The following is a 144,179-nucleotide window of genomic DNA, read 5'->3' on the forward strand; positions in this document are numbered from 1 at the left end:
AGATCAGTTGATGCAGATAAACCAGGGATTCTGCAGGAGAAGGGCCAACTGACAAACTGGGGTTCGGTACACAGTAGGTCAGTTGATGCAGATAAGCCAGGGATAGATGGTATGGCCTTGTCTTTGGAGTGATGATGACACTCCTTTGTACAATAATTTCCCACTGTCTTCACAAGTTTTTAGATGTTTTATAATTGTGGACAAATAATTGTGTGGGAGGAAAGACACAGAGCTGATCTAACGTGCAGCCTTCTCCAACTGCCGCCCGCATGCAATATTACAAAGTAAGGGGTGCAAATTAGTATTCTGTTTTGCACATAAGTTAAATACTGCCTGTTTTTTCATGTAGCACACAAATATCAACTTTAAATTTCAGTGTATAAATAAGCTATCAAGTATTTGTGTGCTACATGAAAAAACAGGCAGTATTTAACTTATGTGCAAAACAGAATACTAATTTGCACCCCTTGCATTGTAACATGGTTTTGTCCAGGAGACTGAAATAAGAAGTTTCTCAAGTTAAGATCCTTAATGAATCAGGCCCCAGAAGAGGATTAGGTTCAGTTAGTATAAATGGTGAAGGATAGTCATGGATGCCAACACCTAGCTTAAGATCTCTACAATGAAATGACTATTTAATGTTGTCTCCACCTTGCACTGTACCACACCACTGGTAGATGCAAAGACATGTCAGTCCTCAATGGCTCCTTTGCTATTGTTGGCTGATTATACTTCTGCCTTACAATAGTCACCTGCACTTTCCTCACTAGCATCTACAATTATTATTATGCTACTTTATGCTTCCAGTGTTCCTCAGACCTCACGCTCATTTGCTTCCTTCTAAAATCACCTCCATGTACAGCACTGCGTAATATTGTCAGTGGTTTTATTAATAAAGCATAATAATAATAATGTATACATTAAATAAATCTGTTTACCTATACTCTGGTGCTTTTTTAAACAAAACCCTCTTTCAATAAGGTAAGGATAAGTGAAAATGTTCCTTATGTTGCTGAAAAATTGGTGAACATATATGAAAAAAGGATCACACTGGTTTCACAATTCCACAATTGGGTTTATGGATTTCTCAAACAAGTCAATTTCGCAGTCCAGTGGAAGTCAATTACAATTTCAAATTACAACCCCAAAAAATTAACTACTTAAGTATTTAAATAAAATAGCTTTATATGCTAATGATATGCTCCCAATTGTAAAGCACTATGGAATTTGCTGGTGCTATATAAATAAATGTTTACGACGATGATGATGATGATATACTGCTTACATGAAGTAGTCCACTTACTTCCTTAACAAATCTTTCAAGATAAATTAAACAATAAAGTGCCTTGCCAGGCTCTAAAATTAATACTTAAAAGACTCTTTTAGATATGAATATTACCTTCACTATGAAAAATCTCCTTGAACTACATTAACATTTCAAAAGAAAACCTTACAGCATTTTAAAAACTAGGTATATACAGACATTGTCATCAATTGCATCTCTCCTATACGATTAGCTATTAAAAAAAAAATGTAGCCTCCTGAAATAGCTTGAATAGACTGAATTACTCAGTTAAAATGAAAGAATATCTTGACGAAGCAGCTTTATAAATTTCAGACAGAATTAGAAAGTGTTTATTACAAAAATCATATTGCAGGGATGGAGAGGACTGGATCTAACCTTAAGAAACATTAGTTTGCATTACAGCTTGCCCAGTGTGTCAAGTGGCACGCTGCTTCCAACTCCAAGGTCTGGAATCTGAAGCAGAGATTTTGCCAAGCCATACTTCTCTCTAAGCTTCACCATTGCCCTTAATTCCTATTTCGAGTAATTCCCCCCCCCCCCTCAGGAAACAACCATCATCCTTCGGTCCTTGATTGACAGGTAGTTGGCAATCTCTAAACTACCTGACCCCTCTCCAGTTGCTCCTCTCTTTTTCTGGCATGCTGAATAAATTAGCTATTCCCACCAAGGGTTTATATCAATTTCTACAGATAAGACTCTTCTTTAAAACTCTGGTTACTATATGAACTAGAAGACCCTGGCTTGGGTTGCTCTTCTGCAGGCTACTTTTTACATATTGTTATGATTCCTAGTATGAATTCCAAGGAAAATGGAAATGTTTGAAAAAAAACGAAGCACGTTTCTAAAGGCATGGAAAGCCAATTGGTGCAGAGAACCTATGAACAGCAACACAGAAGAAGCAATGCGGTGTTTCAAATATATATAAAAATAACAAGGTTATTCCATAGCACAACAGTTCCAGGATATGAAGGGTTAACCGCAGTTCAAGGTAGCAGGACAACCAGGTTTGAGCCATAGATGCAGGAAATGATTAACAGTTTAGTCTATAGCAACACAGATTCAAGGATGGGTGTAATGCCAGTAGTGGTCTGTATGGAAATAGCGCTGGACAGCAACAGAGTAAAAGCAAAGGCCAAAGCTGCAAATCTGGATGGTGGAACACAGTGAGCATGGGTAAGTCCCAAGGAGAAGACAACAGACACCATGAACTCAAAGCTAGGAAATTACATCACAGACGAAGGGCAGAGTCAAATACCAGGCAAATGGTCAGTTCAGGCAGCTATATGCATAGTCTGGGTCACAGGCAAAGGGTCAATCCAGGCAGCCATCAGGGAGGGTCAGGACACAGGCGGAGGTCAAACCAAAGTAACAAACTGGAGCACGTTATTCACAAGGATAACAGACAAATAACAGCAGCCAGGAACAAATGATGAACTGCAAGAGACACTGACTGAGGCAGGTATATAAAGCAGTGGAACAGGTGCGGGTACTAATCAGGGAAGAAGATTAACTCCTGCAGGCGATGTGTAATGTTCAAGGGCAAAACAGCAGCACCTCTGGTGGTGTTGAGGTACTGCAGCCACATACAAGATAAAGGCAGAGTGATAACACATATTTGGTGGGATTTTACTAAATTAACATAAATTGGAGAGCAGTTAGGAGGCTAATTTTATAGATTATGCATGTTGACATTCCTTTCTCTCTGTAATAGTTCCTGCATCCTTTTTCTCTCCGCTACCTGACATCAAGATAAATTAATTACACATACTATTTCTATTGCCATCAGTCAGCTTTCTGCCGACTAGAAGGTTCCCTTTCCTTCCTCTTTCCATGCAGTTCTGAATAAAGTATAGTATGTTTAACAGATGATGTGTCCCATTCCTCATTTTGTTTCTGAACGGTGGGCCATTCGTTTTATTGTAAGGCTCCTATTTTTTTTGTTGTGTTTAACAAATTAATGGTTTGTCTATCCCAGCTGTGCCTGTCCTTTTTATAGTCTTCTTCACCTAATTAAGAAAACCTAGTAACTCCTCCTGCCATTTCTTGTCCCTTCTTATCTCTCCTGCTATTTTCCTCTTCTACTTTCTTCTCCTTCATCTTTTGTCTTTGTAATAACCTTAGAAAATCAGATTCCCAGTTTAACTTGGGTTTGGTGCAAGAACATGAAATATTATGCACTTTTTTACTATTATGTCATGTCTCTGTAATAATAAACAAACCTTTGAACAAAGAATATATACTAATACAGATGTTTTATTGTTATTGTTTCAAGAGTTCCAAACTAATTACAGTTTTATTGTACCATGCATTATCAATATGCCATTTCCTTATTACTATCTATATAAACCTTATTATCTATGTAAACTCACAGAAACTTTGATCTAAGGCTTGAACTCAGACTTGTAGAGCATTCTCCCTCCAAAAGCTGTGAAAACTTGTATATATGAGCAACTGTGAGTCAGCTTTTTGCAGGGACCTCGTCCCTGAAAAATAGCTATTTGTATGGGATAATGCATTTTAATCTTCACTCTTTGTCCAGTCTAAAGACAATATTTAGAAACCATGTTCCAGTAGTACCATATACAGTTGTGTCCCCTTACTGTTGGAAAGACTGTAGATTATATATGCTGGTCATGTTCTAAACTCTTTTCCTTTTGAATGAAAGTAGACATAATTTTTCAGCTTTAAATACTTATATTCCCTTTAATAATATATTCCTTTAAGTACTTGCTAGCAGTGCCAATTCCAAAACTGAATAGCCCAGTTCAGTATTTAGTTAATCATAGATTAACACCTGTTAGATGTTTAATATCATTACATTGGGAAAACCTAGAACCTCTATCTCACTGCCAGTTGCTGAACTGTAAGTAAAGAGGATGGAACAACTTTTTGCTGAGAAACACTATGTATATTTTCAAGAAAATCTGTGACCATTGAACTGCTTTGGAGGAAGTATCAATAGTCCACAGTTATGTGACACATAACTTTTACAGTCACTTTAATCGAGTTAGTATCTTAGTCTGGTAAACTAGAAGCAAGGTTCATTGTCGCTTAATTCCTGTATATTACCTTTGATCCACTTGGAGTGCAAATAGTATGATTACCAAGGCTGATGTAAATAAGTTAATTTCACATATGTGTGATATAAAGACAAGAGTTGAAAACATGCCACGAGGCCCACGTACAAGAAGCAAATAGGTAATGCAAAATAAATAGTTTTCTGTATGTATACAATTTTGTAATTGCTTAATCTATGTAGTTTATGGTAGCTGCATCAGTTGCAGTAAACGGTTTTCTGAGGTGTACACCCTAACTGCTGATCTTCTAGCATAAATCATTTCCATTTCCAGATCCTGATTATTCCACTGAAAATAACTACTAAGGATGCAGATCATTGGAAAGAGGGGACTAGCCCCTTCAAATGAGGCAGAGCATAGTTTCTCGGAGCCAGAATGGGAGAGATTCGGGCATTAAAACACCCCTCCCCCATCCCTGGACTGATTAATATTTTCTGTATTGTAGGGTGACAGTATCTAGTGATCACATATGATCACCAGAAAAGAACTTCTTTTATGGGCCATATAGTTTGAAGGTTGGGACTCCTCTCCTTCAAAAGAGGGTGCCCTTGGGTCTGTAGGTGGTCCCCTGGCTATACAGATATTGATTTCATTCCTGCACCACCTCTTCCCCAGCCTCCACCAGCAACACACAGGGCCGAGAGGGAGAGGGGGAGTAATAATTACCTGGGTCTGGACATGCCAGGGGGCCCGGCCCGAGCCGTCACTGACTTTTTTTTTTTTAAACCTAAGTCGTTTTTTGTTTTGTTTTGTTTCTTGCAAGGGAGTGGTGGCTCCGCCCCCTTCATTTTGGGGGGAGCAGGGTACTTAAAAAAAAGAAAAAAATACAAATATTCACATGATCATGGCGTGGGCGTCCCTCTTCCCTCCTCCCTGCTCTGTTCGCATTGAATGTTCGCAAGTGATGACGTCACACCCGATACTCAGTGAGAAGCGGCACAGAGAGGACTCAGCAAGAAGACAGAAGAGAGAAGAGAAGAAAATAAAAGAGGTGAAAGAAGCCAATGCAAAGGGAATTAAATGAATGGAGAAAATCAGAAAGGCACAGTGTAAGGAAGAAAGGGGGGGCACGGTGCGATGAAGAGGGTGGGGGAGAAAGGCACAGTGTGATGAAGAAGGGGGGAATGCACAGTGTGATGAAGAAGGAAAGAGAAAGGCACAGTGTGATGAAGAAGGTAAGAGAAAGGCACAGTGTGATGAAGAAGGTGGGAGAAAGGCACAGTGTGATGAAGAAGGTGGGAGAAAGGCACAGTGTGATGAAGAAGGTGGGAGAAAGGCACAGTGTGATGAAGAAGGTGGGAGAAAGGCACAGTGTGATGAAGAAGGTAAGAGAAAGGCACAGTGTGATTAAGAAGGGGGGGAGAAAGGCACAGTGTGATGAAGAAGGTGGGAGAAAGGCACAGTGTGATGAAGAAGGTGGGAGAAAGGCACAGTGTGATGAAGAAGGTGGGAGAAAGGCACAGTGTGATGAAGAAGGTGGGAGAAAGGCACAGTGTGATGAAGAAGGGGGGGAGAAAGGCACAGTGTGATGAAGAAGGTGGGAGAAAGGCACAGTGTGATGAAGAAGGGGGGGAGAAAGGCACAGTGTGATGAAGAAGGGGGGGAGAAAGGCACAGTGTGATGAAGAAGGTAAGAGAAAGGCACAGTGTGAAGAAGAAGGGGGGAGAAAGGCACAGTGTGATGAAGAAGGGAAGAGAAAGGCAGGGAAGGAGTAGCATGAGACAGTGTGATGGGGGGCAGCATGGCACAGTGATGAAGAGAGGAGCAGCATGGCACAGTGTGATAAAGGGGGGGCAGGTGAAGGGGGAAAAAACAGCATGTAGGGCTCAGTATGATCATAAGGGGGCACAGCGTGGTTGTGATGAAGGGGCACAGTAATGTGTGTGTGATGGCAATGTAGTCAGGTAGGTGGTGGCTAATTAATGGATGCTATTTTGTTTGTGGGGTGATGATGGGGCAATTTAATAGTGGGGAATATTAATTTAAGATGGGGTGGTTTGGAGGTTATTGAATGTGGGGGTGAGTTTGGGAAGAATGAGGTCTCCTTATTAAAAGTGAATATAAATTATATAATTTTCTTTTATTTCAAATACAGACATGACACAAACAAGACTTCACTGCCGAACCATTCACAAGCTGCTGAATGTAGTTCACAGTGATGTTCGTTGTGAGCAGTTTTCGTGACGTATTAGAGTATTTTTTTTTTTTTTATTTCCACAGGATAATGTTGTGGAAAAAAATTATCAGTTATGCTATGTCATGGAATAAGACTTTTGTGTTTATTAAAGCAGTTAAAGAGGGATTTCCAATTAGTGGTGGTATATGAGAGTGACATTATAAAGAATGAACCCTATATGCATACATGGCAGCTGCACTGTCACTTGCAATTTATTGGTTGTGGGAAATAGGTATATTTATGAAATGTAAATACTATTAATTTATGACTAGGACTGTTTGGGATGCGGGAAATAGGTTTATTTATTAAATGGGAATACTATTATTTTAATGTTGCTGCTAGAGTAAGGCCTAATTATTACTCGTGGGTGCTATTGATTTAACGCCGGGGCTGGTTGGAATTTTCTAAATGTACCCATTTTTTTTTCCAAATAGGGCCCCCAACATTCCAGGATCCAGACAAGCCCCAACTAAAGAAACCTGCAGCAACAGGTGGTGAAAGTGACAAGAACAGGTAGGACAGAGCAGAAGAGTCTGTCAAATATTCTGATTCTAGTGGGACAATCCCAATTTTTGGTGACTGTTCTGACCAATGTAAGGAGCAGGCCAAGTCTGTGAACGCTTTATGTACACACTGCATTCTTTATATACTACACTATGATGCTAGATGTCCTTCGTGGGCTTACCTGACCCCCTCTGGTGGTTTTGTTATGCATCTCTAGTGGCTGACCACACCACCTCTGATGGGCCTCTTCCATTGTATTCCCCTCTGCGAATGTGAATTGAGGGCACTTATGTGATGTATAATGTGATTGTGGGAACTTATGTGTGGCATAAAATTAATTGGGGGCATTACTGTGGTATAATATGAACTGGGGACTCTACTATGTGGTATGTTATGAATTGTGGGCAGGACTATTTACCACAGTATTAACTGGGCCTCTACTATGAGGGCACAACTAAGAAGCACTATGAGGTCACTGTCCCGCTGTCCTGAAAGTTAGGACTGCTGGGACATATGTCACGATCCGGCAAACGGGCACTGCACACTTCTGCCCATGGTGTACACAGCAATGCAAGGTTTTTTCTGTAGGAAGCTGGCCTTGCACTTTTCGCTTTCTAGACACGCCCCAATGATGCACAGCTACACTCCCAATTGTATGAAAGCTTCCACTTTTGCGCGGATGCACAATTTTTTTTTTGCCATGCTCAACTATAAGGAGGGCCCAATGAAGTCCTGTATCGGGGCCCTGAATTCCTCTTGGCAGCCCTGGCAATACACACTACCATTACTGTGTGAACACTTAATGCTATTTTTAGATGTTTAACCAGATGAAAAATTAAGAATGACTGGGACTCGTCCTTCGCACTAAACTTCCTAATAATGTAGTGGCCACTAAAATTGTATTAAAACCACAGCGGTGGTTATAAGCTATACCTAAATATTAGTAAGCAACACCCACATATGGATAAGATATTGCCACAAAAATATTTGGTGTGCACTGTTGCTACAGGTAACTCCAACAACTTAAGTTATTTATGTGGCTAAAGATGATAAGCAACCGGGAAGAATGGGCAGGGCCGTAACTAGGGCTGTGCGATAGGGGTAACCGCCCAGTATGCAACGCTGAATGGGGCGCAATTTATGGATATTTTAGGCTCATTTGGTTACAGTTGAGGGCTAGGGGGGCGTCAGTTTTCCTTCTCATCCCAGGCGCTAACATTTTAAGTTACAGCTCTGAGAATGGGCAGCTGCTGGTAGAAGACCAAATAGACAGAACCCATTTAAACCATGCAATTATTATAAGTATTTTTAAACAAATATTAATCCTGTCCCCTGCATGAGGGCAAATCATAAATTGCAAGTGACAGTGCAGCAGCCATGTATGCATATAGGGTTTGTTCTTTATATTGACACTCTCATATACCACCACTAATTGGAAATCCCTCTTTTACTGCTTTATTAAACACAGAAATCTTATTCCATGATGTAGCATAATTGATAATATTTTTCCACAACATTATCCCGTAGAAATGAAAAAAAAAAAAAAAAATCTCTAATACGTCACGAAAACTGCTCACAATGAACATCACTGTGAACTACATTCAGCAGCTTGTGAATGGCTCAGCAGTGAAGTCTTGTTTGTGTCATGTATGTATTTTAAATAAAAGTATTCAATTATTGTCACCGGTTAATATAGTCTCTTTTTCATTTTTTTCCCCCATAAATACATTTATCAGAATGTTATTAATATCTACTGTACATAAAATGCATTTTAATACTACTATTTAATTTACCCAATCATTAATTCATATTAACTATTAATTTCCATGCTATTTGTAATATTCTAATATTGCCATACACTTCATCTTTACATCCACTATCTACTTGCCCCAATACTAGTGATGGGCGGGGTTGGTTCCCTGAGAACCGAACCCACCCGAACTTTGGCTATCCGAGTACCGAGCCGAGTAGGCTCAGTACTCTCCCGCCCACTCGGATTCCAAATCGAGGCCGAACATCATTGTGACGTCGTCGGATCTCGGGGCTCGGTTCTCGCGATACTTGAAAATTATAAATACCTGCATCCACAGCAATCCATCGCCATGTGACAGAGGGAGAGAGCAGGGTGTAGTCACAGGCTGATTAGAGCAGGGACAAAGAATACAATTCTGATTCCAATTCTGATAACAATTGATAGAGAAGAGAGGAGGATAGAGAAGTCTTTTTTTTTTTAATATTTGGCACTACAAGTGCTTTGGGCTGTCCCCCATTCTTTTGCATTAATATTTCTGGCTGTCAACAGTCCTGTTTGTCAGCAATCTTTAAAATAATTTTTAGCACTCTCAAGTGCTTTTGGGGTGTCCCCCATTCTTTTGCATTAATATTTCTGGCTGTCAAAAGTACTATCTGTCAGCAGTCTAAAAAAATCATATTTAGCACTCCAAATGCTTTTGGGGTGTCCCCCATTCGTTTGCATTAATATTTCTGGCTGTCAAAAGTCCTATTTGTCAGCAGACTAAAAATATAATATTTAGCACTCTCAAGTGCTTTTGGGGTGTCCCCCATTCTTTTGCATTAATTTTTGTGGCTGTCAAAAGTCATATTTGTCAGCAGTATCTAAAACAATTTGTAGCATTAAAAGTGCGTTAGGCTCATAATGGATTCTAAGCAGTCCACATATGAGCAAAATCAGCAACCAGGTTCTGTCACCAGTCCTGATGGTAGTGTTCCCAGTACGTCATCTGGGAAAGGCGATGTCAAACTACACAGTCTTTTGAAAGCAGTCAAAAAAACACACACCAAAATATTTTTTACCGTGTTGAAGCGCAAAAGAAGTGTAACTGAGGAAAAGTTAAGTGCCGTTAAAAAAAAATTGCCAACATGCCATAAAACCAAAAAATCCACTTCTTATGTGTGGAATTATTTCTACCCCAATCCAGACAATAACTGTATAGCAATTTGTAGTGTATGTCAAGCCACAGTCAGTCGAGGGAGGGACCTTAACCATCTTGGAACCTCGTCTATGTTACGCCATTTGACGAGAGTTCATGGCAAAGTATTGGGGAAAGCTGAAAGTACTTCCCAAAAAATTACAAGCACTCCATCATGAGCTAGGACCCTCCGCTCACCGACATCCCGACGGCTACAAAATACACCCACCACACCATCCTCATCAATATCCTCAGTAGTGCTCGGAGTTAGCCCTGCATCCCAATTATTAAGGCTGGATGACTCCTGCACTATTATTGATTCCTCTGAAGAAAGCGTTAGTCCCACTGCTGCTGCTGCTGTTGCTGCTGCTGGGGGTGAATCGTCAGCCCAGAGGAAGGCCAAGAAAAAGAGCAGTCCTACATTTCAACAATTAACAGTGAAACAATCATTTGCGAGGGGAAGCAAATATGACAGCAGTCACCCAGTCGCCAAGCGAATCACAGACGCCATGGCTGCCATGTTAGTGTTAGATCTGCGTCCAATCTCCACAATAAACGCAGCTGGTTTTTCACAGTTAATTGAGGTTTTGTGTCCGCATTACAGAATTCCATCGCGACACCATTTTTCCCGTAAAGCTATTCCACAACTATACCAAAAAGTGTGTACAAATGTAGAGATTGCGCTGAAAAATGCCATTCTGCCCACTGTCCACTTAACCACAAATATATGGACAAGTGGAAGTGGTCAAACCAAAGACTATATGACTGTGACAGCCCACTGGGTTGGTCATTCACCTTCACCAGCAGGAACAGCAGCAGCATGTACACCACTACGTAACATTTGTCACAGGCAGGCCACTCTTTGCATCACCGGCTTCACTAACAGGCATACAGCTGACAATTTGTTACGCAAACTAAGAGATGTGATTGATACATGGCTTATACCACTTGGACTCTCCCCAGGATATGTCATTTCTGATAACGCCAACAATATAGTGCGAGCATTACAGCTGGGTGATTTCCAGTACATTCCGTTTTGCTCACACCATCAACTTGGTGGTGCAGAGCTTCCTATGAAATAACCGTTAGGTGCAGGAGATGCTTTCGGTGGCCCGTAAGATTTCAGGCCATTTCAGGCATTCGGCCACAGCATGTAGGAGATTGCAGCAGCTCCAAGAGCAGTTTAACTTGCCCTGTCACCAACTTAAGCAGGAGGTGGTAACTAGGTGGAATTCCACCCTGTACATGCTGCAGAGGATGGAGGAACAGCGCAAAGCCATCCAAGCGTATTGCACAAGACATGACATTGGGAAAGGAGGGGGCATGTATTTCAGTCTTGCACAGTGGGGAATCCTTTCAGTGCTGTGCAAGGTGCTGAAACCATTTGAAGTTGTGACGTGTGAAGTGAGTGCAGATTCTGCTAGTTTGAGCCAAGTCATTCCTTTAATTAGACTATTGGAAAAGCAGCTTGAGAAACTGAGGGAGGAGATGAAAGCAAGCAATTCTGCAAAGTATGTTGGCCTTGACGATCAAGTACTTAATTCGCTTCACAATGATCCTCGAGTTATTAAGATCTTGAGCTTGGATCAGTACGTTTTAGCCACTGTGCTTGATCCAAGGTTTAGGACCTACATTGAGTCTTCGCTTCAAAATGAACAAGATGTGAACTTTTGCAAGGAGCTATTGCTCAGCAAGTTGGCCGCTGAACTGGGCCTCGGCTTGACGACGTGTCCTCCTTCACTTTCTCAAGCTGCTGCTGCTCGTAAAAAATTTAATTTCCCAAAAAGAAGCAGGGAAGACGCAGGGGAAGACCAGAACAATTTAACATCTGGGCTGGTTTGAAGGATTTCTCCAAAATATATGTCACCTTGCCCATAACTCCAGCCAATACGAGTATAAACATGCAAAGGATGGTGGAGGATTATTTTCAAGAGGTAATTGATATGGAAATGTCAGACAGTCCCTTTCCTTACTGGGAGGAAAAGCAGGCCATTTGGAAACCCATGTACAAACTTGCTTTGCAATACCTAAGCTGTCCACCCTCCAGTGTGTACTCTGAACGAGTGTTCAGCACAGCCGGGAACTTAGTCAGTGATCGCCGTAGAAGGTTACTTCCCAAAAATGTGGAGAAAATGACGTTTATAAAAATGAACTACATCTTCCACGAGGAAGGCCTTCACCATCCAAGACATCCAAGCATTGACTGTTCTCTAATGGCGGATTCAAGCGGCGATGAATTGATAGTCTGTGATGATGACGTACACACTGATGAGGGTGAGGATGAAGCTGAAGATGATGATGATAACATCATTTTAAAACTTTCTTTTTAAGTCTAGGGTGCAATCTACCCCCAAAGAGGAAAGGGACTTGGGGCATTTCCATATCACGTACCGTCTTGAAAGGTTGCTGTTTTGGCAATTTCTCATTATGGGTAGGGTGTCATACACAGACTGACCCCAAACTGCCTTTGTCCATTTCAATTAATATTGTACAGTCTATAACGGCTGATTTTTTTTGTCTTTTCTACAAGTGGAGGGGGGCCTATAGAGACAGAAACTGCCTTTTTCCATTTCTTCACATATTTAACTATAAGTGTAGGGTGTAATATACACCCAAAGACGATGGCTGCATTGCCAATATGCATAGATGGAGAGGAAGACAATCTGGTTTGTGTGTAGAATTAATGAAGGCCTACCTGCCAATAATTAAACTGTTTTTTTATAATTTATTAGCTTTACAATTACATTACTTATCCAAGAAACAGGTGGAGCACTAAATTTGGTTATTTTATGCCCAAAAACATTGATTTTCCAACAAAATAGCAAAACAAAACCAAACAAAACCAAAACCAAAAACAAAACACGCAATGGTGGTTTTGCAAAACCAAAACCAAAACCAAAACACGACGGTAATCCAGATCCAAAAACAAAACCAAAACACGGGGGTCAGTGAGCATCTCTACCCAATACACACTTTCTTATACAGTATCTATCACATCCAAATACTCCCCATCTCCAGCCTTTCTTACTACTTCAGTTCCTGCACCACTTCACTCCCCCTATCCAGTTCACCATTTTCTTTTTTTCAATCATTCACACTCAATTATACAGTCATGGCCAAAAGCTTTGAAAATGACACAAATATTATTTTTCACAAACTCTGCTGTCTCAGTTTTTATGATGGCAATTTGCATATACTTCAGAATGTAATGAAAAGTGATCATATGAATTGCAATTACTTTCAAAGTCCCTCTTTGCCATGAAAATGAACTTTATCCTAAAAACAACATTTCCACTGCATTTCAGCCCTGCCACAAAAGGACCAGTTGACATCAGGTCAGTGATTCTCTCGTTAACACAGGTGAGAGTGTGGACGGGGACAAGGCTGGAGATCACTCTGTCATGCTGATTGATTTAGAATAATAGACTGGAAGCTTTAAAACGAGGGTGGTGCTTGAAATCATTGTTGACCATGGTTATATGTAAGGATACATGTACACTCATCATTGCTTTGCACAAAAAGGGCTTCACAGGCAAGGATATTACTGCTAGTAAGATTGAAACCTAAATCAACCATCTATCAGATCAAGAACTTCAAGGAGAGGTTCAATAGTTGTGAAAAAGGCTTCAGGGCGCCCAAGAATATCCAGCAAGCGCCAGGACTGTCTCCTAAAGTTGATTCAGCTGCAGGACCGAGGCACCACCAGTGCAGAACTTGCTCAGGAATGGAAGCAGTGAGGAGTGAGTACATCTGCACACACAGTGAGGCGAAGACTTTTGGAGGATGGCCTGGTGTCAAGAAGGCCAGCAAGGCCAGCAAAGAAGCCACTTCTCTCCAGGAAAAAACATCAGGGCCAGACTGATATTCTGCAAAAGGTACAGGGATTGGACAGCTGAGGACTGGGGTAAAGTCATTTTATCTGATGAATCTCCTTTCAGATTGTTTGGGGCATCTGGAAAAATGCTTGTCCAGAGAAGGAAAGGTGAGCACTACCATCAGTGCTGTGTCATGCAAAAAGTAAAGCATCCTGAGACCATTCATGTGTGGGGTTGCTTCTCAGTCAAGGGAGTGGGCTCACTCACAATTTTACCTAAGAACACAGCCATGAATAAAGAATGGTACCAAAACATCCTCTATGAGCTACTTCTCACAACCATTCAAGAACAGTTAGGTGGCAAACAATGCCTTTTCCAGCATCATGGAGCACCTTGCCATAAGGCAAAGTGATAACTAAGTGGGATCAAAACATCTAAATTTTGGGTCTATGACAGGAGGCATCCCAGACCTTATACCCATTGAGAACTTATGGTCAATCCTCAAGATTCGGGTAGACAAACAAAAACCCACAAACTCTAAGCATTGATTAGGCAAGAATGGGCGGCCATTAGTCAGTATATGGCCTAGAAGTTGATTGACAGCATGCCAGGGCGAAATGCAGAGGTCTTCAAAAAGAAGGGTCATTACTGCATATATTGACTCTTTGCATCAACTTAATGTAATTGTCAATAAAAGCCTTTGACACTTATGAAATGCTTGTAATTTTACTTCAGTATACCATAGCAACATCTGACAAAAAGGTCTAAAAATACTGAAGCAGCAAACTATGTGAAAACCAATATTTGTGTAATTCTCAAAACTTGTATATGTCACAACGACTTACTTTCAATAATACACCATTTGTTGTTGTAGTTAAGCACAAGGGGCCTGATTCTTTAAGGGGCGCATGACTGAATTCAACAAGGATTAATTATAATTGTATTTTTAGAATAATAGACTTTTATTGGTATTTGTAATACGTTCTGTGATTTTTGGATCTATTAATTATTATATGTATGTTATATTTTGATTGATACCAACAACTTAGAGCTGTTTATATATTTATTGTTCTTTGTCTAAGTTATATATATCACAGAATGTCTTTAGAATAGCAGCTTGTTGTGGTTTTTATATGGGGTTAGCGATGTGAGGTAGATTAAGGAGATGGCAAGTTCATGTTACTAAATATTGTGGTCATGAGAATGATCTATTAATGAATTGAGAATTACTTTGATGTTTTAATAAATTCAAAATCTTTTGAAAACAACAATTAGATAGTGGTTGAATTCCAAGGGGCATAAAAATATTTAAAGCACTTTAATTTATTGAAGACCACCAATTAATAAATGAATGAATTAAATAAAATTCAGCTTTCGTCAACTGTTCTTTGAATCCCATTACATTTTTGATTAATTTTATAGATCAAAACAGTGTCTATCGTAGAAAAAGACATTGAAAAGATTAGTGATAGCTTAACAAAACTTAAAGATCATCCATTATGTGCAGAAAGAGATGTTAAGCAAAAAAGTTGTGCAATTTGAAATACTTGATTGAAGAAAAATATTTAAAAAAAATCAAGGATCAGAGAGATTATAATAGTGGAGAAATATGATCATACCATAATTTGATAAAATTGTAAGTTACAACCAATCTAATAATATCTCAGTGTCCTTTCTCCAGTCAGGTTTCTAAGCAAATTTCCCAATACTCAAAGGATAGGAAATCTTTGGTAAGACTGGTGAGAAAGGATACGGTAATACACTCACATTCAAAATAAGACTCACCATCAAAGTTTGCAACAAAGAGAGCTATATTAATATGGAATCTAAGTCTAGTCACCATTAACTGTGTTGACCATTCTACATTTAAGGGAGGAATCCAAAAAAACAGAACCTTATTTGTTAGACCAACTATGGTGAACAAGGCTATACAACATTCTATACCTGGGTACCCCCAAAAAGTAGACAGGACCCAAATTTAGAGGATCAAGAGGGGAAGGTCAGTGTCAAAGAAAAAACATATTACAAACTTAATGTACTCAGTAAGGCGTTAACATTTTCTCCTTCAACAAATCCAATTTTTATTTATTCATTGAACGGCACTAGTATATCAGGACATTATGTAGAAAACATTTTAATGATCTTAAGTCTAAGAAACTGTACTCCTATAGTTTTAGTCAAAAATGATGCAGAGTGATTGGATGATTTAGTCTCTTTAGTGAAAACAACAGACTGCAGAACACTGATCCCAGGATGATTTGCATATTTTCGATATTAACAGATATTTACAAACAGCAACTTGACAGGATCTAAATTTAAAAATAAATCTCGATTCTTTCCCCACCATTGCAAGAACTTCTATATTGACCACTTTGATATGATCACGATAGATGAATTTAGAACTCTGTGTGAGAAAGAAGAGAACAGAAATAGAGGATATAACTTACTGTCCAATAAAGAAAAGCTTTGAAGCTAATTACTTCAGATGATTCTATAATCATCAAATGGCCAATAAGGGGGAGTTGATGTACACAGTTTTACAGATTATCTTTTAGAATCTTACAAAAATTGAATGATGTAAAATTGTATATGAAATTGATTAGTTACACCACTAAGGTATATCAGAAATAATGATAACATTTGCTAGATACCATAATACTACAATGAAGCAGTGAGTGATCCAGGTAAGAGTATGATTGCTTATAGATTACTCACCTTGTCACATCTACATATTAACACCTCCTGAAAATACAGTAGTTACTAGTCACTCCACTGGAGCGTCCTATAATTTCTCTTTTGATCATTTTATACAAGAGCAGGCTGCCGTCCTGAGATCCTCCCTGAGACACTACCCACTTTTTGAATGCAATCAAATATATAAAGTGCAAAAAGACATATCAATTTGTTACATGCGCTGTGTAATCACTATATACCAGTCTTCCACATCAAAAAGATATATTAGTGGTAGAAAATTATCAGATCACAGGGAAAGTGTGAGTATACCCTTAAATCTATACAATTTATTTTATCACATTATTATTTTTTGTTTAATCACATTTATGTTCAAACAATGTACAATATATTTGGGTAAATGAGCTCTGTGCAGGCCTGATACTCTATGGAAAATATATTGACAACCTGCACTATTCATCATTCCCATATTTCCTACCTGAATATTACTCTCTGTGTGGAAGGTGATCACATCCAGTGTTAAGATTTACTGGGTGTTTGTAATGATAGCAAAAGAGTCAGGAGTAGGTGAAGGATATATCTGTTTTATTGAAGCACAAACACACAGTTGCAGAAATGATGCACCCTTGAATAGACAAAACACAATCCAATGATAGCAGGGTATAAACAGAACACAGTCCAGGTATACCAGGATATAAACAAAACAGAATCTGGTTGTGTCTGGATTAGCATAAACAGTCTTTGAAACATCCACTGAACAGCAGGAAAATGCAGGAAAAGTTGGAAAACTTAAAATGCAGTTGATTACTTGGCATAGGCAAATGCTGCAAACAAGTTGCTGGAGGAATCAGGCAAACTGTGAGTTTGCAAAGATGGTAGAAAGTAGAGCCAAAGGTTACATGGGAACAAGCACTGGTGTGCAGAATATCCAAGGCACAGGATAAGGAAAGCAACAATCAATGACCAGCAAGGCGCATGGTGAGTGTCAGGAATAAATAGTCAGGGAAGCAGATGCAGATGATCCAACAGGGAAAGAAATGGAACAGGTGACGTGAAAATGCCCAAAATCATAACAGCAGCTCCTCTGGTAACACAGAAGAGCTGCAGTCCTACAGAGAACAGAGTCCTAACACAGAGATATTTGAAAGCTATCCAAAAGAAGTTATTACAAATTTTACTAAGAATCTTATTTGTGTGTAAATCTAATTCACCCCACCAAATAAGAAATATTATTGAAATATAGTTTCCTGTCCTTAAATTCACTACTCGAGATCAAACAAGATAGTTCTAAAAATGGGGCTCTATTAATTCCTGGCTGCCAGTAAAACTAGCTGGTAATTTTAATAGTGGCAAAAGCAACTGCATTGTTCTTTCATAACATCTAGAGAAACAAATGTTACATCAATGTGACAGACAAAACCTTCATTGTTAAAACATAAAAACATTATTACTATTTTATGGTTCTAAAACAAGATACCTTTTTGACCGATTTATTACCAGAAAAATTAATCTAAAAAGTGTGACTCGTCCTTAGCACATAGTGGGTTTAAAGAAGGTAAAATTATACTTACCTATGCCTCCAGCCATTTCTTAAATTATGTTCCCCTCTCCGCCAAATGGGCCATTTTAGGTATGGTTAACCCCTCCTTGAAACTATCTAAAGGTGGTAGAAAACGGTTGCTGACCATTTGTGGCTAGAAAATGTATTCTACAATCATGGATACATGAACAACCACCTAATCTGTCTCTGTTTGAAAACAAACGTTTCTTTATCTTTAGAATGGATTGGCTGGAGGCATCACTACAGAAAGAAACACACTGAAAATGTTTTTACTACATGGGAAAGTTTATTTACAGTTTACCTCAGTCCACCAAAAACATTATTCATCATTGCTTTAAACACATTACAGGTACGAAACAAGATTACTACTAGAAGAATACCCCAATACTGATGGGAGCACCAGACTGGGCTGGAAGTTTTTGTTGAACGCTATGCTTTTGGATTTATTACCTGTAATAACTATGTTCTGTAACCTTGATGTGAAGTCACGCCTATCTGCAATATACATTGTCGCTGACCACTCTTCTGTCGATGCTTTTGTATATTTCGCTACTCATGTTTTGATTGTTGATCATACTGTGATGTACTGCCATTTTATACTCTTCAACAGTTGTACCATATTCTCTTTATAATATTACTTCACCATGTGCCCAGATTCATTGATCACTACTGTATTACATCATGTGCTTTACATTCTGTTTTATTTTTGTTACTCCATTAAAAGAAATTTATGAAAGAAAAATTATACTTACTTGTCCCCCACAACTATTTACTGTTGGTGGGTGATGGGGTGGGGGTGGGGCTTAATGATGTAATCACGATGACGTGATAAAGCACTACCTCCTTGCACACTATATAAAAATAATGAAAAGGCAGGGAATGAAATGCTCAATCTCCCCCATGTTAGCACTTAGGAACTCAGAGCAATCTTAGTTTGAATGAGGTAAGTCCCCTCTTTCAAATGAGGTTATTATATTGGACAATAATTCTGTCAGAGAGCTCACGAATAGCTGAGTGAGATCCTGTTGTCTCGGTAGGAGTGGGCTAGACTTCCCTAGAGGCGCGGAGTCTAACAAGGTGGAAGGTATTCGCCAGAGACTCCCGCAAGGGAATTTGGGCTTCAGCGGCTTCCACCCTGCAGGTCGCGGCCCTCTAGGAAAGTTCCCAGTGAGACAAATGGAGAAATACTTGATAACAGAAGAAATCCAATTTGAACATCAAATGGGGATAATAACAATTACCACTTTATTGTAAAATGTAATACAAAGTTCACTGAAGCTTGAGTAAACAGTAGATGATGATAACGATAATATACAGGGAATAGAAACCATCAATGAAATTCAATAATGCAGACTGAAGGCTAATAGCAAATCACCACTATACCACTGAGGAGTGGAACATAATACAAAGTTCAAAGATGTACTAACAGCTCACTATCAGGATGTCAGCGAGCCAGCACAGACAACAATGTAGGTGACGTAATTAGCAAATGATGTTTCCACAGGTAACCGACGCAAGATGATGGAACAAAGCAGCAGTAGTCAGTAATGCAGGCCAAATAGGTAGCAGATGTTGATCACGATGATTACCACAAATAGTGGAACTGGTGCACCGAGAACAGCGAAGTCCAGAAACACACAGCAGCGGTGAGTCACAGCTTACCACAAGATGTGGAACGAAACAGCAGCAATCAGTGGTGCAGACCAGAAGATTAATGCACGTTGAACATAACGATTACCACAGTAGTGGAATTGGAGTACAGCAATTATCGAAGTCCAGATACAAGCAGCGATGAGGCACAGCTTACCACGAAGATGTAAAAGACAGCAACAGGAGTCAATGGTGCGGACCAAGTGGACAATAGAAGTAGATCACAACAATTATCCGGAGATGTAGAGCAGCAGTGTAGGCCGAATAGGCAGTAGATGTTGATCACAGCAATTACCACAAGTAGCGGAACAGTAACGTTGAGATCAGCAGAGTCCAAACACACAGCAGCGAAGAAGTACAGCTTGCCACGGAGATGTAGAATATAATAGAAGAAATCAGAAGTGCAGGCCGAGCAGGCAATAAATGTAGATCACAGCGATTACCACTAGTAGCAGAACAGGTACGTTGAGATCTGCAAAGTACAGACACAAAGCAGCTAACAGTTCAGCTGACCACGGAGATGTGGAACGCGTCAGTAGTAGTCAGTAGTGCAGGCCGAGTATCCAGTGGATGTTGATCACAGCAATTTACCACAGGTAAGCGGAACAGGTACGTTGAGATCAGCATAATCCAAACACAGCAGCAATGAAATACAGCTTACCACAGAACACGGCAGTTATAGTCAATAATGCAGGCCGAGTAGGCAGTGGATGTTAATCACAGCAAAACTACGGGTAAGCAAACCGATGTGTAGAGGTTAGAATAGTCCAGACACCCAGCGGCATACAAGCATCATTACCACAGAGATATGGAATACAGGAAAGGCATCAGAATCAGGTCAGGTATGACTTGAAAAACCAGCAATGCACAGGTGAAAGGAAGGACCTTATAAAGAGAGACTGACCAATAGCAGAACTGCCCAATACACAGGTGAACTAATCACAGATACAAGGCATAGCTGACAATCTGTACTAAGAGAGATTTAAAGTGACAGTCAATGTTTAGGGGCTCGAGCAGAGACAAATTCCTTACACTGCAGAAAGAAATAAGTCCAGGGATGGGGGGGGGGGGGGGGCACATATTTCTCCCATGATGGCTTCAAAAATATAAGGGGCACCCTAATGTGAAAGATCTGAGTACTCTATTAAGAAGTCTAGAGGGAGGAGGGGGGTTATTATCTTCCACACCCTGCCATCAATAACCTCATTTGATGCCGTAAGGTGTCTAATTGTCAAAATGGTGTGCCCTATTGGGCTAACCATATTGCTCCTACACATGTTATGCATTTCATTTAAGACTGTGCAAACTAGCAAAAAAAATGCATCATAATTTTCATTTCTTTTTTTGGAAAGGGGGATTGATGCCAAAGCAAGTACCACTAGGTATTTTTTGGTGGTGTTTAGAAAAACAAATACACATATTTGCTTATAGATCACTTTCTTGCAATTTCAATTAAAAAACACTTTATTGTTCATTTTGGGTAGATTTATTTTCCAGTGACAGAAGGTATAAGCAAAGTAAAAGTTTTTTGATCATTCAAAGTCTTTTGAAAATAAAACAAGGTATAACTTGTATGGGTAACGCACAAACAAATTACTAATATTGATGTTTGAATGTGACCAGCTCAAAAAATTAAAAAACAGGCTCAGTGACAAAGGGGTTAAATCACTAAGACACAATGCTGAATTATACGTGGATCTATACAACTACCAAACCAGGAATTTACACATAATATTTTCCTAATGAGAGTTCATTGTCCCCAAAATAGACATTAGTGTTCCAAGTCCCTATAAATATCCAAGGTAGACAGAAGTATGTCTGTATTAAGCAATCTTATCTTCAACTGACACTTAATTAATACTCATGCTATGAGGATTCTCACGTGAGCAGGGATTATTTAAGATCCCATTGGTAGCCACTCTTGAGTATTCCTCGAAGTTCTTAATGAATACCAGGTTTAGCAATCCATACATGTTCAATTTATCTTCTGGTGGCCAGGAAGAAATTACTCACTTTTATTATGGATATGGTCAATCCTTTTGAGCATTAATATATACAGCTTGCAAGTAAACCCATCCATCTAAAGAAAGTTGTGTCTTAATTCTCAACCTCACGCATTTCATCTTTAATTATTTTAAGCACGCCTAACCACCAAGTACTTAAATTGTGGCAGAGGAGAACCCCCTTAACATCTCATTCATTAGTCAAGCACATGAGTATGTTACATAATAAAAAAGGGAAATAGAATAAGATAACATAACATAAACTAAAAAGCAAATTCACTAGAATCAAATTGTATATTGTAAATACAAGTTTAAAAACAATAACAATCAGTTGCAAAGAATAAATCATAGTAAAATTCTACAGTAGCTCATGCAATCCAAAGGATTTAAAGTCCAGGAATTGATTTATACTTATCTCTTAATTGATTATTTTCCTGAGGTGTACGGAATTTGATAAGAAATGTTGAAGTTGACTCATATCGTCTAGAAATGTAGAAGTATGACTCAGTAAGTCTAGCTAATGTTATTGTTTCTGGTAACATTTATTCTTTACTATAGCATTTATGCATAGAAGACATTTTCTCTGTATTTGGCATTTTGATTCTGATAAGAAGTTTAACAAGCTAGGGCAAGCAATCGGAACGTTGATAGATGGTGTTATAAAACCAGATCTTTCATTGGCCAATTCATTACCAGAAAAAGAAATTGTAATTTTAAAAATTCCAGAAATGTAAAGATATTTTTGGTAGACAGTGTTTTTAGGAATAAGAGAAAAGTTGATATTCAAATGAATGAAAGAGGGTTACTCAGCAAACCAAATGGCTGTGAAACGTTTTGATCTTTATTAACTGGTGAATGTTTCCTGAGGTGTTATTAATTGTAGTACAGTGTATATAATGTATATACTGGAATGCGGATCTGGTCTACAGTATGTGGGCTGCACCACAAGATGGTTACAAAGTCGCTTTTTGAAAATTGACACAAAATGATTGATCAGAGAACAAATCAGAATATAGTATAACATTTTATCTCACATTACAGGGGAAAGGTTGATAGTCTTAAAGTAACTGGAATTAAACATATTGCAAATGTAAGCAGTGGAGGGAACAGATTAAAATATTTGTTCGCAAAGATAAGTAGAGAGTAGAAAACGTGTATATTAGGGGCACTCAATGATTGTTTATTAATATAAAACATACATTTTAATGATTAATTTAAAACGATAGTAGAGTCCCAAATTAGTACCTTAGTACCACTAGTAGCGAAATAAAACCAAAAATAATAACCAAAATAAACTTATTAAAAAGGCAGAACCAACTGCCTGACCTCGCTGTGTAGTTGGTATTAAGATTTCCCTAATTATATTATATCTGGGTAATATCGATCATCATGCTGTCCAGGTGTCTGTCATAATAAGCAGATTAACCAGATCAGTGTAAACACTATTTTGAGGTGCAAGAGAGATAACCTATACTATTACAAGCAGTTCCTATTTGCATATATATGATATCATGAATCTAATGCAAATAGATAATATCCTCTCAATCGCACCTTATTGATAGGGAGAGAAAAGATTTAATAAAGTTGAGTACATAGATGTTAAAGACAAAATCGAAGCTATCATATTTCCTTCACCAGCTTATAAGATTGTTTTGTCTGAGTTGTCTAATATAATAGGAGTTGGCAGCGTGATTATATTGTATCCCGTTTTACAGGACTGTAATCTCCTCTCAAAGAGTACAAAAATAGCTGCTATCTAATACCACTCCCTTTAATATGAGTCTAAAGTCCCTCTCAAGGACTACAAAAATATCCCTTACGTACTAACTATAGCCACGATCCCCTATAAACAAGGCTGTGGGGTTGTATTAGTTTCTCATGTAATATCAGATCCCCTCTGTTTTGATCTATTATGGCCCCTTTGTGTATTGGAGCATATCTCCCTAACTTTTTACAAATAGCGGCAGCATGAGTCACACATATAAGCAACACAGCGAGGCAAACGCCGACACGCGTTTCGCTTACTCGCTTTAACAAGGCAAAGCGAGTAAGCGAAACACACGTCGGCGTTCACCTCGCTGTGTTGCTTATACAACTAATACAACCCCACAGCCTTGTTTATAGGGGATCGTGGCTATAGTTAGTACGTAAGGGATCTGTTTGTAGTCCTCTAGTTATACACTGACCTACTAAATTCTTAGTGTGTGTGAAAAAAAAAATTCAGAAAGGGCTGAAATTTGGTATACTAAGATGTTTTTAATTTGTTAATTTAATTTGTTAATTGTTAAAAGTGTTTATAAAGATTTAAAAAAAATATATATATATTTCTTGAAGGAGAAGTGACAGTTGGGAGTGGTTGGTGGTTGCCGGGGGTGACAGTGGGGAGTGGTTGGTGGTTGCCGGGGGTGACAGAGTGAGAGGAGTGTGATACTCAGGACCGCTGAGAGAGATCCCTGTGTCTGGATAGACATCTGGATAGATGTGGCGATGAAAATGAAGGATGAGGTGATGGAGAAGAATGATGCGGTGGTGACATGTGGACAAAACCACGTTAAAAAAGGGCGCTTACGCCGGGAAGTAACGCTCTTCCCCTGAGGAGGCCTGGGCTAGGCCCAAATGCATGACAAGAACCTTTTTAACACCTTAAGTAGCTTGATTTGACTAGAATGCATGAGTATCATGCACGGGTTAACTTGTCTAATAATATTTAGCAAAAGATTGAATAAAAAGGAAATAGACTATTAGAAGATATAGTATAATGTTAGGTTAGGGTCCTGCTACAAGAGTCTACCTTGACATGGTGGCAGGCGTAGTAATCTTTTGGTCAAAAATATTCAATTATGTGGTAATGGTGCATCTCTCATCTCTGTAAACCTAGATAAATAAAAGCAATATATGGATCACATCAATATATAGATGGTAGAAAAGTAACTAGCACTGGCATAGTACATTTTTCCAGAAACACATTCTCACGTTCTTATATTTTCCATGGTGACCTGCCCACCCTTCATCACTGAATGCTATTACCAGGATATATTCACTTAAACTAAGCTTGTTTACTAAGAATACTCTTTCATTTTGTAATCCCAAGGTTCCAGAGCGTAAATTATTTTGCTTGAATAACTAATATACAATAAAATATTTCCATTTTTTCATACTTGCTTCTTTTTTAATTTTACCAGCATACATAAGGTATATAAGGCCTTTGAGCATATTTTCCAATTTGTATTTACATGTTTACTAGATGTAATTAAGACCTATGCTCGAAAAGATGTGGAAACAGAGAGCTTGTATGTACACTTTAATGTAGAAGAAACCGTCCTACACCATGAGAGTGTCAGCTCTTGAGACAAGTGAGATAAAATTATAATACTACAGAATTTGCATGGGATAACATGATTATTATTTTCTTGTAATGTGCCAACAACATGACTTGTATTGTCAAATATTGTACTGCAACTAAATGATTTGTGCTAGAGAAGAGAAAGTTGAAGAACTGTAAATAAAATGTTTAAGAACTGTAAATAAAGCTACCTCATTTATTTTATTCAATGAAGATGGCTTTGGGGATAAGTCCATCTAGAGCAGGCCTTCAAGGTCTACTCCAAATTCAGACTTTGTGACACAATAATACTCATGTCTGTTCAGTAAAATGATGTTTAAAGTATTACATATATGTCACCCATCTATTGTTTAGGGAATTCCCATATCGTAGAAGCAAAACTAATGTATAAAATATCATAAAGGTAAGTGACCCATTTGATTAAACAGCAGAATGAAATTTAATTATATAAAAGATAAGATTCCCTTATAAAGAAAGATGTATAAAGTAAAAAATACACGAAATTAGAGATTAATAATATGTATGGTGACATTCAAGCTGCCCACCCCGGCAACAATTAATTTTTATGAATTTTAGGAAGCATAGACACAGTTGGAATTTTTGGATTGCTCACTGATAGAAAATCATAGTCTGTTTTAGATATCACTCCAATGCTGAATGCCTCTTTTATCAGCTCATTATAAATTGAAAAGTAATTAGCAGTTGGATTGAAAATTAATCGTCTATAACAATCTGTATTATTCAGCTGACGATAGACTTCAGTGAGGTATTGCTTCCAGAGCCATAGAACAACGTTGCCCCCTTTATCAGATCAGGTTTGTTTAGAACATTGTTCCAGGTCTCCTTCCTTCAAAGCCAGAGATTCATCCTCACTTAAATTCCCCCTAATTTGAATTGATGTTTCGATTGGGCATATAGTTTGCAATGTTCACTGGAGACTCTGCAAGTTTTAATTTGGGGACAAATAGAAATATCTGGAGTAAACGTGGACTATTTCTTAATCAGTTATTTAAGAATGGGTGGAGTGTCATCATCCTTATCAGAGGTAAAATGTGAAGAATCTAATTCTTCCAAAATACTCAATGCATTTAGTTCTTCCGTATGAAAAATTCAAATATCATTTTCATCATTTATAACAGTATATTCTTCTCTTAAATTAATCTCTCTCTGTTTATTACAGAACATTTTTTTCAATTAGAGTTTGCGAGAAAATAACATCAACTCTTTCTCCCACTCAAATCTTTTAAAATGTTGTATGGGGAGAAGGAAAGACATCTACTCAATAATGACAATTGGGTTGGATTTAACGATTTGTCAGATAAGTTAACCACTCGCAGAGTGTCCTCTACTTTCGAGTCCGTCTGTAATTCCTCCAAGTTGAAGGCTGGAAGATCTCTTGTTCCTCCAGTACTTTTCATTTTCTTTCCCTTGAATTTCTTCCATCCCCAATCGGCCTATATTTGTGCCACCTCCACCTTCTCAGTTTCTCTGATCTGATCCTAAAAAATCCCGTACTTGTAGTGAAGTGTCTCTATTGGTCATTGATTGGTCAGATAACTCCCCTTTGATGACTATTCCAGAGGTACTATAAGCATTGGTGGGTTTTCTTACCCTATTAGTTTCCCACCTAAAGACTTTATTGAGATGCCAATAATTTTTATCAGGGGTGAATTTGGTCCGCTTTATGTCAATAACTATTTTTTTTTAATTTATCAACTTAATTTCTCAATTTTTTATAAGATTTTTGAAATTGCTCTACTCCCTCAAATTCTTTTAGTTTTTCGTCCAGTGTTGTGATCTCTTGAGTGTATTTGTCCAATAAAAATGAAGTAGAAAGAAGTTGTATTCCATGATTCTAATGAAAATATACCAGTCACATAAGTTTGTGGCTGCGTTATATTGACGATATTTTTATCCTCTGGGAAGGTGATCATGACCTTTTCTAAACATTTACTAAATCTCTAAATACTAACAGACTAATTTGAGATTAACCTCTGAGATTCATGAGACTGAAATAAATTTTCTGGATTTAACCATCTTCAAAGCGAATGATGGTGCATTACAGACGGATGTGTACTGAAAAGAGACATCTACTAACAGTCTGTTACATTTCTCGAGTTCCCATTTTCCTCCTGTTATCAACGGGATTCCAATAGGAGAAATGTTAAGACTGAAACGGAAATGCTTAGAGGAAACAACATTTTTACATAGGTCTCATGAACTTAATATTAGACTCCAATGAAGAGGTTACAGTAAAAGAGTTATCAGACAAGCAGAGAAGTTTATTAAGAATAAACATAGGGATACTTTGATTTACCCGCCCCCAAGAATAATATGAGAGATTCTAAAATCCGCATGGTAGGTACTTTTTGCCTTGAGTGGCAGGAAATTACTAAGGCATTTCAGAAGCATTGGAATATCCTGATGCTAGATGATGACTTGAAGAGAGTTCAGGATGACAAGATTTCCATCACTTGGCGTATATCCACTAATCTCAAAGACAAATTGATTCACAGCTTCCTTGTACCCCCAAAAATGTATCCAGTAAATCAAAGGGCTTCCACAAATGTGGATTGTGCAAAGCCTGTCAGTACATGATACAGGCAGGGCCGGACTGGGACTAAAAATCAGCCCTGGCATTTAAAGCACACAGGCCCACGTGGGCTCCATGCACTATATTGTTGCACACTGATGCTGGCGCAGTACAACATGATGTAGTATGAGTGTGTGTGGGGGGGGGTATTTATTTCTCCTAATGACCCTCAACATTACATTATTAGCACCCCAATTACATTAATAAATACCATGACAATACATTATTAGTACCCAAATTACAGCAATAAATAACCCCCCACACACACTCATACTACATCGATTACCCCCACATTATAGCAACCGGCATCACCCCCCACATTACAGCAACCAGCATCACCCCCCACATTACAGCGTCCAGCATCACCCCCCACATTACAGCGTCCAGCATCACCCCCCACATTACAGCAACCAGCATCACCCCCCACATTACAGCGTCCAGCGTCACCCCCCACATTTTAGCAATACCCACTCCTACTTATTAGCAATACTAAGCACCAAACACACTACAACATTGCCACCAGCACGCCACCCCATACTACAGCAATGCCACCAATTATACAGACGCCACTGTAGGAAACAATGTTTTGCTTTTTTCAAATCTCCCACAAAATAGCAACAACGAACAGAGTACTTACACACACATATAGGTAACAGGTACCCTTTTCCCTCAATTAAATAGTAATGGCAGAATTTTCATGAATCATTTCACATGAAATAAAACTAACACATATCTAAAAAAAACATAACTATTGAATGATCAGTTGAACCCACATGGCCGCATTAAAAGTATTTCCATCTACAGCAAAATGTCAGAGAAAAATATTTTTGTTTTACTACAGTAATTGGATATGCGTCTTTTCTATTCATTTTAAATAACACAGTATATAAATTAAGGGGGATAGAGGAGGTGGGTGAGAAATAATTGGATGTGACCCATCATGATCCATCAGTTTGATTAGATAGGAAACATTTAGATTATTTACCTGGAGGCGTCTACCCCCTTGACTCACAGGCAGGGCTGACAAGAGGAATTTTGGGCCCCGATACAGCAACTTCTTTGGGCTCCCGTCATATTCAACAATGAAAGACTTGCCTTTGGCAGAAGTTCATATGATGCCACACCGTAGTGTGCCCAGTTCATATTATGTCACATCGTAGTGCCCCAAGGTCATATTATGCCACATAGTATTACCCTCAATTCATATTTGGTCATGCAGAAGTGCCCACAAATCATATTATGGCATAGTAGTGCCCCCAAAACATATACCATACAGTAGTGCCCACTAATCATATTATGTCACAACAGTGCCTCCAAATCATATTATGCCACAATAGTGACCCCAAATAACATTATGCCATAGTAGTGCCCCCAAATCATTAGTAAAACTCAGACAAAAACTCATTCACAAATAAAAATTGGTACAGCATATCAGATATTGAGTGTAGCATATCAGATACTGAGTGTGAGTCCCAAGAGCAGCTTAATACATCATTTACAATGCAAACAAAAATAGATATATTGACACAATTACAGATAAAATTTATGACAAGCAATGTTTTTTCCTCTTAATTAAAAATCTCTGTACAGATAAATATGCAAAAAACATTACAGCGCAATAATGAGCAATACATAGTGTTAAACATTATTGGATACGCTGTAGTGTCCCCAGTTGAAGAAAGGATGGTTAAAAACATATTGCACACGAGAAAATATATGAACTTACCTGATTATGGCATCCTGTGTTCTGTTCTCCTAGGGGCGCGCTGGGCGAGGAGGGATCAGCAGCTGTCAGCTCACACATGCAGTCGAGAGCAAGAATAGAGGGCAGTGGTCGAAGTAGAAATTTAGGAGTGGGGGTATAGAAAATATAAGTGAATGGAGTATGAAGGCTTGATTTTTTATTTTTTTTAAACACTTGTCCCCTCTGTGCATTTCCATTCTTCATTACTACTTGTGTTTTATGATGGCTGCATCCCTGACATTCCCATTCTTAAGATGTCTCTCCCTTTACACTTTCTTTTACCTATGCCCCTGCACCATCTTCTCCTTTGTCCCTCTCACTTAACCCCCTGCACCACCTTCTCTGCTGGCTCTCACACATCTTCCTGTACCACCTACTCCCCTGGCTCTCTCACACGTCTTCCTGCACCCTCTACTCCCCGGCTTTCTCACTCCTCTTCCTGCACCCCCTACCACCATGGCTCTCTCACCACCTCTCCCAGTGCCCCCTTCCCCCTGGCTCTCTCACCCCCTCTCCCAGTGCCCCCTTCCCCTTTGGCTCTCTCACCCCCTCTCCCAGCGCCCCCTTCCCCCTGGCTCTCTCACCCCCTCTTCCAGAACCCCCTTCCCCTTTGGCTCTCTTACCCCCTCTCCCAGCACCCCCATCCCCTTTGGCTCTCTCACCCCCTTTCCCAGCACCCCCTTCGGCTCTCTCACCCCCTTTCCCAGCACCCCCTTTGGCTCTCACCTCCTTTCCTAGCACCCCCTTTGGCTCTCTCACCTCCTTTCCCAGTACCCCCTTCGGCTCTCTCACCCCCTCTCCCAGCACGCCCTTCCCCTTTGGCTCTCTCACCCCCTCTCCCAGCACCCCCTGGCTCTCACCCTCTCTCCCAGCACCCCCTGGCTCTCACCCCCTTTCCCAGCACCCCCTGGCTCTCACCCCCGTGACCCCCCCCCTCTCCGAAAATTGCGACATTCCCCCCCCCCCCAAAAAAAACCGCGGGCACCCCCCTCGAAAATCGCGGCACCCCCGCGACCCCCCCTCCCGAAAATCGCGGGCACCCCCCCCCCCGAAAATCACGCCCCCCCCCTCTTCAGTAAAAAACAAAAACAAATAAAAGAAAAGGAAACTCACCAGTGTAACTGGCTGCACAGCATAGCGGGGGAGGGAGCTGGGGAGTGCAGCAGAGGTGGCTGGTTCCTGGAACCAGCCACCAAGAAGACAGGGGGAGTCGGGCCGGCCCATATAGCCATCGGCCCTTCTGGCATTTGCCAGAAGTGCCCGATGGCCAGTCCGGCCCTGGATACAGGTTAAAGAATACACAGACAAATATTCAAATATATGGAACATTCATCAATTTCTTAACTGTAATTCACCAAATGTTATTTATTCCTTATCCTGTCCTTGTGACCTACATTACATTTGCATGACAAGTAGACCACTCAAAAGACATACCGTATTTTGGAGCATGTTGGAAACATCAGAAATTCCCTTAAGGATAAATCTAATTTCAGGCAGCTCACATCAGTAGCGACTAGCGAGACATTTTATGAATTTCCACAACTTCGACACTCTAATGCTGCCTTAAGGCATTCGCTATGGAGTAAGTGAACTTTGGCCTTAGAGGAGGAGATTTCCAAAAAGAGAGAAGCTAAAAAAATCTTTTAAATGGGTAGTGTAACACCATAATGGTCTTAATGACTATAATAATGGTATTGTTTTTCTATTATTATATTCAGCAGTTTCTATACAATAATAACTCAATGGGAAGTTGGAATGGTATTATTGGTAAATTTCAATATATGCTAACTATTTCCCTAATGAGTTATTGTATGTTAACTGTACTTTTTCTTAAACTAAACAACAGTTAATTGTTTGGCGTTATAAAAGTGTATTTATTTCAATCCTGTTATTTTTATTATTATTAGTATGCATCTTATTTGCTACTTCACTTCAACCTTACACCTAATTAAAGCTAATTATAATTTTTATATACAGACTCTTACACAGTATGTCAAGTCACATTTTTTGCTATCCTACACATGTTCACTTAATTCCAGTTGATTTGCTTTATCATGTTTTATTGATTGTTGTCATTTAATTTATAGCTACATTATTATAATTTAGCCGATGATTATTGATTCATGAATTTGTGTGATATACACCAATAATCAGTGACAGTGGCGTGGCTGTCAGTTCATTCTGCCATTTTAAATGTTATAACATTTCTCAGTTAAATAGTTCACTGTGTATGCCCTTTTTCCCCTTCACAAGACCTTTTACATACTTAACTATCTTATCTGAAAAGAAAGACACGGAGACATATATAAAGTGGCTAAAGAAGGTCACAGTTTTATTAATTAAATTTGGTAGCAGAGAAAGAGCACTGCAGGATAGCTACCACCATGCATCCACTTAAAACGGAAATAGCCCTTAAATGCCTGGCGTAAGAGTGATTGCACCCCCTCTAAACTCACATGCCCTCCCTCACTGAGCCGGACAAGGACTCTTCCCACTGAAGAGTCAAGAGTTACCGTTGCTTCGAAGTGGACAGAGACCTGCGACCTATCACGATAGTGCCGTATGTATTAGCAGCTGAAAGCAGCCCACCAACATTCAAACAAATCAGACTCCTCAACTCAGACAATATCCTCTTCATGAAAATATCTAGCACCTCTTCCGATAGGTACACCCCATCTCTCCTGTAAAGCTGTTTCCTGTCCGCTGTTATTGTTCAGTGATCTATGACAAAACCCCCGATGGACCTAGTGACTTTCCAAATGGTTTCTAATGGGATTGCTGACCTCCAAGTTAGTCGTGGGATTAAAGCAGACCAGCCTATTGTAGTTCCCCGGCTAGCTGGTTCTAATAACCTGTAGGTCATCTCTAATACAAATAATAAGATCCAGTTAATTTCCTTTGCCTAAATCATTACCGCCCAAATGAATGACCAAAATGTCAGGGGCACCCCATTGTTCTGTTTGCTGAGTTAACCCTAGCAGGAGGTCGGGCCAACAGAGACCCCGTCTACCTAGCCAAGTAATCTGAACATCACCCAAACTATCAAACCTTGTCTTAAACCTCGCCTGATTGGCTGCCAAGAATATATACGAATGGCCGATGATCCAAATGCTTTTAGCACCCGAAGTAAAACCTGCGGGGAAAGATAATGTGTTGTGCATCAGACCATAGACATTAAGAGTTAACCATAACGCACCACAGTGCTGTTAGATAGGATGACATAAAGTGTATAGTATGGTAAGCATGAAAAGTAGCTTGAATGGAGAAAAGGGTGGGTTTGGACTGGAGGGTGGGGGGGAGTAGGTCACCCAAACAAAGGTAACAACCCGAATAACAACCCTGCAGGCTCACCACTAATCAGGCCTCGATCCAGGGAAAAAAATGGGAAAAATCCCTACATGCCCTCACTTAAAAGTGACGAGTGGAGAAGCCTTGGGTAACCAGGCGAGGAAAGGAAGGATGACTTCCAGCTAACACCTTCATGGTATCCACATATGATCCCGACAAGGCTGCGGACTTGCCGCTCCAATCCTAAAGGAATTGATGCCGTTTTTTGATGGGTCTAAACCTAAAATTGTTAAAGTTCTTGAATAATGCATGAAATTGAGACTTTGTAATTGGTGAACTGACTAAATGTACTAAAAACAAGGGGGAATAGGGAGGTTTTGTCCCATTGCCCTGTTTCGTTAATGTTAGAGGGCAAAGATCAGTCTCAATGCTTTGCCCACTTAGATACAGCAACCTCTACGTGGTCTGTTTTAGACTTGTTAATTCTACGTGTCCACTGTATCTCTGTTGCCTCCTTCTGAAATCGCCATGTGATCACGCCTAGAGAACTGCTAGCTACCCGCTGTACGAAAGGCTGCCTGACCTATGGACGAATGAGCCGGAAGGAGGGATGCAGCCCTAGCTTCGTTGCAAACATCGTATGTCAGGAACCTTCCAGTGCTAAGTATAATATGTGTGCTGCTGAGTAGTATGTGTCCAGTGAGCAAACTGTACTAATTAATGTTTGTCATCTGAGAGACCTTGTATCTAGCTGCTCTACCTATATTTGAATGGGTACTGAGTATTTTGTGAGCTAAACAGAAAACCATCGCTAGATATCTCCACTACTCAAGAGGGGAAATCAACTGAAGGATGTGTATTTCATGCAAGATCCACCGGACATATGGTCAAGTCTACAGGTAAAATATGGCCACCGAAGTCCGTTACCCAAATGGTACTTCACAGACCTCTGACTTGTGGTCATTGCTATTGTCTCTGCCATAGAGCCATTCAAGGGGACAATGTCTGTTGGTACTCTCTAGACCAATATCTCCTTGAGATTTATTAGTATATATATAAATGTATATATACAAAAGGGGGTACTTACGCTTATTACGCAAGCAAAAGTTAGATGTGTGACCCTGTGGCACACGAATAACAGTGTTTCAGCAAGAGACGAGGAAAGGTGTAAAGTGTAGGGTGTAACAAATAATAACTTGTAATGATCTCGCTGCTTCTACCTTAACAAATAATGTCAGAATGTGCCATGGTTTAAAAATCAGTGTAGGAAGCGAACAGTATATAATTTTAACTAAACCATTGACAGTGCTAGGTTCTCTGATAAGACATGGATGCCCTGCGTTCCCATGAAGCCCGAGTTACAAATAAAGTATTAACCAGTGTCAAGTGTAGTAACTGAAGCCCTGTACTTGGACATGCTCACGCTATTACAGCTTCGTCCAAATTGTTATAGCATAATATGCCCCCGAAGCTAGAATTAGTGTATTGAGGATTTATAGCTGAGATAAGATCTCCGTATTCACTGAACAAAGAGTTGACATAATGCTCATAATCACAAGGCTATTGAAACCGAGAGTCTTAGATTAGTAGACACAAATTTAAGAAAAACATGACTGGCTAAATAAAAATAGAGTGCTACGATGAGAATACAGCTACCTGCGGATATTGACACTGCAACACTAGGAGGCGCGGAGTCTAACATGCCGACGATATTCACCAGGGACTCCCGCAAGGAAGTTTGGATTTTGCAGCAAGCGACGTGCAGGTCGTGGCCCTCCCAGGAAGCTATCCACGAGGCGGTGATGAGAATCATGGTCGTACAGGCTGTGGTCTGGCAGCGTGCGGGCAAAAGAGGTACAGAATCAAGAGCCAAAGAGTAGTCATCAAGCCAAGGGTCAATCCAGAGAGAGATGTATAAGATAGAAGGATAATCCAAAATGAGGTCAAAGGAAGCCAGGTCGGTACACAGGGAATCAGACTGAATGCACTGGGAGATAGAATGCTGGAGGCTAGGTAAACTAGTTGCTCTGGCACCCTAAGAGTGTCAGAGCCATCCTTATAAAGGGAGGAGAAGGTGCTCATTGGTGGACAGTGGTCAGATGCACTGACCGCCGAAAGGAAGTCCTGCAGCACGTTCCATTGCCGTGGGCGCGCATGCGCCAGGCGACCCCCGGAAGGAGCGTCTCCATTGCTTAGCAACGGAGCGCTCTGTAAGAGGAAAAGGTCTGTCCCCAGCCAGCGGGGAGGCCCGGGGACGGCATCTGACATAGAGTGGGCCAATACCGAGACAGAAATGGTAGAGCCCAATGATGTGGCTATATATGATGTTCAAATGACTTTAGAGGTAATGATAACTCTGAATCTGCTTGTTAATAGCATCTAGCCAGAGAGATACTTGACGACTGGGAAGCCCGGTAATGGGCAAGACACTGAGCAGCGGGTATTCCTACTAAGCCAGCCCTCTGTTGTCTATTTTGTCATAAAGCAAGACAACCATTTTTAGCAATTCTGTTCATAATAAAATTGCGTTTAAATGTGCATATCACTGGCTTAATGTAGCTATACGTAAAAAATATATTAATTGCAACAGTAAATGAGACTAATACTCTGCCATATCAAACCTGTTCTTGCTGAATCATGAAGGTATAAGGGTATATGTAGATGTATTATGGGAAAAATCTCATGATGATACGTGCCAAGACCCCATATGTGGGAAACCCAATGCCAGTAAACATAGTGACTCAGATCGAACTCATCACTGCTATCCTTATTTCTGTAACTGTAAAAAACCCATCAATAGGCAGGGTTGTCTACCGAGCTTACTCTAAGCGGTTGTCGTACGGACATCATACTAATTCCACTATAACGATAAAGCTTTGCTTCCCATATGGTGATAACTACACATGCTCTAGCCTGCCGTAGGTCCTGGGTAATATGGAGGCCTGTGAAGATTTAAAAACCTGTAGCCAACTTGATAGAGCTCATAAGTTGACACCCTGATATCTTCCTTAAGGGTGTCATAGTTGACTTAACCCTTTCTCAACCGTGCATGTCGAGCTGTGCGGCTGCATTAGTTAGGCTCGCTGTTATGCTGCCAACATCCTAAGTGTGTCCTAACCTCCCACATGCATGAGGACCCCTGCAGAAAACAGAAGAGTTGTTAAAGCTGAATGAAATAAGGCCTGGCATGTATACAGTGGAAAAGTAGAGGGTGTGCCATACTCACCGGTTGCACTTCATCGATCCAGCTTCCATGGATTCCTCCAGCTTCTCCAATGCCCAATGTAGGGCGATGATCCTCAGCGTCTGCACCACTCAAGCCACTGTGACGCCCTGGTGCGGTGTCTGGAAAACATCCTTTCCCAGTGGAATCTGTGGTACTAGAGTGGACACAGTGGTTAAAACAAGACACAACAAGCAGAGTGCATGTAGTAAACTGGAGGCGGGGCTGTAAAACTGTAGTAAGGGTTGAGGGGGACGGATGTTCACAAGGCCCCTAGGTGTGTGGGGGGAGGGTTGCAGATACTGGATGAGACCTATAAGGGTGTTTGTGGGGGAGGAGGGTGTTTCATGGCGAAAAGGGGGGACATGTGTGTGTGAAGTTGGGGGGCACACCCCCAATGTGACTGTATATATGGGCACCCTGGGTCAACATAGGAGTGGGAACACAAGGGGCAAACTGTGTTGTATTTAACTATACACATATACATGCACATACATATATACATTCACACACATATACATATAAATACATACAGGCACATACATACACATAAACGCACACGCATATATATATATATATATATATATATATTGTAACAAAGGGAGGCATTTTTCTGACAAGAGGCAGAGAAAGTATACAAACAGAATAAAACATTGGCATAGTTATGCACCTAGGTGGAGATTAAACCAGGTAAAAACATATGTGTAGTTTAAAGTTTTTTAACTTACATGATTTCCTCTCAGCAAACAGACAGGGTGTGGCTGGGCAAACAGAGCCACTGATGGGTGTTTTCTTCTAAAGAGAAGGTGGGTGTGTCACCTGTCCATCAAGCTAAGGCTGGGGGAGGAGTAACATGTATAAAAGCTTGTTTGTGCCATTTGTTCAGGGAGATCAACGCTGGGTAAGTTGGCTGGTCTTGAGAGAGCAGAGCTATGTCTAGCTAGCGTTTAGGGTCTCCAAGAAATGCTGTGAAATCTGTACGGTGTCAAAACATTTACCATCCTGACAATAAAACTACATAAAAAGGAAGAAGTTGTTTGCGTGTGCTTCTGCAGTAGCGGGCTTTTGCCACAAGTGGTGTTAGAAGTGGGATGCTCTGGGAAGCAATTTTCCGCTACCCAACCCGCGCAGACATCAACATGGAGGAAGTACTGAGAACCCTCGTGAATGTGGCCGCTGCGCAGCAAGAACAGCAAGCTCAGATGCTACGAGTTGTCGAGGCACAGGTGGAAAACACAAGGCTCTTAAGAGAAGAGTTAAGCCAGGTGAGGCATGAACGAAATGAACCACTTGGTCCTGTTCTCCAGAAAATGTCGCCAGGTGATGACATAGAAGCATATCTGGTGTCCTTTGAGAGACTTGCAAAAAGGGCAAAATGGCCTCCTAAAGACTGGGCTGAGAGGCTGGCGCCATATTTGACTGGTGAAGCTCAGCGAGCTTATATGGCTCTAGATGAGGAACGGGCCTCTGACTATCTGTGCCTAAAGTCTGAGATATTGGCTCGCATTGGAGTTTCCGGGCCAGGCCGAGTCCAGCGTTATCACCAATGGCGCTATGATAAAGAAAAACCGGTCAGAGCGCAAGTGGCTGAGCTTTCTAAAATTTTAAAGAAATGGCTGCAGCCTGAGGAGAATTCGCCTTCTCGGATTATTGAAGTTTTGGCGATAGATCACTGCATCCGGAGGCTAAACCGCGATTTGCAAAGGTGGGTTCTGCAATCAGACCCACAAACTTATGAAGAGCTTGCCACCATGGTAGAAAGGTTTTGTGCGCTACAGCAAATGACTAAAGAACCTGCATTTGTGCCAAAGCCGCTGCCACGCCAAAAGCCAGGTTTGACAATCCTTGCTACAGGGCCCAATGGCAAAACTGCTATGGACAGAGGGCCAGGTGCAAAGCTGTCTAATCTGAAGTGTTTTGAATGTGGTGAGCCATGCCACTTTAAGGCAGAGTGTCCTAAACTACCGGAACACATGGACTGTTCCTTGGCACATATTGGGCCTGCTTTTCCAAGTTGTTTTACCATGAGTCCCACATCAGGAAGTCCTTGTTTGTTCCGGGTGACTGTGCTAATTAACCAAAACCTTGTTCTGGCCTTGGTTGACTCGGGGAGTGAACTCTCATTGGTTTCCAGCTCTGCCTTACCCGAAACCATAACTTCTCGGTTGCCCAAGGTGAAGGTTCTTTGCGTACATGGCACGACAGAGGAGTATGAAAGAACAATACTACCAGTCACACTCAAAGACAAAACTGTTATGGTGGTAGCTGCCATAGCACCTAAACTCCCATATCCACTCATTTTGGGGCGAGACTTCCCACTGTTTAATGATGTCCTCGGTGAGCGGATCCGGCCGGACATGCCGGCAATTGATGCAACGGTCGGAAGCCCGGTCTTAAAGGAACCGCCTAAGAATCCACAACATCTGGGCATCGATCTTTGGGAACCGCCAAACCGGAATGCCATCCTGGGAGTCACAGCAGGAGTTCCACAAAAGCATCCACCTGCGGGGAAACATGGACAGCCCAAACTAGCATTGGTCGGTGATGTTGCAGATGAGCCCACCCCGCCTGTCAGTGAGGATACGGACTGGTCCGCAATACCAATTTTGTTTCCTTTGCAGGACTTTACTCGAGACCAACTTAATGATTCCACTTTGGAACATGCCTTTAAAAGTGTGACTGAGGTAAATGGGGTAGCAAAAGCCACCCAGCCTTCAGAAGGTATACCATATTTTATTGTTAAAAATAATTTCCGGTATAGAGTTGCTACTGTACAGGGGCATAAAGTAGAACAATTAATGGTTCCTCAGGTCCATGTAACCCTAGTGTTAAAGGCAGCACATACACATGTCTGTGGGGGACACCTAGGGGAGGATAAAACACGGGAACGAGTTCTGCTTAGGTTTTACTGGCCCGGTGTACACATTGCAGTGAAAAAGTATTGCCGGTCCTGTCCCATTTGTCAGAGAACCTGTCCCAAACCCATGTACAGGGCACCTCTCATTCCAATTCCAATAGTACAAGTTCCCTTTGAACGGATAGCCATGGACCTTGTGGGGCCACTAGAAAAATCTGCACGTGGGCACCAATATATACTAGTGGTGCTTGACTATGCAACCAGGTATCCAGAGGCAGTTCCCCTACGAAACATAAAGTCCAGCACCATAGCTAAGGAACTTGTATTGATGTTTACACGCTTGGGAATACCCAAAGAAATTCTCACAGATCAAGGTACTCCATTCATGTCTAAACTGATGAAGGACATGTGCCAGTTGCTAGGGGTTACGGCGCTTCACACCTCTGTATACCATCCACAAACAGATGGCTTGGTGGAACGCTTTAACCGCACATTAAAGCACATGCTCAGGAAAGCAGTGGCTCAAGAAAAAAAAGATTGGGACACTCTTATTCCCTATTTGATGTTTGCCATCCGTGAGGTACCTCAAGCTTCAACAGGGTTTAGTCCCTTTGAGTTATTGTTTGGGAGACAGCCCAGGAGTATCTTGGATATGTTAAAAGAAGGGTGGGAACAGCAAGGTCCCAGGGAGCCAAATCTGGTACAATTTGTGTCACAAATGTATGAGAGGCTAGGAAAGATAGTGCCAATTGTGCAGGAACATGTAAATGAGGCTCAGGAATGACAGAGAAAAAGTTATGATAAAAGTGCTGTTGTTTGATCTTTCAAGCCTGGGGACAAGGTCCTAGTCCTGGTTCCCACCCAGGAAAGCAAACTTTTCGCCCATTGGCAGGGACCATATGAAGTTCTAGAGGCTGTCGGTCCTGTCAATTACACAGTCCGCCAGTTAGGTAGGAGAAGGGAGGAGCAAATATACCATGTTAACTTCCTTAAACCTTGGCATGATGAGGGAACCTCTCCTCAGGTAGTGAGCACTGCCATTGAAAAGTCTGAAGTGCCCATAGAGCCAGCTTTGTCCATTCAGCAGAGACAACAGACTAAAGAAATGATTCGCCGGAACAGGGAAGTCTTCTCTTCCATTCCTGGGCGCACTACCTTAATCGAACACGACATTGTCACTGCGCCAGGAGTCATTGTAAAGCAGAAGCCGTATCGTATTCCAGAAGCCAGACGGGTGGATGTGAGGAAGGAGGTCGAGAAGATGCTCCAGTTAGATGTGATTGAAGAGTCCACTAGTGAGTGGAATAGTCCCATTGTGCTTGTCCCGAAACCCAATGGGACAATTAGGTTCTGCAATGACTTTAGGCGCCTAAACAGTATGTCGCAGTTTGATGCCTATCCGATGCCACGTGTGGATGAACTAGTGGAAAATCTTGCTGGTAGCAATTATTTAACAACCCTTGATCTAACAAAGGGTTATTGGCAAGTTCCCCTGACTTCCACGGCCAAGCCAAAGACTGCATTTTCCACCCCTGATGGTCTCTATCAATATAAAGTTCTACCCTTTGGGTTGCATGGGGCACCTGCCACCTTCCAAAGGGCCATGAATAAATTGCTACGACCTCACACAGCTTATGCAGCCGCTTACCTGGACGATAGAGTGATTTATACCCCAGACTGGGGATCACATTTAGCCAAAGTTGAGGCGGTCTTAGCTTCATTAAGGTCAGCAGGATTAACAGCCAACCCAGAGAAATGTGCCATAGCCATGAGAGAAGCCAAATATTTGGGGTACATTGTTGGTCGAGGGCATGTAAAACCCCAGCTAGACAAAGTGGAGGCAGTCAAATACTGGGCAAGACCGGAAAAAAAGTCACAGTTAAGAACCTTTTTAGGCTTAGTAGGTTACTACAGGCGGTTTGTAGGCCACTTCGCCACTAGAGCTGCTCCACTTACGGACATGTTAAAAAAAAGTTGTCCAGACAGATTAACCTGGTCTGACTCTGCAGAAACCGCCTGGTCTGATCTTCGGTTAGCTCTTTGTTCCTCTCTAGTTCTACAAGCACCAGATTTTACCCGGAGGTTCTTCCTCCAAACTGATGCTTCTGGTGTTGGCTTAGGTGCAGTCTTGTCACAGGAGAAGAATGGAGTAGAAAACCCTGTCCTGTACCTAAGTCGGAAGTTGCTTCCAAGGGAACAAAAATATGCCACTGTGGAGAAAGAATGTCTCGCCATAAAATGGGCTACAGAGTCTCTGCGCTATTATCTCCTAGGCAGAGAGTTCACCTTAATAACAGACCATGCACCATTAAGATGGATGCAGAACAACCGGGAGGTAAATGCCAAGGTAACCCGCTGGTTCTTGGCACTGCAACCTTTCAAGTTCTCAGTAGAACATAGACCTGGGATTCTGCACAAGAATGCAGATGCATTGTCACGAAAATATGCGCTCCTCGCGAAGTCCGTGTCCCCCTACTTGGAGACGCTAGGGGGCGGGATGTGTAACAAAGGGATGCATTTTTCTGACAAGAGGCAGAGAAAGTATACAAACAGAATAAAACATTGGCATAGTTATGCACCTAGGTGGAGATTAAACCAGGTAAAAACATATGTGTAGTTTAAAGTTTTTTAACTTACATGATTTCCTCTCAGCAAACAGACAAGGTGTGGCTGGGCAAACAGAGCCACTGATGGGTGTTTTCTTTTAAAGAGAAGGTGGGTGTGTCACCTGTCCATCAAGCTAAGGCTGGGGGAGGAGTAACATGTATAAAAGCTTGTTTGTGCCATTTGTTCAGGGAGATCAGCGCTGGGTAAGCTGGCTGGTCTTGAGAGAGCAGAGCTATGTCTAGCTAGCGTTTAGGGTCTCCAAGAAATGCTGTGAAATCTGTACGGTGTCAAAACATTTACCATCCTGACAATAAAACTACATGAAAAGGAAGAAGTTGTTCGCGTGTGCTTCTGCAGTAGCGGGCTTTTGCCACAATATATATATATATATATATATATATACACACACGCATACATATACATACTGTGACAGAGTATATATATATATATATATATACAAGTTAACCCGTGCATGATACTCATGCATTCTAGTCAAATCAAGCTACCTAAGGTGTTAAAAAGGTTCTTGTCATGCATTTGGGCCATAGCCCAGGCCTCAACCACCAACCACTCCCCACTGACACCCCCCACTAGACATTTATATTATAGATATGTCCCAGGCTTGTATACATAAGGCCCAGTCCGGGTCTTCTGTTCTATCAGTCTCTAACAGACTGATCAAGGGATGCACCTGTGAGGTGCTCGTAATAAGGCAGCTGGGATATGCAGCCAGTGTCTCAGACCTGGGAGAGGTGAGATACCTCCCGAGACACTCTGCTGCAGGGAGCAACAGTTACATGTGGTTTGGTGTATGTGTGGGACATAAGGTCCTACACATGAAAGAGGGCCTCCATAAATGTATTAGCTAGAAGCCAGACGGCTAGGATTTTATTTGTGTCTTGTTCCTATTTTCAAGCTGTTGAATAAACTGGCTGTGGCTGTTATTCAGAAACTTCTGGACTCGTGTGTCTTACTGCTGCTGTTCACCCAGGAGATATGATACCTGTTCCCCTGGTTATACTACAATACATATATATATTATTATTTTTTTATATTATTTATGTAATTTTTTTATATTTATTTTATTATTATTATTATTATTATTTTATTTATTTTTTTAATTTATATTAAACATTTTTCCTAAGGAATATTATGGGAGAAGAGAGAGGCATGACCTGCAGGGTGAGCGGGAAGAGGGGATGGGGATCCCCACTACACACCTCTGGAGGGGAGAGCTGCATAGTTCCCAGGAGCTGAGCAGTGAAGCTGTTCGCTCCGGAGACCAGTGGTTGAGAGGGAGCAGCTGTGAGGGAAGGTCATCCCACATGGCCACGCCAGAAAGAAGAGGAGGTTTCGCCACAGCTTAAAAATGGTGAGTGGGGAGGGAGGGGGCGGTATACATAAAAATAGCGTGTTTGAGAGCAATGGAGAAGGGAGGAAGCAGAAACAACTAATGAAAAAAGGGGGGGGGTAAAATGAAGCTGAGAGGGGGGAATGAAATGGGGGGGTTTGGTGCTGAAAGGGGCGTGGGGGAAAACAGGGAGAACACAGGGTATAATGAAGGAGAAAAGGGAGACGAAGGAATGTATGAAAAAAACGAAAGGGTACTCACTGCCTGAGACAGGGCAAAACACGGGGCTGGGAAGGGGGGGAGGGGGGATTAAAATAAAATAAATTGGGGGCCAGGAAGGAAAAAGGCAGGGAAAGGGGCAGACAGGTGCCATTGGAGGGAGAAAACTGACTAACTGATCAAGGGGCCTATTTATCAAAGTTTTAACCCCTGTTAAATCCCCGAAAACAACAGTTTTTGGGGATTAACCGCTAAATAGCTATGTATCATTGTAGCATCACAGCAGATATCTCAGATATATGCTGCTTTGCATCCCTTATTGTTTTTCTGAGCACTCCCCATAACAGTGTATGGGGAGTGTTCAGTAACGCTATGTACCAATGTCCAAAATTAAGTTTTCAATCATGTTAATGTACACCAGCTCAAGCTGGCGTACATTAACATAACTGAAAACTTTCACTGAAAACAGAAGAGCAGAGCTGCACAGTGTGGAGGGATCATGTGATCCCTTCCTGTCACATTACTCACCTTCTTTCAGTCCAGGATCTCTGTGCGCATGCCCGAGGTTTTCGGTCGGCGCATGCTCACGAACATAAAATTGAGGAGTACATCAACGCAGCTTTCTTCGGCTGAGAAGAGGTTGCGATAAGGAGGGGAGTCACTTCTCAGGGACAGCAGGTTATCGACACTGCTGTCCCAGTGATAAATAGGCGGAAACTTTCAATCCTTATCAAGGAAAAAAGGATTGAAAAGTTTCAAAAAAAACAAAAACGATCCTTGATAAATAGGCCCCTAAATCTACTAAACAGGTGACTGAGGTACTGCAGTGAAACAGGGAGAAGAAGGTTGGAGAAAATGGAGGAATATATGGAAGGGAGGAGGATAGACACTGAAGAAAAGAAAATGAGAGAGAAAGGTAAGGGTATAAATCAGGGCTGGATTTAACGCTAGGCAACCTAGGCACTTGCCTAGAGCCCTGCGGTCTCCATGGCCCCCCCTCAGGCCGGCAGTGAGCGGAGGAAGCAATGCTGGGGGGCCTTCTGCCATTCCCCGCTGCTTGTCTGCTGTCCCATGAAAAAAAATTGCGTCCAAAAAAAACACACCTATTGATTGGATGCTGAATTACTGGCAGCCTAAACCAGAAGTTGCGCTCAAAAACCAGAAGTGCGTGGGTTCTGAGATAATGAGGTGGAACGCACACCGGAATTCATGGTAGTATGAGACTCTCTTATGGAATAAAAATAACAACTTTATACCTGGAATTGACTTTACTAGCAGAGATCTTAACTACCAGTAACTATAAAGCAGTTTTTTTTATGAAATACAAACGCTGCATATTTGGACTGAAACTATTCTCTTGGATATTTTTTTTATACAAGCTTGGACTTTGTTTGATATGAAAGTTTTTTGGAAGTAAAATAACTCTGCTTTATTTTCTTCTGAGGCAATATATTTATATGTATTTTGACCTTATATGAATTTATTTGGTTATTTTTGAGGTTATAACTCTATGCAGTTGATGTTATTTTATTTATATGTGATTTGAGAATTTTTATAATGAAATACATTTGAAAGATTTTTTTTTGTAAATAAAATTAGTGGGTATATATATGGTTGTGTGCCATTTGCTTTATACTCACCTGAGTGATTGCAACACCCGGAAACCTCCTCCCTCAAATCCGTTATACTGAATGTCTGGCGTGAAGTATCTCCCCATGTATATGGTGCCCCCATGTATAAGACGCACCTTCATTTTGGCCTCGAAATTTGAAAAAAAAATATTACGGTAGCTGTCTAAAAAGGCAGGGAGAGTGTAATGGGCGGCTGCTCTGATTGTGATCAGAGCAGCTGGGCAGCACACTCTCCCTGCAGTTGCCCCGTCGCCCCCCCCCCCCCCACTGTCACTGTACCTCTGTCCCCCTCCTCCTGGATCCCCGCTGCCACTGTGCCTGTCCCCCTCCTCCTGGATCCCTGCTGCTACTGTGCCTGTCCCCCTCCTCCTGGATCCCCGCTGCCACTGTGCCTCTGTCCCCTTCCTCCTGGATTCCCCCTCGCTGCCACTGTAACGCTGTCCCTTCCCCTGCATCCCCGCTACCCCTGTCAGGGGCTCACGCAGGGGGGGTTTCTGGGTCTCCAGAAACCCCTCTGCTAACAAAGTGCCCCTACATACGGCACTGTACTATACAGCAGCCGCCTCATAGAAGCGTCCGCAGTGGTTCTGTATTGTATGCGCAGCAGCTCTCTCTAATTTTTTAATTTCTTGGGGGGGTAGAGGGGGGGGACCCCCCCTTAAAAATTCTGCGTGCGCCCCTGCCTGTATAAGACGCACCCAGGTTTTAGACCCAAAATTTTTAGGGGAAAAGGTGCGTCTTATACATGGGGAAATACTGTATATTTTATGATACAAATAAAGCTTAACTGCTGTACAAGTGCATTTCACTGTGAGAAGAGGCTCAAGCTACCTTCTTATTCACTTCTTATTCATGCAAATTTGATAGTGGGAATCAATAGATGATGGCCCTGGTTAGGCAAAATACAAGTAGATTGTATGTAGCTGACAGCCCTATGTTGATTCCTATTGTGAGATTTGTAGCCCAATGGGATTAACTACAGCTACCTATTCAAAATGATCAAAGTAGTATCTGTACCCACATTTGAAACATGATTCATGCCAAAAATGTTTTTGGCCAATCAAAATACAAGTGGTTTGTATGTACCTGAACACCATTTGTTGACTCCCACTATCAAATTTGTGGCCCAACGGAATTTAACCCTTGCAAAACTACAACTACTTATTCAAAATTATCAAAATGGTATCTGTGACCATTTTGCCACCTGGTTTCATGCCCAAAACGTTGTTGAGGCAGGCACAAGATTAAGACAAGTGGATTGTATGTAACTGACCAACCTCTGTTGATTCCCAGTATCAAATTTGTGGCCCAATGGGATTTAACCCCTGCTACTTATCATCATCATAATTTATTATAGCGCCAACATATTCTGCAGCGCTTTACAATTGGGGACAAACACAGTAAAGTAATAAACAAACTGGGCAAAACAGACAAAGAGGTGAGAAGGCCCTGCTTGCAAGCTTACAAAATTTATTCAAAATAATCAAATTGGTGTTGGTGCCCAGTTTGCCACATGAATTCATGCACAAAATGGGGTTGGACCAGGCAAAATACAAGTGGTTTGTACGTACCTGCCCACCCTCTATCAGATTTGTGGCCCAAAAGGATTTAACCCTTGCAAAACTATAACAACTTATTCAAAATGATCAAAATGGTATCGGTGCCCACATTTCCACCTGATTTTATGCCAAATACCTTATTAGGCTAGGCAAAATACAAGTGATTTGTATGTAATTGACTACCCTCTGTTGATTCACACTATTAAATTTGTGGTCCAGTTTAATTTAACGCTTGCAAAACTACAGCTACTTATTCAGGCCTTAACCCATGTTTGGCCAGGCTAAATACAATTGCAATTTGTGTAAGGGACACCTCTTAGTGTTAATCTAATGTTAAATCAGTGATTCAACCTGATTTAATCCTTTCTGAATAAGAAGCTGGAACATGAATAAGAAGCTAACTTCAGCCTGGTTTAATAGCGCACAACACTGACAGTTCATTAAATGAGCTGATGAGAAAATGTCTCATTGAATTACCATTGCCAATATAAACAAGAGGCGGGACAGAACACATTCCCATTTATCCTGACTGTGAATGACAGGGGGGTGAGAACCAGGAGGGAGGAGGGAGGCAGTGACAGTCGAGCAGGTTCATGTGCCTTTTAGCAGTGCCTTATGACTAGAGTCACCCAGCAGCATATCTGAGACAGAGGCTACATATAGATAGATATACAAATAGTTCTCTTCATTATCACTAGAGAGAGGGAGGTGATTAGATTGCGAATTGCAGCACAGACAAAAGCCAGCCCTTGCCTGAAGCAGACAGATCAGTGCACACCGGCACAGAAGCTGCCGCAGTGAAAGTGACAATCTCCTATGGGCACAGGGGAAAGAAGGAGTCTGCTTTGAACGCCTGCACACTGGAGGAGATGTTTGCAGTGTAACATACCCTGACACCTCTCTGCATTGCCTCCATTGAGATCTGCTCCCTTATCCCTCCTCCACCTACATTACCAATAGACAGGCAAAAAGCAACGCAACATGGGGAAGAAGATGAAGAAAGGTTGCGACTGCAAACGGATACTGAAGAACAACTGGCTGCTCCTGACCACCGTAGTGGCAGTGGTTTTAGGTTAGTCCTCGTATTATCCAATCTCTGTCTATGTAAAGCATCCATATTATGTGCAGAATTCTACCCTATCTATCTCTGTAGCGTTGACAGTACCATCCTTAGTGTGCTCATGTCTAACTGCAGAAATCTGCTATTTGTATTCCTGCCTAGTACCATTTCTGCAGCCTAAACTGAGTAGGAAGCAGTACATTATATGTAATTGGGGTGGGGGGGTGGGATTAGGGGGTTATTAATTGCAATAATTGTTTTTTGTTTTAATTGCTGGGTGGTGGTAACAATTTGCTAACAAATATGAGATAAATGAACATCATAAATATCCTATTATTATACAGTGTCTTAGGAGACTCTTGCGTCTATCCACCTAGTTTATTTGTAAAACGTGTTGAAAGAGCTGTGATATGCAAATATTGCTGCAGAGCGATATTACCTTCTTTTCACTTGATACATAGTAACTAGATAAATGTCTAGTCTTAATGCCAATATTTGAACATCTATTGGCCTTTAGGAAATCGCTTCTAAATATTGGCCAATTACATTCACATTAGTAACTATCTTTAATATATTGTCATCATTGTACTGTATTTTATTCTATCTATGAGATGCACCTCTTGGGGTTCTGAGCATTTATGAGTATTTATATTTTCAAGATATTCTAAAAATATTTTATTTGAGGTGTATGAATCCAACTTCTTTTTCAGCTAAATTGTTATGAAGTACAATGAATTACATAGATAGATGCAAAGCATTCTTACGTTCTTATGTTTTACAAGGAACTGGAATTGTTACATTTCTTTGCACCTTCAAATAAAAGATTGTCTCAAATATTCAACATATATGGAGGATCTTTTACACTGAAAATAATAAGCCTGAAAACTTTATAAAGTTAAACCAGCTAAATTATAAGTGAGAGCAATCACTGATGTATACTCTACATTAATGCATTTCTCTTTGAATGCTGCCTTCTATCTGCAGATTTTCATAATCCCCTTTATAGCATATTTTACATGTGCATGATTCAAATATTATTTAAGTTCTATCTTCATAGTCAAATTGTGCATTGTCTTTGTTATGATGTATTATATTGTTTCATGGCTGTACTAGAGGCATACTCTTTTAGTGCTACAATTTGTTATTATTATTCATAAACTTTTATATTTTTAAATGATCTATAAAGCGACGGTTCTAGGCATTGACTAGTGTTCCATTTTGTGTATAACAATAAAATAAAAACTTGCCATATATGGTTTTTGTTTTTTTTATTTAAACCACAGTCCTTTGTTATTCATTGAAATAATAATTTAGTAACCAGAAATATAGCAATATGTATGGAACAGATTTGATTAATAAACAATAGTTGAAGCTTCATTTGTAATGTGTCATTAGTGACCTACAGACTTTACAGTTACTATCAGCGATCGCTCATTTATATTCTATCACATGTAATGTAGTGGAGGTTAGTTCCTTGCTGAAGTAAAATTCTCATAGTATGGTTTACTTGATGCAGAAAATGTTCAACTAGTCTTCTTGAGAGCAATTGTCCTCTGTTAATTATTTTCAATTGAAACATAAATTGAGAAGATTATAAATTATAAACTACCCAGTACTGCATGATAATTTACTGGTAATGAATCTAGTGACAGCCATTAACAGTAAAAAATAACATAATATGGTCATCTTTATTAAATAAGAGGAAGTACTAGAGTCAGGTACCATTGTGCCAATTTAAAGTTTTTTCCCCTTCATATGTTTAATCTGTTAGTAAATGAAGTTGTATAAGCTGGGGCGGTACAGTGGCATACAGAAAAAAATACTGACAGACTTTCCATCGGTCTGGACTAAAAGTTGCTATTCTGTTGAGCCCAAATTTATCCCTATAGACTCTGAATATAAGATACACACGTAAAAGCCATTTCAAGTGTCCACAGCACATTTTTACCCTGGCGTAGAAGATTGATTTATGTATTATAGGTCTGTTTATTTTTATATTTAAAAAAAATAATAATTTTGTTGGTTCGTTCTAGCTCCTCTTAGCAGTAGTCATGATGGCATAAGGAATCAGAAAATGCACAGAGTGAAAAAGACAGTGTCACATTGATGTAATGTTTCAAAGCTTTTTTAACAATGCAGCAATGTCATATGCATTTTTGTAAATAAGACAGTGTCAAGGAGTCTGTGGGCTGCTATTACTGCACCTTTGAACATGTATGACAATGTTTACAGTGACAGCGCTTAAAATTTGCTCTCTGTCATGGAAGGGAAACAATGCTGGATACTAAGCCATATACTAATGTGAAACTTGATCATAACCCAATATCACAAATGGCTATGGGACATATACATATACACTCCTACAATCTGTAATGGTGTCCCTACAAGGAAGGTTCTGTCACATGACCTGAGCGCATAGCAGCCTGAAACTATGTCTGCCTTAGCCATATGGATGTGTGTAAGCTAAAATGTCTGGATCCCACAGGGCAGTGACAGGTGACCTGACATACTTCAGGGGCCTGCCCTTAATCTCAATAATAAGATAAAACAATACACTTATTAAAAGAAGGTATATCTGTAATAACATATCTGCAGGCATTTTAAACAAGGTTTATAAGCTATAACAGACAAATATGACAGTAAAAGAGTAAGGAGCTGAGGGCGACAGGTAAAGGGTCGAAGGGTCATATGCAGCCCTAGGATCACGTGTTGCCCATCACTGGATTAGGTAATAACTGTAGAAACAGCAAGATGCTGACATTATTCAACCAGATTGCCCAGCCATCCTTACTAACATCTGAAACATTCTGACTAGGAGTTGGTCTTGATCAGAGGGCTTTTTGCTCCAAACATAAGATTTGCGCAATCACTTTGTCCTGAATGGGACAATGTAGGGAGGTAAGCATTCAGACTCTTATTGATGCCAATAGCGAGAATTAGGAGGAAAAGGAGGATTATCCCTCAATATAGTCACACATTTGCTGTATGCTAGTATTTATGTCAAAAATAAATATATACATCCCCTCAACTGTGTAAGGTAAGATGGAACCTATAGTGTTAAATACTGAAGTTACTTGCAAATAAATCTTTGTGTTCAGTTAAGCTGGATACCCAAAACAGCACTTTCCCAGATAGAGTTCTCATTTGATTAAGGTTTTAACCCTTTCATTTCCCATATGCACTGCTTAGCTGGTATATTTAATGCCTATAGCATTTGGGATGATAGTCCCTTTAGTAAGGAAGGATAGAGTTGATATGTCTCCTTTACTTACCAATTAAAACCTTTGTTTCACAAAACATTTATTTTCCCAGTATCCAGACTCCCGACACATTTTGTATTAAATGAGTTAAAGATAATAGGTAAATTCCTTCAGTTGTTTTACTTTAATGGGGTGAGCATGGCATCATTCATTTAACAAGAAAGAAAAACATGTGAGCCCTAGGTAAGAGTCAATAAATGAACTAGTTAAGAGTAGTAAATGTTAAGAGAACATAAATTATATTTTGACATTGGATTGCATGAATAAATAGTGTTTGTTTATGCCAAATTGTAGTATTGTTTTGAAGGAGCCTTGGCAACACAGAAAGCACATCCTATATATTTTCACTATGTCACATTAATGTATTGTTAAATTGTACTATACCCAACCCATTTAAGATAGGTTTTTAAATGCAACGCATCAGGAAGACCATCATTGCTGCAAATAGGACATTTCTTGTGTGTGGGTCCACTCCAACCTACAGAGAGTAAAAGTCATAAAAATAATGAAGTGTGTCAGCACATTTGCTTACAAAAATGTATAAGTATTATTTCAGAACCTGTACTGGAATATGGTCTTAATTACTGTGAGTCATTTACTAAAAAAAGAACAACATATGAAGTAAAGATTACAGACAAGAGTACATATATCACTGTTGTACTTCCACAAATGAGTAAAAAGTAATAATGCATGTGCTTCTTATTTAAAAAAATAACGCATTGAATATTTCTACCTAAAATACGCATAATGCGTCAAATCTGCGCTAAACCGTAGCAAGCAATATACTGATGCGCAGTACACATCTTTTTCTTCTTATGCACCTATTTGTCTACCTTACATACAAGAAGGATCACAACCACAGCATGACTTTATTCTGGATTTTAGTGGTTTCTTTTAAAAGTGCTCTGTGTTACATTGTGTGTGTGTGTGTGTGTGTGTGTGTGTGTGTGTGTGTGTGTGAGACTGGAAAGTCAATGCTACAACCGCCATAGGACCATAACTTCATTTCAACTTTTTTTGTTTCTCTTGTAAAAAATTCTGCTTGCTATAACCCTATTTAAAACCTAAAGTGCACCCGGAGACCAGGGGGTAAATGTATTAAGAGAGATTTTTGCAAATCGACGATATTCAACGACTTTGACAGCGAATTTAAAACGGCAATGCCTTTAAAGGCACTTGCCTTTAAACACATTGCCGTTTGCAAAAATCGGTCCTTAATACCCCACAGAAATTGGTGCATGATGAAAATAGCATTTGTTCTGCAGGCCAAACATATGGCACTTTGTAAATGGCCCTCAATGAAAGCAAATATTGAATAGGTTGCTATGAATTTAATGCATATTTGCACTTGTAAGCAATGTTAGTCAATAACCCTCCCTGAGCAGTTTATGGAACTGTACAGCTCCTTGTACCTCTCTGTATCTACAATTCATTTATTACATTAAACTCTATGTTTTGAAGTACATGATGATGCGGATCACACCCACAATGGTATTTTCACTGCTAATTAAGACCTAGGGCTAGATTTACTAAACTGCGGGTTTGAAAAAGCGGAGATGTTGCCTATAGCAACCAATCAGATTCTAGCTGTCATTTACTTAGTGCAGTCTACAAAATCTGAATTGGTTGCTATAGGCAACATCTCCACTTTTTCAAACCCGCAGTTTAGTAAATATACCCCCTAAACTCTTTTTAAAAAAAGAAGTACAATCATCAACCCCGGCTGGCGAGAATACACTCAGTGGTGGTGCTATTCTTGTCAGCACAGAATTGAATGAATAAGCTATCTTCTATAATTCCAGCTCCCTCCTCCATTACCCGAATTTCCAATAATCATGACTTGCAGCCTGATTGGTGGGCGGAGTTAGATTTTTAAATGAGCTAACATGTTCACTCACATTCCTGCTGTTATTTAACCTTCAGGCTTAGTTCAACATCCCTCACAGAAACCTTTACCTGTTAATATGGAGCCCCGCACTTCATATCCTCTTTTCCTCCAGTGGTCTAGTAGGACAGGAAGTGGTGCAGTGACCGGCCGTCTGCATGACGCTACTGCACATGCTTGAAATGGAAATTCAGGCTTCCTTACGATATGTGGAGAGAAAACGCAGACATAATAGCTATGTATGTGTATGTGCTCGGACACATTCTACAGTGACATGAGACTCCATTCTATTAACGAAGTCTGTCCATAACCAGGGCCTGATCAACCACTAGGCTGACCAGGCTACAGCCTGGGGCGCTGGGTCCCGGGGGGCGCGGCGCTGCGGGTATTTATTTATTTTTTTCATTCTTTTTTTTTTTCTTCATTCATTTTTTTTTCGGGGTGGGGGAGGGGGGTCGCCGCGGGGGGGTGGAGGGCTCAATGATCAAAAGCATTGGTGGTCAGTGGTTAGCAACACACAGCCAATCGCCAGGCTGCCTGTTGCTGTGCAGCAGACAGGAAGCAGGATGTCTTCACTTCCTATCTGCTGATCTGAGGAGAGGAGCAACGCTGGCACAACTACAGGTAAGTGAAGCGGGGAACTGCCCTGCATATCTATAGGGAGGGGGGGGAACTGCCCTGCATATCTATAGGGAGGGGGGGGAACTGCCCTGCATATCTATAGGGAGGGGGGGGGACTGCCCTGCATATCTATAGGGAGGGGGGGAACTGCCCTGCATATCTATAGGGAGGGGGGGACACTGCCCTGATTATCTATAGGGAGGGGGGGAACTGCCCTGCATATCTATAGGGGGGGGGACTGCCCTGCATATCTATAGGGAGGGGGGGGAACTGCCCTGCATATCTATAGGGAGGGGGGGAACTGCCCTGCATATCTATAGGGAGGGGGAGAACTGCCCTGCATATCTATAGGAAGGGGGAACTGCCCTGCATATCTATAGGAAGGGGGGGAACTACCCTGCATATCTATAGGGAGAGGGGGAACTACCCTGCATATCTATAGGGGGGGGAACTATACTGCATATCTATAGGGAGGGGGGGACTGTCATGCATATCTATAGGGAGGGAGAGGGGGACTGTCATGCATATGTATAGGGAGGGATGGGGGACTGTCATACAAATCTATAGGGTGGGAGGGAGGGGGGCTGCCATGAAAATCTATAGGGAGGGAGAGAGGTTGATATGTATGAAGGAGGGCAGAGGAGGGGGGCTGATATATGTGACTGGGGGAGTTTTGATGTGACGGGGGGGTAGCTACAGAGTGGAGGTAAGGAAAATAGCTGCAAGGGGGATGGATGCAGGGTGGGAGGTAAAGAAAATGGCTGCAGCAGGGGTTAAGGAAAATGGCTGTGGGGGGGGGTTGTGGTTAAGGAAAATGGCTGCAGGGGGTATTTAAAAAATAGAGCAGCTTTGGGGGGCAGAATCTCATGATTGTGTGGTGGTCACATGGGTGGTCTCAGCAATCACTAGAATACTAAATATTAGTGAGATGGGGCTGGTAGAGGTTTGTATTTGATTGATAACAAATATTCAGATATTGCTTATATATGCCTGTCCAATGGGGTACTTTTAGCTGGCCATAATGGAGTGTTTTGTTTTAACTAAAGGGCCTAATCATTCAGGGTTTGCATTATAATACATTTTTGCATTTTCAAAACAGGACGCCAACTTTCCAGAAGCCAGCGAGAGGATAACAAAGTTGCAAGAGAGAAGAGCAAGAACAGGTAAGAGACAATGGCACAATCTGTCTACATTTGAATGCTGGAGAATACACCTGAACATTCATATTCAGGAGTGTTCCTATACACCTAAATATATTCGGAGGAGGGTGGGGGGGGCGCTGCGGCCATATTAGCCTAGGGCGGCCAGAACCCTTAATCAGGCCCTGTCCATAACGTTTCTGCACAGATGTGCAGCATATCATAATGCTTATACCCTGCATATATATGTATATGAATACTGCTCAGTATACATAACCTGCATAAGACTGTTATACCATCCTCTGCTGCTACAGTCATTAACCCTGTGAGTATCTGCATTACTGTTACAAGTGTTCAGTAAACCAAAACCTTGGTTAAGTTTAATCGTGTGGGGCTTAACATCCATATCTAACACTGCTGACACCTTTTACAGACACCCAAAAGGTTCTGTCAATATTACCAGGTTCTACAACTGAGACATTTTCATGATCCCTTCAGAGATCGTCTTACAGATAGGTCCCTTACAACAGTTTAGTCACTCTGTTTACTGCAGGCCTCGACGCAAGGATTGGTTTTGACGCTATGTGTTGAGCTCATAAATCTGGGTTCACAAGACAGAGACCCACATGAATTGGCCTGGGAGGCAGATATTGGCATGAACCCCCTGACTGGTAAAGACGATTACCAGCTTACACCAGTTGTAGCCTTTGTCGTGGGCCTCCCGATGCTTTGCCTATTTATCATTGACAGTGGCAGTCCATGATTGCTAATGCCATCTCAGGATGGCATCAGAAAGGGGTCTTTTAAGTAGAGATAATTTTTAAAAAATGTTCTATTTTTTTACTTTTTTATCTTATTTTTTTAAATACATATCTATTTTTTTATGGAATCTGGAACCCCCTCTAATGTCAATAAGAGGGCTGGCATGCCTGCCCACACATGTGCAGAAGGACCTGGAACCGGCCTGTCGAGCGGTAAGACTCCTCTTACCACTGCCGTCCAGTGGAGCCGGGGTGCTGAGCATTGCTCAGTTGTCCCGGCGACAGACTTTTGTTAAATTGCACAATAGATTTTCTATCACTGTGATAAGCAGCGATAGTAAATCTTCATATTAGATAGGCCTTGTTAATAGACCCCTTAATCTATACAATCCACGAAGGACAGCTAGCACCTTAGTGCAGTATATAAAAAATGCAGTGTGTGTATAAAGAATACACAGTCTTGACCTGCCCCTTAGATTGGGCAGAACAGACACCAAAAATCACGATTGTCCCACTAGACCAGGATTGGCTGGCCTGTGGCGCTCCGGGTGTTGTGAGACTACAAGCCCCAGCATGCTTTGCCAATATATAGCAGCTTATTGCTGTAAGGGTATGCTGGGACTTGTAGTTTCACTGCGCCTGGAGTGCCACAGGTCAGTGCCGTAACTAGAAATTTTGGTGTCCTGGGCAAGATAGGGCTCCAAATACCCCTCCCCTTAGATTGTATGCTCCTCTGAGCAGGGCCATCTCTCCTCCTGTTTCCACCACTTCTAACTCTGCTCTCCAGCTACTTAGCCCTCCTCCTCGAGGGTCCTCCACCCCACGTCCACTCTCGCTCCCTCCTCCCCCCTGGGGGTCTCCTTGTCTTCCGCGCCCTCCTTCTTGGGCCCCGTCGTTTGCGGATCCTCCCTCCCCCTTCCCTGCCCTCTCTAGCTGTGCATTGAGCTTACTGAGTTGCTGTGTTTACTGTACTGTGCTGTCTCCCATTGTATTGTAATTTTGTTTGTCTCTGTATGGCGCTGCGGATGCCTTGTGGCGCCTTATAAATAAATATTAATAATAATAATAATAATAATAATAATAATAATAATAATCCTTCAAATTAATGTTTCACTCACTCCCAAATTCTGCTTACTTCCACTCACGCCTGCGGAGGCTACTCATTAGCAGTCCAAGGTGATACGTCATATTTTAGCTGCAGCCACATGCCAGATTGCCACAGAGTGGAAACTGCCACCGTCACTGTGATCATCAACAGAATATGGCACATTTATTGAGTTTGTTACAAGCGTTATTTAGCATTCTTCTAAGTCTTTTGCATGGTTTGGGAGCCATGGGCCACTCACTTTAAAATCTGTTTAACATGATTTAGACGACTCGTCTATAGTCGATGAGCAGTCAGTGATGTTCAACCTTCTTGATCTGACCTCCCACCAATGCTCTCCCTCTCTTCTCTCTCTTCATGTCCCTTAATCTCTTCTTCGTTAAATAATGTTTGCCAGTCTCCTCTGGGCACCCTCCATGAGAATGCAGTTTGCTGATTTCACAACTGTATAACATACTCCCTGTTCACTGGCTCTGATACACTTGTTTCTTTATACATGTGTTGACTTTGAAATAAATAAATCATCTTTTTAAAAAAAAGTATGTTCAGTTTCTCCTATCTAAACAGTCCTCCCACTCCTCTATTCTAAAACATAAAAATAAGAGGAAACATCTTGTGTATTCCTATTCTCTTGTTTATTATGTTAATTGTACCTCTCATGCTGTTTCCTCTCAAATATAGAGGTTTTTTTTTTTAAAAAAAAAAAGTATGTTTAGAAAGGTGATGCAAGAAAATCAATTTGAAATGTGCTGCTTTTTAGCATTTTGATCTAACCTGTGATTAGTGTATGGACAGCACCTTTGTGCAGTCACAGTGGTTAATGAATCATGTGGCAGGAATATTCTACAGAGCCCAGCATGAGGGAATACATGAATAAGCCCTCTTCATAAAATAATATCTGTAATAGAGCTAATTTTTGGCCAATATATGCGTCTATTTTTCTATTCCATTTATATAATCCCAGAAATACTTTTTTAGCAGCTGTGAATCCCGGTGACACATTTGTCTCTATATCTTTTCAAAATACCTTCTTGGTGTGAAAGGGCAGTGACATCACAGCACTGTGTACAAAGATTGTGGCTGTGAACTAAATCTTCCATTGATCCATTGCATGCATTTGCGTCCACTGATTAGCATACCTCCCATTATGTATAGTTACAGCTGAGACAGAGAGAGTGCACCACTGCCAGAAGGTAGTGTGACCACTGCATATGGAGGCATGGCCATCTATCCAGCAAGTTCCCGAAACACTATGCCACACCCAACACCCTTCCCCTCCTCAAAAACACCCCTTTAATGCCATGGGCACCTGCTGCTGGTCATGGCATCTGTTTAGTTGAAAATACCTACCAACTTCCCTAGTATCTGGACAAAAGACCTGATCTGTGGCATAGTCCCCTAAATCTGGACTCTTGGGAGTTATGTTACTCTATAGGAGTACAAGCTGTGCTGTATTCTAAAATAAAGGTAACAGGTAATGTATTGACAAATATGTTTGTTTGGGGATGTCATGGAAGCTACTTTTGAAAGTGGACTGGACATGATTTTTAAGCAGCTGTAAATAAGCAGCAGATTTTGTACTGAGATGTCTTTGCAGTCTATACTCTGTAGTAATAAATAATATATGGCATGTGATTGAATACCTTCCAGCAATGTTTATTTCACCCGGGACTCTATGTTTTGCTCCTGTGCTTCTGTGTTATTTTCCTATTGCAGTGACCTGTGCTGAATTAAATGACTGGTGATTAAAAAACACCATCAGTTTATTAACTGAGTAAAGGTTCCTGCAACTGTAAAATAAGTAGAAATTATAGAAACAGGCTTTTTGGTACAATACGAAATGGGCATGCTGGAAGTGAGAAGTCTTTTAGATATAGGTTTTATGGGTACAATGTGTTTCTAAATAAAATGCATAAGTTATTCCTCTAAAATTTGCACATGCATTGTACATAGATCCAATCAATGTTTTTTTTTATTAACTTGTTTGATCAACATTTTACCTATAAGGCTAGTACAATGGCCAGGGCCGCCTTCAGAAATTATGGGGCCCAGTACGGGCCACCACCCTCCCGATGAGCGCCCCCCGGGCCCCCCACCACCTTGATGAGCGCCCCCCCGCCCCCCCCCCGGAACACATACCTACCGGGGGGCCCGCTGTCTTGCAGTCCACTCTCAGCTACTCTGTCTTCAGCCAGGCACCAGAATGCGATCGCAGGGGGAATGATTCCTCCACCCCTGCGATCGCATTCTGGTGCCTGGCTGTCACGGTGACATCCAGGCTGAAGACAGAGAAGCGGAGAGCGGACTGCAAGACAGCGGGCCCCCAGGTAAGTATGTGTTGCACTGTTGTACCGGGCCCCCTGGTGAGCCCGGGCCCGATACAACAGTACCCCCTGTACCCCCTGATGGCGGCCCTGACAATGGCAGTAATACTATGTGATCGGTCATATGTGACTGCAGGGTGAAATCACATGCAATCTTATGGGTGATCCAACAGTCCCCAATGCAGTGGTAGGACAAGCTGTTTTAAAACCCAAGCAAAGATTCCATATTGTGCCAATCCCAGGCACGATTGCATCTGACAGACACACTCTGTTCCAATGGTCAGACAGGCATGCAGCATACCATGTCACTCTCCAGCATAAAAATGGTAGACAGTGTGCTGAAAAGTCGCTTGCGATAGTGGTTTTATGGTTGCATGAACCAATCACAGGGCACTAACTACTGCTGGTGGAGCCAAACTTTAAGAGTTTACTGACAATATAATTTGTACAGACAAGCGCAAAGACACTAATAAAGCAGTATCCCATGAATAAATGGAGTGCATACTTTCATTTATAATTGGTAATAAGGATTTGGTGATCTTTTTATCTTCCAATTTTTATATCCCACAATTTAGTATAACTGACAGAATCTGCAAAGTTAAAACAATCAAATCTTGTCATTTAATATGAGAGGCAGCTTACTACTTATTTCCACGCATTTCTAATGCAACAAAAACAATACTGTATGTGCGTTATTCATTCCACACCTAATACAGTCACACTGTACAGTATAAAAAGTTAAATAGACTACAAAAACACTAACTTTTAAAGGAGTATGTGTTTTATAAACAAGAATGTCCTACATGAAACAATGAATGCCTTATAAATGCTTATGTATGGGAAAAGCCAAGAGTGCAGTCTATTATTGTAAGTATAATCTGATTACTGGGCACACTGTTCTACTGGACTGTTAATGTGCTGATGTTATCTACAGTCATGGGCAAAAGTTTTGAGAATGACACAAATATTATTTTTCACAAAGTCTGCTGCCTCAGTTTTTATGATGGCAATTTGCATATAGACCAGAATCTCATGAAGAGTGATCAGATGAATTGCAATTAATTTCAAAGTCCCTCTTTGCCATGACAATGAGTTTTATCCCAAAAACAACATTTCCACAGCATTTTTAGCCCTGCCACAAAAGGACCAGCTGACATCAGGTCAGTGATTCTCAAGTTAATACAGGTGAGAGTGTTGACGAGGACAAGTCTGGACATCACTCTGTCATGCTGATTGATTTAGAATAACAGACTGGAAGATTTAAAAGGAGGGTGGTGCTTGAAATCATTGTTCTTCCTCTGTTAATTATGGTTACCTGCAAGGAAACACGTACAGTCATCATTGCTTTGCACAAGAAGGGCATCACAGGCAAGGACATTGCTGCTAGTAAGATTGCACCAAATCAACTATTTATTGGATCATCAAGAACTTCAAGGAGAGAGATTCAATAGTTGTGAAGAAGGCTTCAGGGCACACAAAACTTCCAGCAAGCGCCAGAACTGTCTCCTAAAGTTGATTCAGCTGTGGGATCGGGGCACCGGCAGTGCAGAGCTTGCTCAGGAATGGCGGCAGGCAGGTATACTGTGCATGCATCTGCATGCACAGTGAGGCAAAGACATTTGGAGGATGGCCTGGTATCAAGAAGGTCAACAAAGAAGCCACTTTCCAGGAAAAACATTAGGGACAGACTGATATTCTGCAAAAGGTACAGGGATTGGACTGCTGAGGACTGGGGTAAAATCATTTTCTCTGATAAATCACCTTTCAGATTGTTTGGGGCATCTGGAAAAACACTTGTCCGGAGGAGGAAAGGTGAGCACTACCATCAGTCCTGTGTCATGCCAACAGTAAAGCATCCTGAGACCAGTCATTTGTGGGTTTGCTTCTCAGCCAAGGGAGTGGGCTCACTCACAATTTTACCTAAGAATACAGCCATGAATATAGAATGGTACCAAAACATCCTCTAAGAGCACTTCTCCCAACCATTCAAGAACAGTTTGTTGATGAACAATGCTTTTGTCAGCATGATGGAGCAACTTGCCACAAGGCAAAAGTGATAATTAAGTGGCTTGGGGATCAAAACATCGAAATTTTGGGTCCAAGGGCAGGAAACTCCCCAGACCTTAATCCGGCGGTCCCCAAAGTGTGCGCCACGGCTCCCAGGGGTGCCGCGGCGCTGTCACTTGGGTGCCACGGGCTGGCCATAGAAAAAAGAAAGAACACAAAAACTTACCAATCCGCGCGGCGCCGGGACCCAGCATCCTCCTCTCTCCCGCAGCTTCACACTGAATATCGACGTCAGTGACAAGCTGCGGGAGAGAGGAGGATGCTGGGTCCCGGCGCCGCGCGGATTGGTAAGTTTCTGTGTTCTTTCTTTTTTCTATGGCTGTCCCGCGGCAGAGGGGGCAGAGTGAGAGGGATCGTGACAGCGGGGCAGAGGAGGGGGACAGCATGAGAGAGGGCAGAGGAGGGGGACAGCGTGAGAGAGGGCAGAGGAGGGGACAGCATGAGAGAGGGCAGAGGAGGGGACAGCGTGACAGAGGAGGGGGGACAGCATGAGAGCGGGCAGAGGAGGAGGGCAGCGTGAGAGAGGGCAGAGGAGGGGGACAGCGTGAGAGAGGGCAGAAGAAGGGGACAGCGTGACAGAGGGCAGAGGAGGGGGACAGCGTGACAGAGGGCAGAGGAAGGGGACAGCATGACAGAGGGCAGAAAGGTCTAAATACACTGAAGCACTAAACTTTGTGAAAACCAATACTTGTATCATTCCCATTAGTTTGACCACGACTGCATAGTGCAGCTACTACTTCTGTTAATAAATGGAAATATATAAAGTGGGCTCCCTGTGCTGATTGTGTATTTATGAGCATGGGGTGTCTAGGAGTGAGTATCTTCTGCTCTTGCATGCTCAACTAACCTCTTGCTAATTGCTCTTCATATTTGTATAGCAGAAGGTTACACCAGTACAGTTACTTAAATCCTGCACTACAACAAGGGATAGATGTAGATATAATTTTAGGTGTTAAGGAAGGGAGTTTAAGAAACAATAGGTGCACATATTGTGAAAATTCAAGTGAGCTGTGATTGTGTTTATTAAAATATTGCCCAATTCTAGAGTATTTTTTTAAGCACGTACTTAAGAGCTTCATGCACTTACTGGGCACTGTTCCAAATAATTTGTTTCTCTTAGGACACATCACTGTGGTTTCGGTATCACCTTATGCAATTCCTACTGTTTTTAGTTAGGAACAATGATGATTTAATTCACCATGTTAAGACAGCAATAATGTACTTTATGATTAACAAGTACACAGCATAGTCAGTAGTAATCACTATATTATTCATATTATGTTAACTTTATATTAATCAGGTTGCAGTAAGGTCAGAAAAAGAGAAGTTGAGCTATGCACATAAAAAATAGTATCACACACTCATACGTATGGATAGAAGCTGATTTCCACAACTTTGCTAGGTCATCTATAAATATGGAAAACAGTAATGACCAAAAAAAGAGCCTTGAGGGACTCCACAAGTAGCCATCTAGGTGGCAAGATTTGGAATTAGTAATTGACACAAAGTGGTATATTAGATTTAACCATTTTTGATGGGAAGGTGTTGTACAAGTGTGCTCAAACAGGGCATCTGATTTCTGGTTATGATTATGCTTCACTGATCATAAATAGCACACCATGCAAAGTATTCATTGAATGCACTGCCAATAGCAGTGTTGTCAGATAGCATTGTGCAATTTTTATTTTTTACAAGTGGAATCCTGATAGCAAGAGGGCTCAATTCAATTGCTAAACACCTTCCAGAATTGTGTTGGATTTCAAGTGTTTTGAGGATAATTGAGAGTATTTATAGGGCTTTTGCTACTCATGTTTCCCTATGGCATGTATTCCACAATAGTGCTTGCAGTCATGGAGGTCTTTAATAGAGCTGCTAAGCATCCATCTCTTCCACAAGCTATATGTTACTAAAATCAGTGGTCGAAGTGGAAATTTAGAAGCGGGCGGTATGGAAATTTTGAAGTGCAATCATAATAAGTAACATGGCACAAGTCGGAAAATAAATAAATAGGCCCCAAAGAAACTAAAATATAACTGGTAACACTTTCCTAATGCAGAAATTCTAAAAGGATAACGCCCTATCACTTATAGAGTGAAAAGCCTTATATCCTTATATTCACAGGAGATATGACTTCATCCTATACATCAAGGAGTCAGCGCTGGTGGTAAGACATGTCTCGTTGGCGATCCCTGAGTGTACCTACTCTTCCGGGAGTCTGGAACTCCCTGAAAATCGGGAGCCTACCAGACAGTACAGGGGCCTGATTCATTAAGGATCTTAACTTAAGAAACTTCTTATTTCAGCCTCCTGGACAAAACCAAGTTACAATGCAAGGGGTGCAAATTAGTATTCTGTTTTGCACATAAGTTAAATACTGACTGTTTTTTCATGTAGCACACAAATTCTTAATAGCTTATTTGTACACTGAAATTTAAAGTTGATATTTGTGTGCTACATGAAAAAACAGTCAGTTTTTAACTTATGTGCAAAACAGAATACTAATTTGCACCCCTTGCATTGTAACTTGGTTTGTCCAGGAGACTGAAATAAGAAGTTTCTTAAGTTAAGGTCCTTAATGAATCAGGTCCCAGGAGAGTAGGTAAGTATGTCTCTGATCAGTGTTTTTCTTTGGCATCATGTTTGCTGCTGAACGCAGAGCCAGAGCACTTGGTTACCACGTTTCCAGATTAGTAAATACTCAAATCCAAGTTTGCCAAATGCAGCTACTGCCTTTTGTACTTGTTTGATCTGTCTGTCTTTAGGTAAAATAAAATTGTAACAGCTGAAATTTCAGTGATATTGAATCCACAAAGATGATATTGTATATATTTTAATCCTGTTACTGAATTGTCCTTATAGTGTGTTCTAGAATGATCATGGAAAATATTTTACACTGTCCCAATGTCGTGGTTGTGAAACCATTTCCTGCTCACAATATGCATATAACATGACATTACCAGAAAGGCATTTGATGTCTAAAGGTTGATACATGCAGATCAATATATCCACTCTGTTTAGAAAGTTTAGCACTTGAATGACAACCATTAACAAGAACACATTACTTTCTAACACCTACTGAGGTAAATTTTAACTTAGACTTTGGCTTTGGCTAAAAAAGCAAACTATCAGGTTGAGAATGAATGTTTGCATGAATTCCAATCCTATACTGGAATATATGTGTGGAAAATTCTGAATCTTGCTCAATGAATCGGTATAAATTAATTATTAAAGTTTGTTTTTTATTGTGACTACAATTGTTACAGTATGTTCCCAGTTTAAATACTGATGTTGCAACTATGACAGTGCTGCTGCGCTGTTCCATGCAAATACTTGGTGACTCCCTTAACTAATCAGTGAATACATAACACTTTAATCCAGCCAAATGCTTTGCCATAAATACCACAATAGACAGAACCTCATAATAAAGAACAGGGTGATGAATATCTACAAATAAGAGGATGAGGATATCTAGTGGATGGATAATTCCATAGCAATCTACATAAGGCTAGGTACACACTAATGAATTTTCCAACCGACATGTTATCTCAAGTGATTGAGGCTACGACTGAAGGTCTGATCAGTCTGACGATTCATGCATACACACTGACATGATTTACTTTCAGATCTGTGCTCTTCATCTGGTCCTCTAGTCTTCAGAGAATGAAAGCACAATATTCACTCATTCATTCTTGTCACATTGTCACACTGATTAAAATGCCTTGTTATAGCTATCCACATGTCCTAACGAATTTTGTTGGCTTCTATGACGCTGAAACAACACATTCTGTCTCAGAATGAACAAATGAATTATTTCTTCTACATCACTCTCTACATTTATTCACCAGGACATTCATCACTAGTATCGGCTGAAAAGAACCCAACTCTGTAAACTCTATGGAGATTGTGAGCATAAGTGCATACACACTGCATGATCGGGCCGTGGTTGATCAGAAAATATTAAACAATATGACCAACCAAATGAAACGATGATCTACAATTTGAGATCATCGTGTCACTATACACACTCACACAATATCTGACCAAACGGTCAGATGTCTGATGTCGACTGATTGGAGGTTTTTTTTTTGCAATCATCAGGCCAGTGTGTACCTAGCCTAAGAAACCCAAACGAAGACCATAATTCAAGGAAAGACGGATATCTTGTTATAGGCCAGTACTGGTGAAATTAAGGGTATCTTAATCTGTGGGTTTATCCAGAGCAGGCTACATATACTTGTAACCACTGATTGCCAAGGAGGTGGTGATAGGGGTCATATCATACCTCTGAACTGTCCCAATTTAGACAGGACAGTGCTGATTTAAGGGAACTGTCCAGCCATCCAGACAGTCAATACCTTTATCCCTTTTTGGCATTTGAGAGGTATGTCCTGCTCCCCATGGTGAGTGGGTGCAATGCACGTGGCAATTCAAGGATCTTTTTAGGGTATGTAAACTTAGCTCACACATCACAATAAGCATGACGTTCATACTTTCACACCTCTTAGGGTGTTATACAATGTTTACTATGTACTGTATTTAGTATTTGTAGAGTATGGAAATACACAAAATATAAATATTTTGGTGAAAGGCAAATTTTGAATATTAACTCTCATTTTTCATTAAGAAAAAAGATCATGTCCCTAATAAGAGGGACAGTTGCATTTATATTACGTAGTAAATTACGGTCAAATTACATGGAAATAGAGAGAATAATTTATGGACCCCATGCTTCTGTGTCCTTTAGGATGGATAGATAATAACCTCCACTATTATGTAAGCAGTGACTACAGTAGTCACACCAAGGGAAAGCAGGTCATATGGTTTCATATATTTGTATTATAGTTTTAGAAGGAAGCTAATGGTTGATAACCTTGTCCTGCTTATCAAATTGTGTGCTGGTGTTCTGTCGACTCATTGCTACAAAAAAGTGAATGCCTGCAAATATCAGCAATCAATCCTCTGCTGGTTATTTTATTAGGTTCAGTTGATCACAAATCTTACAATACAGTTTCTCCACAAAAACCTGTCCCACATCTGGCTGTACAGCTGTGTGAGCAGACGCTTACATAGCTGACAGTGTCAATTGTACACCTCTTTTCCAGTTTTTAAATTAGAGATGGAGTGATGGACTTTGGAGCTCTTAAGATTCTTCTGGTGAAGTCCTGCAGTGATATAACAGCGTTGGCAAACTTTTTTTTTTAACCATGCAGCTGCTCTAAAATGATTGCAAAAATTCAACAAAGGAGTCCTGGCGGACTGCAGCACAGTCCCAACATTTAGAATCCTGAAAGCTGAACAAAATAAGCCCTGCTCCCATTCCACCCCGATCCCGCCTAGAAATGGACATATTGGGGCACCCATTTTCTTGTTAAGCACTGTCCCTTTTGCGGCCCATTAATCAGTATATCCTGCCAGAATCAGGACAGTTGGGAGGTATTCAGTTCCTGTACCTGATCTGGCTTTTGCTGAAGCTACGTTCACATCCTTGAGTTGCCCGTACTTCACACTCCCAGTCTGTATACACAGCACTGACTTTTACTGAGGCTGTGAGCAAAGGCTAGCGAGGGGTAGCCCATGAAGAGACTTGAGTCTGGGTTTACTCTCTGTGCTTCCCCAGGATGGCTTTGCAATGAATCAGCCAGGGATGGAGGGGTGAGGGACTTTATAACTAAGAAGAGTTTTAAAAAATAATTTGTGTTCATTAATTTGCTATGTAAACAGCTAGAATTTTTTTTATTAGAGGCTTTGTATTCATAGATTTGTAATTTGTAACTAAGTCTATAATGTTTGTATTTTGTATTCCCTGCTGTTATAAATAATTTAAAAGAATAAAATAAAAATAAAACTAATTTTCCGAAAATTAAACCGCCTTCCTACATTTGTTTAAAAGCCTTTATAGTATATGTATCTTATTTAATTCAAGGTGTAGATTAACAAAAACTATCTAAGGGTTTCATAAGCTTTTTTCCACCACTACAAACATCTTAAGATCATTTCACACTTTAGGTCAGAATAATGCTAGAATAAATAATATGTAACCCCCTGTGTAGTGTGAGTTGCACAGGTTAAGCAGTACACCTCCCTCTCCAGCCCTGGCTAGATCATAGGCATGGGTGTAAATGACCAGAGGGTCTCCGCACATGCAAGTTATTTTTATAAAGTCTCTGTGAAGATGTTGGGACACAGGTCATGTACCTTTGTGGTGCAGTGCAATTAGATGTTTCAATAATTTGGGCGCCAGACCATCTCTATATGGCAAAATATAAAATCTTTATGTAACCCCCTGTCCCGGTGTGCAGTGTGAGGTGCTCAGCTTAGGCAGTGCACCTCCTTCTCTAGCCCTGGCTAACTCATGGGAATGGCTGTAAATTACCAGGGGGTCCCCGGACATGCAGGTTATTTTATTGCAAAGTCTCTTTGAAGATGTTCGGATACAGGTCATGTATCTTTGTGTAATGCAATCAGATGTTTCAATAATTTGGGCGCCAGACCATTTCTATATTGCAAAATAAACTCTTTATTTATACGCCTCTTCACTCAAGCACATTCTTAAACTGTAGCAGTGATAAGCAAGTATATACAGTTCCTATATACATCTCCTGTCTCCTCCTGCACAGTGCTTAATGGTTACATGGACAGAATATTCATGGGGAGGTCACATGTAACCTGGTGGCTTTTTAGCTTACATATCTTTCTCTCTCTCCTGTTAGAGGCACATAAATCAGTCTTACCTGGCATCTGACCATGAACCCTCTTCCGGGGGGCTGACACTCTTAGTGACTATATCCTGGGCTCTCTCCCCCACTTGCTCACACAAATGATCTTTTGTGGCAGCTGCCACACACTCACCCCTATGCAAGGTCTCTGTATGTCTCTCATGCATGCCTCTTCTCCTGGCAAGCTCTTACAGGCAATTCACTGCAAAGACTCCTCTGTTTGTTGTGGGACTCTCCTCCTCTTGTGCTGGCACTCCCAACCAGGAACTGGTGCCTCAATTGGGGTACCCCTAAGGGTGAGGATATCCCTCTATTACAGCCCTTCTTAATGGGCTTTTATTACTTGTGGACTTATTTCTGCCCTTAGTGGGCTCTCCATAACGTCTCCTGGTGCCTCCTAGTACTGCATCTACTGGGGTCAGATGACCCGGGAGTGAGACCTGGGTCTTTTCCAGGGTTATTCCTGGGTCTGACCCGAGTAGATGCCAGTATGAACGGGGAGACCTAGGGTTTTCAACAAGGGTCTCACCAAGTGTAAAAAAGTAAAAACAAAATTAATTAAAAGAAAAAAGAACGAAAAATAATGACTTATCATTTAATAATTATGATAGGTAGTATTTCCTCACACTGATATCCAGCAGCTACAGAAGGAGATCACTTCTAATGGGCAGTGACGTAATCTCCTCCTGTAGCTGCTGGATATCAGTGTGAGGAAATACTACCTATCATATTTATTAAATGATAAGTCAATATTTTTTCATTATTTTTTTTTTATATATATATATATTTTTTTTGCAGACCCGGGAATTTGCCAGGGTGGGAAGCTCTGTCACTCGGCAATATCCCAGATATTGCCCGGTTGGCAATGTGAAAGTGATATGAGAGGCATCAACAACAACAACACCAGAGGGGGTGTTACATTTATTTGCACACCTCTTCAATCCAGCACACTTAAACTATTGTAATAATAAATTAAATATATGCAGTTCCTATCTCCATCTCCTCCTGCATGGATCTTCTCATCTGCCTCTAACCACCTTTACTCTCCTCACAGCTTCCAACTGTTACTTCCCTCACTCCCAAGCTGCTGTTTTATTCATTAGATCCTGGTCACTTTCCTTGTCTCCAGTTTTGTCTCTCTCACTGATCTCCCTGCTTCCTTCCCCACATCTAACCAGCCTCTCACTCTCCTCCTGTCTCTTCTCTCTCCAGAATGGGGGTCCTACCCCTCTTCCAACATACTGTGCTTTGTGGCAGCTGTCACACTTCCCCTGTGTTGGTTTCAGTGGGGTACTCCCTGTTGGTGTGGATCCTCCTATGGACATGTCTCTAAGGGCTGAAATAAATAATTGTATCCTGCACACCCCCTTCACTAGCCAAAGACCTGGAACCACTCTCCTACCTCCTGGGTCCTGGCTTGCAAGATGTCTCCCACCAGCTCCCAACTGTCACACCGCGCTCGGGTTCTGATCCTCCCATATTAGCCTTGTTGCTAAGCAACCCTCCTGGTGTGTCTCCTCTGGGTCCCATTGCAGAACCACACACTCAGCTACTGGGAGGCAACAACAACACCAGAGGGGTGTTACATTTATAATTCTAAAAGGTTTGCAACATATGTCAAGTATGACAATATGTAAAAAAAAATGTAACCCAGAAATGTACAGGATATTATTCCTGGTTCAGCCCTTGCTATGCTGAATTTCAGGTAATATTATAGATGCATATGCCTTGCCTGTTTGTGTATTTACTTAGTTATAGAACACCTTATACCGCTTTCATACTGCTGCCCCGGCCATATCCCGGGTATATAAACCCGGTGTATTGCTGGGGGACAGAGGCTCCCACGGGGAGAAATTCCTGGGTAGACCCTGTTCATACTGAACATGGGTGTGCCCGGGTCTCCATGGCAACATCACAAGCGGAGCTCTGATTGGCTCCTTTTGTAATGCGTTTTTTGTTCGTTTTTTTCAACTGTGTTTGGTGAGACCCAGGTTAAAAAACACTCACCGTTCATAGTGCAGGCGACCCGGGTCGGACCTGGGAATTACCCCTCCAAAAGTCCCAGGTCTAATTCTGGGGTCAACAGACCCGGGAATTAGACCTGACACCATTCATACTGCGCCTCGACCCGGGTCATTTGGGGTGTCCCTGGCAAAAACCTGGGTTTTTGGTGCAGTATGAATGGGGTATTATTTAACATTGAGTTCACGGTTTTATGCATGTCAATATTGTGAATTCTTATGTACTAATAGGCAACAACTGTGAACGTGTTACGGAAGTATGATAACCCAAGATGTACTGTATTGACAAGTTTAAAGTGCATTCAAATACATTTGAAACACAAAATAGGGTGATCGGTGTTATCAGCTAGATGATGACTAGGCAAACAGCTCTTGTTCCTATGATACTAATTTGGAAACGTAAGAGATCAGAATCACACCTTTGACCTCATCATTATAAACACATTTAGGAAACATGGGAAAGGCATCCAAAATATGCTAGTGAATAAGTATCAGGGCCGGACTGACCATCTGGCCCTTCTGGCATTTGCCAGAAGGGCCGATGGCTCTGTGGGCCGGTACGGCTCCTAGCACTCTCGGGTCCCGGCGCTGTAAATTTTGTGCGGCCGTGACGTCATGCGCGGCCGCGTAGGAGCCCTCACAATGTGTTGAGTGCGGTGCAGACTGAATGCCTGCACGCTGATGAGGTGAGTGGTTTTGATTGTCTTTATCTTTAGTATCTTTACTCCGTTCGGGGGATAGGGACAGGTACTGGAGGGGAGGGGGGGGAATAAGTGAACATGTGTACAGGAAGGGGGGGGGGGTGGAGCTTCTTCTAGTTATCTCCAACCTCTCTACAAACTTACGTCAAGATCCTATCCCTTACTCCCCTTATTGTCACATCCTTTAATTTGTATTCCTGCAACTTATACTCAGTCTGTTTTTGTAGCCCTGGGACAGGAGACAGTTCTGCTGGGCTCTCTGCAATGGGCACAAACCTATCCAGAGATCAACTTTGTATTTATTGTATTGCATGACAAAAAAATAAATAACTGAAAACACACAAGAGAAGAAAGAAGTATCAAACAAGATATTTAGTAAATGTTGCTAAGATACACAGTCCAATGAGTTAACATCTTAATGTGGAAATCCACTTTGCATCAAACAATTTAATGAAACATCAGCTATCGTAAAAATTTGTGCTCTACATTTCAAATAAAATGGATGCAGAGTTATTTTACTGCTTCAAGGCAATAGTAAGACATTTGTGAGTGAACATGGCTGCTGTGGGGGAGTGAGTGAGTGAACAAGGCTGCTGTGGCGGGGGAGTGAGTGAACATGGCTGCTGTGGGGAGGTAGTGAGTGAACATGGCTGCTGTGGGGGGTAGTGAGTGAACATGGGTGCTGTGTAGGGGGGGGGGGTGAGTGAACATGGCTGCTGGGGGGGGTAGTGAGTGAACATGGCTGCTGTGGGGGGGGAGGGGGTGAGTGAACATGGCTGCTGGGGGGGTAGTGAAAGTTTGTTAATATAGTGTATGTGGCCACAGTATTTTAATTTGGCGTGTGAGGGAGAGGAGGATCTTAATATAGTGTGGGAAGTAGGTTATTTAATGGTGGGGGCTAATTAAGGTGAGGTGACAGAATCTTTAATTTAATGCTGGGTTGGTTTGGGGCTATTAATTGAACATGGGGCTGATTTTGGGGAAGAGGGCTATTTATTAAATGTGAATATGAATTATTCATTGCCGGGGATGGTTGTGGAAAATGGTTATATTTATTAAATGTAAATGCTATTTATTGCTGGGACTGTTTGGAGGGAGGGTAATACGTTTTGATTAAATGGGTATGCTGTCAATTTAATGTTGGGGCTGAATGGAGGAAAATAGGTCTACTTATTAAATGTGAATATTATTTTTGGGAATGGAGGGAGGCCTAATTATAAAACGTGAGTGCTATTGATTTAACACCGGGGCTGGTTGGAGTTTTCTAAATCTCATGTACCCATTTTTTTCAAAATAGGGCATCCAACATCACAGGATCAAGACAAGAAGGAACTGAGCTAAAGAAACCAACTGTTACAAGTGATGAAAGTGAACAAGATAGGTAGGAGAGAGCAGGACACTCTGCCATCTGTCCTGAATCTGATGGGACAGCCCTAAATTTGGGTGGCTGTCTCGTTTAGTCAGGATTTGGTCCGACTAAAAGGACAGTTGGGAGGTATGTCCCGCTTCACCACGTACTGCTTGTGCAGGCAGAGCTGTGTGCAACTAATAGTAGTGCACACAGTATTGCCTGTGTATTTGTCTAAAATGATAACTATGTTACGTAATAGGGGCCCTGCTGTCTTAAATACCCTTGGCCCCCCAAGCCTTAATCCAGCTCTGGTTAGGGGAAGGGACAGAGCCTGCAGAGCAAGCCGAGGAGCTCTATGTATCACAAGATTTGGTGATCTTGTGAGACAAAGCTTCCCTGCTCACTCTACAGGAAGTTCCCACCCTGATGGATGTCAGCAGCATCAGAAGCACAGCTACAGTGGGCTGGGGGTGTCAATGTGGCTGGGAGGGCATAATAAATGTAATGTTTTATTACAATATATGTATCAATGCCCCATGTTGACCACACCCCAGTACAATGTGGTCACGTCCTTTTTGGCGGCGACACACAGTTTATTTGCTACTCCTTTATGGAGGGGGACCCCAAAAGTTCCCAAATTTCTCTTGCTGGTTCTGTACATACCATTTGCTGATACTGGTAAGCCCTATGCTACAAATAGAGAGTCAAGCTGCACATAATACATTTATATCTCACGGGACACTGTATAACAATGACCTTGGCAAAAAGGACTGTAATAATATCTGGAACAGAGGTGCGCCTGTGTGCTTTAAATGCCAGGGCTGATTTTTAGTCTCAGTCCGGCCCTGATAAGTATCCTTATGTTTTAATCACAGGGCATGAAAAAAATACATGATGCACTAAAGGTAGGGCTCAAAATGAATTAGCCCACTGGTGCCAAATATGTGTCTGCTATAAGGAGAAAATGTTTTAAGTATTACTGTGATATGTGTTACAAAGTTAATTTCTTTATATGGAACAGAAAAAAAAAAAGAATATAACAGACAGTGTTAACATAAGATATATCAAAAAAACATGTATCATGAATTTGTGTACATTTGTTATACAGAGTTACTATTTAGCACGTGAGAAATGCATGCCATGTTATCAACCACGGAGCATTTTCATCTCTTCTGTGCTAATCAGTGTTTATAGCATATGAGCCAACTCTGTTGTTGGGTAACGAGAGCACGCCCAATCAATTTGAAAAGTTGGCTCCTCTGGTGTATAGTACAAGTAACAGACATGAATTAAGTAAGCAATGATAAAAACTTTAATTGTTTATACTAGAGACAGCTATTCATATGTGTGACACTGAAGATTATCATGATTTTTACATTCTCAGCTGGCTTCCCCCACTGTGACAATGAGCAGTACATTGCTGATTATGCCGAGACAAGAAAAAAGTCCATAATAATAAAAAAAATCATCTGCTCTAATATCTTATAATTGCTAGAGATAAAATAAGTTCAACATAGGATAAATTACTGCACCTTGTCCGTCTCATATAATCAGCCCAAGTCAGTGACATAGAATGTTTGACAACGATTTTCAGCAATTTGGAGGTATCCAGTGAACAAGAAGGTTCAAATTATAAATAATTTAATGAGTAAATAGAAATGTTCTTAAAAACAACACATCATTGGTTACTACAACATACCAGTAATATTTTAGTTCTTTTCTATCCAATAATAACTTTGGGCCTGATTCATTAAGGATGTTAACTTCATAAACTTCTTATTTCAGTCTCCTGGACAAAACCATGTTACAGTGCAAGGGGTGCAAATTAGTATTCTGTTTTGCACATAAGTTATATACTGACTGTTTTTTCATGTAGCACACAAATACTTGATAGCTTATTGTACACTGAAATTTAAAGTTGATATTTGTGTGCTACATGAAAAAACAGACAGTATTTAACTTATGTGCATTGTAACATGGTTTTGTCCAGGAGACTGAAATAAGAAGTTTCTTAAGTTAAGATCCTTAATGAATCAGGCCCTTTGTCTTAATATTTTTTTTTCATTTAAATAGTTTGTATTAACATCTTGTTCATAAGCTAAAGCTCCACAGAGTATTTTAGGGCATATTTATTAATTAACAGGGTTTCCCCTGATAATTGTCATTTGTCATCGCAACGATAATATGATGACTTTATATGTAGTCTTGTTTTTCTTTCTCTCAAGATAATAAGACTATTGATTCTTTTTATTGTGAGTTAATCATTGTGTGTGTTGATTGCCCTTATAGTTATTATTACATGTGTGGTAGTTGGCATCTAAACCATATTTAAAGCTGTAAAACCACATGTTCAGAAGATGTTACCAATCTACTTATTCCCCTCCCTGTGGTGGTCACATGGCTGCTCCATGGGAGCCATATGACCACCACAGTTGTGTCTTAAAATTAATTTTACTTTCTCCTAAACATGCTAAACATTATTTTTTCATTAAGTTAAACATATGGGGTAAACAACAGAGTAGTGTTATCATTGGACGTATATTGAGCAGTGGATTATAGGTGGTATCTTTTTCCAGGTTGGTTTGCAGGCATTGAAGAGAAAGAGTAGACTTGGTCTACTGACTGATTTAAGTGTGAAGATTAATTTACACACTATGGCAGAACTCTTGTACACAAATACAGAAAAGGTAGTGTCAGCCATACAGGTGGAATGTTCAGACACCAACATGATATTTTGTACACTAATTAAAATGGCAAACTTCTCTATGGTAAATGCTTGTCTTTGCATTTATTTCCAGTGTGTAATGAATTACCAATACTTACTGGATGACTTCCCTCAATAAATTTCTATTTTTCCCCCCTTGTCCAGCCTATGACATTACCCATCAAAGCATTCCTTTGACAGCCATCGCTACAATACACTTGTCAACATGCGAAATGGTTTTACGATTGGCTGTCCCAGCTGACAAAGCTATGATAGCAAATCCCAATACAGTGATGAATGGGACAACAGCCACACCATTGAGATGATTGTCTAAGGACAAGTACAAGAAGACAGATGAACTTTGGGGGACAATTTATAGAACTGGATAATGTAAAACCAAACACGTTTTAAAGAAAAATATATATCTAATTTGATTTATGACATATTTGAATGACTTTGCTTCCTGAAGTGGTAAATGCTTAGGTGAAATATTATGGAGGGTGGATATCTGTTTAAGTAATCAAACATCAGTGATAATTTATCCTGCACCTGCTATTGAAAGCATTATTTGTTTAGATCAATAGAAGACTAAATAAATCACAGTAACAGGGATTCGATTCAAGAAACAGAGCACTTTGACCCATAACATGTGAGTAACATTTACAGCAATCAGCCACTACATTGACTTCACATGGCTAATATAGTATAGGTCCCATTTGCGTCGCCAAAACAGCTCTGACCCATTGAAACATGGACTCCACAAGAAGTATGAAGGGGAATTGTGGTATCTGTCACAAATATGTTAGCAGCAGATCCTTTAAGTCCTGTAAGTTGTGTGATGAAGCCTCCATGGTTCAGACTTGTTTTTCCAGCATATCCCAAGGCTCTGTTCTCGGACCCCTACTCTTGTCTCTTTACACCTCTTCCCTGGGGAAACTCATCAGCTCTTTTGGTCTCCAGTACCACCTTTATGCCGATGACACCCAACTCTACCTTTCCTCTCCCGATCTCTCTTCCTCCCTCCTCTCCAGGGTGTCTGCCTGCCTCTCTGCCATCTCCTCCTGGATGTCCTCTAGATTCCTCAAACTTAATCTTGCTAAAACCGAACTTATTGTTTTTCCTCCCGCTCATTCCCCCTCCCCTTCCGACCTTTCTATCTCTGTTCTCAACTCCTCTATTTCCCCTGTTCCTCAACTTCGCTGCCTCGGTGTCATCCTTGACTCCTCTCTCTCCTTTGCTCCTCACATTCTCTCTCTCGCCAAATCCTGCCGCTTCCAGCTGGGGAATATCGCACGCATTCGGCCCTTCCTCTCCCAAGATGCCACTAAGGCTCTTGTCCACGCTCTTATCATCTCCCGCTTGGACTACTGCAACCTCCTCCTTACTGGCCTCCCCGCACTCATCTCGCTCCCCTTCGCTCTGTACTCAATGCAGCCCCTCGGCTCATTTTCCTTTCTCGCCGCTCCTCTTCTGTCTCCCCCCTATACCAATCCCTTCACTGGCTCCCCTTCCCCTACAGAATAGTGTTCCATCTCCTCACACTTACTTTCAAGGCCCTCTCCAACTCCACTGCTCCCTACATCTCCAACCTCATTTCCATCCACGCTCCATCCCGCCCTCTGCGTTTGGCTAATGACCGTCGCCTCACCTCCCCCCTGGTTACCTCCTCCCATGCTCGCATCCAAGACTTCTCCCGCGCTGCCCCCCTCCACTGGAACCAGCTCCCCCGCTCCATCAGAACATCCCCCAACTTGTCCAGCTTCAAACGGGCCTTAAAAACCCACCTCTTCCTCAAAGCCTTCCAGTCCCCCACCTAACCGACCTCCTTCCAGCCTCCCACCTACTGCCCTCCCTATCCTGCCCTCCTCCTGCCTCCCTCCTCATCATTCTCCTCTCCCCCCTCTCCCTCTCTGCGTTCTCCCCCTTTCCTCCTCCTACCCTTGTGTCTCTGTCCGTCCTACCCTCCCCTAAGATTGTACGCTCCTTCGAGCAGGGCCTCCTCTCTTCCTGTTCTCCACCACCTTAATTCTGCTCTCCAGCGCCTTGTCTCCTCCGTGAGGTCCTCCTGCCCTTCTGCCCCTTTAGCTTCACCGCTGGGGGCTCTCACCTTTCATCTAGCTGTACTTTGAGCTTCTGAGTTACTGTGCTTTTTGTTAACTGTACCGTGCTGTCTCACCCTGTATCGTGTTTCTGTATGTCCCTGTACGGCGCTATGGATAGCTAGTGGCGCCTTATAAATAAAAATTAATAATAATAAAAAAAAATGCTCTATCGGAATTTTAAGGCCAAGTCAACACCTTGAACTCTTTATCATGTTCCTCAAACCATTCTTGTACAATTTTTGCAGTCTGGCAGAGTGCATTATCTTGCTGAAAGAGACCACTGCCATCAGGGAACACTGTTGCCATGAAGGGGTGTATTTGGTCTTCAGCAATGTTTAAGTAGGTGGTACATGTCAAAATAACATCCAAATGAATGCCAGGACCCAAGGTTTCCCAGCAGGACATTGATCAGACCATCACACTGCCTCTGCTGGCTTGCCTTCTTACTATAGTACGTCCTGGTGCCATCTCTTCCCCAGATAAACGATGCACACGCACCTGCCTGTCCACACAATGTAAGAGAAAACGTGATTCTTCAGACTAGGCCACCTTCTTCCACTGCTCCATGGTCACAGTTCTGGTGCTCACATGCCCATTGTAAGTGTTTTCGGTGGTGGACAGGGGTCAGTATAGTAACTCTGACTAGTCTGCAGCTATGCAGCCCCATACGCAGCAAGTTGTGATTCACTGTGTGTTCTGACACCTTTCTATCATATCCACCATTTACTTTTTCAGTAAGTTGTGCTACAGTAGCTCTTCTGAGGGACTTGATAAGACGGGCTAGCCTTCACTCCCCAGATGCATCAGTGAGTCTTGGGTGCCCATGACCCTGTTGCTGGTTCATTGGTTGTCCTTCCTTGGACCACTTGTAGTAGGTATTAACCACTGCATAACGGGAACATCCCACAAGACCTGTCGTTTTGGAGATGCTCTGAACCAGTCATCTAGCCATCACAAATTGGCCCTTGTCAAAGTCGTTCAGATCCTTACACTTGCCCATTTTTCCTGCTTCCACACACATCAACTTCAAGAAAGAGTGGTGTGATTATCTGTGCTCCCTATTGGATAGCATGTAGGAAATAGCTGCCTAAAGGCGCAAACTGCAGGTGACCCCCTATGCCTCAAAAGATCAGATTAAACAGAATTGTATCTCCTTGGCGCTAAAAGAAAATAGGTATGGATGTGTGATGAATAAGTGATGCTTGTGTATAGTTCTTTCCTTTCCAAGTGAAGTGAATAATATGGATTATGTTGTTACAATGGCATCTGTCAAGGGGTAGGATATATTAGGCAGCAAGTGAGCAGTCAGTTCTTGAAGTTGATGTGAATAAACAGAATTGTTCCTCCTTGGCACTAAGGGAAAATAGGTATGAATGTGTTATAAATAAGTGATGATTGTATATAGCCCTTTTATTTTTAAGGCTACATAGTACAAAGAATATGCAGTCAGATTTTAAGATAAATATAAGTAAGCAAACAATTAAATGCAACAGTTGTCCTGGCAAAAACAAAGCTAAATATACATAAATCATTTCTGTATAAACAAGGAACAAAAAGCAGACAAATACACTCTGTGTCAATCAGTAAATGCTTCTGTAAATCAGTTCATAATTCTAGCTATCATTTTGTAGAATGTACTAAATAAACGATAACTATTATCTGATTGGTTGCTGAAGGCAACATCTCTACTTTTTCAAACCTGCAACTTGATAAATTTATCCCCAGGAATCATTGTAAAGATCTTTTTAAACCACTGGCGATCAATATTTTTGTGTACCAGAGACACTTTGTTCCTTCTATTTGTATATCTTTTACTATGAACTAATTTACAGAAGCATTTACTGATTGACAGATGTGTGTTTGTCTGCTTTTTGTTCCTTGTTTATACAGAAAGGATTTATGTATATTTAGCTTTGTTCTTGCCAGGACAACTGTTGCATTTAATTGTTTGCTCACTTGTATTTATATTGAATTGTGATTGCATATTCATTGTACTACTATCGCCTTAAAAGAGGAAAAGGCTATGTACAATCATGACTTATTCATAATACATCCATACCTATTTTTCCTTAACGCCAAGGAGATACAATTCAGTTTATTCACATCAACTTCAAGAACTGACTGTTCACTTGCTGCCTAATATATCCTACCCCTTGACAGATGACATTGTAACAAGATAATCTATGTTATTCACTTTAATGTTGTGGCATTCAGTGTATATCCAGGGAAAGTAAGGAACGTTAAAGTGGAGGTTGGTAGAGGGAAATCGGAAGAGAGAGGCTACAGAGGACAGTGCTTTGGACAAGAGTGAGAGTGATTATATGGAAGGTATGAAGTGTCAACTCCTGGAAAACAACGTTGATTTGCTTGTAAATTTTGTTGCAACGGACAAGCTTGTGCAGTAGATGTTCATTAAAGGGTGAATTTCATTAATAGCTGGTCTTGCCCCATAATTATACCAACTATGCTGTGAACTGTTTTGATGCACTTATAATGCACAACTGTCCATTTGGTTTTCAAACTTGCATGTGCGCAGGATCCTTCTCCACCTGTTCACCCACAGAGCCCAGGCTAGATTAACGTACCCTGAACTGAAAGTAGATGCAGTCAGAAATCCTAGGCTAAATTGTGCTCATACACCACTGGCTCTTGAGAAAAGGGGGCTACATTATTTTTTTTAGTTGCAGTTTTATGTTTTTGTCTAGCCTGAATTAAAGCAGGAATTGTTAATCATAATTATTATTTTGAATCAATATACTGTTATGATGGATTCGCATTGAGTATTAGTCAAGAAACTGCAATGAGCAATGAGGTTTTTACCGTAGCATTGCTGTACCCATCTAAGGCCTCATAATCATGGGCAATAGTTTAAAGCAATTATCAGGTGTCATGAATTAAAAGTGCTATGACAATGATAATCTGAAAAACAATATAAGGAGAATGGATCTCACGCACATTTTCTGGCAAGTGTTTGCTTTGCATCAATTTCAACATTGTCTGCTGCATGAATATAGCTTTACATGTCTGTTAATAATATAATTACGTTCTAGGGAAATGCTCACTAAAAACTGAATGGAAGTTCTGAGATGCGTTCTTTAGCGCATTATTATTGTGTTTCTAATGTGACGTGAACGTCTTTAAATACAAGGAGAAATTGAATATTAAGCATTGTTTAAAACGCTGTATAAACAATGCTTGTGTGTACAAGCCCTAAGAGGTCTATATGTAATATATTCTGTGTATGAGTTTAATGTGAAACATTATGAAACGTTACCGATTTCAGATGGCAATAAATTGCGTATATTCTCTCTATGCTTCATCATCTGTTTTAACAGACTAAACATTTCGGACTCGGGAGGATTATTACCGAGTCCGAGCCAGGTAGCCTCCAGTCTGGACGGTAAGACCCTGGTTTTTCAACCCGGGTCTCACTGAATCCTATTGCAAACATTAAAAAAAAAAAAAAAAACTTCACAAGAGGAGCCAATCAAAGCTCCTCTTGTGATGTTGCCATGGAGACCCGGGTTCAGTGTGAACCCGGTCGACCCGGTAATTTGCCGGGGTGGGAGGCTCTGTCCCCCGTCAATATCCCGGGTTCATATACACAGGATATTGCCGGGGGCAATATGAAAGTGGTATTAGTTAAACATTTCTGAAGGGTTTTTCTAGTTCTTTCCCGGGACAATTGCTTGCATCTAGAGCATGTTTACAACCAGAAATATCTAAATAATCTACAGTGGAAGACTTAGAAAAGTTACTAATTGTTGATAATAGTGTTTTAGCCTCACGTTTTTCAGAAGTATGTAGAGCGATTATTTTATTTCTGTCCATCCCAGTAACAGTAGCAATTGCTGAATGTTCCTTCTAAAAGCTAAAACTAATTAAGAATTAGTTATGCATCACAATGGGACATGAAAGGCTTCATGGATTAGCAATATTGACCATTGAAAATGAGAGAGCAAAGAATATTCAATTGGATAAGATCATTGACGAATTTGCTGAGTGTAATACCAGAAAGATGAATTTCCAGACATGGTTTTGAGGCGAAAAGTAAGTATTGACTTCTGGATGAGCAGTTGATGAGCAGGCCTAGAAAATGTCTGCTGTCTCTTCGTTCTGGTGCTGAATTTGTTGTGTGAATTTCATTGCAGTTTTCTGATGAACAATGAGCTCTTTGGCAACTGAAGCATACTGAGGAGCTTATCCTTTGTTTCCAACATGAAGAACTAACATAGTTTAAGGAGCTTCTTGTTTTCAACTTCAACTCAGACATTTGACATGTATCTTCCTTTATAAATGTAAATACATATGTATATAGAAATTATTTGTAGGGGATATAGGCACAAGATATTATTAAAATTTAAAAAGTTTTTTTTTATGGGGAAGGGTGGTTGTTTATAGTTCTTATGTTATATGTTTATATTTCTTATACTTGAAATTTGAAGCAAACAAAACATAAAGATACTATACATCTTGTGTGTGTGTGTGTGTGTGTGTGTGCGCTCGCGTTTTGTGTGTGTGTGTGTGTGTGTGTGTGTGTGAAGGGGGGACAAAGCAAATTTTTGCACCTGGGACCACAATTCGCTAGTTCCACCTTTGCTCCTGCTGATGAGCATCTACTGATAATGTCAAGCAGTTCCTATAGGTAAAAGGTAGTGTACATAAATCCTATCTAGATAACCACTCTTTTTTTATACACACAATGCTCTCTAGCACCAAGCTGTCAATCACAAGCTGTGTTCCAACAGTGCATATTATTACACACTATCATTATTAGTAGGTTGTAAAACTATTACTTGTTATAAGCAAGGCTGATTTACCAGCACAGAATTGTTCATTGCCACTCAAAATCATACTAATTATTGTAATCTAGTATATATTCTAGGAAAGCAGGCCATTTTTCATCTCTACTGCCTCTTCTTTCCCTGTTATGTAAAGGGTACATCATTGGGTGGGCAACAAAGTATGCTGCTGATATTAAACATTACAGGAATCCTTTAGAGGTCACGACCTAAAGACCAGGGGCTGATTCATTAAGGATCTTAAATGAAGAGATATCTTATTTCAGTCTCCTGGACAAAACCATGTTACAATGCAAGGGGTGCAAACTAGTTTTCTGTTTTGCACATAAGTTAAATACTGACTGTTTTTTCATGTAGCACACAAATATCAACTTTAAATTTCAGTGTACAAATAAGCTATCAAGTATTTGTGTGCTACATGAAAAATAGTCAGTATTTAACTTATGTGCAAAACAGAAAACTAGTTTGCACCCCTTGCATTGTAACATGGTTTTGTCCAGGAGACTGAAATAAGATACCTCTTCATTTAAGATCCTTAATGAATCAGGCCCCAGAAGATGGCTGGCTGTACCAACATGGTTAGCCTAGCCTAGTGTGCACTTACATGCTTGAATGTGTAGACAAAGATCAGCCCCTGTGAGGTATCAATGAAGCTTACTGATGCTCTGCTTCTTGGTAGAAGAGTGAAAGATGTATATTGTATGTGGCAGATGAAATTAAAAAATACATTTTTGAGAGTATACTGTTCCTTTAACACATTCTAGTTTGCTGTATGTGCTGTTACCCAGCACCTGCCTGGCTCTAACTTTATTTAACTTCCAACCAAGTAATTTTATTTGTCTACTGTCCACACAGCAATTGGAAATGGAATTTTGTAATATACTACATTTTAATCCTCAATGGGAGAGGACATTGAGATGACATAAAATGCTATAATATGATTAACGCTGCAAATATATTTTTTGTAAAAATAATAATAATGTTTATAATGTTTATGTTGCTTACTCTTTGTTATTACAAAAATAATGTTATCATTTTTGCAAATGGATTTTTTTTTTACATAAACAATCATATAATTTTGTTTATTTTAGTTCACGTTGTACTAATATTACTCAACAAATGATCCATGTATGAGGTAGTTTGCTTTGTTATGATACAACAAATGAGTGTCAGAACATTAAAGCCAAGCTATTACTCATTTATTGTCTTTATCATATGGTAAAGCATAAAATCATTAACTCATTGCTGTACCTGCACAGATTTTCTATTACTGATAAGCTAAGCGTTTCTCTTGATTATTAACTGGCAATTTACATATTGATTGATGTTGAAGAAAGACACAGGTCTGTCAAGTTTAACCCTTTTATAAAGTTTGGCTGTGTTGATCCAGAGAAAGGCAAAACAAAACTCCCAGAAGTATCTGTCAGTCTAACTTCATAGGAAAAAAACAATTCATCCTGACCTCGTACATTAGAATCAGACTAATTCGTTGATCACCACAAGTGCTAAATTTATCAATTATAATTATTTAATTCCTTGTAAGAAAGTCATCCAGACCGTTTTGAATCAATCCGGTGATTCTGCCATTAATACCTCCTTGGTAGCAGAGATGAGTGAACATTTTCAAAAGAAACTTGTAGATAATATATATAATATATATATATATATATATATATATATATATATATATATATTTGAAAAACAATTGCGAATATACCAAAACTCCAGGTTAAGTTTTCCCTGGGCTGCTCTTTCAGCACATACACACACAGGTGTTCCACATGGGTGCAATTGATTTGTTGTTGGTTTGTAGTTCTGGGGTGGAGGTTAAAAACACTTTTTTTTATTTATGTGCGGGGTCACCGGTGCCAGTTAGTGGCCGGCTAGTAGTGAGGGAACTATTGTTTAGTCAGACGTAGGGTTGTGGGAGAATTGTGATGCTTCTACTGGATATGTCTGCTGTAACCATCGCTGAAACTGTTTAAGCCATCTCCTGACAACTGCAATAAACAGTAAGATGGTGCAGCCAAGCTGTGTGAGACTCCAGCAAATGCCAAGCTTTAGCACTAATTATATATATATATATATATATATATATATATATATATATATATATATATATATATATGTATTTATGTGTGTGTATGTGTATGTATATATATATGTATGTGTATATATATATATATATATATATGTATATATATATGTATATATGTATATATATATATATATATATATATATATATATATATATATATATATATTAGTAACAGGACAGCAACATGTACAAAGCCGGTGAATTTTAATGCTGGCAGGGTGTACTATTGGCAATAGCAGTGCTATTGTCGGTATTAACCCCTTAATAGATAGGGAGAAGCTCTATCACCAGCTTTTTGATCTGTAATTAACAGACTGACAGATTGATAAAGCACTTGGTCCAGATGGAATATACCCATGTGTGCTGAAATGCTAATATGGCATATTTTCCATATCTCCTAGCTGGAGAACAGGTGTATTAATTACTGGCTGACATTTCAAATAGGGCTATTTATTATTTCACTTGTGATTCTGTGGGAAGGTCTGGAAATCATGCACTATTAGTAGTCCCCAAGGACCGGATATGAGAAACACTGATCTGTACCACTTAATAAATTATGCATTACAGGTAATACCACTAGCCAGATAGATGGTTTTCTAATATATGTCTAGGACATATGCCAATATTTTTGTAGCAAACCAACATTTATAGAAGTGCAACCACATCCCATCATATGCATAACTATCTGGCCCTGACTTGTCAATCTTCACATACAAGGGAGTTACAGTGAACACCAATGCGCTGAATGCATTGCTATCCCTTCAGCGGAGGTGCTATAAATGGGATAAAGTCTTCAAAAACCATGCTTTCACTTGTCAGGAGAGCTGGGTAATTCTGTAGAGAAATTGCAGTTCTGGAGATGGACTTGGTTCTAGAGATGGTATTTTTTATTACAAGTATATTTCAAAATAGTAAATGTAGCTGTGGCTTATATAAAAAAGCAAAAAAAAAAAAAAAAATTTACAGTATGTAATCCACAGCTACATTTACCATTTTGAAATATACATGTAATAAAAAATACCATTATAAATACCACTATGAATAAGCAGAGCATCCCTCTAAACATGTGTGCACAACACACATTGTGGGATGCTGTGCTTATTTATAGTGCTCTTTCATAGTATTGTTTTCTCTGTAATTTGCTGTATTGAGAGAACCTTGTCCTTTATTAAAGTAAAAAGGACAGTAACAAAACACAAAGGGGTATATTTAACATACCCCAAATGACGCCATGCTTGTTTGGTTGAGAAACCCTGTTAAATTGTGAACAAATAGCTTAATTAAAAAAAAAAAGAAAAGCCCAGTTGAGTAATGTGTGATTATTTTTACTTTTTAAGGAATCGGGCTTGGTGTTCTGGTTCGGGAATATGGCAAACTTTCTAATCTGGATAAAATATACTTCGCCTTTCCTGGAGACATTCTGATGCGAATGTTAAAGCTCATCATTTTGCCATTGATTGTATCCAGCATGATCACAGGTACTCCTTTTCTCTTTTATTTCTTTATTTTCTTTAAACCTTATATGCTGTTTTTGTCAAATGCAAAATGGTACATATTTACCAACATTTTAAAATAGCTTCAATGGTCAAGTTTTAGCTGCTTACCCAAAACATTAAGGCACATCACATATTATTGTTGCGGTGGACCTTAGAGCACCACTATCCCTGTTATATCATTTTTACATATTTTTTTCTATTATTCTTGATTCACTTTGTCACGAGCATGCCCCCAGCTGTCGTGACTTTGGGTGTTTGCTGTATGAGGTCACACACGATTCCAGCCCGCAGTCTCTCTCTTTACCTATCACACAGGTTATAGAGCTGCTGAATCACCCCAAACAGCGCTCACACCTCACACACTTCAGGTTTTCCACCACCTATTGAATACGGGCAATAGGACCCCAATATACTGTACTATATACTATATTGGGCAGCATGGTGGTTCAGTGGTTAGCACTTCTGCCTCACAGCACTGGAGTCATGAGTTTGATTCCCGACCATGGCCTTATCTGTGTGGAGTTTGTATTTTCTCCCCGTGTTTGCGTGGGTTTCCTCCAGGTGCTCCGGTTTCCTCCCACACTCCAAAAGAAAACAACATACTGGTAGGTTAATTGGCTGCTATCTAAATTGACCCTAGTCTCTCTCTCTCAGTCTGTCTGTCTGTGTGTGTGTGTGTGTGTGTGTGTGTGTCTATATTAGGGAATTTAGACTGTGAGCTCCAATGGGGCAGGGACTGATGTGAGTGAGTTCTCTGTACAGCGCTGCGGAATTAGTGGCGCTATATAAATAAATGATGATGATGATGATGATGATACTGTCCCACACTGGCACACAAGGCTTCTCGCTGCTCACAGACTAGCAAGACCCACACCAGCGAACAAAGGGTTAACTCTTCAAACCTCCAGACTGTTACACAAATGTAAATGCAAGCACACACTAAGCTTGTTAATCAAATGTATCAACAAATCACACAAGTTAACAAGTTAACAAGGGTTAACTTGGTTGAGCTATTTCTTCTGAACAGGCTAATGGATTTGTTAGAGTATCAAGGACGCAACATATTAAATTTTAGATTTAATATACAAAAGTACAGGGCATTCAGATATAAAAAATAATTAATAAACAATTAATAGATTGACATAACATACACAAGCAAACACAGTTTAAAACAAAAGGAATTGAATTCAGAGCATTACATACAGATAAGTGGTATATTCTGGCCAAGGGAAATTGGCTTGGAAGATGGACAGCTTATCAATGTGAATTGATTTCCCCAAAGTCTGACAATTTGCTGTACCTGGTCTCAGCTTTTTAAAGACACTTCCACACCTCTTCCTACCCCCAGGGTTTGTCGCCTGTGACACTTTTTTCAGTCACCATTTGCATGGTGATTCTGGTGATTCATGGTGATTCATTTGCATGTTACCTGATTTACTAACCAGTTCTACTATGTGACCTAACTCTTCTGTGGAGCGTCACACAGATCCGATTTTATTATTAATAAATCCTATTTGAACTTGTCCATCTTTTGATATCAAGCTCGCCTAAATACAGTTTAATCGTAGTGCTTATACTCATTTCCTTAACTTCTCTGTTGTGCAGAATTCTGAATTTGACATATGAGCTGCCCTTTATCATGCTATGGAGAAATATGTGGTTGATCACTACTTTTTATTGATTTTAAGTGGCATATTTTAAAACTGAATTCTATTTGTCTATATAAAGTATAGCCAAGTTAGCAGATGGGCTCTGTGATCCAGACACCATGCTAAGCATTCCTAAAAGTTTATTCAGGTGTCAAACTCCATCCCAGGCTAGGCTATATCTCAGAGTAGGGGCTCTTTGAAGCTGCCACAGGTGACACTCCTATCTTACCACACTGGAACATACAACAGACTTTCTGTCTTCCCATTTTACACTTTAATAGCTCAAATTATCAATGGATTCATTTGATATAACATATTAACACTGCAGTTATGATTTATCCCTTATTCCCCACAATTATGTGATGGATTAACCCTTATAAATAACTGTAAGTTCTCTCTGTTCACGACACACCTACTCAAAAAATATCAAATTATAAAGCTCAAAGACATGGCAATAATTGCATCTAATATGCAGAAAAAGAGGAATTTGAAGTGTTAGATTGGTTGTCAATACTGAGAAAGATAGACATTTCCACGGGCAAATCTTTAAATCCTGGAAATGTGTCTGGAAATTAGGGACACCTGGCAACTATGCATGGTATTTCTTCATCATCATCATCATCATCATCTATTTATTTATATAGTGCCACTAATTCCGCAGCGCTGTACAGAGAACTCACTCACATCAGTCCCTGCCCCATTGGAGCTTACAATCTAAATTCCCTAACATATACACACACACACAGACACACACACACACACACAGACAGAGAGAGACTAAGGACAATTTAATAGCAGCCAATTAACCTGCCAGTATGTTTTTGGAGTGTGGGAGGAAACCGGAGCACCCAGAGGAAACCCACGCAAACACGGGGAGAACATACAAGCTCCACACAGATAAGGCCATGGTCAGGTATCAAACTCATGACCCCAGTGCTATGAGGCAGAAGTGCTAACCACTCAGCCACCGTGCTACCCACACTGGTGTGTACATTAAATGCAAGATAGCAGCAATTTAAACTCCTCATTCCATGGAGTATGGTATAAAGCAAGATAAAATCATGATTGCCTACTTTTGGGACCTCCTCTCCAGGAGAACCCTGACAAGTGGCAAGTGCAGGGGGAGGGATGAAGTGAATCACATGATCGTGGCTTTGCACCTGCTGCACAATCCCGCTGTTTGTGTCAGGATGGAACCATGATGATAGGATTTGCAGCGAATCATGTCACCAAGGCTCACTACCACCCACTTCATTAGGAAAGTGGGAGGAATCCAGGAAGGTGTCCTACTCTTACAGGAATCAGAGAGAACTCACCAAAATTCAGGAGTAGGCAATTATGGTTAAAATAACTTGTCTTTAAAGTTGGAAACACAAGTTGTTTTGACAGGATCAAAAGGAGACAGAAATTACTATCACACCCTGTGGCACTGAATATCTGCCAGTGACCAAATAGTGTCAATTAAGACTTTTTATTTAAAATACACACACTCTCATGCATTTCAGCTGTCTTTCTGTTGCAAGCTACTATAAACATAGGTTACCCATAGTTACCAACTGACCCCAATTTTCATGGACAGTGCCTGGTTTTTATTATTTGTCAATGCGAATGTGTGGCCCTTGAAATGTTCCTATTTTTCAGAATTTTCCAACTGAACAGTACAAATCCTCTTATACTCCATATTGTTTGTACTTCTCAATATATGCTTATTTGGCCTGATTCATTAAGGAAAGGAGAGAAAAAAAATGAGTAACTTTGAATCTTGGCAAAATCATGTTGCATTGGAGGGGGAGGTACATTTAAAATATAGGGACAGATTTATAGTTGGGGTAGAGCATAAATCAACTTTAAATTTCAGTGTAGAGATAAAGCTATCAAGTATTTGCATCCTACATGAGAAAACAGCCAGTATTTTCCTTATGTGCAAAATAATAAACTAATTTGCACCCTTGCAGTTTAACATAGTTTTGCCAAGGTTCAAAGTTACTAATTTTTTTGCTTTAGTTTTCTTAATGAACCATTGCCCTTTGTTTTAATTAATATTAATTGAAGTGGATACTTTAAAATGCAAAAATACATTATAATTAAATTGAGAAAACATGTCACTATGAGATTTGTAGTAAATCATTGTTGACCTAGACAGTGCTATATAGCAAGATGGATCTAGATTATTTTTTGTAGGGGGGGGGAGTGATTTAGTCCCTGCCCCCCTTTTTCACTTCTATCAGTGGCCGCAAACTGTCTGCAGGTCCATGTCGGCGGAGACAGGCAGAAAGAGTATGCTGCCCGGCCACTCTGATTGTGCTGCCGGGCAGGATTATCTGTCTGCCTCTCAAGCATCATGGACCTGTACATAGTGTGCGGCCGCAGCAATTTCCCCGATCGCCTCTCCCCTCCAAGGCGGGCAGCAAATTTTCCTTGGAAATTATTTTGAAAATGTTGGCATCTATGCTATACACCAGTAAGCAATATAATGTAATAATGTACAGAATGTATGCCATTATACATTTAGGTTCCAGCTGGACACTTTTAGGTGACAGGGAGAAGTTTAATAATAGAGATGTATTGTTTTCTCCAAAAAGGGATAAAGAGACACTTGGGAGTATTGCAATGGGCCTATTTAAGACTAAATCCAGTGAGACAGTGCAATTTTGCACCTTGGTAAAATGATGCTGTGTTGCAGGCAAATCTGAAATGTGCAGACAGAATTAGGGGGATATTTACTAACCTGCAGTTTGTTGAAACTGCAGTTTTTCAGGAGCTTTCATATGCTTTTTGTAAACCAAATTATTTATGAAAGGGCAAACTGCACATCAAAGCACATGGTTTAAAACCACCATAACAGGGACATTTAATCCCAGTACATATCTTTATTCACAAGCTGTCCCATAAAATACGCTAACGGTACTTTATTAAATACTGTTACCTAACCTCTCTTTGTTAATCATAACATAGCCATTGTCATATCTCGAGTGTGCTCCAGACGTTTACCTTAAACATTAAAATTATTATCCAGATTTGATCTTATACAACAGAAAATCTGGTCAGAACAATGATCCACATGAGCAGATGTAATGTCATTGGCCGACCTGGAAGTCATTGGTGTCCCATTTATTTGATCTGGTAGTTTGACCTGATACTTGAAATAGTAGTTATATGCAGCCTGGCCCTTTACTTGTGTAACGTACATAATATACTTGCCCACTTTCCCAGAATGTTCGGGAGACTCCTGAATTCCAGGTAGACCTACCTGGAGAGCAGGCCATGGAGAGCAGGCCGTTGTCCCACATCCTACCCATCCTGCCCACTTCCTAGGATCTCCCGGAGGGGAGTTGTAAAGACTTGTATGCTACATGAACACTGATGGTTAGATGACTAGGCTGAAGTATCAGACCATGCAATTCAGATTGTGTGTGAACAACAATACTTCCGCATTATAAAATGGTACTATAAATCCTTATTTGCTAGTGACTCATTTTATATTTTTTACAAATACATTTCAAATTTATTGTTTTCTGTCCTCTCTACAGACTTGCAGAGCAATACCATTTCATTCATTGCTTGACAGATATCGCTATAAAGTGAATTTATGTATACCTTCCTCTTGCCGAAGTGCATAAAGAAGCTCCATTCCCGCATATATGGGAAGATTTAGGAAAACAAGTGCCAAAGAAAGAAAGGGTATTGCCCTGTAAGATTTCTTACAAATATTATTTTGCTACAAAACAGACAAACATAACATAAACCTTACTTGTTATAAATAGTGTATATAACTCATATACCATCAATACAACAGATGTTACAGAGATAACTTGCACTACATTACCATTGCTGCAACTTACAGGATTGTATCATCTTCTCAAACCAAAATGAAATCTTTAAGAGTGGGTATTGTTAAAAACAGCCATTGTATCATATAATATCATAGTGGGATGATCATAATATATATCTTTATATTCTCAGGTGTTGCTGCCTTGGATTCCAGTGTATCTGGGAAAATCGGTCTGCGGGCTGTTGTGTACTATTTCTGCACGACTGTAATAGCTGTTATTCTAGGTAACTATGTTTTATTGTTTCATGTGTTGTCTTTAGCACATAATATAATAATATGCATATGTATGATATATATGCTAGTGTGATCTGACTGCATCGTTGCCACACCATCATCATAAGACTTCAGACTTTGTTCATTTGAAACACTAATTGAGGATAACTTGTGGTAGGATTCTCTGGCATGTACATTTCATTGGAATTCCAAAGTTTGCAGCAATATATGACCTCAATGTACTAATACTGAAAAAAAATGTTAGTAATATAATGTAAAGTGTTAGCAAGTAGGTTGAATTAACTATTAAAGAGGTGTATTTATCACCACAACCTTCCCACATCAAATTGACATTACCACTCTGTGCTCTTACCGTTTAGACGCTCATACTCTTCCACTCTCACATCAAACCAGCAGAGCTAAACTACTCTATCCTACTATTAATAATCTAATGATCTGATTGGCTGCAGGTTGTTTTATTCCCATTCACTTCCTCTCTTAAATCTGTGTTGTCTCCAATTTAGTAGAATGAATGCAGCAGGTGCTCTGATCTTAGTCAAAAGCACCCAAAAAGCAGAAAAAATGAATAATAAGCATGCATATTTGATAGCACACATACTAGGTAATTAACTATCATGATGTAAAGTTACAGTAACTCATAGCAATCAATCAGTAATAAGCTTTGAGAATTCTACTACAAGTTTGACTAATAAAATCATATTAAATGTTGCTATAACGCTAGCACTGTTTTACTTATTTTAGTAAATCATGCTTATAATGTTCCAGGGGGGAACAGGTGTGTACACAAATCTTCCTCTGTGTCAGCTTCCATCTTTAATCTAAGCTGAAAGCCATTATACTTGGGCACATTGGGAAGGAATAGCAGAAATCCAATTAAATTTCTGCACCAGTTATTTAGAAATATGCTGAAAAAAGATCTTGCACATATGTATGGTATCATTAATTTTTCAGTTGTTTTGAATACAGAATTTCTTGCTGAAAACATTACATAGAATAGTGAAAATGTACATATTAAACGTCAACTATAAATTAAGTCTTATCAGCTTTCTGTAGTTATATCAAAACAAAATGTTGTGCTCCATGTGACAAGCAATTTCTTTCCTATGTGCACCAAAATATATGTTCTAACATTCAAAATATTTCTGTTAAAGGGCACAGCCGAAATATGAAAGGAGCCCTGTATATAATGCCCAGTATATAATTGTTTGCTCTTAGTAATATAAAAAAAAGTATTTAGGTTCTGGCATCCTAAAGGAATCTATAAAAATATACTTATGGTCTGGAGGGTTATGCTGCTTGAATCAACATGTGTCTTCCTTTTAAGCTTATTGTCTACAAATGTTCTATATGATTGAAGGTGCGTATGCAGAACGCTGCAATTAAATAATATTGTTCTAATACAGGAATTGTATTGGTGGTGAGCATCAAACCAGGAGTATCTCAAAATGCTGACGACATTGACAGGACAGGGAGCACGCCAGAAGTTACTACAGTTGATGCACTGCTGGACTTGTTAAGGTGAGGTGAACAGTATTTTAAGTCATGCGTAATTATGCAAATGGTACTTATTTACATTATTTATAGGAAATAACCATTAATTTTCTACTCATATGCCCAATTCTGCTGTCTAATGGTCAACTGTTTTGCAAAGTGTAGCAACGTTTAAAAACATAAAAACAGTAGTTGTTCTATTGTATTCAAATGGCAAGTTTGGGGGATGGGAGAGCTCAGACAACTATAATTTCAAATTTGCTTGATGTATGTCTGCTGCAAGTTCCACAGTGATTTTCTCTGTGGATTTCCAACTTACTGACATCAGGGAGATTATGTGGCAGAGGGGGCATGTCATAGGCAGAGGGCTGCATGTAGAATCCCAAAGTAATCTTGCCTCTAATCACATGGGTAGCTTACTAAACAAGTGATAGAGTGAACTGCAACTTAAAATAATCAGAATAGGCACTCATCAGGTGGATGGGGTTGTTTTAGTTTTACAGCATCCAGGATACCAGAACTACAGCTAGATTATTTTACTTTTTACATTTATTTTTTACCTTTGTGGGAGCTGCCTTAGGCTGGGTACACACTACAGAATTCTCCAACCTAAGTGTTATCTATAAAGTTTTTTCTAACGACTGAAAACAAAACAATCCCGATCAGCATGCCGATTTACATATATGCTTTAAAAGATTTACCCTCATATCAGTGCTCTTCAACTGTCATAACAATCGGCTGAAAAGATCATGACTCTGTAAACTCTATGGAGATCCTGATCATGGATACACACTGCAGAATTGGAAGAATGTCATTCCATAGCTGAACGTGACTTATAGTTCTGCTGAACAATCAAAGCAAGCGATGGTCGGTGCTTTGGAACAACTATTGTTCACCGTCTAAGTGTACACACTAATGCAATATCGGGCCAGGTGATTGCCTGAAAACACTAGTGTGTACCTAGCCTTAGATCTGCTGATCAAATGTATGGAGCTGTTAAAAATTGGAGAGTTTAATTTTGAAATACTTTGTTAAATAGTTCTGAATAAACAACGTGTGATTTGCATGGAAATCTTCCAGGATTATTAAACGATTAGATAATGTAATCTCTAGTCTTAACAATATTATCTGAAGGAACAAATAAGCTTAATGCATTCTTGGTTTAGCCAATTTTGTTTACTGATAAATCCTATTTACTATTTGTTTTAGAATAAACTGAACTTTAAAAACAAAAATAATCCTTACCAGGGCCGCACGTAGGATTTCCCCCCCCCCACCCCCAAAAAAAGCGAGAGAGGTGCTGCGCATGCGCCCGCGCATGTGCAGCAGCTCTGTTTCGGCAGCACTGTACTATACAGCAGCCGCGGTGCTGTCAAAGAAGCGTCCACGGCGATGCTGTGTACAATACAGCACCGTCACGGACGCTTTATTGACAGTGCTACGGCTGCTGTATAGTACAGTGCCACTATGTAGGGGCACTTCTTTAGCAGAGGGGAGGGGTTTCTGGAGACCCAGAAACCCCCCCTGCGTGCGCCCCTGCTTACACTAAATGCTAAATACTCACCTATTTTCTGCCAAACTTCCACTACAGCTAAGGTGTTATACATTTTACTTTTAAATGGGGCACTCAACAACAACCTTTAGTATAAATATGTTGTGGGTAGATTATTTTTCTTATACAACCTAGTTTTCTTTTAGATGTTCCTCTTCAAACGTTGGAGAGTGTTGTTGTGAAATGTTTCTCAGCTAAAATCAAACTAAAGTTAAATATGTTTTCATATTCTGACATTCATTATCCTAATCCACTGATTATATATACATGGTTGTTCAACAACAGCAGAGAAACAAAATGGATGGCCCGATTCATCATACAACATGCATTTCTTGAAAAAGGCATGTAAATCGACTTTGCGTACTCCTAAATTCAACAAGGAATGGATCTGAAGATATCTGCCCTGTTGAATTTGGGTGTAGGTCTGTAGTGCTCTACTACACAGGACACTGCAGATACGTCCAATACCTATGTGTATTATGCATTTGCAAAACAATGCACAGGAAAAAAATATGTAGAATCAATGTCACCAGTAATATATGCATTAGTGACAAAACAGTAAAAAAAGTGTTTTCTTTCTATTTTTCCCCCTATAATATACATTTATTAGGATGTTCTTAATGTCTACTGAGCATTAAATACATTTTACAGTTGCTCCTGATTACAAACACATGTTATATCATGCATACAAGACTATTAATACTACTGACCAGGACTAAGACTAGCCCTGCAGCTGGAGCAAAAGATGTCGTAGAAAAATAAGTAACTTTGAGATGGCCAGAGCTGGATTCGGACGTGGCTGTGTACAATTGAGTTTGGCACACCCTTACTGTACAGTGACTTTGGCAAAATGCCCCTTCCCCGCCCTGTTCACTCCCCGAAATCGTAGGCTATAGTAAATGTTCATGTGCGTTCGAGACCGAGCAGAAAGGGCTGCATTACTGGCGCATGTCTATTGAATTTGAGTACTATACGCAAAGTCAGCAAATACATGCCTTGCTGAATCAGGCCCAGGGTGTGTACCCCTCTTTTATACTGAAAAATAAGTTTAAAACTTTTGGGGGCTTAAAACAATGAAATAGACACAATACACCAAATGCGTCTATCTTGCAAGTTTAAATTTATGTCTATCCTTTATTATTACATGTAAAGGTCACTCTAACTTCCCACACTTTTTTGTGTATTTGAAAATGCATCTTGTTACATTTCACTGGTATCCAAAGTCAAAGACTTCTCATATTTTAAGTCAATTCAATAATCAAAAATGACATCACAGACAGAGTAATATTGTTTGGATTCTGATTATATACAGATAAAGAGGTCCTATTAATAAAATAACAGCAATTTTAAATAGAACTGATAGACCCAGCTCATATCCTTAGTGGATTCTTGGAGGTTGCCTTTTTTGAGCCATATTATCGCTATACATTTGGTGCCACGATTGTGTTAGCTGCTATTCCACTACTTACACGGATTGCTGCCTTCACCTACATATTTACCACGGAGGTCCCGGAGTTCGTTCTGGGTATGAGGTGCGTGCGCATACAGACCACAATACAGGACTAAGTATCGGACCAGGTCTGTATTGCGCTTTCTGCTCAAGCAGTTTAGCGACTTTGATTTCCATTCAGGAGTGGCGGTTTTCTCATTGTGGCATTTATGGCATATTCTCCTCCATACTACATGTGTAAGAAGCATTGAAGTGGGGTTCACCATCATCGCGGTGACGTATACTTTCCACCACCAGTGTGGCCACACTCATTTTGAAGCTCCACTTCATGACCTTCTACGGGGTCATTGGACAATAGTATCTATACGATGTGGGACATTTAGCTGGTTCTCTTTAGGAGTGATTGATTCGATGGTTCATCAGCCTTATTGATGGTTAACACAGTCGGTTGATCTGATTTTTTTATATGTCAAGTTGTTATCCACTGGCCAGTGTTGTATATTTTATGGTTCATTTTTTAATAAAGTGTTTATATACATTTATTACCCACGGATGGTTGTATATTGATTGTGTTTATCAGTCATCAGCGCTGTTTTCTGTTGTGATAGACTGTTTACCCTGTGGCATTAAGCAGACACAAGTGATACATTATGCCAATCTCTTTTGACATGTGGTGTTAATCAACACAGTACGGTGGCTTTGGAACCAATAGGTTCCATCCATTTACCTGTTTAAATGCTGTTGAAAGTATAAAAAAAATGCTTGTAAAAGCACAATTTGTAACTCCAGTTATAAGTAAGGATGAGCGCACTCGGATTCCTGGAATCCGAGCCCCCCCGAACATTGCGGATCTGAGTCAGATCCGAGCACTGTCCAGGTATTCCCGCCGATTCCGAAACTTAAAACGAGGCTCTGAGTCATAATCCCGTCGTCGGATCTCGCGATACTCGGAACCTTTAAATTCCCAGCTTGCCACCGCCATCTTCACTCGGGCATTGATCAGGGAAGAGGGAGGGTGTGTTAGGTGGTCCTCTGTCCTGCTATTTCTCGTGCTGTGCTGTGCTGTGCTGTACTGTGTCCTGCTGAGTCCAGTGGTGCTTTTGGCAGTGCTCTGTCCTTGCTGAGTCCAGTGGTGCATCAGTCCAGTGCTCTGTCCTTGCTGAGTCCAGTGGTGCATCAGTCCAGTGCTCTGTCCTTGCTGAGTCCAGTGATGCATCAGTCCAGTGCTCTGTCCTTGCTGAGTCCAGTGGTGCATCAGTCCAGTGCTCTGTCCTGCTGAGTCCAGTGGTGCTTTTGCCAGTGCTCTGTCCTTGCTGAGTCCAGCGATGCCTTTGTCCTGTGCTTTGTTCTGCTAAGTGCATATTTATTTTAAAAGTACTAAAAATTCTTCCATAAAAAGAAAAAAAAAAGAAAAATTCTACAAAAATCCTTTTAAAAAAATATTTAAAAAAAATCAAAAAAGTCATTGCTGAGTCCAGTGGTGCATCAGTCCAGAAATTGAGGAAAATAATCTCTCAGTGGCTTAACCCACTTATACTCTCCTGGGGATTTGTGATGTCAGCCAACGCCAGTAACATTGTGCGGGCATTACATATGTGCAATTTCCTTTGTGGCTCCATTATCCCAATTAAAAGGATTTTTACCTGTTGGTGTAATGATGTTATAAACACTACACTTGAAAGCTTGAGCCTTTAAATGAAAAAGTCACTCTTCATTGCACGAAGATTTGCAACAGGAACAGTTTTTTTGTTCACAAAGTCAACAAATAACACTTCGATGCTGTCTGTCTTTGACATACTTGATGGGATCTTAATGATGAATGCTCTGTACCATGGTCGTCAAAAACAAGAGGTAGTGACGCGCTCAAACTACACCCTCTATATGCTGCAGAGGATGTAGGAGCAACCATATGTGCAGTGGAATTCAGACCAGTTGAGGGTGATATATTGTGGGCCCGGTACCAAATTGGGTACCGGGGCCACTCCACTACGCAGTCCACATAGATGCATATCAGATATTAAACTACATTCACTGTTGCTGCTGTACCCAAAAATAGGTACTGCAATTCCAAACTACGTTCACTGTTGCTGCTGTAGCAAAAAATCAAATATTGTACCTAAAATCAATATTGTGAGGTGTGAGGTGTTCCGAATAGACTGGAAATTAGTGGAAATGATTGTTATTGAATGTTATTGAGGTTAATAATAGAGCAGGAGTGAAAAATAAACAAAAAACTTGATTTTTACCCTTTTTATGCTTTTTTAAAAATAAATCAGAACCCAAAACCCTAAATCAGAACCAAAACCTTTCGTCAGGTGTTTTGGCAAAACAAATCAGAACCCAAAACCTCAAGCTAATCAGAGCCCAAAACCCAAAACACAAAACACTAAAAGTGCCCGGTGCACACCCCTAGTTATAAGGGGCCTAATGACCACAAGTACATGGCATGTAACTAAGGTATCACACATCATAGAGGTTTATTGCTGCAATTCAGTTTCATCTGTCAGCTGAAAATCTTTATTTTGCGGAGTGACTTCTTCCTATCATAATACCTTAACGCTTCAGAAGGTGTTTTATGATCATTAGTTAAAAAGCAATTTAAATTGTTTTAAGGTAAATATTTTAAAATTACCTGAAAACACTGTAATAATTTTTGAGGACATTTTCTTCTAGTGATCATATGCAATGTCCAACTTAAATTACCTTTACTTGGAAAATAAGATACTTTGTGCCATAAAGTCTGTGTACTCATTTACTACCTGTAAAAAAAAGTATCATTTTTTGAAAGATTGTTATCTGTACCATCAAGAGATATCACTGAACTAGATGACCTTGACAGATGGAGATAACCATTGATGACTAACAGCGAAAGCTGTTATATTAAGATGTCTGCTAACCCCCCTCCCCCCCTTCACACACACAATTTTGCAATTGTAGCAATGTTATCCACATCTAGAAATGACTCCTTTTATCTTCCTCATCTGTTTTTACACTTGGTAACGAAGACAACAGTATGAACAGTATGATCCACTGTCTGTCTGACAGTGGATCATACAGGGTAGAACCATACAGAACAATAAACAAAAATACCAGGACTTCAAAGCTCCAAACATAGCTTACACATTGAGGTTGGAGCAGAAGAATAGGTAGAGAGACAGGAGGGATGAGGGCCTTGTTCGTGAGAGCTTACATCCTAAAGGGAGGAGAAACAGACAGGAGGCACAATGGGGAGATATAGGGGATCAATTGCATTAGAAGCGAGTAGCAGGGTAGGGGAAGAGAGGTGATTGAGTCAGGCATGGAGAGCAGGTTAACTGGATGGCTGGTAGGCTTTGAAGAAGAGGTGAGTTTTAAGTGCCCGTTTGAAAGTGCACAAATTAGGGGACAGTCGGATGGAGCGTGGGAGGTCGTTCCAGTGGAGGGGGGCAGCCCGGGAGAAATCTTGAATTCTGCAGTGGGATGAGGTGAGCAGCGTGGAGGAGAGGCGATGGTCATTAGCCGAACGTAGGGAACGTGGTGGGGTGTGGGTGAAGAGGAGGTTGGAGATGTAAGGGGCAGTGGAGTGGGAGACAGCATTGTAGGTGAGGGTGAGGAGTTTGAAAAGGATTCTGTAGGGGAAAGGAAAGGAAGTAGTACACATAGTTTCAAATTTAAACAAATGTTTCATCAGTAATCATTAACAGGTCAACTGTGGTACAAGTGATCACAGAAAGTCCACCACTATTTATTCAACATTACTTCTGTCGTCTCAATTTCCCAGATTTTCACTTATTTGTGAATGGATAGGGATGTGTAAAATAAAGTTATTACTATAGAGAACATGTAGGTCTTGATTCATTAAGGAAAGGAAAGAAAAAAAAATGAGTAACTTTGCCCCTGATCAAAACCATGTCGCATTGGCGGATGTAAATTTAAAATGTGGGGACAGATTTATAATTAGGGTAGGGCAGGTCCTAGATCAACTTTAAATTTCAGTGTAAACCTAAAGCTATCAAGTACTTGTGTCCTACATGAAAAAACAGTCAGTATATAAATTATGTGCAAAATAATAAACTAATATGCACCCCTTGCATTGTAACATGGTTTTGTCCAGGAGAAAACATTTTTTCTTACTTTCCTTAATGAATCAGGCCCGTCATGTTTTTGTTGAAAAAAAATAAATAATTTGCCTTGTTTTTGTTAGCAGAAGTACAATTTGTTGCCCTCAATCACACCTTTGAAAACCTTAAAATTATTAAGTGTTATGTTGGTGCTATTTTTATTTCTTTTCTAAACTCGTGTTATTTGTCATTTATCTGTGTATTGTGATATGTCCTTTTTGTACAAGACAATAGAGTATACTGCTATAAGTGCACATAGCTTAGCAAATGTTTACATTATTTCAGACTATTCTTCTTCATAGAATATCACATAAAACAATAGGTGGTGTGGACACTTTTGCATTTTATTAGGTATCTATTGAAACAGTAGTTTATAACATAAAGTGAATGTTATTTTGACTATATCTTCACTTGTCCCTTAGAAACATGTTCCCAGAAAATATTGTCCAGGCATGCTTCCAACAGGTAAGACAACATCCTTCATTTGTTGACATTCCTATGTAAATCATTGCAGTCCAAGATTATTATTGTTCTTTGGGTTGTAGATCAATTATATTTATTTTATGTTATTGCTTGTGTCATATAATATTCAAAATAATGTAATCCAAATGAGCTTCCTTAACAACGCTGAGCCGAGTTGTTTATCGTTCCGATATATTGTAATCAACCACAAGGGGCCAATTGGGGAGGTATTTTAGGGAGGATTAGTTGTTAGATACATAGGACCTCATTTATGATCTGCAGCACAAAATCCTCTTTGGTAGTGCTATGTGACGCAATTTGTTCAAGTGTGCTTAGATGTTCTGCCAAAGCGCATAGGTTTATGGCACAAGATGATAGCATTTGTGTAGGAGCAGCCATGGGGATGATTTGGGCAGAGTGAAGGGCCGTTCTTGCAAAGTACACAGCAGATGCACCGGTATGTTTGACTGAGCAGTAAAAAAAGTGAGATTTAAGTTGCCAGAGCAAGATTATTAAGATGAGATAAAGTTGGAGAGGGTGCATTTTTAGTGGGCTCCCTCAGCTTGCAGAGGGTCGCATGGTCATTCCCACTCTGCACAAGGAAGTGGTGTGGCACCCTCTGATGAGGCAGTGATCATGATTACTGCCCATTATTTTCAACAGGGGCGGGCTGGCCCGGGGGGCAGGGGGGCAGCGGCCCCTCGGGCCGCTCGGTCAGACCTCTACTCGGGCCGGGGGGTAGACCGGCCGGCCATCCCCCGGATGCAAAATACAACACTTTCCCCCGCGGCCGCATCTGATGACATCAGATGCGGCCGCGTAAGCACACAGGCGGCCCCATCACATGACAGGGGATGCGGCCGCGTCCCCTGTCATGTGATGCGGCCGCCTGTGTGCCCCTCGGGCTTCCCTCTCCCAGCCCGCGCCTGATTTTTAATGACAAATCTCTTGCACCATCCAGTAGCACTCTAGACAGGTAGTTATATATGTGCATAGGGTCATGAAAATATTTAAAAGGACCAATGTGTTTATAAACATACGTCTAATATACTTCTGCTCCAACAAACAGTATTTTAGTTTACAAATGAAAAGATATATTTATTTAAGGTGGCTGTCCAAAAGTGGAAACAGGAAGTACTTAATTACTTTTGTAAACATATTCATTCCTATGACCACAATCCCGCAATCTGTCACTCAAAGCTTCTGCATGATTGACTGTACATTAAAAAACTTAATTGTGGCTTGTGTTTGTATATACACATGGAGGACAAGTAGCCAAATTTGCACAAAAAAACATATATTTTGCTTCAGTTAATAATTGTCTACCATAGAGTTCTGTTACCTCTACCTCCATTGATAGCGGAATAGGCTTCTGAAAGCAACTGTACTAAGTACCAATTCATTTGTGGTGGTTTATATATTTTTTAGTAAGAATGTTTATATTCAAAATTCTTTATTACAGTTCAAGACCAAACGTGAAGAGCTGTTACCGCCAAAGGAAAACAGCAGCGTTGAGAAGAATGACACTTTAGACCTGTTTTCGACAGATCAGGAGGTGTTGTGTAGTTTTTCAACTTTCCTTGTTTCAGAAAATAATGGCATAGACATAGAAATGAGTTTAGTAATATTGAACAAACAGAAACCTACCAGCCTGCAATGTGTCACATGTAATATTTTTTTTTTTTAGTTCTCTTTAGTAACATGTACTATACAGTGTTATTGACTGTATGCTGCATACTTGACAATTTAACTGTAGAGAGCACTGATAATCTTTAGAGCAAATTGCAGTGGTGTAACACCAGGGGTAGAAGCAGTTACAATGAAGCACAAGGGTCTCTTGCTGTGAGCCTCTATATCAGTGTTTCTTAACTCCAGTCCTCAGGACCCCCTAGCAGTACATGTTTTCCATATCTCCTTGCTGGAGCACAGGTGTATTCATTACTGACTGACACAGTGTAGCAGGTGGTATAATAATTTCACTGGTCACCTGGTAATCCTGCACTGTTAGTGGGTCCTGAGGACTGGAGTTGAGAAACACTGCTCCATATGCTCTATATATGCTATGCAGGGCTATTTTTTATTTACCTCCTTTGATATTGCAGATCAATTAAAGGGAGGGCAGGAATGATGGGGCAGACAAGAAATTATGAGGGGAAGGCAAGAGGGGGTTAGACAAGAGATGAAGAGATACAAACAGAAAAGGGGCAGATTTGTTTCACCTATGTTGCCCCCAGAAAGCAGGCAATACAAGTGAAACATACACTGACAAAGAGTGATGCGTGTGATGTTTTAGTGTGTAGTGAACGTTATTCACTTATTTAGTGCATTATTGGAGATTTGCTGTTTCCTAAAATTTCTTAATGTACCTACAGAACAAAACAAAGGAATTCAAACTTGTTGGCATCTACACTGATGGAGTCAATGTCTTGGGCCTCATTGTGTTTTGTCTTGTGTTTGGAATTGTTATCGGAAAAATGGGAGAAAAGGGACAAGTTCTAGTGGATTTTTTCAATGCACTGAATGATGCAACTATGCACATAGTTCAGATCATCATGTGGTAAGTACTGACATGTCAATAATTCAATTCTTAATTTAAACATTCTATTAAGCATGTATTTTATGTTAGCATTGTAATAAGAAAATATCTTGGTGCATTTAATGATATGGGTACACCTGACATAGGGAATGAGCTATGCAGGCTTGAGCTGTCCACTTGTCTCCCACCCCAGATACTCTTCATCCCCGTAGCTGGAGTGCTGATGACTTCTCTGTCTCTACGTTTCATGGGCCTGGCTGGTCTCCAGGATTAACAGTTGCCAGGATCCTGCCTATGTATTTTACCCCATTCTCTGACTGCATGCTGCCCAACTCATTCACAAAGTCTTTTAACAGCTGATGGGCGATGGGGCTTTCCATGGGAAAGGGTTTCTTATTCAGCAGCACCTGGAAAAAAATCCACAAGCTGTTGGTTGGAACATTGGTCATCCCACTTGCTTAGCCATAGCCTCCATAATTAACAAATTGCGTCGGTCATTACCAGTTTACTGAGTACAGGAGGGGTAGTGTCAGGAGGTACTTAACAGAATACAGTACAGGAGAAGAAGGAAATGTATTACTAAATAAAATAAATAGTAGTGGGGTAGGCAGACAGTGTGATGATAGAGAAGAGATTGCCACAAATAAAAATATACCACCTTCCCAATATATAAAACTACAATCAAATGTATTACAATGAATGAAATACAGGGGGAAAAATTGGAGAAAAGTAGCTGGTCGGCATAAAGTTTTCAGAGACGTAAAGTACAGGCTTTTTCTGCTATAACAGTCCTAGTGCTCTTTATAGTCCATGAACTGTGGACTTAAGAACCCCACCTTGTTATTACTGTAGGCTTTACACTGCGTATGTAATGATAAAAGGATAACCATGCATTTGTTTTTCAAAACATTGACTGAGCATCAAAATACCAATGCTCACTATAGTTTCTTCCTGCAAACCTTTCCTTTTTGGTAATAGAACATAAACCCTACATAAGCTGTTTACTGTACTACTGTACTAGTGTACTGTGTCTTGTCAATGTTATCTTTTGTTAATGTATTTCTTCCTTGAAGCCAAATACTTAATATACTACTTTAAATCATTTTAGGTACATGCCCCTTGGTATAATGTTTTTGATTGCCGGGAAAATAATTGAAGTTAATGACTGGGAAATCTTCCGCAAGCTTGGGCTCTATATGGCGACAGTAATCAGTGGGTACGTATTTGCCTTTTTGTCCAATGGATAACTGCAACAGTAGCTTTTAAATAATTGGGACAAAGAGAAGCAGGGGCAGCACGGTGGCGTAGTGGTAGCACTTCTGCCTCACAGTACTGGGGTCATGAGTTCAATTCCCAACCATGGCCTTATCTGTGTGGAGTTTGTATGTTCTCCCTGTGTTTGCATGGGTTTCCTCCGGGTGCTCCGGTTTCCTCCCACACTCCAAAAACATACTAGTAGGTTAATTGGCTACTATAAAAAAAATTGACCCTAGTCTCTACCTGTCTGTCTGTCTCCCTCTCTGTCTGTCTGTGTGTGAGTGTGTGTTAGGGAATTTAGACTGTGAGCTCCAGTGGGGCAGGGACAGATGTGAATGTACAGCGCTGCGGAATCAGTGGCGCTATATAAATAAATGGTGATGATGATGATGAGAGAAGATTTATTATGATTATTATCTTTTATTTATATGGGCTGCAGCGACGTACAAGAAACTTACTGTAGTACACAGTACACAGACAGCAACGATCCATAAGATATTATATAATTCATTATTAATCTAAACATAATTATAGAAAGACCAGACATCTACTACTTAACAGGTTACACACAGATAACTTGGTAATGCAGGTCAAGTTATTTACAGGACAGTTAGTAAGAGTGGCAGTAATGCCCAATGTGAGGTAGACGTGAGCTCAAGAAAACAAGGACTGGGGAAGCAGGCCTAGAGGTACAGAGTGTGAAGCAGTAGTAGAAGGTGAACACAAGAAAAGAGGGGCCTACTAGTGAGAGCTTGTATCCTATAGGAAAGGAGGAAACATAACAGGGTAGGAAGAGTGAGTAGAATGAAAGGGAATAATATCAGTTGATTATGTTATATAGGGAAAGTGTGGTAAGAAACTTGGGGTAAACCGATATATAGAATAACATTGGAGGATCATGGAAGCCTGTGGATACTGTGATGAAGTTAATGGAACAGAAGAAGGCTACTATTAGCATCACCTAGGTTGGAAGCAAAATAGAAAGAAATTAATGCCTGTCTACTGTAAAATCCAAGGTGTGTGGATCTGGATTATGGTCTGGAGCTGAAATAATAGTGACCTATTCTAAAGGTCATTAAACATATAATGCAAAAATTGCATAAAATAATTTAGCTTTTTACAAACACAAATAGGCCCAAGAAAGTCCATGACCACTGGACCAGAAGAAGATTAAAATGTTTTTTAGAAAAGCTTGCTGCTCCATTTCTTGTACGTCCCTTCTGTTACTGGTTATCTAATTGTAAATAGGGTGTTTTATCTTGTACTTTCAGTTAGACTCTAATGGAGTACATCTATCTTACTGATGTTCACTGATAGACAATATGGAATGTATGATATACATTTTTATACTATACTGATAGACAATATGGAATGTATGATATACATTTTTATACTATACTGATAGACAATATGGAATGTATGATATACATTTTTATACTATACTGATAGACAATATGGAATATATGATATACATTTCTATACAATACTGTAAGTAAGATGCCGTTTTCTGCAGTGAGGCAATGATCAACTTTTACTTGGCCATAGACATTGGGAAACCCACTTATACGTTACTGTGTGTATAAAAACATCATTTTTTTAAACATTTTTTTTCACACTTACAGACATTTTCAAAAGGAAAATGAATTTATAATGAGCAAAATATGTGTACAGCACGCACAATGGACATGTAATACATCATACCAAATGTTAAACTTTGGTGTGGTACATACAGACATTTGTATTAGACATTCACTGCACAATATGAAATCACAGTAAACACACTATGATGCTGAAATGTCAAAAATATGAACAGAGACACATTTTGACAAGCATTCAATTTGTTTTGCATCAATTTTGACACTGATGGCACCACTCAGAAGCGTTAAATTCGTATTGAAGAGATAATGGAGATCTGTGAGAATGCTTATTTAACATCATTTATGAAGCGCTTTTCATGACATATTTGATCACAGTGATGAATACTTTAGAGATCTGGTTTTAGAGTGCTGTGTATGCACTAACAATACATCACAATTAGGATGACAAATTGTAGGTTTTGGCAATTATTTTTAACTAGTAGTACTTGAAAATACCCATGTGTTTGATCCCTTACATTAACCTTAAAAGTTTTTATTTCTACTTTAGCTTTTTTACTGGCTTTATCTTGCATATTTTAAGCAGGAACTGTTATCTGTGATTTATTAGAACTGGATATGCCCAAACTGCTACCTGTACAGTAGCTGAAGTGGTAACTCTTTTCCCTTATACAAAATAATATAAATATTGGGATTAGTGTACTGTACAATATAAAAAAAATAGTGTTGGCCATTTACAACACCAAAAAATGATCACACAGAGCGAAAGTGTTTTGCTTTCTGTCTTATGATATTATATTTGAACGTGTTTCTGTAGAACAGGGCTTGGCAACCTTTTTCTATCAGTGTGCCAGAAAAAATATTTTCAAGCCCAGGAGTGCTAGTTGTATGTGTGTGTGTATGTATATATATATACGTTTGTGTGTGTGTGTGTGTGTGTGTGTGTGTGTGTGTGTGTGTGTGTGTGTGTGTGTATGTGTATATATAGAATATAGAATGGGAAGACTTTGGCGTCAGTTGGTCAGCTTAAACATATATTGCAATATATGGAACTAACATTCCCTGTTTTTAATATAGAACAGTACTTGATATAGCATTAATTATGTGTTTGGAGAGTGCAGAGTATCCCTGTTTTCATATATATATATATATATATATATATATATATATATATATATATATATTTCTTATTTTATCATGCTAATATTATGGTAATGCTAATAGTAGAGAGACCAACAAATAAACATTCATGTTATGCAGCATAGATGTGCCCCCAGTTTATATTGTGCCACAAAGTTGTGCCTCAAGTTTATATTATGCCTCATACTTACTCTCTGGAGACTCAGCACGCACATCCACACATCATTCGTTCCACATGGGAACCATGGAGCTGCTTCATTAAAACAGCCGAAGATTATCAAAATGGAACTGTTGCGTTTCGACTATCTTTGGCTGCTTTAGTAAGGCAGCTGCAGAGCTCCAGAGTGCCAGAAAGAAGTGGTCCAAGTGCCATGCCTGGCACGCGTGCCGGGGGTTGCCTACCCCTGCTGTAGAGCTTTGTAGTCTCCCGAAGGTCTGGGGTATTAAAGCAACTGGCATCCAATTTCCCTGGCAAGTAGGGAAAGGTTGGGATGCACTCACTGGGCTCCAGAGAGGTCTGGACCTAATCTTATGTTGTACTAGCCCACGCAATGCACTGGATGTACTGCTAAAGTTGATTAAATGTTCTCTGGCTTTCAAGTGAAAATCTGTCAAAATATGTCCTCTGCTGGTGCAGAATATGACTCTTATGTCTTCCAACTTCAGGTAGTTAATAAGTTTAAATACTTAGGAGTGTGGGTACATAAAGTATCACTGAACACACTTGACTGAATAGTATTACTAATTGAGAATCATAAAGGACACTGCTCACATTGACAAGACATTTATGAATGGTATTTTATCTTAAGTTCTTTGAACCTCTTCCATGCCAACACTAACCGGGGATACTTTGAGGGGCCTAGAAGGTGGGCAGTCTTTCCTTACCGCATTCGGGGCTCTCTGTTACATAGATTGGCAGAACCCTTTGGTGTCTGCAAGGTGTCAGCAGTCTGGATGGGGATGTTAGTCCACAGAGTGTTAAACTTGTCCAAGTGTTTGGTTTATTTGAAAACATGAACAACAGCAGGATTAATGGCTGCAGCAGTTGTAACAGTTATAGAATGCAGTTAGAGTCATAGGGTCATACAGCAGCAGGATACTGATGTCATTAATCATCTGCCCCTGCACCAGTTGGCACTAGAGGACCAACAGAGAAAGGAGACTGCATATGGAGCAAAGCACACTTCTCTCCAACTGCATATGTTATAGAAAAGTTCACAGGTCAGGAGTGAATGAGCTAAGTTGTAAACGATAAGCTGGGTCTTTGGGGGGCAAGAGGTACCAGCCCTTGTGCTTTCTTGACTTTATAGATCAAACTGTGTCCGAAAAATATCAGAGAATACCTCTGAAATTACTTGTTTTATCCCTGCAAGGTTATTTTACTTACAGAGAAAGGACAGAGATCAGCTTCCTTAATGCAATGGAAACAACTGATTAACAATTCCTAAACTATAGGATGACCCTGTATGTTTAGAGTTTGCTACCAGGAATTCTTTAAAATCTGAGAACATTGGATTGCAGTTCCAGTCTCAACATCATAGTGTGCATGTGGGTACTAGAACCTTTGATCAGTGTGAGCGGACATTAGGTTGAGTTTATGCTTCTACAAACAATCACAAAAGACCAAAAATCCTGCCAATATCATGCACTATATTTTTGAACCATATAATACAAAAGGGGCAGTGCAGCATATTGCTACAAATCTAGATTTTTATTTAATCACAAATGACTCTGATAGTGTCAAAGGTTACCATTTTGCAGTTGTATACTCTTATAATACTGGCTCAGGCTACAAAATAGCTGCATCCATTGTGTGACAAATGGGCGTTTATATACAGCGATTAAAATATTTTAAATGCTGGTTTTTATAGAGATTATAGTGGTTATATATTAACAAAAATGCAAATCTGCAAAATCTTATCACAACTAATTAAACATTTGTTTTCATTGTCTAACTTGCTTCAGTGCGAACAAATCCTAATACTAATTGGTTGTTTGTTTTTACTTTATATTTAAATAACCAGTGTGTGTACAGAATCAATACTTTTTTGTTGTCTTATACTGTACCAAGTAGGCACAATAGATAGGATGAGGCTGATGCAGAGTGAGCACTAAACCAGTTTGCTTGGCGTTTTTTGTATGAAATTGCTCTGACAAATGCCCAGAAAAATGACCGCAGATTTATGTGATTATGACACTTATGCCCCCTTGCTCCAGAAGAGGACGGATAGGGAAGGGAAGGGGTGTTTTATCATAGGACGAGTACAGTGAGGGCATGGAAGTACAATTGTGAACTGATGCAGACCGGGACACAGGCGCATATATATAAGATATCATTTTTGCGGGTGGTCAAGGGCAGGTGCAAATAGCAGATGATGATGATGATGATGGTCGCCAGCCATAGTGAACCTCTTGTGATTGGCTTGCGATGGCTCCACCAACACTGATATATACTTTCTTTTTTGCATGTGCATATATTACTCTTTTGTGTGCCTGTTTAAGCAATTATTGTCTCACATATGCAAGATAGGGAGTTGTTTCTCCAGTATTAGTGAGGTTTTTGAAGTTTTAGCAAAGCCTAATATCAAATATGAAAATTGAGAAGCAAACAAATGGCTATAAACATGTGCATACGTCTATATAACGTACGCCTGGCATATGCTAGGTGCATATACTATAGTTACAGTCCTATATGTATATAGTGTGATAGTTGCAACTTTGCATATGGCCACAATTGTGGCTTTTTTTAGAGAACGCAACTTGTGCCTGTGATTTGAGGCCATTTCATAAATCAAGCTCAATGTCTTTATCCATTTAAATATCCTTAAGTAATTGTCTACACGCAGTTTCAATAGTAAGTAATAACTGAGCTAATGCTTGGACAGCAGGTTTTAATGGGATGATTTCTCTTTCAGACTCGCCATCCATTCCATTGTTATTTTGCCACTGATTTACCTTATAATAGTAAGGAAGAATCCTTTCCGCTTTGCAATGGGCATGGCGCAGGCCCTTCTTACAGCTCTCATGATATCCTCAAGGTAAAAATATATATATATATGTTTATTCCTTAGCTTTAAAAGGTGATTCAGCAAATATAAAGGCACATATGATTCACACTATGTATACTGCCCCACAGTAAACTATGATCCACATATCTATGCAGGATTTCATTCATAAGCATCCCACCGTCAGTCTCTTTTTGAGATGCTCATGTGATCTGTAAAAATGAAATGTATATATATGCACACACATAGTGAGCAGAGGCACATAAATTGTTTGATGTTTTTATTTATCCTTAGGTGTAAATTTATCAAGCTGCGGGTTTGAAAAAGTGGAGATGTTGCCTATAGCAACCAATCAGATTCTAGCTGTCATTTTGTAGAATGTATTAAATAAATCATACTTGCCTACTCTCCCAGAAGGGTACACAAACCTCACAGGCCCTGTAAAATGCAGAAATTTACAGCATTGAATAGCAGGAGGGGGGGCTTAGTCGCGTCATTAAGCCCCCCCCCCCCTGCTAGTCAATACCGTGAATTTTTGTATTTTATCGTTGGGGAGGGGCTATAGTGACGTAATTACGTCATCACACCCCCTCCTACCCTTTGTCACATGATCTGTACTCCAATCAGGCGCGGGCTGGCATAGTACAACCCAGGGGGCACACAGGCGGCCGCATCACATGACACACGATGCAGACGCGTCCAATGACCGGCCCTAACAGCGCTGAAACCGAGCGGCCCGATGCCCCCCTGCCCCCCGGGCCAGCCCACCCCTGACTCCAATCTCCCGGAGTACAGATTTAAGAAGTTGGCAAGTATGAAATAAATGATAACTAGAATCTGATTGATTGCTATAGGCAAAATCTACACTTTTTCAAACCTGCAGCCTGATAAATTTACCTCCTATAGTGCGTTTTGCTCTTTGCCATTTACAACATGTCTTATGAAAAGATAACAGTAGAAAATAACTTTGCAGTGTAATATATATATATATATAATTATTTGTTAAAATTGTGCTTTAATTTATTTTTTTGTTCAGCTCAGCAACTTTGCCAGTAACTTTCCGCTGTGCTGAAGAGAACAACCGGGTGGACAAGAGGATAACAAGATTTGTTTTGCCAGTGGGAGCCACAATCAATATGGATGGCACAGCTCTGTATGAGGCAGTGGCAGCAGTATTCATTGCACAGCTAAATGACATGAACCTGGATGTTGGTCAGATTGTCACAATCAGGTGCGAGCATTTCTTCAATCTCTCATTATTTTACTTTTGTTTTATGGCAAACTTTTATTTTTTACACTGAATTATTAACTGTGATTTTGCATTAGAAAAGCTGGGTACACACTATAGGTTTTTCACCCGATTATCGTGCTAATCACACGATAAACTACTGTAAGGCATACAGTAGTTTATCCCAGGAGAGCAGGGCAAACTTTCGGTTCCAGGCCTTTTATTAGTTAAGTGGCGGGGGGAAGCTTAGGATGTGATTTGCAAGTCATCTTGTCCCAGCCCCCTGCTGTAATAGGCTATAAAGTGTGATGTCAGTGTAGGGGGCGAGACCAAATGACGTGATTCGCCTAGTCCTTCCCCCTGATCTCCCGGAGCACTACTTACCAATGTTGGCAAGTATGCTGTTAGGTCTGATATTGCATTAGTGTGTACGCTCCCACAATCATGTTTTATCGTACCAAAGCACATCGTATCGCTTCATTTGGTTTTATAACTGTACTAAACATCTCTACAAACAATGGAACGATGTCTGGAAAATTCTGAAGTTTGTATGCACTCACTACCAGCAATGTAAGCAGATCTCTATAGAGTTTACAAAGTCACGATCTTTTCAGCAGATGGTTATGACAGATGAAGAGCACAGATCTGAAGGTAAATTGTGTACAATCGTGTACACAGGAGTCGGCATGCTGATCGGGATGTCACATTGGGAGAAATTGTCTGTAGTGCGTACCTAGCTGCCTACCTAGCTGACTCGACATGCTTATAAGGACAAAATGTCATCATCAAGGACTTCTTAACAATTATATAATCCTAAAATCTATATTTAAATATACATTCCCCCAATATGGATGACAGTGTCACTTTTAGAAGGAGAGGGGTGAAAATAATGGCAAAATACAACATTTTGAATATAGAGAATTTTATGCAATTTACTATCCACATAAAGAGTTTTGTGTTTTATTTTATCTAACTTACTAACTTGCATCACGCCTTCGATGTACATGTACTGTACATCCTTTCATTTGTTCTTTTATGCGGTCTGTATTCATTACATTTTAAAATAAGTCATTCAAAATAAAACTGTCATTCAAGACCCTGTAAAATGTAGAAAGGAATAGGATTTGTTTCCCTTGCTAATGTTTGTTGTATGGTTTACAGTGTCACAGCCACGGCAGCCAGTGTGGGAGCTGCTGGTGTACCTCAGGCTGGTCTGGTTACCATGGTGATCGTTCTGAGCGCAGTGGGGCTGCCAGCTGAGGATGTCACTCTCATCATCGCTGTAGACTGGCTTCTGTAAGTAATAATGCAATAGAAAGCATGGCACGATATATGTAGGTGGGATGCATTTATTTTGCTTCTTGGGATACCTATTTTGCTTAATAACTGAAAGTCTTAATATCAAATAAACAAAGATTGTGGCAGAAGTCATCTAGAAAATATGTCTGATTTACTATAGCCAGCCGTGATTTAAGTTAGTCATTTTCTATCCACAGTTGCTTACTAATTTTGGTTTTTGCAATTGGAAAGGTAATTCTTCTTTATTTCCTATAGTTAAAATTCCTGACACTCTTGATGAGTGAGAAAAGGATTTTAGAACCCTTTTATTGTATTTGGAACCCAAAACAAAAGTAAAGCATGCCAATTAGTTACTATACTATATCCATGTCCCATGGCTGTCCCTACAATATAGCTGGGAATTTTCTGAACAGAAAATTGAAGTGGTTAATAAAAATATGATATGTCTTAAGAAAAAAAATATCTTAAAACAGAATGTATGAAATAAATGTATAATAAATGTCAAGCAGGTGAATTAAATGTATGTTCTTGTTTTTGACTGAAAACAAGTGTTTGCGGTGAAACGTTTTACAGGTTCTTGCAGGCTGGAGTCGTGACCACAAGGTTCAAATATCAATCTTTTATTGCAAACAAGTAAAAATATAATACGGTAATCATATACTTAGCTTTGATAGTTCTCTTAGTAGTATGTTTAATCAGCAATTATCCAGGGCCCCACTCTCTCTCTCCCCCTCTCTCAAGCTTGATATACAAATGACTGCCACCATTACTGACGGTCCAGGACAATGCAACTTGTGTCATAGCAAAACCAGCTTTTATAGAAAGGAAACTAAGGGTGCAGGATATTACTAACATATACGGTATAAACAGAATTAAGAACTTCTTACTGGTAAAACTATGAGTAGCAGTTTCACTTATTCTACGCAAGTGCAAAGCAGTGAAGTTACATGTGACTTTCCAGTACATGCGCAGTTAGCACTGGGGCAATGCCTAGCTTAATGGTTCCCAGACTTTTGCAGTTCGCGGCACCCTTAGAGTCTCCAATATTTTTTTCAAGGCACCCCTCCAAAATAATTACCGAGCAGTCCCGTTTTATAAGTAGTCAAAAAAACGTAATAAGTATTTAGGTCAGGATAGAGATACTTATTTAGTTGTATACAAAAATAATACACATAAATCCAAGGGAAAAGAATATTTTTATATAATTTTTTCAATTATATTTCTGTCAAAGAATAATTTACAGTTAACTCACACTGTGCCCCTTCATCCACACACTGTTCCCCCTTCTTCCACAGACACTGAGCCCCCTTCATCCACGCACTGTGCCCTCCATAATCTCCACACACTCTGTGCCCTCCTTCATCTCCACACACTCTGTGTCCTCCTTCAACTCCACACACTCTGTGCCCCCTTCATTCACACACTCTGTGCCCCCTTCATCCACACACTCTGTGCCCCCTTCATCCACACACTCTGTGCCCCTCTGCATTCACTCGCTCTGCCCCTCTGCATCCAGTCGCTCTGCCCCTCTGCATCCAGTCGCTCTGCGCCCTCTGCATCCTAGCTCTGCCCCCTGTGCATCCTAGCTCTGCCCCCTGTGCATCCTAGCTCTGCCCCCTGTGCATCCTAACTCTGCCCCCTCTGCATCCTCGCTCTGCCCCCTCTGAATTCTCGCTCTATAACCACCTTCATTCTTTTTCCCCTCCATTGCTGTTTCCTATCACCATTCCCCTCCATTTCTTTTACCTACAATATTTGACCTTCTTTCTTCTATTTTTTCTGGCTGTTTGTTTTCTTACCAATTCGGCGGTGCCCGGGACCCAGCATCCTCTCTCCTGCCGCTTGTCACTGAATGTCGGGCGTGATGTCATCACGTGAGAAGCGAGGAGGGAGGAGGATGCTGGGTCCCGGGTGCCGCCGAAATAGTAAGTTTTTGGTTTTTTTGTTTGTTTTTTTAATGTTCCTGGCCACGGCACCCCTGTGACAGCACCGCGGGACTCTTGGGAGCCGCGGAGCACACTTTGGGAACCGCGGGCGTAGCTGATATATATATATATATATATATAGACATACCTGGGCTTTTCCTTGGTTACTCTAGCATTTCATAATACACACAATAAAAGTACAAGAACAATAAAATGGAGTTCAGTGGCCATTTTGCTTGACCTGTCACAACAATTTAGTTACTTAACCTCAACTCAAATCATTGTTTATAAATGTCCATAATATGAGACACTTATCTACTACTGTACATTTGTGAATGTCCTTTTAAAGATGGAGAAAAGAAGATGTGTCTGTGACAGAGTTACTATCATTGGCTCATAGAACAGTTAATAGTAAAATGCTAAAGACTGGCCCATTAATAAGGCCATGACAGTCATTAAATGGTTAATTTTACTTGCCATTGTTTATATTATCTAATGCTGTTTGAATTGTTGCTCATGTGATGAAAATTAAAACCGCAAACCCATAAAAAAATCAGCTGCGTTTTTTTAAAAATAAATCATTGTGGGAGGCTATAAGAAAAATGTTGTCATTTACCATTTTCCCTTGTTTTTTTTCTTTAGACTGTTATTAATAATGTATTATTCTGGACTACCATGGCAACCACAGTCACATTTTTATTATTATAGTTTATCTATATGTCATTCTCATTAGTGGATGTTCCCTCCCACCCCCAAGCTTACAGTCAAAATTCCCTAACACATACACACTTGGATAAATGTTTGTCAACAGCCAATTAACCTACCAGAAGCACCCGGAGGAAACCCACGCAAACACAGGGTGAATATACAAATGCCTCACAGATAAGGCCATAGTCAGGAATCAAACTCATGACCCCAGTATTGTGAGGCAGAAATGATAACCATTGTGCATTGAGTGGATAGGCTTTGGAACTCTCCTCTGAGCTCTATCTGCACGGTGACATCCTGCTTCTCCCCTTTCTGCCATCACATGACACGCTGAGAGCAGATGTTTGTGTCTGGCAGCCATTTTTGTTTACCAAACAGAGAGCTTTTGAAAAGGAGTAAATTAAATGTTATAAACATTTTATAATTTAGAAACAGAAATTCTGCACATCAATGTTTAAAGTATTCTTAGTCTTGGGATCCTGTATTCACTAGTCACAGTAATCCCGATGCATTGAATATCAAGACTACCCTTCTAAAAAGGAAGTGCTAAGAATAAGTGATTCTAATAGCAGAAAGTCATGAATGTACAGTATATTTTTCTATAATTGCTTAGTGTCAACTAATGATAATATTGTCTGCATATTTGTATTTGTCAAGAGGAAGGCTGGCTATGAGCACCAACTACAGACACTGATTATCCCCATGTTGTTGCAAGTACGAGATCCCCACCTTATATTAATAGTGCTGCAATTACATTCCTCCAGGCACTAGATAAAATTTACAGAAAAAAACCGGCCTACAGATATGAGGCAGAAAAGAGATAAGGAAATAGACAATGGGGTAATGATGCAACAATGAAAATACTTAGACAAGGAAAACCCCCTAGAAACACAGTTATAACTGCAGAAAAATGTAGTGTAGATAATTGAGCTACAAACAGCTAAGATAAGACACAGTGGGGGCAGGGAGGATTATAAAGGACGTAAAAAAAAATAACATTAGCGACTAAAAATAGACAGAAATGCTGAAATCGTAAATATAACAACTCCACCAAAGATTTATAATTTAGCATTGAAAGTATACACAGTGGCTTCCCCCCCCCCCCCCCCCACCAATACAATGGGTCTACCAAAAAGTAATAAATGTTGCACATCGCTCTGCTGTACACGTACACCACATATCTGTTCCAAACTGGCAGCGGTGTTGTCAAAACCCCTCCCCTGTGAACTTACCAGTGTGGATCAAAGGTACACTGTCCATTGGTGACATAAGCAATACCACTGCCTGTCTGAAACAGTAGTTTTACGATACAGCAGAGAAGTGTGGAACTGTTGGAGACTCTGGGATACAATGCAAGGGGTGCAAATTAGTTTTCTGTTTTGCACATAAGTTAAATACTGATTGTTTTTTCATGTAGCACACAAATACTTGATAGCTTATTTGTACACTGAAATTTAAAGTTGATATTTGTGTGCTACATGAAAAAACAATCAGTATTTAACTTATGTGCAAAACAGAAAACTAATTTGCACCCCTTGCATTGTAACATGGTTTTGTCCAGGAGACTTAAATAAGAAACTTCTTAATTTAAGATCCTTAAAGGTCCCAGGTGAGTAAAATGATGGATTTTGTACTGACTTCACCCAGTACCAAATTTTAAGTTTTAAAATGTAAATATTATTTCAACTTCAATTAAATGAAAAGAGAAACAATAGACAAGTCAAGTGTTTTTGTTTAGTGTAATCCACTTTATCAGGATTTTTTTAAATCCTTATTATTACTGTTATTTGTTTCTGTCTCTTTGTTGGAACATGGTGTGGGAGTGTTTTTTTGTATAAAAATTCAGAACTGCCTTTTTTATGTTATATCTCCGGTTACTATATACGTGACAATTTATTGATAATTCATTCTGCAGCAGCAGTTTTTTTAAACATAGCCAGGTAATCCCATTTCAGGTCACTGTGGAGTTATTTATAACTTATGTCATTAGAAAGGTTGGTATGTCTAAGAGATTTGTTTGTGATGTTAATTGCTGTATGTTACAACCTTGACCTGTAGTGCGCACATAGAGTATTATGTAGTTTATAGCCCTGATTATTACAATGTTACAACTTCTGTTAAGTGCACATAATATAATTAGATACAATTAAGTTCTGAGGCACATCATTATGATTCTTCTTGGCATTTTCCCCTGGTTCCAAATATTTATGTAGTTTTATTTTAAGATTATTATAAACGCTACAGGGAACATTTCAAAAATTAGGAATTCATTAATTTACAGAGTTGGTATCCTGAGAGGTCCACTGATCATTATGTATTTAGACCCCAACTTTGTATCAACTACTCAATCCTCCCTCTCCTCTGCCAACTGTGTAGGGGCTTTTACCTATTCAAAGTCTGCATCTATCTTTTACTGTTTGTAGACAAAAGGATCCCCTTCTCATCACCCTGGCCCACACACTAGACCAGAGATATACTGTATGGTTTACAGTATAAAAAGTTGGTTGACACAGTGTTCCGCAGCGCTGAACAGTGGGGAAGAGATGATATACATGATTCAAGACATACAATGTAGACAACTTCAGTGCATCACTGAAACAAAGGGTTTGGGGGGTCCTGCTCATGAGAGAGATTACAAGCACAGCTGAAACAAGAGGAGCGAGTGTGGCTCAAAGATGAGACTGGGACTGTTGTGTGGGACTACCAGTGTGTGTAGTATAGGTCAGACTAAGGAGGCTTTACTTTGGTGCTTCAAGTACTGCAGAAATACTTGCACTGGTTCTTCGCAGGCCACTGTGGATTGTAGACTAGAGCAGGACATATCTATGAATGATCCTCGCCGTTTATCCTTTCTGTGTTAACTTTGCAACTTCTTATCCTACTTGAATAATCAATATTCTATCTTTGATGGTAACATAGTGTGTGATATATATTTATGTGTTAACTTCTACAGCAGGGTTCTTAACTGTTGACAGTTTATTGAATACCAGTAATGGATAAACCACTGACAACTTATATTTTAATATTTGTGTACAGACACCTGATTGCATAGCAATTATTTTCATACAGTAATATATATGAGCTACAACAGGACAACAGTAAAGTAATTACATGGAATTGACAGTTAAATCTTAGTCTAAAGCTGGAATTGAGTCTGAATCTGAGTATGTCACAAAAAAAATATTAAAGTGTAACTTGACTTAATAAAATGCTGCATAATTCAAATAATTATATTGGTTGCTAAAATTGACTGGATATATTTCTGATACTTGAAGAAGGACTTCTGTTTGAAGTTGCCAAATTAAACCTCAGAAACATGTTGCTACTGTTATTTAGCAGAATGTTCAGTACAATTTATTTCTGTGGTTACAGAAGGTCATTTATTACGGTACCCATTGTTGAATGCCAGCAACAGCGTGTTTATGAGATTTAAACAGGAGATTTCAGGCAGACGTTTGATTTCAAGTATCAAAAGTCATTCTATTAAATTGCAATATTTTATTTAGGCAAAATCATATATAAGTGGAATTAGCATTTAAGAACCTATGTCCTATAGCATGTCCCAATGGATTATGTGGCATATCTAAAATAGTTGTCCTGCTGTTTCATTATTTAGAGACATTATTATTATTATTATTATTATTATTCTTTATTATATGGTGCCACAAGGTATCCGCAGCACCGTACAATATACTAAAATACAATACAGACAGTATACCAGAGTACAACAGTACAGAGTAAAGCGATTATAACCAAGACTTCAATATCTCCAGGCATAGCAAGTACAGTGGTGTAGGAGTAGAAGAAATGGAATTGAAACAGAAGGCAAGAGAGCCCTGCTCATAAGAGCTTACATACTAAAGGGAGGGGAAACAGACAGCATGTACGACAGGAATCAGTAGAGGGGATCAAGCAAAGGAGGAGACTGGGAGGTGAGGAGAACAAGGAAGGAGAACATTAAGTGGATGGCTGGTGGGCCTTAAGAAACAGATGGGTTTTGAGAGCCCATTTGAAGGAGCTAAGATTACAAGATAGACGGATGGAGGGAGGGAGGAAGGTTGTTCCAGTGGAGGGGGGCAGCATGGGAGAAGTCTTAAGTTCTGGCATAAGATGAGGTGATCAGTGCAGAGGAAAGACGACGGTCATTGGCCGAACGCAGGGAACGTGTGGGAGGGTGGATGGAGAGAAGGTTAGAGATAGTAGGGGCAGTGGAATGGGAGAGGGCCTTGTAAGTGACCGTGAGAAGTTTAAAGAGGATTCTGTAGGAAAAAGGGAGCCAGAGGAAGAGTGTCATGAAAGAAAGATAAGTCTCGCAGCTGCATTAAGTATAGAGCGAAGAGGGGCGAGATGGGAGTGGGGAAGGCCAGTGAGGAGAAGGTTACAGTAATCAAGACGGGAAATGATGAGAGCATGGATGATGGTTTTGGCAGCACCTTGAGAGAGGAAGGGCCGGATGTGGGCAATATTCCGTAGTTGGAATGACAATGATATGGTAAAGTCCTGCAACACATTTTCCTACATAATCTGAACATTAACATTTATTCAATGATTTCCATTATTATTTTTTATTTCTTCTTGGTCTTTACCAGCTATTGGAAGTGATTGTTGGGTGGAGCAGCATGAATATTTAGGGTGCATAATTATGGAAAAATGGTGTATTAACATGACTAATACTATACTCTCTTTCTCCAGGGATCGATTTAGGACCATGGTAAATGTTCTTGGTGATGCTTTTGGAACTGGGATAGTGGAGAAGCTCTCAAAGAAAGAACTGGAGCAAATGGATGTTTCATCAGAAGTCAACATTGCCAACCCATTTGCCATTGAACCAACCATACTGAAAAACGAAGACGACGATGAAGTCAAAAAGTCCTATGTGAATGGAGGATTTGCTGTAGATAAGTCAGATGCCATATCTTTCACTCAGACATCGCAGTTCTGAGTGACCCAGTCTTGCTGAGTGCACTGGGGTTCTAAGGAACGTTGAGTGAAATACAAAGATGACTAAAGGAAATTTTTCTTTTCAATATTTGGATTCAAGCTTTTTTGCTCATTGTGAGCAGGTTAAAAAGAAAGGAGAGTTGTAAAATATTGCTCTTTTTTAATACGGGAATACCTAAATACCACCATTTTTGAATGTATACTCAGACTTAGCATGTTTATTACCTGGATTTCAATATCTAGGTCAGTAATATGAACTTTTTGCATTAGCCCTCCTGAAACACAGGAACGCATAATGTTCTTCTTCATTTGGGTTAATGGACCACTAAACATAAAATGCAAGTTGCCTTCGATAAAAGACTTACTGGAAACTAGATATTGCTGAGTTTACAGAGTGAGCTGTTTTACATATTCTGACTAGACTTCTGGGGCCTGATTCATTAAGGATCTTAATTTAAGAAACTTCTTATTTCAGTCTCCTGGACAAAACCATGTTACAATGCAAGGGGTGCAAATTAGTATTCTGTTTTGCACATAAGTTAATCATTGACTGTTTTTTCATGTAGCACACAAATACTAGCTTATTTGTACACTGAAATGTAAAGGTGATATTTGTGTGCTACATGAAAAAACATTCAGTATTTAATTTATGTGCAAAACAGAATACTAATTTGCACCCCTTGCATTGTAACATGGTTTTGTCCAGGAGACTGAAATAAGAAGTTTCTTAAGTTAAGATCCTTAATGAATCAGGCCCCTGATCATTAAGTCTATTAAAGAAGGAAATCTAACCTGTCTTATAACAGGGGAAATAACTTTAAGCTCTGATATGATATGGAAACATTGACATAAATATTTGTGAATGAAACATTAAATCTTTTCATAATGTATCTTAAATTTCATGCCTAGTGGTCCATTATAGAAGAAAATGCCTTTTAAATACACAGCAGCACTTATCTGTATATTGTGCCCAAATATTATTTTGTCTGTGTATTGCGAATATGACACAGATTCACTTTTAACATATCTTCAAGGTGATATCAGTATAGGAAAAAATTTCAGCTTGCCTTAATACAGGGATCATGAAATAAGACAGTATTCATTGTACACAATTATCTATAGAGCATGAAGGCATTGAGGTGACCTATAGCAGAGCTTTGCCATTTTGGTAGCCAAGAAGACTCCTAGTGGTCGGGTTCTCTTCACATAATCAGTGTAAGTGCCGTATAGTATATCTGCAGAAAGTTACCACTACAGACGTTGCACACATTTAAAAGACCTACTCTGTACAGAAGATGATGATCTTTGGTAGGTTTAATAAACGACCAATGACATTTTTGCTGATTATAAGCAGTAGACGTGCATCAAAACATATGTGGAATTTATGAAAATTAATTTCTTCAGTATATCTCTTTTGAACAAAAAAAAGTATTTAATCTTGTCTACATGATCTTCATGTGTGTGTTTTAAGATCTGAGCTGATCATGAACCATTATTTTATCGAAAGCATTTATTGCTTCTTTGGTCATGGTTTGATTTATATTATTATCTTGATTTATATTGAAATTTTGAAATCAATGTGACTAAAATAGCTGGTCTATACCTTTTGTGTTGAATTTTTTTAACTTGGGATTTATCAGTTGCTTTACTCATCAGAGTTGAGAACTTAGGGAAACTACTTATAGGGTGAACATATAAGTTATTTTTAAAAAAAAAATAACCAAAATTCAGTATTAGTGGGGTATTTACTGAAAACATAAGTTTCTCTCAACTTGTCAGATCTGTGTTCACATGTAAATCGATAAATTAGGCATCAAACATTTTAAAATATCTTTGTTTTAATTTTTCCAACTTGATTGGGAGATTGATGCAAACACAGATCTGCCAAGCTGAGAGAATTGTAGAAAACCATCCCTTTATGTTCTAAATAAGGTGTCAGGGCACTATTTTCCGTAATTCCGGAAAAGGTTGTATGTAATAAAATGAATTCTTATACACTGTTAAAAAGTTTTCAACATATCTTAATTTTATCAAGTTTCATTAATGCTCACTGTGAAATAGAATATCTTAAAAAATAAAAGGAGGATTTTAAGCCTTGTGTCAAAATAAGCTCAGCAATTCTGCACTTATGTCAACATGAAGTAACTAAATTTAAGCAAATGTTTATTGTTTAACTGATCTCCCCTAGGAACCAGTATGGAATAATACATTTAAAAGTGCAGTGATTTCCCCAAATTAATTACTTACTAATATACTTGTGTTAAGGAAATACCTTATATAACTGACGGCTGTTAATAAATCCTTCACCTCTATTTTTTTCTTAGACGTGTAGGCTATGCATTGGCCGTTTGTTTGTCCCCCAACCCCCCTCCCACCCAAGATAAATATTTATATGAGATGGATGTCATAAGCATACCCACTAACTTTCATGATCTCAAGATTGGGATAGTTTTGGTCACGACTGTGATCTGCTCATATCATGCTTACACACAATTAATCCCTTTCCTTATACTAAAAAGCTCTTCATGTTTCTGCACAGATGAATTATTGGGGATGGGCTATCGACACGAGGAATGAGTTCAAGAAAAAGCAGTAACTAAGAATCCTTGAGAAACAATGGGAGGCATTTTATGGGGAAGTGAAAAAAATCAATTGTATAGGCGTGAACACTATATTTTATTAGAGTGTGCATCCAGGGAAATCTGGAGAGGGATACTCTGCGCAGTGGAGGGCACAGGACTAGCTCCACCTAGGGGTGGTGAAAATATTGGATATTGCCAAACTGTTCACAATAATCATCAAGTAAGCACAGCTCTTACCTTGCTATTGTGTCCGGTGGAGGAGGGTTGAAAGTGCTATTAATAATCATGCTGTTACCGCATCTACAGACGCTGTGTAGCGGAGATAAAAAGGTTATAATTGGCCCACTATATAGTGGGGATAAAAATGTATAAATGGTCAACATGCCCCTCAGACCTTTTCACATGCCTCTTACATGCTGATCATACCTCCCAACAGGCCCATCAGAGCTCCCCCCATGCCTTCAAACCTCCTCACATGCCCCTTACAGGTTCCCCAGGTGCCCATCAGCCACCCCTTCCATGCCCATCAGACCTCTCCACATGGACCTTACAGACCTTACATGCACCTTACAGACCTCTCACACCTCCCCACTTACCTTTACTGCCAGTGTCCATGCTCTCTCCTCCCCCTCTTTCCCTACATGACGTGGAAGTCATCTGCAGTCAAACTGAAAGCAGCTGATTTGGGTCTCTGCCGCACTGTCCTGCTTGCTGAGCCACATTTTAAATTCCATGTGCTGGCCACATCTGCATTAGGGTGTGCCTGGGCACACCTGGTACATCCCAGGCGCACGCCAATGGTAACATTACACAACTATGTTATGCTACTCCACATTGCGCATCTCTAATTTCATGGGGCAAGTGTAGAGCTCATTACCATGCAAAGGCCTAAATTTTACCACCAACATGGAGGTGACATTCATCACCACTTATCAACCAATTTCAACTATTGTCTGTGATCTGTTTAGACACAAAATAAAAAGCAAATGTATATTTCTTTACAAGTAATCCAATATATTTTAAAATTTGAAAATGAAAAATGATGACACCTGAAAGAGGGCAGCTTAGATGTCTGTTTACTTTCCTGAATTAGAATTCAAACGAAACTTTTCTAGCCATCCCAAAGTGTTGAGCTGTTAAATCACTTATTTATGCTAACATGCGACAATGAAAAGGCAAAACTTACCAATACCAATCTTACCAATAATCACATATTGCATAACTTAAGCTTTAGATGATAAAAGTTTTTCAGGGCCCGTTCACACCTCTTTTCTTTGTGCACATTATTCTAACCTTATTAAATACTGTGAAAAGTGCATTAAAAATAGGCCAATTAAGAATAATTTCCCATATGTTAATGACTGCTACCACTACAACAGACTGCATTGGTACAGTAAATGTGCAATGTATGAAAAGTGCATGGTAAATGCATTGAAAATGCATGAATAAAGTGTGCATTAGTTCATGCGTTATTACCCATTTTGCCAGCATACACGTGTGAACGAGCCCTCAGTGTTGGAAGGGGCTGTGCCCCACTCAGGACCAAACCGATATAACAGTGTACCAGCTATATGTTTTGAACCGGAAAAAATATATTCGATTTTATTTCTATTTACCACAATTTTGCTGATTAATATGCCTTGCTATTACAGTATGAGCTTTATTACCCTTATTTTCCTAATCAATCCATTATGTTAATCGTTTTGTTTACAAAAAATTAGAATATTAAAATTTCCTTGGTAATAACATTAGACTAACAATTATTTACATTTCAAGGACAAAAATACTAATCTAACCCAGTAAACCAGTGGAACACATAGCAGTTGTTATTTCAGTTTGGTCCTGGACCTCTAAATCATGTGCCAAACTATTTACATTTAAATTCACACTTTTGTGCAAATCAATAAGTTTAATAAATATGTCTTTGAACTGTACATGTGTAAAATAAAAAGCAATGTAAATCTGCAGCCTTTTAAGTACCAATATATACTATTAAAGATAATAAAATATGTGCATTTGCATACATTAATAATTTACTTGTGTGGTATCGAATGATGATTTGTGTGTTAAATGAATTTTATTTTATTTTATTTGTGTATACATATTTGTATTTGTGTCTGTATGTGTGCAAGCATATGTGTGGAGTTTTTGTGTTTTGATGTCTAACTTTGTCCGATGTCTTCCTGAGATACTTACTATTAATGTGATCTGATTTGGTCATACTGATGCTAACATTAAATGAAGGATGAATTTAGTGTAGGGCACAAGACTAGGGATGGTCATTAATAGATTTGACTACTGCCGTCACAGTAAATCACATACATAATAGAAGTTCCTGTGTCATTAGGCATGAACATATATTGTTACTTACACCATCTTCAAAGACAGGGCTAATTAAATGCTAACTCGCCTTGACTTATGAGATCACTAAGATAATGTTATCAATGATTTATTTCAAAGAAGCTTGACACAACACACTGCCAATAACAAGGCAAATGTTATCTAGTATAATAACCTTTTATTTGTATTTATGACTCAGGAATGGAAGACTGAAGATAAATGGGTACATCAATGTGTCAAGCTAGGTACACACTACCAACACTGTTTAGACCAATTTGTTATCAGTAGCGATTTTATGAACGACTGAAGTCCCGATCAGTCTGCTGATTCAGGTGTACACACTACACAAGATTTACCATCGATCTGTGCTCTTCATCTGTCAAGTGTTATGTCCAGCAGGACTCTGCCTGGCCATGAAGTGTCAGGCTGATGTGTGATGTTACAGCATGTCCCGCCCTCTCTCCTGCGAGCCCCGCCCCAGATGTTTCACAACCACATTATTGTTCAGTTCATTGTGTTAACCCCTGGGTTTCTAGCAAGGTGTGCTGGAGGGCCCTCTTGCAGTCTGGTACAGTGGGTGCACTCAGAAGGTATGGGGGTAGATCGAGACATGAGAGAGAGTTTGTAGAGCCCTCAGTGTGGCAGGTAACAAGGGTTAAATGCTGCTTGTGCTTTTAAAACATAATGTGATTTTTTGGGTTAAATGTGAGTGAACAGCAGTGCGGGGGAGGCATGGAAAGCAGGCATTCAATCACTATGCAGACTGGCTTCCTTGCATATACTGTTACTGTCAAAGCTGGGATTTGAGCTGGAAGGATCTGAGAGGATGCTGCAGGGGGATCGAAATTGGCAAAGATACATCTTCATGGACCATTCTGTGACACCCCACTCTAAGAATTGAATTTACCTGTTGATCCGTTATATCACCTATTTCTATCTCTCTCAGAACTCAGACACACTGAAATAGGAATATAAGCAGAGTAGCTTACATGGTCCATCTCACTCCTGTTCTACTTGGGAGGTATCTCTTTTTCTTGGAAGCCCTGGGAGGACACAAGTCACACCTTGTACCCCTTTCGGCATAACGCTCACTTTCTCATGCCTCTGGAGGCATTACACACTCTTCTTCAGCAGGAATAAGCTTATAAACAGGGCCATCTTTTCCATTGGGCACGATGGGCAGCTGGAGCCCCATAGGCACGGCTCTTACTGAGAATAAATAATCCTGCAAAAGAAAAAAACCTGCTAAAAAAAACCTTCAAGGGTCACTGAGCAAGTACATCTATCTATCTCTATCTCTATATATCTATATCTGTATACATCTATATATCTATATCTATATCTAGGGGCCTCGGTGCACTGCTTTGCCCGGGGGCCCATAATGTTGTTAAGATGGCCCTGCCTACAAACAATACAATATTAAGCATGATATGAACATTATAGCACTTTTGTTTTTATAACAACACAAATGAAATATTGCATAACTTTTTCTTCTGGTATGAATATACAGTTAAGCCAGGTCAAAAGTAAACATTATATTCTTGGCTGTTATACACTCAATAGACTATCCCATATTATATTAGTGCACCTATTAGACTAATTTGAGTTTGTAGATCCATTAAAAGTCAAAGTACAGTATAGCCATTGGTGGTTGATGTTTAGAGTCCATGTCAAAGGAGCATGCCAAGGACTTATACTTACCCAACCAAAGTTTATCAAACATTTAATAGGACATTTCAATTCAAATATTCCTTTTTTTTCTAAGGCAAAAAAGCAATCATTCCCTGGAAATCAAGGAATGTGTTACAGCTAACAGTGTTATCATGAGCTTGTAGAACCGGTAGAAGAGGTATTCATCTATAGCCTTTCCCGTAGAGCTGGTTATGCTCACATGTACTCAGATGCCCCCAGGACTTACACTCAAAGTAGTACAAACTTATCAATGTACTGCCGCCCAAGATAGCGGGAGATGGTACAAGCAGAGTAAGGGACAAGCTAAAGGTCTAGGGTCTGAAGCAGGATACGTAGTCAGGTACAGGCAAATAGTCAGGGCTGGCAGCGATCATAGGAGGTCCAGGTAACAAAGCTAAGGTCAGGGCAATGAGAAAACATTCAAGATCCAGGTTCCAGGCAGAAGGTCAAACACAGTAGTCAATCCAAAAGTTTTAGCAAACATCACAGGAGCAGGCAAGCAGACAGGATACTGAGCGCTATTAGCGGCAGGGAGGCTAAGCCCTCCCTGCCTTAAATACATAGACTGGCCAATGGAAGCAGGCAGCCCAGGAGGAGGTAATATGTCCCAGGTGAGTAATAATTAAATAAGAGAGATGCGCATGCGCCCGACTGCACCTAATGCTGGGACGTGGTGTTAGAAAGAAAGTGTCCCGACTGTTGCCTTAGCAACGGCTAGGGCTAATACAGGAAGTGATGTCCCGGTTGTCATAGAGACGGCCAGGATACAGCTGAGCAGTGAGTCACGGCAGTGCCCAGCCGCCGTGGCTCGTAACAGAATGCACAGTACATTGGTGATGATGAGACCATACTTGTTCATCTAATAGACTAAATAGGAAATACTGCAGGATCTCAAAATATGGGGAGCTGGAAAAACTAAATTTGTTTTCACTGCTGCCGAAAATTGTATAATAAGAAGCCAAATGTCACCCTCTAGTAAAGTTGTTCATAACTAGGGTGATGGGATATATGTGTCAAAATACCAGGGTCAATGCGCCACAATAATTTAGAAATTATAGTAGAAAAGTATGAATTGTTTTAAACAATATGAATGTGATATGGAAATGATTCCATTATATCATCGTCCCAAAGTGGGCTATATTGGTCTGGTCACTGGGCTAACTGCATTTTTTTTCCCTTAAAACTTTCCTAATAGGCTGCTGAGTTGAGTTTGGTCCCCCAGGCTAAAGTTTGCCAACCAGCCCCTGCTTCCCAAAAACTTCTCAAAAAATAGGTACATAGACCAAGTGAACCTTTAATTAATAAATAAATAAAAATAATTTTCAGTTACAGGACGTAACTGAGGAATTTGTATATCAATGCTGTTCAAGTGATGTTGATTAGGGTAATCATGATCTGTGTCTCTGTTACACGTTTCAGGATAGCCCAAACAATGTTCCGGGTATTTGTAAATACAACTTATTTGAATTTATTTATGAATAAAAAGTAAATTTCTTCTAACTGCCTATTTTTTCCTCTAGTTTTCCAGTCCTTCCAATATAGAACTCACTGGTATAGTGGTTTCTGGGAACAAACTAAGGCTGGGTACATACTACAAAAACTTTCGACCAATTTGTTATCACTAATGATTTTACAAACGACTGAAGTTCCAATCACTCTGCCGATTCATGTGAACACACTATACATGATTTACCTTCAAATCTGTGCTCTTCATCTGGTCCAAGAGCAGTGTAGTCGTTTAGAGAGTGACAGCACAATATTCATTCAGTCACTCGTTCCTGTCACAAAATAAACTTTGACTTTTCCACAATGTCATTATAAATTTCGTTGGCTTCTGTGACTCTGAAACAAAATATTCAGTCTCAGAACAAATGGACAAATTATTCCACCTCCAGCACTCTCTACATTTAACAACACAGACACAGTGATAGGTTGCTAATGCTCTCTTGGCCGACAGTCGTGAGTGCATACACACCGCAGGATCGCAAGGCGGTTGGAACGAGATTTATAGTTCTGCTGAACAATCAAATGAAACGATGATCGGTACTTTGGCACGTCTGTTGTTCATCGTTCAGCTATACACACTAATGCGATATTGGTCTGAACAGTTGTTTATCATTAGATTAACCCAATAGTCGGCTAAATAATCTGTTGTGTGTACCTAGCCTAATTACCTAGAAGGTGTCTGACTTTAACCCTGACTATAGAATTGCTTACTGGAAGCACTCACCATCCCTTTACTGGGAAACTGAGAACACAGGCAATGGCTTTACTAAATGTTAATTAAAAGTAGTCTCTAGGCATGCAACTTTGTATATAAAAATAAATGTTTTTAAACTAAACTATTAAATGATAAAATTAAAACTCTCTTTTCAAATATGTTACAATCACTTTTACCGTTGGGGGAACAGACCTGGCAGAATGCTTGCCCGATTCCTGCTAACCCAAACACGTACCTCATTTAACCAATCAAACAAGTAAAATAGCCTCCACTTTCTGCTGATATTACTCCAAATGGTATAACATTGCTGGCTCCCCATCTGGTATTGGGGGACGGTGTCTCAGGGAGGAGATCGATAGCTATCTGCACTCGATTAATTTTCCAAAATTGTCAAAGGCAAATAGAGATTCTCTGGAGCAACCTTTTACATTTCAGGAATTACAACAGGCTATTTCTTCTTCCCCTTCAGGTAAAAGTCCTGGCCCGATGGCTTTACCATAGCTTATTTTAAAATCTTCAATACCCAGCTTGTCCTTTTACTCCTACAAACATTGAATACACTTTCTACCAAATCCAAATTCTCTAAACAATTCCTAGAAGCCCATATTACAATTTTATCAAAAGGAAGGAAGGATCTATCCGTGTGTCCCAGTTAATGACCTATTTTGCTCCTAAATGTAGATATCAAACTATATACAAAAATACTTGGCAACAGATTGAAATCCCTTCTGAGATTATGCATGATTATTAGGTATGTTTTTTTTGTTGGTCGAGAAGCCCGCGACAACACCACCAGGATAATCAATCTAACACATTTTCTTTACAGTGAGATATCCCTATCATTCTGCTAGCTACAGATGCTGAGAAGGCATTTGTTAGGATGGACTGGGAATTCATGTCATTCTTTCTGAGACACATAAGTGTGGCCCCCCTGGGATTACATAAAATTCTGGTACTCCATAACTCTCCTTCAGCTTATATAAAGGTCAACAAGTACCTGTCGGAGCCATTCGATATTTTGAACGGCACTGGGCAGGGTTTCCCGTTATCACCGCTAATCTTCATCCTCTGCATCGAAACCCTTGCAAGAGCAATAAGAGCCAATCCTAACATTTCTGAAATTAAGGTAAGTGATAAGGAATGTAAATTAGCACTTGTCACTGATGATTTGCTAGCATTGATCTCCTACTCCATGACCTCGCTCCCTAATTTGATGAACGAATTTCACACCTTTGGAAACCTCTCAAATTTCAAAAGGAATTATTCAAAATATGTGGCTATGAATCTAACCACCCCTCTCCCAGTAGTTGAGGGCTTAGGGAACAGATTCCCATTTATCTGGCACCAGTCTCATCTTAAATATCTTTGAGTTAGGCTCATTTAAGACCTCTCCCAACTTTTCCATTCCAGCTTCTCAACAATTATTTTGTTCTTAAAAACTGACTTTGAAAAACAGCATTCTAAAACGACTATCACTGATTGGCACTGACAATTTAGTAGGTTAAGAAGGAAATGTATCAACAAAGAACATTTTCAAACACAAAGTAATGAATTGAGACAAAAGTTCCTAGATGGGAAATATGATAGAAAAACAGTTGATTCAGCATTGGAGAACGTGAGACAATTGGAGAGAGAAACCATTCTCACATATAGTCATAAGAAGAATCCACAAACTGTTCCGGAGGTCTCATTCATAACTCAATTCAACAGCAACACTAAAGCTGTTGAAGATATCATTCATAAACACTGGCACATCTTAGAGTTAGATGATGATGTCAAGAAAATTTTGCCTAGTAAACCCAAAATAATTTACTAAAAAGCTAAGAATTAAAGGAATATATTTATCAGCAGTTGTATCCCACTTTCCGTGACAGAACCATCTTCAAATATGTCACATGGGTTCCATTACTGCTTGGATTGCAAGGCATGTAGAAATTTTAATTTGACCCAAACGAAAGCCACTACTATTTTTCATTCTACCTCCAGTGGAAGATCATTTAATATCAAACAAGCCATTAGTTGTAATACAGAAGGAGTTATCTATATGCTGGAGTGCCCTTGTGGCCTCCAATATATAGGAAGGACAAAACGTGCCTTGAAGATAAGGATTGCGGAACAAATTTATAACATCAAAATAGGACTTAAGACTCATAGTGTCCCTAATCATTTAATCAATAATCCGCAATGCAATCCAAACCAACTAAAATTTATAGGCATATAACATGTAAAGAAGTTTTGGAGAGGCGGTAAATACATGGTGAACATTTCACGTCAGAAGGCCAAATGGATCTATATGATGAAAACTCTCATACCATATGGATTAAATAGTGATTTTGATTTAGGTTCATTTTTAATTATATAATGTATTTGACCTCTTTTTTACATATATTTTTATATGTATTTTAATATATAATTTTACACATATTTTATTTTCTATACATCTTTTACTTAATAAATTCTATATGTTTTTATATAATCTGCTCTTTAATAAATCTGCTTTGAATAAAGTTTTATCTAATGAAGAGGAAGGAGGTCTATTTAAACATCCCTCAACACTTGCTTATTCTATCCTTGATAAAGTCCTTAGATCAAACGAAATGTGTTGGAATGATCACAACAAGCCACCGTACTTGTGCTGTTTACTGCCACACTTCCGCGTTCCAGACACGGCAACACGTTTTCAAACAGCATACAAGTCTTTACGGAGTGCTGTTAACAAGAGGATTTTTTTGCCCCGGGACTTACTCGATAGGGAAGTCTAGGGTAAGATTCTCCTTTTATAACTGTTACCTTGGACTTGTATTTTTGATATAGAAGGAATCTGATATATGTTACCGTGGACTTGCATTTCTGTTATAGAAGATATCACGTTATCACAGGAAGAGCTATAAACATCAACACATCGTTTTACTGTGAATCTATTGCTTACATTGTTTTTTATTCATCCACACCCTTTTTTGTTACAGAGAAATATGATATCACAGTTAGAGCTATACATTAACATGTCGTTTTTTTCACTGCGTATATTTGTCAATTGCGCCCTCTCTTTCCTTATTCAATCACTGATTGGTAGCGTTAACGTTATTAAAATGAACACACTTCTTAAAATTTTCTATATTATGCAAACTCTTCCAATCCATATTCCCCCAAAATGGCTCTGAGACATTCAGGATGTTATCAGACGTTTTATATGGGGTAAAAAATTTCCCCATATTAAACAAGAAATTTTATTCAGACACAAACATTTTGGGGGTTCAACTCCCACACATTTCTAGTTATTACAACGTCATAATGCTAAACAGGATCTTAAAATGGACTATAGCAAAAGATAGCAAACAATGGGCTTCTTTCGAAGAACAATTCCTGAACCTCCTGATTGAGATTGTACCCTGGTTGCCGGGCCTACCCTTGCTTGATCACCCAATTATTTCACCTACACTAAGTTGTTGGAAGCGGTTGCGAACCTTGCCATGTATCGACTCAAAAATGTCCCCACTTACCTCCTTCTTAGCAAATCCGGAATTCCTTCTGGGTACTCATCTTCCGTCCTTCAAAAATTGGTATCGGACTGTAGTCTTCAGGTTGGGACTATTGGTTGTTTTTAAAAGGTGTCTGTCCATTTACTGACATCCAATCTAAATGGAAAATACCCAATACTAACATCTGGAAGTTCCTACAAATTTGCCGCTTTTTACAATCAGCTAATCGAATTTAACTAGTATATGGAGAACTTACTGATTTTCAGGCTTTATGTACAACTGTCTGTGAGGACACCGGGGTTATTACCAAAGCTCTCTAGATACCCGGTCCTCTAGGTTCACAGGTCACACAGGTAAGGAGACAGGAAAGAAATAATAATCCCTTTTATTAAACAAAGTGCACACACTTAGTAAAATACAACAGTGCTCCCCAAGGAGAAACTTGTTCCCCCCGCCAAATATATCAAGTGTCAGAAAATCACCAGTGCAAGTAAAACTCCCCAACAAAATCCCCAGCAGGTTACCTCCAAGCACAGAGTCCTAGCAGGCCCAAACTCCTGGTAATAAAATCCACAGCTGACAATCCAAGTGGGCCAGGGTTTCTGATCCTTAAGGTGAGTCTGTGTATCTTGCTGATCCCAGCCGCTCGGCCAACTCTCCACCAGCTTGGTGGGACCCTGGGTATCAGTCTCCCTACGGATGTAGGCTCACCAATTCCCCAGAATCTGCGAGTGTCTCCCGATGGAGTGGTAACAGAATCAGTCCTAGAGGTACACTGTCCGATCTCTGTCAAGAAGCTCCTGCCTCAAGCATTCCTTTAAGGCCCTGCGAGAATACGGTTACTCTCTAACAGGTCCTTGCTGTCTCCAGATTCTCCAACAACAACCCCCATCCCCCAGACAGCTCCTTTTTGGTCCCTTCTCACCACCCCCCCCCCACTCACTGTCCTCTTGTGATTGGTGGTGTGAAGAGTTTGGGTGGTAACCGGGGTGGAAATAGTGCATGACATCAGTGGTCACCCCTTGCTGTGATGGTGCCATTCAGACTGTGTTGCAGACTTGCTAGAACAATAGTTAGCAAACAGGGAGAGACCCCCTACTGATTTTAGATAAGGTCCTGACCCTCCTTTTTTTTAACCCGTTCCACTACTTTTTGATGTCACAGGGTCCACAGCTGATTCACACTTCCTGTGAGCTGCCTCTCCCCTCCCTCTCTGGACACCACAGTAATAACAGATCTGGCCACCGGGCGGCATTTAATAACAGAGTGGGCCATGGTTGTTCAATTGGCCCACTGAGGACAGACCGGGTTGGCACGATATTCTCAATATAAGGCCCGGGTCTGTCACACTGTCTCTAAACCCTCCAATACAATTTCAACCATATATAGATAAGCAAATGTAAAAAGTCATTGCTAAGCCATCTAAGCAATGTAGCTAAGGTGTTAATCTCTATGTGGTTGAAATGTCCCAATTCTCCAACACTCAAGACTGGTATTCACAAATAGACAACTATATGTTAATGAATAATTTACTTTCTTCTGCCAGTAAAAAAAAAAATCAGAATGTAATAACACCTGGTTCTCCTGGTTGGAGTTTAAGTCTACTGACTACTATAAAGACTATGAGCCTGATTCATTAAGGAAAAGAAAGAAAAAAAAATGAGAATGCTGAATTGTAGGGGGAACTAAATTTATTATTGGGTAGGGCATGTCCTAGATCACCTTTAAATTTCAGTGTAAAAATAAAGCTATCAACTATTTGTGTGCTACATGAAAAAACAGACAGTATTTAACTTATGTGCAAAATAAAAAACTAATATGCACCCCTTGCATTGTAACACGGTTAAGTCCAGGAGAAAATGCACTCATTTTTGCCTTACATTCCTTAATGAATCAGGCACTACATGCTTGTGGCAAACAGAGATCATGGAATGTATATTTATCACATGTGCACGGGACATACCTTACCTTATCTTACCTTGCTCATTAAAATCCTTTGTTAAAACATACGATTTCACAAGGCTATCAGGCCTCTAGTAATTGTGAATAGGCCTTCTCCTTTCCTCATCTCCCCCTTCCCTACTCCCCTCACACCCCTCCCCTTTTTTACTCTTCTGATAGTTTTTCTACTTTCTACTTTTCCATTTCTTTCTATTTCTTTATATATCTTATTATGTCAAAGTTGATTTTTTTTTTTTTGCTATGAGCTTTCAATAAATAGAGTTTAAGCCATACTTACCTACTTTCTTCAGCTCCCTTCCGGGAGCCAGCCAGTGGAGGGGGGCGTGAAGGGGCGGGGCGGCCGAAATCGCGTCATTTAGGCCCCGCCCCCTGTGACGTCATGACGCAAATTGCGTCATTTGACAGCGGGGGCGGGGCCAAACGCCGCGATTCACCGGGAATCGCGGCGTTTGGGATCTAATTCTGCCCACTTCACTAGGAAGTGGGGCACTTCCTAGTGAAGTGGGCAGAATTCGGGAGATTGCCACACTCGCCCGGGAGTCCGGGAGACTCTCACAAAATGCGGGAGTCTCCCGGACATTCCGGGAGAGTTGGCAAGTATGGTTTAAGCAAAAAGAAATGTATGACCAGTTTTAAGTAAAAGTAGCAGAATCATTTAGCTGCTGCTCAAAGCGTTATGTTATCACCCTTACAAATATAGAAATATACAAAGAAAAGGAACAGCATGGGTCTATAACTATAACCACCAGTTGTATATAAACATATTTTATAAGCAAACTGTGTATTGTTATAATTGACAGATAGAGATCTAATAAATACTCTAACCCAGTAAAATATTGTAAAGGATTTAAATAAAAAAAACGAAAAAGTTTTTAATTATGCATTTGAATCAAGATCATCCTATCACATACTCAAAACACATAAAAACATTTACATATATAAAACTGTGGATGCAAGGGAGAACACTATAATATAAATATCTTAATATTCACTCCAAACTGAGAATTGGACCCACAAACCAATCACAGCAACATTGTGGCATTAGGGTACTCTTTTCACAGTGTCTTGCTTCATAATTAGGACATATAAATCCCCACAGTTAAATTGAAAGACATATATCCACACAGAGCTATCTAAATTAACAGCAGGGTATGATAGGCTGACTCTTTAACATAATAGTCTCAGAATAGTCCGAGTCTCTATCCTGCACCTCTAAGTGCACACTGAGCAACAATGTATTTTTCTGGGTATAATTAAAGTCCTTAGACAAACGCTTTGTTTCTGGTTGGATTCACGCATAAACAAGGGTGGCTACCCACAGATCTTAAGCAAAAAAAGTGTGCTTATGCCTCAAGGTGACTGTCTTTTTTGTGTGCTTGTTAGGTCTCCATGTGCATCATAGTCTTTGTATAATACCGCTTTTGCTCACGTGTTACACCTGCTGATTTGTTTCATCTGTATAGGAGACTTTTCCAAATCTAGGAAGATATGTAGTGTCCACTTTTAAATATATTCAGAAATCTCATCACTCCTCCTCATTAAGTAGTTAATTAATCTAAGTCAGTAAATGCATGGTGGACTACAAATACAAACAGGTTGTTGGGTAAATGTAGACAAAAACACCTAAATCAATACTAACAATGCAAACAAAATATTTTAGTGAGAAGTAAAGAATTAAACAGAGTTTAATAAAGTAAATTATTTGAAACTAAAAACATTTAAAATAGTAAATATAACTATCTCTCTTACTGAATGCGGGCCTTAAGAAATAGCATTTTAAATACTTTTATCTTTTTACGTACTCACATTCCAAGACCATGATTGGTATACTTAAATGCAAGACAACAATTCGCTTTCTTTGTATTGGCTGAAAAACTATGGATTTTTATGTTTTTGGTTTTTTTCCGCATCAAATCTTTTTTATTATTTTTTCCAAAATTAACAAGCAAAGCAATAAGAAACATATAAATTAATCCCCCCCAATAGCACAATCCCAAGGGACAGTATTATATTAGATGAGAAAAGCAGTGATATACTATCTTTTAATAAACATATACAACTATGTAATAAACAATTAAATATAACCAATATTATAAATAAATAATAATAATAATAATAAAACTTACTACAGATATACAAATATTATACTTAATTTACATATAAAACATCCTAACTAGGCAAATATGATATGAGAAAATAAACACAGTTGATAGAGCATGCATGGGAATTATACATGACGGAATAATGACATTGGGTACCTAAGGGGGATCTTCAATCCAATCTTTTACTAGAGATGGTAAAGCGTATTGTGACTTAAGCCATCTATACCATATTTTACAATATGTAGGCATTGAAGCCCTGGTCATATGGATGTAACGTTCATGGCCAAAAAAATCATTAAATAGGACTATCCAATTACCAATTGTAGTTTGTTCTGCAGCCATCCATTTTCTTGCAATAGAAACTTTGGTCGAAGTCAATAAACAAATAACATATAGTGAGGACGATTTATCTAAGAGTCTTAGCTGTAATTAGTTATAAAATAATTTGTTTGGAAATTCTGATTTTAAGTGATCAAATTATTTGAAATAGTTGTCAGAATAAAGCTGACCAGTTGATTGAACTCCATGTTTAATCCATCTCTAGTTTACGTAATTCACCCAACCAAGAGTTACCCAGATAGGTGTATCTGGATCCCATCAAACATAATTGATGGATTTGTGCACCAGGTTCTAAATCAGAACTACTTGTCTAAGAAAATTGACTATATTCCTAGATATCCTGGTTCCCATAAGGATCTGGAGTGGAAAGTTAGAGGTCCTCATCTGTATGTGTAAGAATCCACTAAGTGTGCCTCCTGGATTATTTCCAACCCATTCTTTTAAATGCGACAATTGGGTCGCTAAATAATGTGCTTTAAAATTGGATAAGGCCAGATCAGCAGATGTTTTGGAGCAAAGGGTATTAAGGCTTATCCATACTGTCTTGTCCCCCCAGACCAGGGAGGTGATATATTTATTAATCCTGGAGAAAACCTTTCCAGGGATATAAACCGGAGCATGTTGCAAAGGATATAAGAGTTTAGGCTGTGTGTAACCATTTTTATTAAATTAATTCGACCTATCACTGTCAGTGGAATCTTTTTCCATGTATGAAGTTTAGATTTAATGTATTCTATGACAGGGTCTAGTCAGATGTATTATGACAAATTTATAGCCCTAAATACTTAGACTATTTGGTTCGTTGTAGCAAGGATTGTGTTTGTGCCTTCCAGAGTATGTGTCCACCTACAGGAAATGTATTTGATTTGGTCCAGTTGATGCGGAGACCCAAAAATATGCCAAAACCATCAACCAGCTTATGTAAATTAGTTGGGGAAGTATCAACATCCTTCAAGAAAAGGAGCATATCAACTTCACATAAGGCAATTTTGTTGATGGTACGCCCTGCTTGCAGGTCACACACCCCTGGATGCTCACGAATAAGACAGCCTAATGGTTCTGTGGCTAGAGTGAATAAGAAAGGTGAAAGAGGGCAACCCTGTCTTGTATCCCTCCCCAGTGTAAAGGGAGTAGAGGTGAAGTCATTAATGCATATTCTTGACAATGGAGCGGAGTAAAGTAATTTCAGCCATCCCAAATATTTAGGATGACCTCCCATAGAAAACACCACTCTACCAAGTCAAATGCTGTTATGAATCGGAGGTAAGATTCGAATCCCCAGGTCTGTCTAATTTGACACTACTCTACCCAGAGGTGCAGAGTCTAACGAGGCAGGTGGTCTTCAACATGGACACCCTCAAAGAGGTATGGACTTCTCGGTCTCTTCCCCGCAGGTAGCGTTCCTCTGAGCGAATACTAGACGACACCTGTTTGGAGAAAAAGAGAAGAGTCTGTGGAGAGGTTACAACTGGACAGCAAGCTGGACACTAGAGGGTGATAGTCTGCGGAGAGGTCTACTGAACAGCAAAACAGAAGGTGCTTCAGCAGGAGTGCAGGGAGTCACATTTGAATAAATGTCAGGAATAGACATAAAAACAGACCCTGCAGTCAGGTGCCTAAAATACTCTGTAGGAGGAGAGACACTCAATAGCAGATGCGCAGACCCGAATTCAAGATGGCGGCCACCATCGGACGAACGTGGCACTCAGCGCTGGTGGGATGACCTGCACGGAACAGGTAAGTATGGCAGGACCCGACCTTGGCTGCATCCAAGGACACAACCACTGCTTTATTATCAGTTGAGGGCTTTTGTAATTGAGTACATAATCTGCGAAGGTTATTGATAGTTGGCTTCTCTAGTATAAAAAGCTATGTTTGTATTGGCCAAAAGACTATCGTCATGAGTCTAAAAAGATATACTAAAAGGAAATTTCTTTAAAATAAGGGACTGTAAATAAAATAAAACTGGACATTAAACATTCAAAACTTATTTTACAATATCAGTAATTGTAGCAAAATGTTACGTTACTGACAGTTGACAGCAGTACATAAGGGTGTTTTCATTCCTTTACTCGCTTCCATTAAAACTTTCATACAGGCAATAGGGGCACTTCAGGTTGTTTATTTTGACTTAAAATTACAGTTTCTTTCAGTGTATTAAGTATTGTTTTAATTAAATTAATAATGCTTAACATGTTGCAAATGAAATGGTAGGACTATAATTAACATTGAAAAACCGGAGCAACCCATGCGACCTATGCGACCTATCAGGCCATAAAATCCACCCATTCTCTTTTTTAAGTCTCAATTAAGGTAAAATGAGTCATAAGTAAATATTTGGTAAGAAAAAATATTGAGAATATTGGCAACAAAAGCTTACCTTTAACCAGAATCTAGACATTGATGACAAACCAGCCAAAAATGTCAATCAGGGGAGGGCTGGCAAATTTTAGCTGGGGCTGGGACTCGTCTCAGCTGCCTATTAGGAAAATAAATGCAGGTAGCCCAGTGACCCAGCCCAAGGTAGCCCACTATTGGACCAATCCAGGGGGCATATGCCCAACTGCCCCCCAGCTCAGCCAGCCCCTGATGTTAGTGGTTATGTGATGGCAGTTTCAAAAAGCTATAGATTAGAACTGCATAGAACATTTTCTTGGGGAAAAAGCACATTCTTAACTGTTCTAATAACTTAAGAATCTTAACCTTGAAACATCTACAATGACAAATATATATATATATATATGTTAACAATGTGATGAGCGTGAGCAATTTCTCAGAGTTTGTCCAAATTGTTACAGAAGACACAGTGATAAGTTTCAACAACTTAAACACTAACCTGACAAATGTTCTCAATTTCTTTCAATGACAATATTATTCAGGCTCAGTAAACCATGACAGAATAATACTACCTAACATAAATATCAAAAGTAGATTTTAATTCAAGTAACAAGTAAAGTTTTACTAAGATGTACATGTTATGTATTTTTGTCTAAAATCATTAATTACAGTATTTGGTTTCTCTCTGCCCAGCCTTCTCATTTTATTTTTTATAATGTTTCTTTATACTATAAAATCTTCCTCCTCAGCATACTTACTTATATGCCTGGACCCAATCTGTAAATACAGAGAGGAATGCTTTTCCCTTGTCACCACTGTCATCTTGTCTCACATATGTATATTGACAGAACTTGTAACACAGATGTTGGGACATAATGCCTTTATTGTTTGCTCCCCACTCTGAAAGTTATATTACCACTCCAGCCAATCCTTTATTTACTATAACCGCTGAAAGTATTGTATATATATATATATATATATATATATATATATATATATATATATATACAGTATGCTCTATGCCTCTAATCTGTTCAAATAGGCCCACTATGGGTTAATCTTGAACTCAATTTTGGGTACCAGATGCAGTATTTCTCATAGTGGAGATGATGGCATGTTTTGGGTCCAGTCTAGAATTTGTACAGTTGGCCGAGTGAGTCTTTTATGTCTAAATTTTTAGGTCTTCTCCTCCCACCATTTGTATGGATATGCCACTGTATGTTTAACTGGATTTTCCTAAATATAGATTCTTATTTTGTTTCACTTGTGCAGCATAGGTACATTGGGCAGCACAGTGGCCTAGTGGTTAGCACTTCTGCCTCGCACTGGGGTCATGAATTTGATTCCTGACCATGGCTTTATCTGTGTGGAGTTTGTATATTCTCCCTCTGTTTGCGTGGGTTCTCCGGGTCCGGGTGCTCCGGTTTCCTGCCACACTCCAAAAAATATACTGGAAGGTTAATTGACTGCTAGTGTGTGTGTGTGTGTGTGTGTGTGTGTGTGTGTGTGTTAGGGAATTTAGACTGTAAGCTCCAATGGGGCAGGGACTGATGTGAATGAGTTCTCTGTACAGCGCTGTGGAAATAGTGGTGCTATATAAATAACTGATGATGATGATGGTACCAGCCCATTGGCATGGTCCATTAAGTTCCTTATCTGGATTCAAATATTCTGGACTATGAAACATTGATCCAGTGATCCCTAGAGCTAGGCATAGAGAAAACCAGTGTCTATAATATTAATCAGTAAACCTTGGAGTAGTGACAATTGATATAGGTGACATTTTGCTTCCTTATTGTTTTCAGGACTCACTCAACAAAACCTACATACCTGGAACAATATTTTACCAAGATAAGCAACCAAGAGAATCTCACACAGTGCAAGCAGCTGCATTTGTGAAGGCCTCTCCAGTGGGCTTATCTAACACTGTATGCAGTACTTCTTGCCATGGCTAGCTGGTGGGTACGGGCAAATAAGACAAGAGTGCCCCATAGAATACACAAGGGTTTTACACAGTTCAGTACATGGATGTGAACGGTAGTATAGTGTGTGGTGCACTGCAAATAGTACTGGGCACCATTTGAAACACAGAATAATAAACTATAACTCCTCTTCCTCCAGTACAATAATCATAACTGTTGCAAGGATGCCCATACATATAAATTGCCAGTTTCTATCTGCACATCACTTCAGCAGATAATTATACTATATCCACTTCTCACACTCCTGTTCAGTAATTAGGATCTATCAGCATATTTTTAATTCAAGTATGTTATACACCAGCTGCCTCTGCTGGAAGCAGTTGTTCCACAAACACCTCATACAGGTTTCTCCCACAGGTTTACCAGCTTTGCTCAGCTCACCCGATTTGCAGGCATACCGGCAGTCACCTCAGTGTTTCTCCAAGACCTCCATTCCAATATCCAGGAACTCTCCATTAGCGAGGTACAACTATTCCCTCATACAAGGACTCTTCTGCCATGCAGTCCCCAACCCCATTCTAACCGCACTTCCAGATAGCCATGCTGCACCATGTAGTGTCCCCTCTCTCAATATGGGAGCACTTTTCGAGGAGTCTACTCCATGGTAATATCTGTTAGAAGGAGTTCTCCATATATTATCACTGCCTTCTCCCTGTGGTGTTAATAGCTGTCTGCTGTGGTAGTTGTTACTTTTGGGGTTTCCCTGAAGGTGGGGATCCATCTGCTGGTTCCTTACTGTGAACCTTCAGTTGATGAGGGTCTCCCCTTATCTTCTCTTACTGCAGCCACTCCAACATGGGCCAACGCAAACTATTGGAAAAATCTCAAATTTATCTGTACATCCCCTTATGGGGACCCACAGCACCCTCCATGCATTTCTTTCTTCCTAATGGGGCCTTGGGCTAACAGGGATCACAAATTTGCGGTCCAGTGGCATCCACCATGTACTCTCTCTGCTCTGCACGGGATACAGGACCACACACCTATCTGCCTGCAACCCAGCTCACACTCTCCGCACTTTCTTCATAGAAAGTTCATCACATTTCGGCGCTTCCCTAGATTTGGGGGCCGACTCATCTTTTTGGGCTCCCCCCTAGAGTACTGTCACAATACTGGTTCCTTTTGTTGGTGCCAACCTGCAAGGAGGGCCATCAGAATTAACCAAGTGTAACTCTAGCAACTAATTGACACCACTGGGATTCCTTGGAAACCTTAACTCTTACCTGGCAGTGTCACCTGTAAGTACAGAACACCCCCATGGCAAGTATCCTTGAAAACATAACTTGCTTATTTACTAATTCACTGATTACCTCTAGCACTCTTATAAAAATGTATTACAGGTACATTGCAAAATCATATCACAACACAAACCAAGGTAAACAATATAGCACATTTGTGAAAAAAACGAGTTTGATAACACTGTAACCATCCTGTTCCTTGTTTCTCACATAATGTGGATTATAGCAAGTACTTTTTATAGTCCTTGCTTTTGTTCCCCAGCTCGACAAAGTACAACTACAGTGTTTAATTACATGTGGATAAGGGGACATTGTAGCTCATTGTAAATATGTATATTGTTTATTGTATATTGGTGATGTGGCAGTGAAGTTGTTATTCATTGTCCTTATAGTGAAGACAGGGGCTTATGGGTAAAGATCAGGTTGCAAGACACTGGTGGGGAAAAACTAATTAGTGTCTATTGTTCTCACAAGACTAGTCCAGACATGCCATCTAGCCGGGGAGGTTCTGTGGCAGGACAGTTCATCTTCACTCCCCTCTCCAACCTCCCCTAGTCAAGCACTGACCAATGTTTAACAAGGAGAGGTGCAGGGGTTTGCAGAGAGAGGGGAAAGCTCTGTGGGAAATTAGACCGTAGATATAAGGAGCCACTCCAGGGGGAAAGGGGGTATTCATTCTGGGACTGGAAGCTGCAGGGTGGCTGGTTTATACGTTCTCAACAAGTGAAATACATCGGCAGATCCACGGGTCGTCAATTCCAGACAGCCAGATGACTGTAACTCTTTAAGCTAGTGAGGTAAGGGACAGATAACGTGGTAAACCTGCCTGGCATTTATTCACTGTGTGTATGTAATAATCTAGTGTTTTTGTTACAATACATGTATTGTTTTACTTTCTAACTGCATCTGCCTGAGTGACTGAGAACCCTAGAAGGTACTGGGTAGACTTTCCTGGCATAGTAAGGCACCAGTGGGTGGCCAGCCAACGTGAAGTCAGTAGAATTGGGCCAGAAAACCCGGTATCTTCACAGTATTATATATACCACCTTCTCCTGGGATACTCCTTGCAGTAGAAATCCAGCACCCCATATACTTCTTCTGCTGGCAATAGAGTGGCTAAACCTGAAACCAACCTGTATCTAGCAAATTAACACATGAGCACAAGCCAAAATAGATTTTCTAACAGTGGTTAGGTCTACAATTTCAGCAATGTTGCTCCTGATCAGGCCAAGAGGAGCAATAATCTCCAGTCAGTGCTGCCAACTTCAAGTTCCCTGTTCCTCCTGGGTATCATCTTATAAGCTTGTTTAAGTTCCCATGACACAGTTGGTGCTGGGAATTGGTGGGGCCAGGGGAGAGCCTTTTTACACATGTCCTCCATGACTCCCTGTTATGGATGGATCTGTAAAGTCTCTAGATAAGTCAAGTACAACGGTCAAAACTATTGAACACAAAGGGGAATAATAACTTTAACTAAGTTGATACTTCACTCCGCATCCCAGTTTAACACTGGGAGGTACTTTTGGCACAATCAAAGATCTGAGCTGCCTGTCACATGTGGTCCAAGGCAGCTGATTGTCTTAGGATATCAGGGCTCAGTGCAGAGCATCTTATGTCTCTAAAGTTCATTTAGGGATACATGACATCTTTAGCAACAAATACAAAATAAATTAAGTCCTACACAGGAAAGGATTCCCCGGAGGACAGCCTTTACTAAAATGACCAGGAACCCCAATTTTGTCACAGTCTTGTTACAAAGACCTAGACTAATTGAGAAGAAAGAAGACTTTTATTGTACATTGTTGACAAGATGGTGAAAGTCATAAACTCGCAGCTGGTATGTTGGGTAAAAACTGACTAAAAGCATGGAAGGGGTCAATGTTATATGGATTACATGTATTACCATGTAAATGTAATTAATCTGACCTTTATTCTTTGCCATGTGGTCTTTTGTGCTACTGTGGCTGTCTGCATACCTTGTGGAGCCATCCCAGTACGGGAAATACCTTGCCCATGTCACCTGGGGGGAGGAAAATTTGGTCTGTAGAGACTCAAAACCAATCTGAAGATGTCCTGGTTGTTTTGTTGCTCCTCTCATTAGCGATGTTACTACCGTCCAGGTCTCTAAATGTCCATGGTCATTTCTCCTCTGTTCCCCTATTGAGGTCCTAGATAAACATGCAGACAAATTGTCCATTCTGATATTCAAGGCAACCAGGCGTCTAGTTGCAAAGGATTGGAAAAAGCCTGATTTCCCCTCTAGACAGCAATTACGTAATAAAATCTGGTACCTGGCAAATATGGAAAAAATCTCTGCATATCTAAATAAGAAAACCCACAAATTCTCCCAAACCTGGGGTGACTGGTTCCTTTATAATGGTACTTCCGGTTCTGCACACTCACCTGACCTTCCCCAGAGTGTCTCAGCCCTCTTCCTGTGATTGATATTTAGTAGATTACACACTGCATACTATCACTCGGACCCCGGGAGTCCCAGATTCGGTCTCAAAACTTTCTCCCCTCCTTACTCCCCCCTTCTCTTTCCTATTTCTCCCCTATCCTCTATATACATTGTCACACTTTTATATTCTTGTCCAAGGTTTATTTTCAATTTTGTGCTACCATACCTAATATATATATTTACATTGTGCAATCATTCTAACCAAATTTGGTTGCCTCCTCTTGCATTTACTGTTAGATATCGTCTGTTCATATTACCTTTTGACCATGTCAGTTGTTTGTATTTTTTGTGACATAACTTAATAATTAAAGTGTTTTAAAAAATATATAAAAAATAGAGCCTGTTGTGAGAGAGAGGTGGTATTCATTTTGGGGAAATGACCGAGATTAGAGTAGTTAGCACTGTGATCTAAGTAATCTAACCCTTGGATTATACCTTGCTAAACTGTTGGAACTTTATATCATATTGGACATTAACACTTGCAGGGGCACCGGGGGGGGAATTACCCGGGCCCGGACCTTCCTGCGGCGCATAACTTTACATGCTAATCCATACTTACCAACTTTTTTAAGTTGGTGTCCGGGAGACTCTCTGCAGCAGGTGGGCGTGCGGGGCACGGAATTGCGTCATTTTGGCCCCGCTAACGCCGCGATTCACCGGGGATCTAATTCTGCCCACTTCACTAGGAAGTGGGGCAGT

At 40.0% G+C, this 144,179-nt stretch overlaps 1 protein-coding gene across 1 annotated transcript; it reads left to right on the forward strand.

Moving 5' to 3' along the window:
• Positions 1-46,707: 46,707 nt before the first annotated feature.
• On the forward strand, positions 46,708-119,045 carry SLC1A1 (solute carrier family 1 member 1). The gene is made up of 12 exons (XM_075209061.1): positions 46,708-47,200; positions 84,183-84,323; positions 89,954-90,046; positions 91,460-91,574; positions 99,072-99,114; positions 100,574-100,666; positions 101,484-101,668; positions 102,756-102,863; positions 108,555-108,677; positions 109,681-109,875; positions 111,034-111,168; positions 118,497-119,045. The coding sequence occupies exons 1-12, from the start codon at positions 47,110-47,112 to the stop codon at positions 118,744-118,746; spliced, it is 1,572 nt and encodes a 523-aa protein (XP_075065162.1). The 5' UTR covers positions 46,708-47,109; the 3' UTR covers positions 118,747-119,045.
• Positions 119,046-144,179: the final 25,134 nt, after the last annotated feature.

Source organism: Mixophyes fleayi, chromosome 1, assembly GCF_038048845.1.
Source record: "Mixophyes fleayi isolate aMixFle1 chromosome 1, aMixFle1.hap1, whole genome shotgun sequence".
Lineage (NCBI taxonomy): Eukaryota > Metazoa > Chordata > Amphibia > Anura > Limnodynastidae > Mixophyes > Mixophyes fleayi.

Excerpts from the sequence above, each read along its gene's own strand:
- SLC1A1 (XM_075209061.1), top strand. The coding sequence starts at position 47,110 with ATGGGGAAGAAGATGAAGAAAGGTTGCGACTGCAAACGGATACTGAAG. Across the intron at positions 99,115-100,573 it reads TCCAGGCATGCTTCCAACAG|TTCAAGACCAAACGTGAAGA; the intron begins GTAAGACAACAT and ends TCTTTATTACAG. Across the intron at positions 111,169-118,496 it reads ATCGCTGTAGACTGGCTTCT|GGATCGATTTAGGACCATGG; the intron begins GTAAGTAATAAT and ends CTCTTTCTCCAG.